The sequence below is a fragment of the Pezoporus flaviventris genome, unplaced genomic scaffold (assembly GCF_033815535.1).
Source record: "Pezoporus flaviventris isolate CSIRO_AGI_PZ_B2104156 unplaced genomic scaffold, CSIRO_AGI_Pfla_v1 ptg000035l, whole genome shotgun sequence".
Taxonomy (NCBI): Eukaryota; Metazoa; Chordata; class Aves; order Psittaciformes; family Psittacidae; genus Pezoporus; species Pezoporus flaviventris.
Window position 1 is genome coordinate 13192497 of NW_026892583.1, and position 115062 is coordinate 13307558.

Genomic DNA, 115062 nt, shown 5'->3' on the forward strand with positions numbered 1-115062 from the left:
GACTCCAATATTGTCAAGCTATGTCCCAGACATTAACCCATTCAGGGATTTTGCACTGACTGAGCTAGAGACCAAAAGGTAGGTCTGCATTTAAGAAATAATAAATTTCTGTTTCAAGAACAGACTGGGGTAGGGAATATTTGCTCTTCTGGACTATTCAAATAAAAGTAGCTAGTTGATGCAACGAAGAGAATAGCCACAGGTTTCCTGTCCATTATGTTCAAGAAAAGATGGAACTACATCTTTTAAAACATGGAAAGTTTAAACTCCCTGCCATGCACTGTAATCACCCTTTCATCCAGTGCCAAGAGAGGTTTCCAGTGTGTCTGGTAGAGCTGGCATCCTAGAAGTATCACCTCTCCAACTCTTCATGTGTTAGGTACAAGCTCCTATAAGAGTGCTTTAACTTGATGTAGGCCAGATTCACCTGTGGTATAATTCACGTCTACTTAAGCCAAGAAGCTATTTAGCCTGTTACCATTTTTCTCCATAACCATCCTTTCACAGAGGACGTGCCTCTGCCAACTCTGAGGCTGTGATTAGGGAAGAGTCTGTATGGAACTGTTGACAGTATGTTTGCAGAGTACTAAATACCAGTGAATGTGATCTGTAAATATTTACACTTGGAGGAAGAGATTTGCTCTTTGCATAGTTTGCATGCTGGCATCTGCTAGGCTGAGTAAATTACTAATAAAAATCACATTGTGAAAATAACATAGCCCATATTGATTCTTTGGAAATATTTTATTAAAGACATGGAACTATTTTATTAAAGACAATGGCATGATAAGGAAATAACACTCCTTGGAAATTATATTCTCTCCAAGATTTCAGTGCTGGAATAGGCACTATTGTTCTGTGCAGCTGAGGCAGCACATGCTGCAGGAGGGCAGGTTTTCCTAGTGAGGAACCCTAGCAAGGCTGACACAAGGGACATTTTGGCTGAGGAAGTACAGCCCTTCTCCTTCACTAGTCCTTCAGCAGGACTAGTGCCTGCACCTAACTGTACAATGGGCAGACAGGCTTTGTCTCCTGTCCTGGGTTCAGCAGTAGCAGTCATGTTTTTTTCCTTTGTGTTAACTGGTGCAGTGCTGTGTTTTGACTTCTAGTTTGAGAACAGTGTTGGTGAAGTCGATGTTGTCGGTTGTTGCTAAGTGATGTTTACCCTGACCAAGGACTCTGTGAGGCTCATGCTTTGCCAGGGAGGAGGGGAGGCTGTGAGGAAGCGGAGACGGGGCGCCTGACCCGGGCTAGCCGGGGAGGTATTCTGTACCACAGCACGTCGTGCCCGGGGTGGGGGGTAACTGGGAGTTACCCGGAAGGACAGGAGCTTCCGGGTGGAACTCGTTTTCTTGGCCGGTGGTATCGTATTCTCTTCCCTTGTTATTTTCCCTTATCATTGTTTTAGCCGATAGTAGCGGTGGTGATTTGTTGCTGGACTGTTCTTGTCTCAACCTGTAGGAGTTGCACTCTCTCGATCCTCCTCCCCGTTCCTCCGGGAGCGGGGAAGGGGAGAGCCCCGGTGCAGGGAGGGGGGGGAGACGAACACGGACCTTGATTGTTGTCAGCTCGGCACCACTCACTGGGAGTGAGTGAACAAGTTACCTGACTGGGTTTAAACCACGACAGTTCTTTTTGGCGCCCAACGTGGGGCACGAGGGGTTGAGATAAGAACAGATCTGACTGGATTGATAGTCACTCGTCACAATGCTGATTTATTGGCTCTCAAGGTTTTTCCTCTTCATCTCACAGTTTCAGTATACCATATCTTACGTCCATCCGGTATTGGCTGTATTAGTGTTTTTCAAGTGTGGGGCTTGGGCTAAGGTTTTTATCCCATTGTACTTTATGGTAATGACTTGTAATACAATAGAATCATTGATCATGAAACTGATCTGGCTTATGTTCCCAGTGTGGTCACCACCTTTATACTTTGGGAGGTATATGATGGAGGTGCTTAGCAATTACACATCTTTTTTCTCCTTCTCAGGTGCTCAACCTGTGAAGGAGACATCCTTTTACCCTCCTAGTCGTCCCCCCAGACCATTTACATTTGAGAGTTTTGAATTTTTTAAATGGCCTTTTAATGCTCTTGAGACTTGTTTGCTGATGGTGATGGGAATCACCATGCTAACACGCATACAGAGTGTGTTTTGCCCACTACTGATTTCAAGAGTTAAGCAGATTCAGGTTTGGGTCTTGTCTGGGGTCAAACGACGATGTAGGAGGACCGAGAGATTTTCCCAGAGGCTGGACAGCCATGAGTGGCAGGGTGTGTGGGATAGTATGGGCAAGTATCTAGGTCAGTGGGCCCCTCCAGTATTTTGGAATTTCACTACCGAACAACTGCAAAATCCAGAAGAATTAGTAAAACACTTAAATGAGGTGTGTGGTCATTCTGGCCATACCAGAGATGGACAAATCACGGCAACGTGCTGAGGCTTGGCCTATGCTTACAGGGCCTTGTTCAACACTATCCAGCACCTTCAAAAGGAAAAGAATGTCGGCGGATTTGAGGGCAAAGTGACAGTCGCTACTCAAACTTTGGCTGCAGTGAACTGCGCAGCTACCCCAGTGGCAAGTACAGCAGCTGCTCAAACTTCAACTGCAACAGACAGCGCGGTTACCCCAGCTCCAAGCACAGTAGCTACACCACCCCCAGCAACAAGTACAGTCGCTACTCAAACCACAGTGATAATCACTGCAGCCAAACCAGAGGACCAATTCGTACCAATATCAGTTGCCCCTGTACGCAAGAGAACAAGCAAAAAGGAGGCAAAAAGGGTGAAGCGAGATGAAGAACCAATGAATTCACCACCCGGTCCAGAATCTGATCAGGAGTCATCCTCACATGACGAAGAAGAAGAAGAAGAGGTAACTTCTCGACCTCGGACCTCAACCGAGCTGCGGAATATGCGAAAAGATTTTACCCGTCAACCAGGGGAGCACATCATCACCTGGTTACTCCGATGCTGGGACAATGGGGCCGATGGTCACGAACTAGAAGGTACGGAAGCCAAGCAGCTGGGATCACTTGCTAGAGAAGGGGGAATTGACAAAGCAATTGCAAGAGAGAAAAAGTCCCTCAGCCTTTGGAGGAGGCTCTTGGCAGCTGTGAAAGAAAGGTTTCCGTACAAGGACGATGTTACGAGTCGTTCGGCCAAGTGGACTACTATAGACAAAGGCATCCAGTCTCTGAGGGAATCGGCCATCGTAGAGATGATCTATCACATCAAGCCGAATAACGGGGATACACCTATAGATCCAGATGAAGTTGAATGTACACGACCCATGTGGCGAAAACTTACACGGAATGCACCGTCATCATATGCCCATTCATTGGCAACAGTGACCTGGAATGACATAGTACCACTAACAGTGGATGAAATGGTTCATAAACTCCGAGAGTTCGAAGACAATCTCACTCCTTCCATCATCTCAGCTGTGAAAAAACTGTCCCAGGACCTCGACAAATTGAAGGACGATGTATCTGATTTATCCAGCTCCTCACGTGTACCAACACGCGTCTCAGCTATTAACAAAAGACGTCCTATTGTTCAAGAGAGCAGATACAGAAGGTATACGCCACGGGGTACCCTATGGTTTTACCTGCTGGATCACGGAGAAGACATGACAAAGTGGGATGGAAAACCTACTTCAGCTTTGGAGGAACGGGTGAGTGAACTGAAGAGGGGAGCAAGGGCCAAGACTGATCGTCCCATGAGAGCTACGGCTTCAGTCTCTGGTGAGCAGTTTCCCAGATGGAGTGGAAGAGCTGATTTTACTCCAGCTCCTGTGATAACGAAGAATAATCCCTTTCAACACGACTTAAGTGTCCAATGCTGTGACGACCATTAGAGGGGCCCTGCCTCCAGCCAGGTGGAGGTAGGGGACAATCGGATTTACTGGACTGTGTGGATCAGATGGCCTGGCACATCAGTCCCACAGAAGTATAAGGCTCTAGTAGATACCGGTGCACAGTGTACCCTGATGCCATCAAGTTGTCAAGGGGTGGAACCCATCTATATTTCTGGAGTAACAGGAGGATCCCAAGAGTTGACTGTGCTGGAGGCTGAAATCAGCCTGACTGGGAGGGAGTGGCAAAAGCACCCTATTGTGACTGGTCCAGAGGCTCCATGCATCCTCGGCATAGACTACCTCAAGAGAGGGTACTTCAAAGACCCAAAAGGGTACCGGTGGGCTTTTGGTATTGCTGCTTTGGAGACTGAGGAAATTGAGCAGCTGTCCACCTTGCCTGGTCTCTCAGAAGATCCCTCTGCTGTGGGGTTGCTGAAAGTTGAAGAACAACAAGTGCCAATTGCGACCACAACAGTGCACCGGCGGCAATATCGCACCAACCGAGACTCCCTGATTCCCATCCATCAGCTGATCCGTAGACTGGAGAGTCAGGGGGTGATCAGCAGGACCCGCTCACCCTTCAATAGCCCCATATGGCCAGTGCGAAAGTCTAATGGAGAATGGAGACTAACAGTAGACTATCGTGGCCTGAATGAAGTCACACCACCATTGAGTGCTGCCGTACCGGACATGCTAGAACTTCAGTATGAACTAGAGTCAAAAGCAGCCAAGTGGTATGCCACGATTGATATTGCCAATGCATTTTTCTCCATTCCTTTGGCAGCAGAGTGCAGGCCACAGTTTGCTTTTACTTGGAGGGGTGTCCAGTTCACTTGGAACCGACTGCCCCAGGGGTGGAAACACAGCCCTACCATTTGCCATGGACTGATCCAGACTGCACTGGAACAGGGGCAAGCTCCAGAACACCTGCAATACATTGATGACATTATTGTGTGGGGCGATACAGCGGAAGAAGTCTTTGAGAAAGGGAGGAAAATAATCCAAATCCTGCTGAAAGCCGGTTTTGCCATAAAACGGAGTAAGGTCAAGGGACCTGCACAGGAGATTCAATTTTTGGGAATAAAATGGCAAGATGGACGTAGACAGATCCCCACAGATGTGATCAACAAGATAACAGCAATGTCTCCACCAACTAATAAGAAAGAAACGCAAGCTTTCTTGGGTGCAGTGGGGTTCTGGAGAATGCACATCCCAAATTACAGTTCGATTGTAAGCCCTCTCTATCATGTGACCCAGAAGAAGAATGATTTTAAATGGGGCCCTGAGCAGCAACAAGCCTTTGAGCAAATTAAACGCGAGATAGTTCATGCAGTAGCCCTTGGACCAGTCCGAACCGGACCAGATGTAAAAAATGTGCTGTACACTGCAGCTGGGGAGAACGGTCCTACCTGGAGCCTCTGGCAGAAAGCTCCAGGGGAGACTCGAGGTCGACCCCTCGGCTTTTGGAGTCTGGGATACAAAGGATCTGAGGCCAGCTATACCCCAACTGAGAAAGAGATACTGGCAGCGTATGAAGGGGTTCGAGCTGCTTCGGAAGTGATTGGCACTGAAGCACAGCTCCTCCTGGCACCCTGGCTGCCCGTGCTGGGCTGGATGTTCAAAGGCAGGGTCTCCTCTACACATCATGCAACTGATGCTACATGGAGTAAATGGGCTGCACTAATTACACAACGAACTCGAATAGGAAATCCCAGTCGTCCAGGCATTCTAGAAGTCATCATGGACTGGCCAGAGGGCAAAGATTTCGGAATGTCACCAGAGGAGGAGGTGGTGCGCGCTGAAGAGGCCCCACCATATAATAAACTGTCAGAAAGTGAAAAGCAGTATGCCTTGTTTACTGATGGCTCTTGCCGTATTGTGGGAAAGCATCGGAGATGGAAGGCAGCTGTATGGAGTCCTGGACGACAAGTTGCAGAAACTGCTGAAGGAGAGGGTGAATCGAGTCAATTTGCCGAGGTGAAAGCCATCCAGCTGGCCCTGGACATTGCTGAACGAGAAAAGTGGCCAGTACTTTATCTCTATACTGACTCATGGATGGTGGCAAATGCCCTGTGGGGGTGGTTGAAGCAATGGAAGCAGAACAACTGGCAACGCAGAGGTAAACCCATCTGGGCTGCTGCACTGTGGAAAGATATTGCTGCCCGGGTGCAGAACCTGGTGGTGAAGGTACGTCATGTAGATGCCCATGTACCCAAGAGTCGGGCCACTGAGGAACACCAGAACAACCAACAAGTGGATAAAGCGGCTAAGATTGAAGTGGCTCAGATGGACTTAGATTGGCAACATAAAGGTGAATTATTTTTGGCCCGGTGGGCCCATGACACTTCAGGCCATCAGGGCAGAGATGCAACATATAGATGGGCCCGTGACCGAGGGGTGGACTTAACAATGGACACTATTGCCCAGGTTATTCATGAGTGTGAAACATGTGCTGCAATTAAACAAGCCAAGCGGTTAAAGCCTCTTTGGTATGGAGGACGATGGTTGAAGTATAAATATGGGGAGGCCTGGCAGATTGACTATATCACACTGCCACCAACCCGCCAAGGCAAGCGCCATGTGCTTACCATGGTGGAAGCAACCACCGGGTGGCTGGAAACATACGCTGTGCCCCATGCCACTGCCCGGAACACCATCCTGGGCCTTGAGAAACAGATTTTGTGGCGACACGGCACCCCAGAGAGAATTGAGTCAGACAATGGGACTCATTTCCGGAATAACCTTATAGATATTTGGGCCAAAGAGCATGGCATTGAGTGGGTATATCACATCCCCTACCATGCACCAGCCTCTGGGAAAATCGAACGGTACAATGGGCTGTTAAAAACTACACTGAGAGCGATGGGTGGGGGAACTTTCAAGCATTGGGATACACATTTACCAAAGGCCACCTGGTTGGTCAACACCAGAGGATCTGCCAACAGGGCTGGCCCAGCCCAGTCAGAACTTTTACATATTGTAGAGGGGGACAAAGTTCCTGTGGTGCATATGAAGAATTTGCTGGGGAAGACAGTCTGGGTTATTCCTGCTTCAGGTAAAGGCAAACCCACTCGTGGGATTGCTTTTGCTCAGGGACCTGGATATACTTGGTGGGTAATGCGGGAAGATGGGGAAGTCCGATGTATACCTCAAGGGGATTTGATTTTAGGGGAAAACAGCCAGTGAACTCAATTGTATGCTGTTGCCTGCTGTGTAATGCTTTTATAGCCCATCAACTAGATGTCTCCAGGTCACCAGCGACTGGCCCTGACTTCCCTCCAGCCATCATCCCAACAGAGAATGAACTTGGAACATCATGGACCGACTGGACTCGGCAGCATTATAGGGATTGGTCCATGCACTAAGAAAATGATTTTTTCCTCTTGGTCTGTATGTATATGTGGGAGAGCGATGGTGTATTGAAAATGTGGGATCTGAGCACGACGTGAATGGTATGGAATAAGGGGTGGATAATGTCCTGGGTTCAGCAGTAGCAGTCATGTTTTTTCCTTTGTGTTAACTGGTGCAGTGCTGTGTTTTGACTTCTAGTTTGAGAACAGTGTTGGTGAAGTCGATGTTGTCGGTTGTTGCTAAGTGATGTTTACCCTGACCAAGGACTCTGTGAGGCTCATGCTTTGCCAGGGAGGAGGGGAGGCTGTGAGGAAGCGGAGACGGGGCGCCTGACCCGGGCTAGCCGGGGAGGTATTCCGTACCACAGCACGTCGTGCCCGGGGTGGGGGGTAACTGGGAGTTACCCGGAAGGACAGGAGCTTCTGGGTGGAACTCGTTTTCTTGGCCGGTGGTATCGTATTCTCTTCCCTTGTTATTTTCCCTTATCATTGTTTTAGCCGATAGTAGCGGTGGTGATTTGTTGCTGGACTGTTCTTGTCTCAACCCGTAGGAGTTGCACTCTCTCGATCCTCCTCCCCGTTCCTCCGGGAGCGGGGAAGGGGAGAGCCCCGGTGCAGGGAGGGGGGGGAGACGAACACGGACCTTGATTGTTGTCAGCTCGGCACCACTCACTGGGAGTGAGTGAACAAGTTACCTGACTGGGTTTAAACCACGACATCTCCCCTAATGGGGATGGAAAAGGAGAAGGGACATGTTTCCAGGGCATTAACTGATGAATTTTTCCTAACAGAAAGTGAAACATACTCTGACTGGTCAAACACAAAGATTTTAAGCACACTTCTGGCATAGTTGTGGCCATAGAGGAAGTAGAAGGGTCGGGAGAAAGATCAGAAGTGCCATGCCAGGGATATAGGTAAATTCTCATGAGAGCTAGTGTTGACTTTGTTTCTGCTCTGCTGCATTTAGCTCATCCATAAGGATTTCTGACTCACACCAGAATGCACTCCAGTGGCTGCTTCCCCTTTTGAAGGACAACCCAAGCTGATGTAAAGGATCTGGGGATGAGAGAGAACCCTTTCAGAAAGTAAAGGTGGAAAAACAACATAAGCAAGAATCCAAATAGTGGAAAAAGTGGGTTCCTGAGCAGGATGGAAGAGAACGAGGAACTGCCATCATGAAAAAAAGAGTAGTCACCAAATCCCATCTTTGCCTAGACCTGTGTCAGAAGGATTTTTAAGTGAGAGATTACGAGTGCTTAAAAATAATCACCTGGAACCTAACCCTGTATCCTTTATTCTGAAATCAGAGTTTGTCATGCTTGAAGAGATCAGCCACAATAAGGAATCAAGCTCAAATGCTATTCCGAATCAAATAGGCAGCACTTTGCACCACACCTCATTTTGAGTGTAATGTATTCAAATCAAATACAGGGCTTCCTGCTTCAGTCCTCCTCCCTTCCTCCTCACACCATAAACCAGGACTTTGATCCTATGCCAAGAACACCTGACAACTACATGCAGCTGAAGCCGGAACTGACGAAATGCTCTGCAAATGTTGCTGTCGATTTGCTTTTCAGCCTCTGTGTGTGTGCAACAATGGATTTGCCAATGGATTTTGCATTGTTTTATCTGTACTTGCTGCCTTAACAGTAGCATCCATTGAACCATCACCCTTCTGGCCTTCAATAGGAACAGAGGGAAGTGGCTGTAGCTATTTACACAACTCAAAGAAACAAGGATCATTACATCAGTGCTTGGCAGTGCTGCTGTCAGCCTCCTGCCTGGTGGCATTTCTGAAAGACAGCATTCTGCCCACCACCTTTCCACTCCAGGATTTATAGCTTTGATATTAAAATATGAGGTGAACAGAAACCTGCACAAATGGACTCAGCATGGAGCAGACATGATTTTTGTTTGTTGTGATACAAAACCCAAGCTAGTTATTTTAAAAGAAAGCCTTCTGCCTGGATTCAGACAAGTTCTGAGGCATCCATATGTAGAAAGAGGCACTGTATCATTAAGAAGCCATCAGAGTCCACACTTGTAGATTTCTTTAAAAAAAAAAAGAAAAAAACAATCAAGTCACATAAGTCTTAACAGTGGAAGCACTGGTGGAAGAACATGGTAGCTGCTCTTACAGTACAGCATGTGCACAAATGCCTACATCTTTTCAAATAGGGGTCCATGCAGTATCCACAGAAGCTGGAGGACAGCAATATGTGGTGCCATTCTGAGATCAGGTACAGCCAGGGCAAGAGAGGTCAGTTAACCAGTAACATGCTTTCTGGTGCTTAGTTTCCTAAATAACTATCTGTTTAACATTAACTGAGCTGATTATGGATTTCTTTTTCTTTCCATGTGGGGGGGGCATACCTCAGCCAAGGGATTCAGAAACTTCATCAGGGCTGGCAGGGGAAAGGGCAGCAGGAGGCAGCAGTCTCGGGGGGGAAACTCTTGGTGGTATATCAGAGTTTCTTCTTTAGCCTGTTCAGGACACTGTAAGTTTTCCAGCCTCCACCCAGGAAACCCCAGGACTGCCAAAACCCTCAAAGGAATGTGGTGGTGAAAGGTGATTGCCCGAACGCCACTGGAGAGTGGGACTGACTGGAAAGACAAAAAAGTGCATCCTTACACCCAAGGATGGCTTAGGATCTGCCTCCCCTTTCCAGAGCCTGCAAAGAAGCAAAGATGGGTTAAAGCTTCTTTTCTTCACTACTTTTCCTGTTTGATTAACTTACTGCCATCCTGTCAGCCAAAATGAATGGTTTTGATATAAACACATCCTCATGCCACTTCAGCCACAGAGCAGCAGTCACTCTGTAAAGGCCCAAGATCAGCGCTCAGCCAGACCCTTTCAGGCTTTCTTTGACATTCTTTTCTGGACTTGACCCCATCCCAGAAGCAGAGCAACCACGTTCGATCATGCACATGTCACCCCACACTCCACAAGCACACTCATCAGCTGGCAAAGAAGCATTTGCCTTCACACCAGAATCCATTGGCAGGAAATACGCCCTCTGCCAGGCAGTAAAGCTACAACACTCTGCGTGCTCCAGGCTGGAGCTGAGCCTCCCCAACACACGCACACGCACATGCACACAAACACAGGCGGGAAGGTGTACACTGGATGCGGTAGAAATGAGCAGCAGAAATGATGGAGCGGGGCTCCACACCACCACCATCTCCTCCCACTACACGAAGTCTCCTGCACAGATTGGGAAAGCAGCTGCTAAGGAACACCAGGATGTCAGAGGGAACAGTATAATGCGGGAGCATGCTGGCAGGGGAGCCTTGCTTCATTGCTCCATGAACTGTTGCACATATCTGTGTGCATAAGCTGGGATGTTTTGTGCATGTCCAACCCCAACTCTGCAACAGTTGCAAAGCAATCCGACTTTCAGACTGCAAGCTGGGCTTTTTGTGATGTTCCCCAGCCTACTCCTGTCATCTGTTACAGACCACCTGATCAAGGAGAACCCGTGGATGAAACACTCTGTAGACAGATAGAAAAAGCCTCACGCTCACAGGCCCTTGTTCTCATGGGTGACTTCAACCACCCTCATGTCTGTTGGAATGATGGTATGGCCCAGCACAAGCAATCCAGGAGGTTCCTCGATTGTGTGGAAGACAACTTTCTCCTGCAAGTAATACAGGAGCCGACAAGGAGAGGTGCCATGCTTGACCTTGTGCTCACCAACAGGGAAGGGCTGGTTGGAAATGTGACGCCCCAGGGCAGCCTTGGATGCAGCGATCATGAGATGGTCGAGTTTGAGATCCTCAGGACAGTGAGAAGAGCGTGCAGCAAGCTCACTGCCCTGGACTTCAAAAGAGCAGACTTTGGCCTCTTCAGGAACCTGCTTAGGAAGGTTCCATGGGATATAGCCCTAGAGGGCAGGGGGGCCCAAGACTCTTGGTTGATACTCAAGGATCACCTGCTACAAGCTCAGGAGTGTTGCATCCCAACTAAAAGGAAGTGCAGCAGGAGGGCCAGGAGACCTCCTTGGATGGATAAGGGGCTGCTGAGGAAAATTCAAATGAAAAAAGAGGCTTATAATAAGTGGAAGCAAGGACAGGCAGCCTGGGAAGAATACAGGGATGTTGTCCAGGAAGCTAGGGACCAGGTTAGGAAAGCTAAGGCCCAGTTAGAATTAAACTTGGCTAGGGATGTTAAGGATAACAGGAAGGGATTCTACAGGTACATAGCAAATAAAAAACAGACTAGGGAGAACGTAGGCCCCCTCAGGAAGCTCTTGGAAGAACTGGCTACACAGGATTTGGAGAAGGCTGAGGTTCTGAATGACTTCTTTGCCTCGGTCTTCACCAGCAAAGGCTCTGACCAAACCACCCAAGTCTTGGAAGGCAGATGCAGGGACTGCGAGAAGGAAGACCTTGGGCCCACTGTAGGGGAGGATCTGGTTCGAGACCATCTTAAAAATCTGAACGTGCACAAGTCCGTGGGACCTGATGAAATCCATCTGTGGGTCCTGAAGGAGCTGGCAAATGAATTTGCTAAGCCGCTGGCCATCATATATCATGGCAGTCAGGTGAAGTTCCCGATGACTGGAAAAGGGGAAATATAACCCCCATTTTCAAGAAGGGGAAAATGGATGACCCGGGGAATTACAGACCAGTCAGTCTCACCTCTGTGCCTGGCAAAATCTTGGAGCAGATTCTCCTGGATGGCATGCTAAGGTACATGGAAATCAACAAGGTGCTTGGTGACAGCCACCATGGCTTCACTAAGGGGAAATCCTGCCTGACCAATGTGGTGGCCTTCTATGATGGGGCTACAGAACTGATGGACAGGGGTAGAGCAGTTGATGTCATCTACCTGGACTTCTGCAAAGCATTCGACACTGTCCCACACGACATCCTTGTCTCTAAATTGAAGAGACATCAATTTGATGGATGGACCACTCGGTGGATAAAGAATTGTCTGGATGGCTGCACACAAAGAGTTGTGGTCAATGGCTCAATGTCCATTTGGAGACCAGTAATGAGTGGTGTCCCTCAGGGATCGGTGTTGGGACCGGTCTTACTCAACGTCTTTGTCAGTGACATGGACAGGGATTGAGTGCACCCTCAGCAAGTTTGCTGATGACATCAGGCTGTGTGGTTCGGTTGATACGCTGGAGGGAAGGAATGCCATCCAGAGGGACCTCGACATTCTTGTGAGGTGGGCTGATGCCAACCCTATGAAGTTTAACCATGCCAAGTGCAAGGTCCTACACCTGGGTCGGAAAAATCCCAGGCACAGCTACAGGTTGGGCAGAGGAGAGATTCAGAGCAGCCCTGAGGACAAGGACTTGGGAGTGTTGGTTGATGAGAAAATGAACGTGGGCCGGCTTCAGTGTGTGCTTGCAGCCCAGAAAGCCAACCGTATCCTGGGCTGCATCAAAAGGAGCGTGACCAGCAGGTCGAAGGAGGTGATCCTGCCCCTCTACTCTGCTCTCGTGAGACCTCTCTTGTAGTATTGTGTGCAGTTCTGGTGTCCTCATCATAAAAAGGACATGGAACTGTTGGAACAAGTCCAGAAGAGGGCCACGCGGATGATCAGGGGACTGGAGCAGCTCCCGTATGAAGATAAGCTGAGGAAGTTGGGGCTGTCCAGCCTGGAGAAGAGAAGGCTGCGTGGAGACCTCATAGCAGCCTTCCAGTATCTGAAGGGGGCCTATAGAGATGCTGGGGAGGGACTCTTCATTAGAGACTGTAGTGATAGGACAAGGGGTAATGGGTTAAAACTTAAACAGGGGAAGTTTAGATGGATATAAGGAGGAAATTCTTTCCTGTTAGGGTGGTGAAGCACTGGAATGGGTTGCCCAGGGAGGTTGTGAATGTTCCACTCCTGGCAGTGTTCAAGACCAGGTTGGACAAGGCCTTGGGTGATATGATTTAGCATAAGGTGTCCCTGCCCACAGGAGGGGGGTTGGAACTAGATGATCTTAAGGTCCTTTCCAACCCTAACTATTCTATGATTCTATGGCAAATGGACCTCCCTTGATGTGTATGCCCCCAAAGACCACAAAGTGCAGGCAACACACTGTCATAAGCTGCTGCTTGTATCCATTACCTTTCCTTCAGCTCTGGTATGTCCTTCTGCTCCTGTGCTCCACCATGATGCCTTACAAACTAGTGAAGTGCTTTTCAATTGACTTCAAAGTGCTCTTCAGATTACTTAGTCTTACAGCTTCACTATGATCTCTGATGATAGCAGTGTCTCTTATGCCTCTTTAAGGCTGGCAGGTGTGCATTGCCTCCATCCTTAGAACTGCATCATGTTAACTCTGAAACCTGATGATAATCACTTTAAAGTATCAGTTGTTTACAGGTAGTGCCCTGCTGCTCAAACCTAAAAAGTCACTACTCTTCCCTTCCCGTGTAAATGCACACCTACATAGTAAGGGGAGAAACAGAAGTGTCTTCAAAAATATATAGACACAAAAATACATCTATGTCCCTGAATTATCAGTGTACAGATATTTGCTTTCCTTGGCTGCACATGCTTTACTTTCTTTAAGATGATAGTCCAAATGTGAATGTGAACAGAAAAAACACCAAACAACAAAATCAAACCCCAACAGCCCTCTATTTTATCATACTGCATTGCTGTTACAATCCTTCATGGCAGGCTGTTGCTGCACTGGTAACTGCTTTCTACACAATGCTGGCAGATTTCTTGCTACATATTAGGTTTGCAGCTATGGCCTGTGAACAAGAATTGTTATAATTATCCTGCCCAGGGAGTCAAAATGTATGTTTTTCATAAAAGTATGCTATCCAATATTCAGGTCACTGAGGATAAAGCACCATACTCATCCAAACTACACTGAGGGGAGGGAGCCTTCTGCATTTATTGTTTCTAAAAGCAGCAGGACTTGCAGAACTATGTAATTTTTCCACTAAACAGGCAAAACTATTCCCAACCATGTGAATGCAGTGCCCACACACACATAAATGCTGGTAAGTTACAGACTGGTAGCCAAGAATTAATGTACACTATTCACAGAACAGGAAACCCTTCACCAGTAGCCAGGAACTAAAGGCTGGCCTGGCTGAGGTTTTCTGAGGCATGCTGCTGAATCTTTGAGGAGGATGACACTAATTTCTCTAGTAGCATTATTAAAAGGTAGAATGATCCTTTAACCTACTCTTTAACCACCTTGAAATTTGCTTACTTTTTATAAACCAATTATATATATGGAAAAGAGACATGAATTACACAAACAGAAATCACACCGTCCTGGCTGCTGCTTTTGTCTTCCTCCCTGAGTTTTTATCCGTAAGTGCACCTGGGTTGTTTAGATTTTCCTCTAATATGCACAGGTACTTAGGATAGAATCACGGAATGATTTGGGTTGGAAAGGACCTTAATGCTCATCCAGTTCCACCCTCCTGACACAGGCAGGGACACCTTCCCTAGAGCAGGTTGCTCCAAGCCCCATCCAACCTAGCCTTGAATGCTGCCATGGATAGGGCAGGCACAGCTTCTCTGGGCACCCTGTGCCAGGGCCTCACCACCCTCAAAGGGAAGAGCTTCTTCCTTATATCTAACCTAAATCTCCTTATTTAAGTTTGAACCCATTGATACGCCGATAGACTCCACAGCTCGTTAAAGTTGTAAAGTAGGTATGCTTTGTTCAGCACTGAGGTGCATGGGGGATTGCTCCTCCAAAGGCATGCACACCTTTCCTTCGCCACTCAGTTTGTTTGTATTACATATAATGATTATATAAACATGAGATTGCTTCACACCTAATACATATGCAAAACCTATTCCCCTCTAGTATTATAATTAGTTTTCTGGCATTTGTCCCATTGATGTGCTTGCATGCCTCCTGGTGGTGGTCATTAGGGGGTCGTGAGGATGAAGGCCTGTAGTTCCTCTTCATCACCGCGAGTAACCTCTTGCTTTCACGCAGACTCAATATGGTTTCAGCTCCTATCCAAACCTCAGGTTCAGTACAAGCCAGTTTTATGTATCTTAAAGTAGAAACTTGTCAAGTTTGCAAATTTTGTTACTCTGATTATCTTTTGTTCCTTTTCTTTCTATGGATACTATTTAAACAAGAATGTCTTAAATGTTAAGCTATGAATCTTATCTACTACAATTATACCTAGCAGCTGTAACTCCTACAATTCTGCTTCACCATTCTAGCAACTTTGACTCCTATGGTTCTGCTTCACCAAGCACAGTGACGGCTTAAGCAAGCAGGCATAATGTTAACCCTTTATTCACAGTTATCACCATTATCCCTTGTCCTACCACTAAAGTCCCTACTGAAGATAATTTTGTTTCATTCCTTTGACTTTATTCATTGTTTCTAACCTTAACTATTTGAAAAGTTATGCCTCACCTATCACTTTGCTCACAACTGTAACTATAACTTATCAACTGGTTTAACTCAAATCCTTTCCATTTACTCAGACGCATACGTTATCAGACGATCAGATCAGATCTGTTGAAAAGCTAATGTCAGACAAACGCATGAGCAGCGTTTTAAAGCCAAAACACCACTCCGCCTCCCCTCACTCCTCCCCGGGAGCACAGCAAGGCTCTTCCTGCAGCTCCCTACAAGCGTGGCAGGCGGCCGCACCGTCCCTCTCCTCCCCCAGTCACCAGGAATGAATCGCCTGTTGTTGCGACACCAATGCGGACCATCCCCGTAGTGCACCGGCCTCACACTGCCCCACAGCGTCCGACGGGGCCTGCGCCCTGCCACCGCCCGTCGTGCACCGGAGGGCGCAGGCCCCGGCAGCAGGCCGCTCGCCCCGCCGTGGTGGGGCCTGGCCCCGGCCGCGCCTCCTTCCTGGTGCCAGCGCATTCCCTGCGGTGCTCGCCAGCAGAGGGACCTCCAAGGCCACCATATGGCCCCTCAGGAGGCTCGGACCCCGCTGCTCCGCACAGGCCCTCGGGCCCGGTTCGGCGCTTCCGGCGGGGACCGGGTCTGCTGCCACATGGCTCCTGCGGCGCGGCAACGTGCGCGGGAAGCCGGGTTCCGATCGCTGCGGTGCCGGCTGCGCGCACCGGGGCGCGTCTGGAGCGGGAGTCGGTTTGGGCAGAGCCGGGCTGCGTTTTCCTTCAGTGTTATTCCCTATCCCAACCGCAGCGGCCCTCAAAACACCTTCCCAAAACAAAGCTGGCTACAACACTAATGGACAGTCTGTGTCTGGGATTTATAGCCGATAGGCGTTCATTCCTGCTAGCAGTTAAAAGTGCAGTGCTATCCACTCGCACACCCCTGAGCGGCAGCCACATGCACAGCAGTGGAGCACTGACATGCTAGAGGTAAGGGCACATACTCTCCAGGCATGGGCGGCGATGTTTTCACATATTACGATAGCGAAAGGTTCTGCCACGTTCAGGTAGCCTGTGGCAATAGCTGGGAGAAAAAGTGCTTTTAAATGCTTCCTGAGTCACTACAGCCTTTGCACAGCCCAAACCATTGCTTGATGGGGAGCACAGCAAGGACAGAGTGGAACAGGGCACCAGCTGCCTCAAGATAGTGATTTTAAACCATTTGAAAATGAAACACAATAACTTGCTTTGGTTTTCTCCATTAATCGCATTGAAGAATTGGTGGAGGTACTTTACTTTAAGCCACCACTGACATACAAACTAAAATGAGAAAATCAAACACATATAATAAGGATAAGCTAACATTATTGCAATCCAGTGGCCACTAACTTGTTCTGAGAGCCTCTTCAGGGTAGAGACAAATAAGCAGAACTGAAGCAGGAAATGACTGCTTCTTGAGTTCATCAGTAGCACGAAGGCAACATCAGTCTGAATTCCAGTAACACAAACTCTCAGCTGGGAGTATTGAGAGCAAGAGAATAGTTCTGTGTCCATCCCCACGCTGTGCTGAGACTAGAAATGACCTCACCACAGAGCACAGGCTCATTGCTGGGGAACCTGCTCACCCAGAGCCTCTGAAAGAGCAAATGCCCCTTTTAAAACTTTGTTTGGAAGATATACACCTCAAATCACAGACTCCGGAAGAGGAGACCAAGAATAATGGCCTGAAATTGAGAGCTGCTATTATAGAAAGAAGTGGTGAATGCTCCAACACTGGCAGTGTTCAAGGCCAGGCTGGACAGCACCTTGGGTGACATGGTGTAGTGTGAGATGTCGCTGCCCATGGCAGGGGGGTTGGAACTGGGTGATCTTAAGGTCCTTTCCAATCCAAACCACTCTATGTTTCCATACAGATGTGCTCAGAAGAGAGTTTCTCACTTCTCTCTTAACCCACCGCTGCTGATGCCCATGTACAGAGTTGGTGTCATCTCTTTCTAACTTTCAAAACAGCATCAGAAGTCCTGGCAGTAAGAAGAAGGGTTAAGAGTTTGTGCCAGTGCCATGGGGTGCTCTTGCTAATGTTCATAAACTGCTCTTTTGTTTTCATTGATAAGTGATAACTTATCAATAACCTAAAACTTTCCTCATTGTGTTATGCTCAAAAACAGCAAGAGAACGTGTAACTAAATACAAATATGATATAATCATATAACAACAATTACTTTGTAATAATTGGAAGTGTAAGAAAAGTGCCTAAAATAAGCATGCTGTGCCAGAGATGAATGGTAAGTTAGGCTTTTAAAATGTCTTCATGTTTAATAATCTAAAATGCTGTTAAATTACAGAGGTAAAGCTTTCATCAATATATATTTTATTTCCACAGTGTCCCTTTGTTCTTGTCATTGTTGGTTGGTCACTTTGAACAGGGAGGAGTGGGGAGAAATGCTTTTGAAGTTTGGAATATATTCTGGTTTTGATTTACAGCAGAGGTTTGATGCCTCCTTGATGTGACCCCTACTGCCATAAACAGACAGACAAGCGTAACAGTAGATGAACAAACATCTGGGGTGTATGACATTGCCAGCTTGCCCAAGTGTTCTTCCCAGTACTTCAAGCACATATTCATGTCCCTAAGGATGCTGAATGTAGCTTTCTTGTCCAGGTTACCATACAGTGAGTTAAGCATTTTTTACTTTGGGAAATACGGTGAGAAGGTTTTCCATGTGAAACATGCCCCTGGAGCCCTAGTTGTCTCCTAGATACATACATGGTACTTTATCTAGAGCTCAGGGTGAGGGCTGGCTGGCTTTTGTCACATCAGGAACTGGATGTTTCTGACTGCAGTTTCCCTGATCTGGACAAAAACTCACTTTTCTTCAGGGAAGGACCTAAAAGGAGATATTAAAATTCGCTGCAGGTAATGTGCTGTTGGCTATTGGCAGGCACCCTGGGAACTTCAGACAAATGAAGCCTGCACTGCTGGTTTAGGCAGCATGACCATGACTTCAGGGAATACAGAGTGCAACAGTACATTGTGTAATGTGGTTTCCAGTCAGCAGGATGGAAATCTTATTAAATATCCCTGGACAAGCAAGGGTAATCAAGATTGGTGCTGGACTGAATACCAGGAGCTGCAGAATTGCTCACAATTTAGTACTGGCTGTGAATAACTAAGGTTAATAAAAAACATGACTTCAGTTCAGTACAGAACTTGCAGCAATTTGTTCAGAGGATGAAAATGAGAGGCATATTGTAAAGGTTTTGTTGCCCAAATGTGCATCACTTCAGGAGGCAGTGAAGTGAGGCCATCCTGTGAGTTATATTTCCATCCATGCATCTCTCCACAGCCCTCTGCTGTGGAGAGTGTGAACATGCAACAACCCTTAAGCACTTTCTGTGCAGACATGATGTACATCATAGCCAAGACCATCAGCCCTGAAAGCACACACTTCTGTATACCTGAGCTAAAGAAACAGCTGGTTGGACTTAGCATGCTATTGCGACCAATAAAAGGAAACAGCCACCCATTTTAAGAGCTTGCAGTTCTTTCTTGGTGGAGGATGGAAGCCCTGACTTGGTAATAGCTGTTGAAAACAGGATTTCTAAAATGGCAACCCCCTTTCAACACTGTGCCTGTTCCTTTTTCATCCTCCTTTGTGTAGCCAAGAGGAGTTGCAAGGGGGAGAACGAGGCCTGGATTTCCTCTTTAATTCTCTCATCCATCTTGTGACTAGAACTCCTAGTGAGGTAACTGAGTGGAAGAGTTGGGATACTTGTCCTTTCCTCCTCCTCTGCTTTCTCATCAGCTGTCAGAGTGAACATAAATATATGCAAGGACCAGATTATTGTCAAGAGCCAGCCTGGAGAGGCCAGTGCCCATTTTCCATGCCACTGAAATAGTGCACACATGGAAAGCACCATGGTGTCCCATGCATTGGAAGGGTCATCCATGCTTTCCAGATGTGCCCTTAAGTTTCCCCCTCCACCTCCAAAAAGGGAGGAGAAGGAAACAGTTGACATTCTTTGGGTTCACTGCTTTTATTTTATCTTCTTGGGTTGGCTCGAAAATAGACTAGGGACGGGTGGCTCTGAGACAAGTTTTAGGTCTGTGGGTGCAGGAGGAAAAGCTGAAGGAAATACCTTCCCAACAGATACTCTCTCCTCCTCTGGCCCAAAGACAGCCAGCATATGTCAGCTAGAAGAGAGATTCCCCAGGGAATCTGGGGGGAAATTCTGCCTAGAATTAGGGGAAATGAGAGGAGTCTGTGCCAGAAAGCACCAATATGGTCAAAAGTCATCTCTGCAAGTATTTAGTAGCTGCCTCTAAGCACTAGCCCCATCCTCTTTTTGAACCCAAAGAAAAGCCATGGTAACGCATTCATTTTCTAGGTTCTTTGTTATTATTTTCAAGAGCAGGACAGTCATTCAAGCTCTTAAACTTGAGTACTGAAAACTGGTGGCTGTAGAACAGCAGCACCTTCCATTTGTCCTTCACATGAGTTAGAAACCTGATAATTACAAAGTGGATGGGGCTGAGTGGAGCTTGTTGCTGGTCTAAGAGATGAGCAGGTTGAGTTCTGGCTCTGCTTCCTTCACTGGGTGTGGGCAGGAGATTTGTCATAAGGGAATGGCAAGCCCAGCCAAAACAGGGAGGAGGCTGCTGGGCTCACGTGGGTGGGGAAAGAGATAAAAAGATAAAACAGTTCCAGAGAAGGAACATCACAGTATGGTGCCCCCTTGCCCGTATGCATGCCTTTATGCCCAAGAGAGCCAGCAGTTCTCTGTTGATCAAGGAGCATGATCAAGGAACCCTGGGAAGAGAATCCAGTTTAGTTGCCATGCTCCTCAGTTCAGCACTGGGGTTCACAGTCATTTTGCTGAGCAACTATAGTGGAAACCCTTGGAAAAGGGACTGAAGCTTCACCTCCATAATAGAAAGGGTCTTCCCACTCCTGTGTTGTCCGTTGGAGAAGAGAGAAACCAAGGTGTGCAAAAGGGTGTGAGAAAGAAATAGTACAAGAGAAAGAAGGGTGTTAATTTGAGGGCATATGGGGCACAGTTTAGACCCGGGTATGTCTACAGGTTCTCGATGTGCCTGAGGCTGAGGGGGCTGTGGAGGTGGAGGGGGACTCCTCATCCGTTGTGTCTTCCTGCTCCTCCTTATGGAGGCCGAGGTTGATGTGGCTCTGCAGGGCTGCTGGGGTCAGCCACTCCTTGGGGAGGCAGCTCTGGAGGAAGGGGATGCACGAGCTGAAGTAGGCCAGGCGGTTCACCCAGCGGGGGATCTCTTTCCCGCATAGTATCTGTGGAGCAAGCCAAAAAGGACCATGGTTAACAGTACCACAGCACATGCATAGTGGGAGGGCCATCCCCATCTGCACCAGTAGCTCAGCAGGGTGAATTCCCTGTTGCTCAGAAGAGAGCTATTTGAAACATAGGGAGCACCTTCTTCAGTCAGAAACATGCACATCTGCAAGTGACTACACAACTGCTTGACAAGCACAAAGAGCCCTGCTAGACATAACCCTTGTCAGCGTCATAGCAGAGAACAGGGAAGAGATTCATGGCCCTCAAAGGCTTTGGCCGTTCTGTTCTCCAGGCAGTCCTTGGGTAAATGGACAGGCCTGCTGGTGCTTTTCTACCAAGACCTCCTCATATGGCATTTCCTAAATGTGGGAAAGCAAGCAGCAAACAAAAATACTAACTTCTCACTAGGCCTGTATTTCATTGTAGATTCTTATGGCATACTTGGATTATGCTCTGCTAGCGCAGATGCTGTTTTTCCAAGGTCGTATCATATTCAGCACAATGAAGCAACCTTGCTATGTACAGCAGACCCTTTCTTCTGTAGCATTTGACCACACATACATTCAGGTGCCAGGTTTTAATGGCGGTATCTGGCTTAGGTTGCATAAGGAAAGTTTCTGTTTTACCATTTCCCTTACCAGACACAGAAAAGCCACATGGACCTGACTAACTGAGGTGCCTCAAGAGCTTGTCTTTAGTAAATATAATGTCGGTGTGACCCCACACCAGTGTACTTGAGCGTGAAGGCTGTAGCAGGTACAGTAGTCATAGTACCCAAATTCTCCTTCCCTCCCAGCGCCATCTCCCATGGAGCAAGACAGGCAGGGACAAACTCCTCCCCACAGACCTTGTCTCACAATTTATGTGAATTAGTGGTTCCAGGGTTGTCCATACTGAACCTTCTGCCAATACTAAATTCCTCTGGTCTTCCTCCTACCCTCTTCTCATCTAAAACTACACTGAATTTAATACTAATTACTGCAAAAACTAAGAGGGTGTTTCTCTGTAATCCAGTAAGGAGATTATTTGGCAAGATGTTGCTGACAAGGGAAATGCAGTACTTAAGAGTTTTGAGAGATTTTCAGGGAACATGTCTGGAGCAGTTGCTAGAGGATGGGCTGTGCTGCGTTATAGTTCTAATAGCTGATGACCAGCTGGTACTTCATATGTGTGTCGTGGGCAGAGTGATCTAAGCCCCATTGCAACAGTCACCTTGAGGATAATGGAATTAGCTTGCTCCAAGAGTGTGGAGTTTCCAATGAGGTGTAGAGAAGGTGGCAGATCTGTGACTGTGCTAATTTGACTACGGAACTCACTTTATTTTGACATGCATTGTTTAAAAATCAGTGTGTGAAATTGAAGACATTATCATTAGGTATTAGAGAATGAGCTGAGCCATTTAACTGCTAAAACTAGTTGCAAGCATAGACTGTTCTTCCTAATACACCCCAAGGACTTTTATTTCAGTTCTTACCAGTGCTGCATTCTACTTAACCTCAGATACAGCAATATGGATCTGTATTTTCTAAATTTTTAATGTGGGGTCAATTACTTTGTTAGTAATTCTTTGTTTCCATCCAAATCCCTGGTTTCCATTGCTAGAGCTATTGGCTGAGCTTATAAACAGATGACCTCTCCAGCTGCACTTAAGAGTCATACATAGAACATTTGCTGATCCATTTGATTTTCTTACCAGACATATCTGACCATTTTCACAAGAATACTGCTCAATTTTTTTAATTGTATTCCGTATGTTCTACTCAAACACTGAACCTGGGCCAAAACCAAAAAGTGCAGCACAATTGCCTCTAGATTTTGTAGCGGTTCTCTTTCTTCCTCTCCAGGAACTTAGGCAACATATTGACTCAGTTTGTGGTATATGCATGCATGCAAGTTGAGTTCTCAAGCAGTCTTAAGTCTCAATAAAGGCTTCCCCTCAATATTAATAGAAAAACAAAACCAGGGTATGATTCTTCAGAAAATTAGGTGAAACAACATATAAGAACAAGGTAAGACTGTTTGAAATGAAAATGCCATTCTTAAGAGTTGGCTTTATTTTCTAAGCAGATCCCCTAGCAACTGAAATAGCACTTCCCAATGTGCAAGCAATGCTGAGATGTATGCCTTTTGTATATGGGAGGTTCTTCACCCAGAATGAATCAGCAAGGCAAGACAGAGCCAGAAAAAGAACAGAGATGAGTGGCATCAGGTCATCAGTCAGCAAAGAGCAGTTTGTGGAGCTTAAGGATATGAAGTCAAAGCGGTTTCCCTATCCTCAGTCATGCTTGTCCTCGCCTCTTGTCAGTGAAGGCTTGTTACTATTCCACAGAAAAACAGAATGCTCAATAGGAGCAAAAGGGCAATGCTGGGGAATACTGCTAATGCTACAGCCTGCTCCTGTGGTTTTCATTCCTTACCATAAAGCATATTGTGCTGGAGCATCCAGCAGTGCTTAGCTAATAAAGAAACATTAAATAAACCTGACTGCAATGGGACTAAGCTAACTGAATTTAAATAAAACAGCACAAGCAAGATGAAGTGGGTGTTTTCCAATTGTGTATGGAGCCACAGGAAAATCTACCTACTGCAGCTCATTAGGGCAATTCTGAACTCAAAACCACACACTGGAATGATAAACTCACAGAACCCTGTTACCACCCATTGCTTCCACCAACAGAACTCTTTTTTAGATGTTTTTAGAGTTTAGGATTTTGCTGGATTTTTTTCTTCCTTGCCAAAGTGGGGTTTCTCTTTTGAAGAGAGTAAATTTCTCTGTGATGGGTCACGTACTTGTTCTGTCAGAATTAAACTGTTATGGATCAGAAATACCAGTCCTGACCATCATACCAAATTGTCCTGCTACCATCCCTTCAGGAAACTTGACATATCTGTAGTGGAGCCTGAGCTTGACATTGGACAAGAAAGTAGCTGAGGCTTTTGATATGTAACTGACCAGAGAGGAACTTTAAAGGAACAGTCACAGAAGGGCTAAGCCTATACAGGATACAAGCCTGAGATGTAAGTTCAGTGGCTAGTTACAGTTTATCTGAGGCATAAGAGTGGGATGGGAAACCCTTTGGAGTACATACTGGCAGCAATGCCTGGAAAACCTCAGCCCATGTAGGGCTTCCCTAACCTTTGCAAACCTCTTGTGAACAGTGCCCAGCTATCATTGCTGAGCATAGCACTTCACCTTTTTCTCACTGTCAGGTCCTTGAAGGTATGAGTTATTCTCAACTCACAGAGGCTGCCAGTGCCTGTCACAGACTGAAATCCAGCACTTGGGATAGCAAGTGCAGCTTCTGATTGCCCACCAAGAAACCAGTCCTCCTTTCAGATAGAAGCTTCATCAAGGGCTGCATGTACTTGCAGCTTCCACTGACCGGCACCTTGTGATAGAAAGCCAAGTCTTCCATAGCTGCAGCTGCTTCTGGGGACTCTGTAAGAACTGCAAATGACTCAGCTGGCATCTGCAGAGTCAAGTGGAAACAGTAGTATAGACATCCATGGCTGAAGCCAAACCTACAGGAGAAATGGGACCTGACAGTTCGGGTGCTATTTCTAGGCAACTGTCAAATCCACACTGGGTTTTAAGCTCATCGAGAAACAAGTAATCTGGGATACAGAAGGATCCTCTGGACATCTTAAGCTGTGTCAATTTGCTCTAAACAGTCCCTGGTTAAAATGTACAGACTGCCCTGAGAGAGAGGACTGCACCCCATTACTCTTCCCTCGTCTATGTGCCCTAAGAACTAGGTGTTGCTGCTCAGCAAAGCCTTAATGCTTCCCTGTAAGGCCTTACTGTGGGCACGGGAGCAGCCTAGCAGCTAGGAAACAGGGGTTTAAATGCCATCCAGCGATGGAAGCAGCAGTCTCCTGCCTTCTAGAGGACAATGCTATGAACATGCTGCATTTTCTGAGGGCTTTGGGTCTTTAGGCATATACTAGACAACATCTGAGATAGTCTAACAGGCTGAGCACCTTTCAAAATGAAGTGAAGGTCTGGTTAGTTGTAGATCCTAAAAGAAAGCTCTCAAATGCAATAGGTTCTGTGATGTGCTGAATGGTGTAATTTGGGCAATTCAGGCTATGCAAAGAAGTATAACTCAAGGCACTCAGGAGTTTTTCCAGAGTGAGCCTTCCCAAAGGCACCATGTAGTGCTCCGATCCATGAAAATGAAGATAAGCAGAGGCAACATTACATTCTTCAAACAATACATGCTAATTCAATTCTTGTCTTCAAACTATGGCTTGAAGAGTTCAGCATTGAACATCTGCTGAACCACCCACTGCCACTTCCACTTAGCCTTGCTAGAAATACGGTGGTATCCCCATGGGGCATGTATCCGTTTGAGCTGCTCTACAGTATTCCCCTTGGAGTGTCTGAGAGAATTCAAAGGGCTTTTATTGGTGCCTGAGGATTATAACACACACCCCAGAGCACTTCAGGAGCAAAGCCTTTAGATCCTAAGGGGAATCTTTACAGTGTTCACAGAAGCTGGCTCCTATAAGGCCTAAACATTATAGCATAGATGATGCTTATCAGAATTTCAGAATAAAGCAATTAGATACAAACCAGCACATCTGCCCAGGCAAAGCTTTCAGGCTGTGCTAGGGCAGCCAAAGATCCTATGCAGAAAGAGAAATGTGGCAATGCAATGAATATTTAGACACATCTGGAATAAACCATTAACCCAATGACAGGGACATCTTTTTTGCCACCTTGAATAAACTAAAGTGCTAGCATACCTATAGGAGTTTGAGCGCATCAACAAGGAACATACTTCTAGCTCTGCATTCCTGATCTGCTGCTGCACATGGTGCATATACTGAAAAGAACATTGCTGAAAGAGAATGGAGGTACAGCCTTCACAACACACCTAGCACAACATGTGGTGCTAGGATTGATTGCTTGAAACAGATTTATTGTAGAAGTCATCAGTTGTACACAGTAACTATACTCTAGGGAATATAACTAGCCTGTGGGAATCAAGAGAATAGATGAGGTGGCACTAGGCCAGGAAGCTGCATGCAGCACACATTCAGCAGAGCCAGAAACAGCCTGCATCTTGCAGAGGAAAGGGTACAGCTGAGAAACTGTAGATAAGGATGAATGAGCTCAGTGAGGCTGCTTTCTAGGAGGCATCAACCTGAGTCAAAGGCAAGAAGGGAAAAACCTTTTAAATGAATTTAAGCAACTGTCTAAAATGTCCCCATTCTCCTATGCAATTCCTTTTTGTCCCACAGCAGCCACTCCTATAGGTCCTCTCCAGGGCTGCAGGTGTTTCCCTCATGTAAAGCAAAAGAAGAATCTGTACTGTCTGCCTGAGTCTAGCCAGGAGTTTCATCAGGAGACGAAAAAGGAACACACTGAAAGGAGGGACTGATACCCAGAGTCTTGCTTACTCCATATGATGCTAGCTGGGACATGTCAGTCACCTCAGTGGTCCTGTGGTGGAAGGACAGAGTTGCCTCTATGCAGGAGTTTGCATGCAGAGAGATGCTAAGAACAGATGCAATGGGGTCTCTGGGAGTTTGACCCAGCTCTAAGTCAAATGAGACAGCTGGCGTCAGAACTCACAGCACTCTTCCAGCTTCACTGGCCAGGCAACAGTGGAGAGGCATGGTGGCTGCAAATGTGGCATCTTGATGAACAACATTCAGAGCTGAATTCTGAGGGGCATTGCTGATTAGTTATGTACCAACAATGGAGCATGGCAATACCCGCTTTGAGGATGAAGGTCCTTGTATGCAGCACTTACAAGTGCAGCCAGCAGCTGCAGGGTAACAAGATAGACAGCAAGTGGCCTTGTAACAGAGGACCATTTTGGGAATTCAAAGTATAATTAAGTCTGGGCTTGTTTGCATTTAAAATAATGAATCTCCCACCAAATGAACGAACTGCAATTAATTTGCATTATCATGATCTCATGAAGAGGAACTACTTTCTGTCAGGTGCTGTTTTGAGACCATTGTCTGAGAGCAGCTGTTGCCTAATAGGGTCTTCTTTTCAAGTGTTATGAAATGCTGAACATGACCAGGCCAACCCACATCAAGAGCATCTCTTTTTTTTCCTGAATAGCTACCCAAGAAAATCCTGTGTTTCAGTCTCAAACCTTGTTTATTACCATTAGGAAGCAGCAGGTTACTACGGATTCTCTCAGAAGAGAGAATACAAGAACTCATAGGAACAGGTTAAGACCACCTGTCTCTCAGTGTTGGCAGGACTCCTAAACAAAAGGTTCCAGTCTTATGGGTCTATCAACACACTTAACTCCTGACACTTTATCAACAGGCAGTGGTGAAAAGGACAGGGATTTTCCTTACTGTCTTCATCTGTGGAAAGGTTGCATCTGTTCTCAGCCATTTGCACACACAAAGGCTCATGATGGTCTGTCTAGAGATGAATTCCCCAGATAGTGTGAACCAACTTAGCTCCAAGGTGTTATGCTTATTTATAACAGATAAGGAAACTGGGGTTTTGGTTTGGTAAGACAGATGCAGAAATCAGATAAAATCTTTTTGGCTAGATAGATCACATTAATGGGAAAACCTGAAATAAGTGCAGAGGCACACGTGGCAAAATCAACCCTTTCTAAAAAATAATTGAAATTATGTGCTAAGAGCTTGCCATTTAGAGGTGGTTGATTTTGGTTTAAATTACTTGCCATCTCCTACCATTTCCCTGCACAAGCAGGTAGATAAGGAAAAGAAAATGGACTGAGAGCTGGAAGGTGCTTGTAAGAGTTATCCCACTAATCATTTTTGTTGGGCTAGAGGACTCATTCAGAATAGCAAGGCTAGAAAGTTTAACAATGGGAAAAGAAGTTTACACTTCTGTAGCAGCCTTCATTCTAAGTACATACCAAATACTTCATAGATTTAAACTAACATGCAAAGTACATCTAGAAATATCATTTAATGTTGGTTCTCTGCATTGGCAGAGAAGCCACAGCTGGAATGCAATGTAGCGGTTTATTAACTCCATGCAGTCAAAATTGTGCATACATACAGAAAAAAGACAAAAAAATTACATCCCTCTGAAACCGTGAGGATAAATTTATGGGTGCAGGATGTCTTTATTAGTAAGCTTTTTCTAAATATACAGAAAACAAAGACAGCCTGTTCCCCATAGAGCTAACAACGTTCAAAGGCTGCTGTAATGAAGCAAGTTGTTCCATCAGCTTCAGCGAGAAGTGGCTCAGGTGCCAGGACATAAAACCTTCCTAATGTTCTTTCATGTCCTGTGGTTGGTTGTCTGCTTGTTTCTTCATTTCCTTCTCTCCCTTCTGTCTGTTGGGAGCATTGTGCCCCCTGCCATTAACAATTGCATGTAGGCTTTTATGCAACAAAACACTGATATCCTCCTCCACAACAGAAGAAACTGAAAAGCAATTGTTGACTAAGGAAAACATGAGTATTACTTGTCTACTTAGGATCTGCTGAAGACTCATTTATTATAAAGCAAAAGATTTGCACTTTTGACAGCGACTCAAATGCCACCTGAAGCTCCTTTCTCTGGTGTTTAATCCTTTCTCTCCGATAGCTTTAAGGCTAAGGGGAGCTTCCTAGTTTTTAATAATATTTTTATGAGAACTCATATGTGCCTGGGGATGGACCCAAAAAGCTTTAGGCTTGAATTATTCACTGTCAGAAAAAAATGCCCTCATTTGGTCCTCGATTCAGCAAACCTGCCTTTTTCAGAGAATTTGCTGAAAGTCAAGCTCCTCTATGGAAAGCAGGATTCTGATGTAAGTTTGCTACATGCGTCAGCTATGCCTTGGCTTGCGAAAGGATGAGTAAATAGCCAGAGAAAATAATATGTGCTGACTGCCATCTCCTGTCACTTCAACACAACTCCACACCCTCTAATCAGCAGAGTAAGATCCCTCTGTTTACCAGAGCTTCAGCCATGTTGACAAAGGACAACCAAGACAGCTACACTATCAGGGAAGTATACATCAGACATAGCTCTAAAGCCAATCACAGAGATATTTTATGCTGCTATTCAGCCATGAGATGTATGTATTCCCTCTATCACACTGATATGCAATGACAAAGCCCCTCTCTGCTACTAGAAGTAGGACAGAGCTTTACCAACAATACAAAGAAAAAGGGAGAGAAGCCCCAGCATCCAGCCTAGAGGTGATCTGCATGCAAGCAAGATCATTGTGAGATCATCCACTGCCTCCCAAGGAGATTCAGATTGTGTGACTTCACCAAGCATTTCCATCCCATCTGGAATGCAGGTTTAATATCACTGTGATATCAGCATCAACAGTGGGTAAGCTAGGTGCCTACTTAATCCTCTGTAACCATCAGGTTGCAGGATTCACTGTGCAGGCTCCATCTGTTAATCTTCAAGGTAATTCCTATTGGAGACCATCCTTCTAGGCTGATCTGAGAGTCCTACTGACTTCAGGAGACTGAGAGCTATTTACCACCCAGGTTGAGCACTGAAGTCCTGCAGCTCTGAAACTCTGACTGCAAAGCATTCAATTGTGATAGGGGCCATAATCCCTGCCCTGTAGGAGCCAGCTTCATCTAGGATGCTAACAGATTTTCCAAGGCTGATCTAAGCCACCTCAGATGCTTAGGAGACTCTTTCCTGTGTCAACAAAGAATGAGCCAAGCTCACCTCATTAAGCTCCAGCTGCATTTTCCAAGGCTTCTTCAGCCCAAGAAAAAGACTCCCAGTTCCCCAAGATATTTTTCTCTCTCTGGAAACTTCTGCAAATTCCACAACTTCAAAATGAGCTTCTAAAACCACAAGCACACAAATTCTGATTTAGGCCTCTCTCTTCTCCTGCTGAAATGTGTTATTTCCTTGTTTACATAAATAATTAAAGTAGGACAGTTCCCACAGGAGAGGCTGATCCAGAACATCTTGTGGCTGATATTCAGGAGAACTTATCATGGAATCACAGAATGGTTTGGGTTGGAAAGGCCCTTAAAGCTCATCCAGTTCCAACCCCCTGCCACGGGCAGGGACACCTTCCACTAGAGCAGGTTGCTCCATGCCCCATCCAACCTGGCCTTGAACACTTCCAGGGATGTGGCACCCACAGCTTCTCTGGGCAGCCTGTGCCAGTGCCTCAACACCCTCTAAGGGAAGAATTTCTTACTTAGATCTAATCTAAATCGCCCCTCTGTCAGTTTAAAGCCTGTCACTACAGGCCCTTTAAAAAAAATTGCTGAAATATCAGAGAAAAGGTAAATAAATCTTTAGTCCAGCTTGCTCTCCCAGACATCAGGAAGCTTCTCTCTACCCAGGAAGCCCTCAGTTAGTGGGTATGTCTCTCTTGAAGTTCTGTTTGAACCTACAAATTGTCCTAGCAAAAGTTTTACTAAAACTATCAGATCCCTCTAAAAGGCTCTGCTTTTGATGACGTAGTTTAATCCGAAAATCCTGGTTTAACTCAAATAATTAGTTAAAATTTTAGCTGTTTATCCAGATGGCATCTCTGAGCATTCTCCCCTGGATCTAATCCTTCGGATCAGGAAATCCTGGGCAATAAGGAAACAGATTCTCTAATATTTAAAGGAATAAAGGGGTGGGAAGGATCAGTGGGTGCGCAAAAGGAGGCTGGATAATGAGTTACCAATCTGTTTTCCTGAATGGTTTTTAATTCCTCAAATCCAAATGACCTTAAAGAGCCTTCTGAAGTATGAACGGTCACATGGATGTGAACTATGGATACTAACTTCACAGTTGGTTCTAGTCTTCAATAAATTTCTCTATTTTGAGAATAGCAAGGAAACTGCTACAAAATACACAGGGTATTGATATTTTCCGGTCCTTACAATAAATTACACATATAAATCAGAAAGAAATCACTCCTTGTTGAGAAGAGGGAGAAAAGACATAAATGAATAAGACCTTCTGTCACTGCTGTTCTCAGGTAAAGTTCCAATATAAACAATTTTTTAAGGTAAATCAAATCAATACCTCTCAGTTAATTTCCTAATTATGAAGATCAACTTCATATCTTACCAAAAGGGGCCATAAGATCCACTGATTTTGTTACTGTTCCACCACTGGTATGGAACAGTATGGAACACTACTGGGGAATAAAAGGGACTATCTTCCCTGCTGCTACAAAGCCACACTTCTTCATTAATTGTATGTCATACGTCCTATAGCAAAATGCTAAAGAGTTTCCTTAAATAGGGATCATTCCGGTTGCTTGGCAGTAATCACACTGTTGAAAGGAGGAATGGTTTCCTTGAGTCATTCCACTTATCTTCCAGTTCTGGTGCTGATTCAAAACTGTTTTCTGCCTTCCCGTGGTGGTTTGCCCTTTTCTGAGACATGCTGTAGCAACTCTCATCACTCTGGTAAGAACAGAGCTCCATAGCTTATCTTAGGAAACTTCAGAAGCACAGAAAATTGCTGGTGGGAAGTCAAATGAGTCATCTTCTGTTTGTGAATGGGCTAAGCAGCAAAAGCTTTTTCGGAGTCTTTAAGGTGCAGTGACGTGGTGTGATCCTTATACTCAATACTGAGACATATCGCCAGACTGGAGAAGAATCTTAAAGCAGAAAACCTTCACCCCTCTGGCCATCTAGTTACTGCTGTCTTCTCTAAAGAAGCTGCCCTCAGGCACTGTACACTCACCATATGGCTACACATCAAGCAGGACTCCTATTCTTACATGGCCACATTTGAACCCATGGCAGCCAACTTTGTACCTTTACGTGTGTTTGGGGAACAAGCAAAGTATGCTTTTGCCTTGTCTAGTATCTGCCTTCCACAGTCCAAATCATATTGCAGACTTGCAGGGCAGCAGCAAGCCATGCTGTCACATTGAAAAGCGCCCTCTGACAGCAATTTCACAATTCCCTGTAATCTGCATGCACCTACCTTTATCTATGCCCAAAGAACAGTCTTGGTGACAAAGTGACTGCATGTATGTCTTGGCACCTCATGGCATACTTTCTTGTGGCCCACTGCTGCAGTGACAAGTGCTCCTGCAAAGGAATGGCATGGCTGGGACCTCAAACCTGCAGGTCTTTGTAGGGGAACTTACAGCCCAGGAATTACTTTGAGTTTGGCTTTTTCCTGAAACCACAGATTGTGTTCCTCTTTTTTTATGTCTGCTTTACAGCAATTTGTAACGTCTGTCATTTTGCTATCTCACATGTCCTTGTTCTGAAATATCAGGAAATTCAATAAATCACACTGTGGAAAGAACTATTTTAGCCTTTCTGTTTTAAAAGGTTTTTCTAATGTTCATCTTCCGAAGTTTAAATATCCTTTTTCATCAGCCAGAACAACTCAAAGACCAAATGTTTTGCAATTCCTTGAAGGGCCATTTGAACGTATTGCTGTAACTATACATGGGGGATTGTTAGGAACACAATGACTTAACAACAGATGATCAAACAGATGGGCTTTACCCAATATCGACATGGTCCTAACTGAATTCCCCACACATGCGTAACCTCATCAGAATGATAGAATCTCCCTGCTGTGTGCCAGCAGTATTACCTGCCTGGAGTACTGACATGCAGAAAGGCACATAACCTCAGAATAGGACAGGAAGTTTGGACCTGGTGCTGATGGCCTGACTGGCTTTTCCTTGTGGAAATTGCAAGCATAAATCTCTCTGAAATGATAACCCATCCTCCTGGACAGTATCTTCAGAGAGTATGGTATTGATACTACTTGATTTTGGGCACTGTCAGCACAAGCAGTCTGAAAGGAATAAGGTTCTTGCAGCAAATCTCTAATCCCCGTTTGATGAACCTTGGCATTTTAACCCACAAACAAATTAAATGGTTTATAAATACAGGAACCATGGGACCATGTTGCAGGAGTCAGAGTGGTTAAGGCAGTCCTAACCAGGTTTTCTCTGCTCAGATCAAGCTCACCTCACTTTCCCACACTGATGGTAAGGGAGACCACAAAGGGATATTAAGTGGTATGTGTACCAACCTTAAATTGAAGCTGGGCAAATGCATAGGGAGTGCATCCAGTTTCTTTCTCATGACTATCAGCTAGGAAATCCTGTTCTGCTTTACATCAGAACTTCCTTCAAAACAACTAAAATAGTGTGCGAGATTTACTAGGCAGAGACTTACGCTCTGTGGTAGTTCTTCATTTCTTAAATAACCCAAAGCTCCCTGATGAAGAATTTCTCAGGAAATCCACAAGAAGAGACTACTGATCATGCAGCATATGCACTGAATCACTTACTGAGAAGGCTGCCATGAAATGGCATTGGAGAAGATGAAGTCTGAACTGCTGCTGCTGAAACCAGGGCATTCTCTGTTTTCTTCCCACAGGAGCTGCTTTGTGAGTAGACCCAGCTAAGCCTCTTTGATCCAGTAGCTGCTTGTTAGAAGTCCGTAGGGAACTGGCAAAGCAGGGAGAGATCTAAGTTTTGAGCAAGTGTGATTATGCTTGGCAATCTGCAGGTAGGGGGTAATGAAAATTCAGAGCTAAGTGCCATTGAGGAAGTAACAAAACCCCTTGCAGCTTACAGGTGAACACGGGCAGGAAGATCAGAGGACTCAGAACTGAGATGCATGGCATTGTAGGGAGATGCTCAGTGCCACAGCATTACGCAATTAAGCTGCAGTCTCACTGCAAAAGGAGTTTTTCCAGAGGTATGTAGCAGGTCAAAGGCATACCCAGTGGTTAAGTAGAGCTTATCTGCCTGTGCTGGACAGATAGACCAGGGATTTTTCAAGATGCATGGGCAAATGCAGAGTCATAAATATAGGCCTGGACATGCCCCTAACCATCAGAAGTCAGCCTTTTAAAAGTAACAGTTATGAATCATTATAGAAAGACCTGAGGCATCACCGTATGAAACAGGAATTTGAGAGAAAAATCATTCATAAACAGATGTAGACGGACAGTTTCTGAATGGATGTTCTATTCAGTGAGAACACTCTGGTAAAAGACAGGAAAACAAAATTTGGAAAATAAAGCATGACTCCTGTGGCTTCAGCAACCCTTCTGAGGATGGGGAACCTTGCTTACAAGTCCTGGCAATTGGACATGCAGCCATTGTCTCACAGTGTGACCCCAAGAAAGCTGATCTGGGAGGGAGAGCCAGCCTTATACCTCCTTCCCATTCCCCCTGCAGAATCGTGACCTCAGCCAGCAGGACACAAGGCTGCATCTACCTTCAGTCCCTACAACCAGACGGTATTCTCCCAACCCATGGCCCAGCCACTGGTGCAACATCTGTAGGGATACTGATTTGCAAGCCCACAGCCAGATGAAGAAATTAAGGTGGCCAAACACAGCTACCACATGGCCATCGAGCCAAATCTCAAGGCCTGCCAGACAGATTTGTGTAAACACACGTTAACTCATATATTGCCACATGTTTTATAAAGCTCTAGCTCTGGTTTTGCTTGCTGATACAGAACAAGACAAGCCATAAGCCAGCTAACTAACCTTGGCAGAAAAAAGACCTGTCACCAAAAGATTTCAGAGCCCTTTTTGAAGGAAGGAGATAACCCAGTATACAAGGGGGATACTTTGTCACAGAGCAGGGATGTGACTTGCCTGGCATTACACAGGAGACTCAGAACAACCATCACCTGAACTCACCAAAACTGCTTATGCCCATGAGCACAAAAAGCCTAAAGGACTGTAGGGGGCAGAGCTGGTCATTCCCTTTCATGCTAAAAATTAGCCTCCACCCTGCCCCTCTCTGCAGTGAAAGGGCTTTGTGGTACCAATAGCATTATCTTTCAGCTGGGCTACAGCAACAGAAAGACTGTGAATTTATACTCACTTAAAATCCATGGATGCTTTATGTGTGGCTGGAGTTAGATCCTAGTTCCAATGAGCAATTTTATTCTGTTGAACAAAATTTCTACATCTTTTAATTCTTTGAATACATTTTTCAGTTTCCTGTCTCTTACTGCCACATAACGCAGCTATGTATAAATAGATGGTAATTATTATTGCTGCTTCACAGATGAAAAGCCTGAAGGGCAATACAAACACTAAACAGACTCATCACAGAATTAGTTTTAGGGTACAAATACCAGTTTTGTTTTCTGCCTTCTATGGTGACACGTATCTACACAGTCTTGAGAGCCACTCATCATGTAGACAGCACATTCTGCATGCTATAGGACTGCACCTTATAGCTGTATATGGTAGCGCTTGAAGCTTCCTTTTTGGTTTAGTTTTAGTGGAAATTACAGCAAGAAAAAATAAAAAAGACACTAAATCTGTAAAGCTAAGCAAGTATTCAAATATTGAATAGAAAGTTTCATTGCTTTCAGGTTCTATCTCAAAAGATTTCAGGCAGTCTTTCCTCAAAGAGGTCAGAAGTATCCTGAGATAAGCTGTGCTTCCTCTCACTCAGCTCCAAAATGCAGTGATTAACAAATCATTCTCTTTATGAGAAGTGATGGAGACATTTGTCTTAAGGAAGCCACACGTGTTCCTCATGTTGCTGACTGAGGAACGTTGACACTAAACTTTTGTTTAGTGTCTTAAGACCAGCTATTTCTTTAAGAATCTCAGCTCCCATTTTCTGTATCTTGATGCTAGAGACCATCAAGGGCTTTCTGCCCCTGGGCCTGAAGAGCACCTGTTCTGGGTTTGCATTTGTAATACTTTCAAGAGGAGCAATAAACACAGGTATAAGTGAAGAGCAACAACCAAAAAAATTCTGCTTGCCTATGAATAGTTTATCTAAACTGATCAAAATTCTGAGTAAATTCTGCTCCTGGGAGAACTAGCCATTTAGGCTTTTGTTTTATTACCTGGCCAGGTTATAGGGCAGTGAATGAGCACACAGAATCCACCAAGAAAGCTCTTGCAGCAAACTTAACCCTAAACTCTACTGTTGTTAAGATGTTCATTGAAGGCATATTGAAAGCAAAATTTAAAATACCTTATTTGACTTGTGTTTGGAAGGTTGGACAAGGAAGGGACACTGAAGGGTTCACTGATACATAGCAGCAGAATCAAGGAAGGATGACTTATGGCTTGGACACGAGAGAAAAATTTACATATCAAAGTATGTAATAAGCAATGACCTTATTTCACTGCTGCAGGAAAGGGGAGGAAGGGGGGAGTTAGCTTTTGCTAATAATCACACAGCTTTCTCCTGGGTTTCCTTCATAATTTTTAAAGATCCCATTTTCTGTCATAGTAATTTGATTATCTAACACCAAAACAGTAGCATGGGTAACACTGATTTGATCACTGTACCACTTCAAACTTCATCATACAATTCCTTCCTGCTTACTTTTATTTGCTAACATTACTTTTATTTGCTAACATTGACAAGAACTCATTTTCTGTTTCTGTAATTAGCAAGGATGAAACTAATAGAGAACGGGTTTTCCCAAGAGTCTAAGCAGCTACCTTGTAAGCAAATTCCTGGTTCTTGGATTCACTAGGAATTTTCTTACAAAATCATACAGTATGTTTTGTACAGAATCTCATCTCACTCAGGATCCATGATAGGCCTGTTTGGGGATGAACAGACACTTGTGGCAAAAGAGGTCATTGGCGTAGGACTCTCGTCCCATAGTATGAAGAGAGGTGAGAGGCATATAATGAATGAGGATGAGGGCTCCAGAAAGAGAAATGAAAGTTTCACTATTAAAGCAGCTGAACTCAGTTGTGAAGAATTATATTCTCTCCTTATGTTTGCTGTAAACACCTACTGGAAAGCACAGAAACAGTTTTTAGCAGCAAAATACACAATGGCAACAAAACAACTGTGCCCACCTCAGCCAGAGCAGCAGAGAAGTGATTACAGTTCTTGTGCATCAGGTGGTATGCATTTCCCTTGTACTCCTTGCCCAGCTCTTCCATTATCTTATCCACATCCTCTTCTGTGAAGTCTGTGGTGCCCAAGGCAATGGATTCTCTAGTTAAAAACAAAACACACAACAGGAAACATGGGAAGATACAGTGACGAGAGTGATACATACCCAGGGAGAAGGAAATTGTCAGACACTGGGAAGAGGACAGGCTTAAAACATGGACATGCATACCTGGGTTTATCAGAGACTCTCACTAACAAAATGGCACAGTAATACTCCCACCTTATCCACAAAACAGGTTACAGCTCAGGCAACAGCCCTGAAAGCTTCCTGCTCACCACCAGGGAAGTTTCAGCTCTGGGGGTCTTATCCCACTCTGTCCATCATCCCACAACAGAAGTTTCTAATAGGAGAGAACAGATGCTTCTTTCATGTTTGAGAGGGTTTCCATAACGTGGGCCAGGAAGGAGCAGACTAAAAACTTGATGCAGAAACCTACTGCCTTTCCCAGTATTCACTCAGTAGTGCTCATTCTTCTAAGAGTCTCCAATGACCCTCAATGTAGACTGGCAGTTTGGGAAGGTCAAGCCCCATCTGCCATGGGCAGTTCCTTGACCCACAGCCCCACAGCCTGAGCACCTTGAAGTAGGCATCAATGCAGCATCCTGTCAGACTCCTCTAGCAGCTGCTCTGTCCATTCTGACAGAGCAGCAATAAACACAGGAGATAACTTCTGGTACTCTGTACAGTATCCACAAATAGGTGATACTCATTTTATCCACCTCCAAAATCTCTGCAGGGCTGCCTTTACACCAGGAGCATGTGAAGGATGCAGTGACAGTGCTTGTGAGGAGAGAGAAAGGGAGACCCAGAGGACAGGACTTTCCCTGCTTCCCCTACACCAATGGCTTCTGGGGGCAGAGAGGAAGATGTAGAAAAGGGCCCTTACTTGAACTTAAAGGTCTCGCCAAGTTCTACCGCACTGCCAGGTGTGATCTCAAAAATCCCACTGAAAGGGTAGGGATGCCCTCCATAGGCAAACTCTGACAAGGAAAGAAACAGACTGTGAGTAATTGAATGAATGCAATGTCAGGAAAAAGTCTATGGCAGCTGTCTGCCCAGCTCAGCATCAGCACCAGGGGCTGGGCTATTGCCAAAATCTCCAACCAGACTGAAAGGCATTTTCTCTATCTGGTTACCTATCAGCCTGAGGATGCCCTTAAAGCCACCCTCCATGCTAACACTACTGCTTTGCCACAGTGCCAGGAGAGCTCTCAGACTCTGTGCTCATCCAGATGGCTTCCTCTCAGTGGGAAGTTTTGGGGTGGAGGCATCTAGATAAACTATGAGAGGCTGTCAGTGGTGAGCTGGAAGAAGTCTTCTCTAGAGTAGGGAGAAAACAAGTCTTCTTCCAGAGGGATTTACAAGCAGTGAGTGGGAATTCTTTGCAGAAAGCCAAGCTGATTGCACTCAGCATGTGGGTCAAGCCACAAGGTCCTTCCATGTCATACATGCAATCTTGCATAGCCTGTGAAAGGTGCTGTGCTCAAAATGGAACATGGCACCCCAGGGATTTTGTCTACTGCATAGCACTGAATAAAAATACCATGAGTAGCCTGAGACAATCCCATTTAATGCTGAAGAAGGAAAGGGAAAGTGTGATGCTGATCTGTCCTTCACTGCTCTACAGATGTTTTCCCAGATCCCTTGACTGCACTTTTTGCAATGAGTGCTCTATCACCTTCATCCCCATCCAGACCTTGTAACTCTGCTGTTTTCAAAGAACAGTTTCCAAGATTTCCAGATCATAGACATTCATAAAGAATTACTGCAAAACAAATATACCCTACCAGGAAATTAGCACAAGCACAGATATGCAGGTCTCAAGACAACCACTGGTCCACTTCTCTTCCTCCTCTCCTGCTTCTCCCATTCTCTCTTCCCCTCCTTCACTGCAGAACAGCTTTCTAACATTGCTTGGTCCTTCCTATCTGCCATCTTGCTGCATACCTGTGCAAGCTATAGAGGCTACAATTACATGGCAGAAATATGAAGGGCTACGTGGCTCATGACAGAGCTGCTCAAGTTCCTGCTAGATTCCACAATGGACTCTAAAAAGAGAACCGGTCAAGCTGTTCATTTCTCAAAATATTCCTTGCCCAAGCCTGTAAGTTTGGGGTGCTTTCTATATCAGGCTAACTACAGTTGTCACCATGTTCTGCAGGTAGTGGAAAAGAAATACTTCATACCTCTGCCGTAGATCTCGATGCCAGAGTGGAAGACACCAATACCCAAGGTGGAGGTGTATTCATTTATCCAGTACTATAGCAAGAGAAAAGCCACATTTGGAAGCATTAGTGAAGAAGAAACACATAATATTGGTCTAGGGTATATCCCCCATCTCCCGTCCTCAGATCAACCTCTCTTAAGTAGAAGAGTGATTTTGAAATTAACTTGAGACAAACAAATTGAGACTCCTTATAGGCCATCAGAAGTGGGTACTGCTTATACAGCTGGATTGGATTAGGTCTCCAAAAGATGCTCATCTAATCCTTTCCATGTAAAACATTAACCTGTATTGGGATATAACTGGACTTCAGCACCATTTAGTCATTATCTCGATAACTAAAGAAAAAAAAAAAAAAGAAACTCAGAGCACGTTAACATTTTGCTCAGAGGCACCACATACTATCAAGAGACAAGAGCTTGCTGTAGCCAAATTAGGTCCAAGATGACCACAACATCACCCAAGTAAAATTTTCCAGAGGAGCTGTTAAATGACTTCATTGTTCTGGTCAGAGTCCCACACCTCCCCAGTACATTAAGAGAAGAATAATATAGCAGTTTGGTGCTTGCATGTGATGCTTCTCCACCAAGCATTGCTCAGAGCCTGTTTCCACCATACCATGAAGGACAGTGCAGACACCCAAACAAGTCGCAGCTAAGCTAATTGTGGAGCAGGAAGCCGTACAGTTATGCCAGGGTAGTGCTGCATTGGAGATAATTAGTCCTGCTCAGCACCAGTATTTATTAGGTCAGCTGCAGAGCTGTGCTGCTACAGAAATAGTTTCAGGCACTGAGTGGAAAATGCCCACGCCTGGTGTATTTACAGTTCACTTAGGTCTACTGTGCAGTGAAGATGAATCTCTAGTAACTTAGAGCTACTAAATTCTTACTTTAATCAAGCACTGCAAAGGAAATGAGTGTTGTTCACTTGTCCCTGTACAAGGACATGACAGGTTCATTAGGCTAAAATTCTTTTTTGGGGTCTGATAGCTGCTTCTGGTGAAGTCAGAAAAAGCTGCACCTCCCCTGCTGTCTGGCGTCACTGAGCTGCCATGGTATGAGTTAGAACCCTCTGCTGTCAGGTAACCAGAGGTCTGGCATACTCTACACTCTGCCCACACTGCTTCCTCATGAAATTTTGATGACTGCAGTAGCTCTGTATATCATAGAATCATAGAATCAGAGAATAGTTAGGGTTGGAAAGGACCTGGATATACTTGCTGTGAGACCACTGCTACTGTTAGAAAACACAATGGCTCTCATATGAAAATACAGTCCCAAGCCTGATATAATGTATAGATACCTACAGATATAAGTCTTGATACCTTAAACCATGTCCCCAAAAATTCCTGCCTCTGGCAGTACAGCAGTTCCCTTTCCCTTCAGAAAATGCTGCAATGCTTCTTGTTCTTTGCGTGTTTTGGTATCACAAATGTTCTATTACTGCAGAAGAACAGCAAACAACCTGACCCCAGCTGGATGCCTGCCCACTGCTCTCTTCAGACCTTGTATAATCTGTATTTACCTCTTCATTTGAGTTATGCAAACTCCTGTTTTTAGGATACATCAGAACACTGGACTGGAGGTAGATCAGGTAGCTCTCCTCTGCCAGCTGAAACAGTGCATTAGCAATGAACCCTCTGTTGAACACCATGCCTGGTATTTAGGACATGATGTGCCCTTGCCTTCTGCTGCTCTTCTCCACAGTTCTCTGCTGCAGGAATATCCTTGCACTGACTGGGGAAGATGATACAGAGGTGGAGGCTGCATACAGAAGCCCATATGACACCAGCCACATCTGCAGAAGAGACCAAAGCCTATGTCCCATGGACACATAACCCTCAGTTCAATTCTTTGATCTCCCAAATCTCATGGGTTAACTCCTCAGTTAGATAGTCTCAGATCGCCTCAGTAAGCTTCAGAGAAATACTGGTTTCTAGAGTCCCACTGTAACAACTCCCACAGGATATGATAAGTAGGTTGTTTACTTCCCTTAGGCTGAGCTATTGTGTAGCAGCAACAATACAAGCACAACATGCCCAGGTCATGCCAGCTGCTTTGCTTAGAGGAGTAACTAATAGGAAGAGAAGGGAAACTTTAAATTAGATTTGCTCTTGCTAGTTATCAAAGTCAGGGCTATCTGATCTGCAGAGGCTAATCTGCATCAGGCTTTGTACTTCAAGAAAGTTAAACTGAAAGCCCCTCTCAGCTATAGCTTTTTTTCTTCCACTTGAAAATTTATGTTGGATCTGAACAATAAGTAAGCAAACAAGCAGCAAAAAAAACCCAAACAAACAAATCTTTCTCCTTGATTGATACGTTAGAGTAATGCACTGAGACCTGATCACCTCATGCATGCAGAGGACTGTCAGATCACAAGCCCTCCCTGCCCCACATCAACTCTTGCTCTCAGCACTGAGCCACAGCCCCCAAAACCCGCCCTGTCCAACTCCTGCAGGCAAGAGCCAAGCTAAAGGGCAGTTCTGAAAACACAGGTGATGGGGAGGCTCCACCAGAGATAAAGAAGAGAGGAGCAGAAGTGTTTCTCTGTCTGATGTCAGGTGTTGCAGGATTACAACTGTCACTTGGACATTTCTGTGTTTAAATGGCATATTTTCCAATATGAATTCCTTTAATGAACCATTATGGACTGAACTGCAACAACCTCAGCCATATCTGAACTTGAACTGAATAGAAGCTATACTGGTTTATTACTTTCTTTGAAATAACCTCAATAACACAAGGTGTTACTGAAGCAGGATCTGATCTGCATCTTGGTTCTACTGGTATGATACTGGTATGATCTATTAGCAAGACCAAAATGCAAAGCAACTCTGAATCATGGCTGCTACTGTCCTCATCTCACCCCTGTCTCCAGGGTGCTGCAGAATCTGCCTCCAGTGTGTGACTGAACACACAGTGAACGCCTCATGGCACTTTGGCACAGCCCATGGCTTGTCTCAGGAGGAACCTGTGCTTAGAGTGAACATGTCAGTCACTATCTGAGCTGGAAGAGAGAATCCAAGCCAGATTTGAAACCAGGTTTCTACACACATGCATGAGCTGGCCTCATTTTCCAAGGGGTTTGCAATTCTGAGCATAAGAACAGCAGCAGCAGTCAGCAAATACTCATCTCTGGGGTAAATCGACTATTGCTTAGATTAAAAACAAAAATGTGCAGCCTGTTCCATCAGATAAAAAAGCCTGGGTATTGAATACAACAGTATTTTAAAGAGAGATGTGATTCATGCCTGCATTGCATATTGCCTGCAAAATTATGCTGTAAACCCTACACAGAGGGACTTGGAGCATCCTGTCTCATTTTCATCTTCAGCAGAGGCAGAGAACAGCTTAGAAGCGAAGAGATGCAGGGAGGAAAGCTAACCAGACTGTAGCTGTTTCACAAAAGCAGCATATAGCACAGGACGCAAAATCTAAACAAGAGAGAAAACAAGCTCTTCACATTTACAGTTTGCAGTGTATCACTTAAAAGCTTTTAATGCAGGTCCCTGATGAAGTAGAATTTGAAATTTTCCAGTTTTTACTCAAATCTTTCCTTATTTCCTATTGGTCTGGTTTAGCGATCAGAATACTTGGTAAGGTAATTCAGATTCCAGGAGATAGTCTGAGTAAGTTGTGTTACTCCATTTATCTTTTACACAGAGGTAGACTTGAGAGCCTCACCAGGACAGTAAACCATGCCCTAACTTTCCATAAAGGAAAGAAACTGAACAGCTTCATTATATTGCTACACTTCTGGTCGGTCTAGGATGGAGAAGCAGATGGCATAATACTAGCAGATTATGTCATCCCGGAACTTCACAGAGCAGGACTTCCTGGGAACTTCTACCAGAAACAGGTTTCAAAATAGAAGAGGCCCATCCTTGTAACCATGACTTCTACCATCAATTAATAGCATATTGTAACATTGAAGTTGCTGTCACTAACTTTCTCTTTACCATCCTACTTCAGGCCATTATTTCCTGTGGTGTGACACCAAAATCTGTCATGCTTCAATGTGTAGAGCAGTTTAAATAAACAGCTCCCTAGGGGCTGGAGACAAGACCACCTCTGTGAGTATCTGTTCCATTTATCACCCCAGTACAGATTGGATGTTCCACTCCACCAGCTCCATCCACTACTGAAGATACACTAACCCATCCTTTTTTATGATTTGTATGAACATATAGAAAAGAAATACACTGGAAGATGCTAAATAAATCTGGCTTCAGCAAATAAATGAAAGCTCTGAGTGCTCAGTGTCATTGATCCTTGACATGCTCTTCTACTCTTCACAAGGTACCACACAATCATTATCTGAACCAGGATACAAGGCTAGATAAAGCTTTGTTCTGACTTAGTCTGGTTACGTGGACATCAGAGCAACCAAAGTCAGAGCAAAGCTTTATCTACCCTTGTATTCCGATCTTTGAACAAGACATCTTTACCAATGATGGGTGCAGATGATGAATGAGTAGCTAACTTAACCATATCTCCTCTCAAAGCACCATCTACATATGTAGTATTACCTCCTTTTCCCTATGATTCCACTGGCAAAGCTTTGCTTCTAGGAGGAAGGAGAAAAAAATATCAGTGAAGATTAGATGAGATGCAGATGATATTCTGACATTGCTAGAGAGCAAGGAGCATGTCAAGAGACTGAAGGAAATGGCCAAATCACCTCACTCTCTGCTAGTCTTCATGGAGCACTCCTGCCAAGACAAGTCCAGTAACAGACTGCCCTACCACTGGGGTTTCCTCTTTGAGGGCCAAGACACACACTGTAACACCAAGCTCTCTCTTGCAGAGATGCCTCCTCTCTGTAGGATATGGGAGCTGGCTCAATGCAGAAGATACCCTTAGCTCAGCAAATGCAGGGGAAGACATCCAGGGCTCCAGTTGCTAATCAGTGTGCTGCATGAAAGGGGTAAACTATCAAGGAGCATTTCTTCACACCTCTGCCTTTACACACTGCATAAAGTCTTTCCCTAGAGGCTTTGTCCTGGGCTTAGCAGTGCTTGGCCCTTGTATACACCTAGGCAGCCTCATGAAAACATGCAGAGGAGTGTGCGTGCTAATAAATGCAGTGATAGCTCAAACACCAGGAGAATCCTCGTTGATATTAAAGCTCAACACAAAAGCCAGTATTTTAAAGACATCAGATTGATGCAGGAGATTAGTCAGAGAACATCAAAGTAATATTTCAGCATTATTTTCTGAGATGAGTTGATCCAGATATGAAATATGAGAGCACAAAAGACAAAACTTAGAGAACATCACTTCAGGAAACCGGTGAGTAAAATACCAGCCCTGTATGGTCAGAAACTTCAGAAGTTTCAGCTGTGGGGTTTGGGTTGGGTTTGGTTTTTTTTTCATTTTTTTCATTTTTCGAAACCGAGATCCAGAACCTTGGGCCCACAGAGGCAGATGGAGAGAGCCCAAAACAGATCACAGGCTTTATTCTCTGAGCAATGCTTCCAGGGATGAAGAAGCATTGAAGATTGAACCGCAACTACAGACACACAGGACAGGAGGCTTTCTGCAAGTCTTTGCCAAGGCACTTCAGCCATATTGCAGTACTGCTCACTTATGTTCCACAGCCCTAGGCATGCATACAGTTCTGTCAAAGTGTCTCAGTCCTTCTGCTGTTCACCACTTCTGGCCTGGAGCTCTAGTAATAAAATCTCACTATCATATGGGATGACATCAAATTATACAGCATGACAGCTATTAGAAAGGTTTCTTTAGCAATTGGATGAGACTCAAGCTCATTTTAGTGTGACCTGTGTCTCTTATGCTCAGTTCTCCAGAGGTCCAAGGCTTGTTTATTCACCAAGCCTAAAATGCTATTTTCTTAACATACTATGAACACAGATTAAGCAGGAAAGGATTTAAATGCATGTTGCTAGAACAGCAACTAAAAAAGAAGCTTAACAGAGTATTGAGAACTGATGACACAGATTTACCTTTGCTACTTCATACCCAAGAAAAGTTATCATCTGGTGGGTCCTTGCTCCAGCACATGCTGAATGTGACTCTTCCTAGCTGGGGGATCACCTCCTGTGTCAGGTCCTCTTTGCCGCTGGCAAAAGCTATCAGTCTGCAAGTCATGGACCACAGTGCGACAGCCCACCAGGTCACTCGAAATCCAATTAGCCAGAAGCACCCTCTTTAATCAGGTATGCGAGTTTTCACTTAAAATGCCAGGTAGTGTTAAAGAAACAGAATACTGAAGTAAGCAGGTCTCTGTTTACAGGCAGGCTCAGCTTCTGCTGCAATAGGCTATAAACTTGCAAGTCCCCAGAAAAAGAGTTCCCACACTGTGGCCTGTTTACAAAATCCCAACTGGCAGAACTGATCAAAGCTTGAAGAGCTACAGGTTTTCTTCCAGGAGAGCATCCAAGTACTGATAAATCTACAGCTTCAATGCTGCCAGAGAGCGCTTGATGTAGCTCTGATAAAGTGGGGATTCAGAGTTATACAAGGACCCCACTCAAGGACCCCTCTTCAGTCTTGGACTGGGATATGAGAACAGACATCTGAGGGGCAGAGTCACATTACAGAAAGAAAAAAAAAGACAAAGGCATCTCTTGGCAACTGACTGCTGTGCTGCATTTTGAATGAAGGGAGCTTCTGCCAAGGATAGTTCTCAACCCTTCAGGTTAAAACACAGTAATAGAAAGTGATTTCCTGGGAAATGACATAACTTGCACTGCTGAACATATTCCCTCATGCAAACTCAAAAATGCTGAGAGACATAAGGCAGGATGCTCAACTGCTCCCTTGAGAGGAGCAACAGGCCAAGCCTCTGTAGGACTGCGACAGCAAACCCTCCTCAGCAGCTCTTCTATCTCAGCCAGGTTCTGCTCTACAAAGCATCTTTTCCTCTCAGGTTGGGCTAAAATACATTACTTAGCTGCCTCTTTAGGAGGCATTTCTTTGGAGGTTGCAACGGGTTTTCAGACATTATAATATGCTTCTGAATTTCCTGATGCGTGAGCCAACACTAAAATCTTTGCAATCACAAAGCATAAAGAGCTTATTTCAGTGGCTTCTAAAATGCTGTATGTGGATTAAAAACTGATGCTGCTGCTGAGGGAGAGTTGGAAATCTACTTACGCTTCAATGCCGTGATGAAATGAGATTTTACTGGAGGAATGGCAGGACAAAAGGAAATACTAATCATGCTGCAGCAAGCAAACAACATGCATTTTAGCAGATAACTTTTGGGTGTATTCTAATTTTTAATTTAAAATCATAAACAAGATTTATCTAAGAGAATAGGATACCTTCAGTGTTTCCACTTTAGCCTCATCCTACAAAAGGGCAGGCACAAGTCTGGCTCAATATACTGGTATTACTTGAAGTCTCTTATAATTTTCTACCTTCCCTAATTCTGTTCTACTTTCTGCCCTCTTGCACTGACAGCAAGTGTTATCCTGAGCAGAGCTTCCTTCCTGCAGCCACATCTGGGAGGAAGTTTACCACTGTGTGTCTTTTGCCTCAAGCCATAACATTTGTAGCCTGTGTTTGGGAGGTAGTGGATCCAGCGTGCTCTGAATTAAATACAGTTGATTCTTGCTGAGGACGCATCTTGCTGGGATGAGTGAACACTCATCCAACCTATGTTTTAGAGCTCAAGTGGGAACCTGCATTACCAAGGAAGAGACAAGGCAACTAGCTGGTTAAATTAAGTGACTATTTTCTGCCCTTGAAGAACAAACATCCCTCTCTCTTCCATTTGCAAGTTCACACAGAAGCCAGCAGAAGCTAATCCACCTGCCCAAGGGTTTGCCACACCAGTCATGACACTAATGGCCCAGCCTGAGTGTCTGTGCACACAACATGGTATTTGTAATAGGCTGTTTGTGCCATATGAGAAGCAATATGCTTTTTTTTCATCGTCCACCTGCTTCCCTTAACCTTAGTCCTGACTGTGTCTGAAGGAGTCATCTGAAGGGGCTGAGGTGGGACTGGAGACATCAAACAGAAATCATGAGGGGCAATTGCTGCAGATGGGTGCAGCATGTGCCAGTGCCAAGAACCTGTCCCAGAGTGGTCCCACAAACAGTCCTGCAGAAGGACTATCCATGCTATTACACACCACTTCACATGCTGTATCTCCTTGTATCTCCTTAGTTTTGACTACTTTCATGTACAATCTTATCCCCAAGTATATCAAGTCAGAAGAAAAAAAAAGAAAAAAAAACAAAAAAACCGTCCATTTGCAGGATTACACTGAAGTGTATTTACTCAGGGAGTGTGCCTGAGAAACCTGGATGTGTTATAAACTTAGCAAAGTGATAATGCCTTTGCCTTAGATGCATTCACAATGACAAATTGAGAAGTATTCAAAAAAGAACAGCATCAAAATGATCAGAGAAATGGTGTGACTGACTTAGAATTAATTTGGAAGAGTTAATAGCTTGGCAAAGCAACAACTACAGATGACAAATTTGCAAACATTTGAAAGGCTGACATGAGTTGTGGGAGAAGAGTTCTTAAGAACAATGCAAAAGGATTCAAGTAGGAGTAAGATACCCAGCTTAAAAAGAAGAGAGACTTTGGCTAGGCATTTAGAAGTTTCCTAGCAGTAAGAAAGCACAAGAAAACATTTGGATGCCTGAAAGCCATGTATCAAAACCGCCTCCATGTGCCTGCCCAAGACACAGTATTGAATAGTCCAAAATGTTTTCCTCTGCTAATGTCTGTGAGGTTGTTAGCAGCCTTATTTGAGCATACCTCAGACCCTGCACACCTACATGCACTGTGAGCCCTCATCCTAGTTTTCAGCGCGTGTTAAGAAGCAGGCATCCAATTAAAAAGGATTCAGGTGATTTGAAAACATAAAAACATAGGCAGAGAAATACCCTATACCCCAGTTCACCAGCAGATATATGAAGCACGGCGCAGGTGGTTTGGCTCTGAAACTAGCTTGGTCCATACATGCCTGGTTGGGTCAGCAATATGGCCTCAGGGCTCTCTGTCCTTCATCTTGCCAGAAAGATGTAACCTAGAATTGTAATAATAAATAGGGCTCTTAAATGATTTCTCAGATGAGGAGTAATGCTGTGGCTAGGCCAGCTCAGAAAAGATACATTAATACCTTTTTCTGCTTGTTGGTAAGGACCCTTGCTCTCTTTGGTGGACCTTCTCCAGTCTTTCTTTCCAAAGAAGAGACTAGCCCTGTCTTGATGTCCAGCATTACAGAGGGAAAACAGACATTTAGTGCATCTTTTGAAAATGCATTCCAGTCTACATATCAATCTTGCCTAGGCCAAAGCACCTGCATTTGTTCAGAGAACTGGGCTGCAGTTTGCACACACCCCAAGCCCTCCATAGAATGGCTGATGGCCTAACAGCTGTAGCATGTCCCTGAAGTGCCAAAAAGTAGTTTATCTCTCTGATTTGGCAGATTGGTAGCAGGGATTTGAACTTCAGCCTTTCATATCCAAGATGAACACCCTAATCACCAACTATAGCTTCTCTGTCAAAGTGATGCATGGACAGGTAAACAGCTCCAGCAGAAGAGATTGAGAGATCCATGATATCAAATAAACTGGCAGTTAAGACTTTTCTACCAAGGGCTCATCTAGATCCTTGCTCAGGTTCAGAGATTTCTCTCCCATAATAGCGAAATGCTAAAGAGACACTGATTCTTCCTTATTGGCTTGTTCTCTCTTGGAGAGTCCCTGCCTGGCCAAACAAAAATATCTACTTTTTGGCCAGCTCAGGCATATCAGCAGTCCATGGCTGACCACCTAGGGTAGATTTCTTGGGATCTCTTGTTGGGTTTCTAAGAACAACCAAAACACTAATGTCTTTCAAGCTTCAGCATAGTTTGAAGCACAGTAATTGAAACACCCTCTACTATGCTGTCTCCATTCATATGTAGTTCAGGAATGAAATATTGCTCAGCAGGATCCAATCCATAGGTACAGCTATCAGATCCTTTGGGAGAGAAAATTAATACCTATGACCAAAAAAGTTTGTCTGCTTATCCTTTTAACAAGGCTCAGAGCTCTATAGCTTGGTGGACTGGAGTGCCTGTTCTTCTTCCTGTATGGTGTTTCTTTCAGTTGTCCTCTGACAGCTACTCAGACCCACCAGGTGATAGAGACAAAAATACTTAATTCATATTTCATATCATAAGGCTTGCTTACCTGCCAAGGTAAGCCTGCCTTTTCTCAAAACCATATCTAGTCAGTGGTAGGGGAAGGGAGAATCATCTCCAAAGTGCCAGGCTGTGACCATCCTGAAGGGGTGGGATGCAATAGAGTAACAATAAAGCCCCTATTGCCAGATATGTGACCTTGAAAATCTTGATTGACTGCATGCAAGCCACTCTCATCTTTATTTTGACAGGAACATTCCCCTAAAGTGATGCCATCTGAAGGAATTGTGCCAAGGTAGGACAGGAGTGGGGAGCAAAACCTCTCAGTGATGACTACCAAGTGTCAGGTATCAGGAGCCAAACTTGACTCAGCTAGAAATTTCTGTAAAGATGAAGAGACTAAAACCCAAAAAGAACAAAAGCAAGAGAGGAGGTGGGGAGAGAGAGAGTATGCGTGCAGGTTCATCATCATCTGGCTCATTGCCTATCCCTGGAGAAATAAACCTTTCTGATGTAATGCTAGAGGGGAAGGCCACTCAGGAATTGGTACTCTGGGAACCATGAGGCTGAAGACTGTTCCTATGCATGGCAGAGGAGGCAACTATTGAGGTATATTCTTGTGACATATTTAAAGTATACTCAGAGGTTTTAGGGTTTTTCTAATGGTCTCAGGTCAGGTGATTCAACAACACTCTACTTCTCTACTTCACAGTTCTTCCTAGGATTTCAAAATACTCTAAAAGCATTAAATTTTTAAGCCTCACAGTATTTATTTTAAAGCCAGAAGACCTTCTTCAGTTTAAAGGTAGGGGAAGAAAATACCAGCATATAGCTTGTGTTATGACTATGAAGACATATGTCATGGTTTAAACCCAGTCAGGTAACTTGTTCACTCACTCCCAGTGAGTGGTGCCGAGCTGACAACAATCGAGGTCCGTTCCCCCCCCCCCCCCCCCCGCACCGGGGCTCACCCCTTCCCCACTCCCGGAGGAGCGGGGAGGAGGATCGAAAGAGTGCAACTCCTACGGGTTGAGACAAGAACAGTCCAGCAACAAATCACCACCGCTACTATCAGCTAAAACAATGATAAGGGAAAAAAAACGAGTCCCACCCGGAAGCCCGTGTCCTTCCGGGCAACTCCCAGTCACCCCCCACCCCGGCCATGACGTGCTGTGGTATGGAATACCTCCCTGGCTAGCCCGGGTCAGGCGCCCCATCTCTGCTTCCTCACAGCTTCCCCTCCTCCCTGGCAGAGCATGAGCCTCACAAAGTCCTTGGTCAGGGTAAACATCACTTAGCAACAACTGAAAACATCGGCTTCACCAACACTGTTCTCAGGCTGGAAGTCAAAACACAGCACTGCACCAGCTACCACAAAGGAAAAACGTGACTGCTACTGCTGAACCCAGGACATTATCCACCCGTTATTCCATACCATTCACGTCATGCTCAGATCCCACATTTTCAATACACCATCGCTCTCTGTCCTGGGTTCAGCAGTAGCAGTCATGTTTTTTCCTTTGTGTTAACTGGTGCAGTGCTGTGTTTTGACTAATAGTTTGAGAACAGCGTTGGTGAAGCCGATGTTGTCGGTTGTTGCTAAGTGATGTTTACCCTGACCAAGGACTCTGTGAGGCTCATGCTCTGCCAGGGAGGAGGGGAAGCTGTGAGGAAGCAGAGACGGGGCGCCTGACCCGGGCTAGCCGGGGAGGTATTCCATACCACAGCACGTCATGCCCGGGGTGGGGGGTAACTGGGAGTTACCCGGAAGGACAGGAGCTTCCGGGTGGAACTCGTTTTCTTGGACGGTGGTATCGTATTCTCTTCCCTTGTTATTTTCCCTTATCATTGTTTTAGCTGATAGTAGCGGTGGTGATTTGTTGCTGGACTGTTCTTGTCTCAACCCGTAGGAGTTGCACTCTCTCGATCCTCCTCCCCGTTCCTCCGGGAGCGGGGAAGGGGAGAGCCCCGGTGCAGGGGGGGGGGGGAGACGGACACGGACCTTGATTGTTGTCAGCTCGGCACCACTCACTGGGAGTGAGTGAACAAGTTACCTGACTGGGTTTAAACCACGACAGTTCTTTTTGGCGCCCAACGTGGGGCTCGAGGGGTTGAGATAAGAACAGATCTGACTGGATTGATAGTCACTCGTCACAATGCTGATTTATTGGCTCTCAAGGTTTTTCCTCTTGATCTCACAGTTTCAGTATACCATATCTTACGTCCATCCGGTATTGGCTGTATTAGTGTTTTTCAAGTGTGGGGCTTGGGCTAAGGTTTTTATCCCATTGTACTTTATGGTAATGACTTGTAATACAATAGAATCATTGATCATGAAACTGATCTGGTTTATGTTCCCAGTGTGGTCACCACCTTTATACTTTGGGAGGTATATGATGGAGGTGCTTAGCAATTACACATCTTTTTTCTCCTTCTCAGGTGCTCAACCTGTGAAGGAGACATCCTTTTACCCTCCTAGTCGTCCCCCCAGACCATTTACATTTGAGAGTTTTGAATTTTTTGAATGGCCTTTTAATGCTGTTGAGACTTGTTTAATGATAGTGATGGGAATCACCATGCTAACACGCATACAGAGTGTGTTTTCCCCACTACTGATTTCAAGAGTTAAGCAGATTCAGGTTTGGGTCTTGTCTGGGGTCAAAAGACGATGTAGGAGGACTGAGAGTTTTTCCCAGAGGCTGGACAGCCATGAGTGGCAGGGTGTGTGGGATAGTATGGGCAAGTATCTAGGTCAGTGGGCCCCTCCAGTATTTTGGAATTTCACTACCGAACAACTGCAAAATCCAGAAGAATTAGTAAAACACTTAAATGAGGTGTGTGGTCATTCTGGCCATACCAGAGATGGACAAATCACGGCAACGTGCTGGGGCTTGGCCTATGCTTACAGGGCCTTGTTCAACACTATCCAGCACCTTCAAAAGGAAAAGAATATCGGCGGATTTGAGGGCAAAGCGACAGTCGCTACTCAAACTTTGGCTGCAATGAACTGCGCAGCTACCCCAGTGGCAAGTACAGCAGCTGCTCAAACTTCAACTGCAACAGACAGCGCGGTTACCCCAGCTCCAAGCACGGTAGCTACACCACCCCCAGCAACAAGTACAGTCGCTACTCAAACCACAGTGATAATCACTGCAGCCAAACCAGAGGACCAATTCGTACCAATATCAGTTGCCCCTGTACGCAAGAGAACAAGCAAAAAGGAGGCAAAAAGGGTGAAGCGAGATGAAGAACCAATGAATTCACCACCCGGTCCAGAATCTGATCAGGAGTCATCATCACATGACGAAGAAGAAGAAGAAGAGGTAACTTCTCGACCTCGAACCTCAACCGAGCTGCGGAATATGCGAAAAGATTTTACCCGTCAACCAGGGGAGCACATCATCACCTGGTTACTCCGATGCTGGGACAATGGGGCCGATGGTCACGAACTAGAAGGTACAGAAGCCAAGCAGCTGGGATCACTTGCTAGAGAAGGGGGAATTGACAAAGCAATTGCAAGAGAGAAAAAGTCCCTCAGCCTTTGGAGGCGGCTCTTGGCAGCTGTGAAAGAAAGGTTTCCGTACAAGGACGATGTTACGAGTCGTTCGGCCAAGTGGACTACTATAGACAAAGGCATCCAGTCTCTGAGGGAATCGGCCATCGTAGAGATGATCTATCACATCAAGCCGAATAACGGGGATACACCTATAGATCCAGATGAAGTTGAATGTACACGACCCATGTGGCGAAAACTTACACGGAATGCACCGTCATCATATGCCCATTCATTGGCAACAGTGACCTGGAATGACATAGTACCACTAACAGTGGATGAAATGGTTCATAAACTCCGAGAGTTCGAAGACAATCTCACTCCTTCCATCATCTCAGCTGTGAAAAAACTGTCCCAGGACCTCGACAAATTGAGGGACGATGTATCTGATTTATCCAGCTCCTCACGTGTACCAACACACGTCTCAGCTATTAACAAAAGACGTCCTATTATTCAAGAGAGGAGATACAGAAGGTATACGCCACGGGGTACCCTATGGTTTTACCTGCTGGATCACGGAGAAGACATGACAAAGTGGGATGGAAAACCTACTTCAGCTTTGGAGGAACGGGTGAGTGAACTGAAGAGGGGAGCAAGGGCCAAGACTGATCGTCCCATGAGAGCTACGGCTTCAGTCTCTGGTGAGCAGTTTCCCAGATGGAGTGGAAGAGCTGATTTTACTCCAGCTCCTGTGATAACGAAGAATAATCCCTTTCAACACGACTTAAGTGTCCAATGCTGTGACGACCATTAGAGGGGCCCTGCCTCCAGCCAGGTGGAGGTAGGGGACAATCGGATTTACTGGACTGTGTGGATCAGATGGCCTGGCACATCAGTCCCACAGAAGTATAAGGCTCTAGTAGATACCGGTGCACAGTGTACCCTGATGCCATCAAGTTGTCAAGGGGTGGAACCCATCTATATTTCTGGAGTAACAGGAGGATCCCAAGAGTTGACTGTGGTGGAGGCTGAAATCAGCCTGACTGGGAGGGAGTGGCAAAAGCACCCTATTGTGACTGGTCCAGAGGCTCCATGCATCCTCGGCATAGACTACCTCAAGAGAGGGTACTTCAAAGACCCAAAAGGGTACCGGTGGGCTTTTGGTATTGCTGCTTTGGAGACTGAGGAAATTGAGCAGCTGTCCACCTTGCCTGGTCTCTCAGAAGATCCCTCTGCTGTGGGGTTGCTGAAAGTTGAAGAACAACAAGTGCCAATTGCGACCACAACAGTGCACCGGCGGCAATATCGCACCAACCGAGACTCCCTGATTCCCATCCATCAGCTGATCCATAGACTGGAGAGTCAGGAGGTGATCAGCAGGACCCGCTCACCCTTCAATAGCCCCATATGGCCAGTGCGAAAGTCTAATGGAGAATGGAGACTAACAGTAGACTATCGTGGCCTGAATGAAGTCACACCACCATTGAGTGCTGCCGTACCGGACATGCTAGAACTTCAGTATGAACTAGAGTCAAAGGCAGCCAAGTGGTATGCCACGATTGATATTGCCAATGCATTTTTCTCCATTCCTTTGGCAGCAGAGTGCAGGCCACAGTTTGCTTTTACTTGGAGGGGTGTCCAGTTCACTTGGAACCGACTGCCCCAGGGGTGGAAACACAGCCCTACCATTTGCCATGGACTGATCCAGACTGCACTGGAACAGGGGCAAGCTCCAGAACACCTGCAATACATTGATGACATTATTGTGTGGGGCGATACAGCGGAAGAAGTCTTTGAGAAAGGGAGGAAAATAATCCAAATCCTGCTGAAAGCCGGTTTTGCCATAAAACGGAGTAAGGTCAAGGGACCTGCACAGGAGATTCAGTTTTTGGGAATAAAATGGCAAGATGGACGTAGACAGATCCCCACAGATATGATCAACAAGATAACAGCAATGTCTCCACCAACTAATAAGAAAGAAACGCAAGCTTTCTTGGGTGCAGTGGGGTTCTGGAGAATGCACATCCCAAATTACAGTTCGATTGTAAGCCCTCTCTATCATGTGACCCGGAAGAAGAATGATTTTAAATGGGGCCCTGAGCAGCAACAAGCCTTTGAGCAAATTAAACGCGAGATAGTTCATGCAGTAGCCCTTGGACCAGTCCGGACCGGGCCAGATGTAAAAAATGTACTGTACACTGCAGCTGGGGAGAACGGTCCTACCTGGAGCCTCTGGCAGAAAGCTCCAGGGGAGACTCGAGGTCGACCCCTCGGCTTTTGGAGTCGGGGATACAAAGGATCTGAGGCCAGCTATACCCCAACTGAGAAAGAGATACTGGCAGCGTATGAAGGGGTTCGAGCTGCTTCGGAAGTGATTGGCACTGAAGCACAGCTCCTCCTGGCGCCCCGGCTGCCCGTGCTGGGCTGGATGTTCAAAGGCAGGGTCTCCTCTACACATCATGCAACTGATGCTACATGGAGTAAATGGGCTGCACTAATTACACAACGAACTCGAATAGGAAATCCCAGTCATCCAGGCATTCTAGAAGTCATCATGGACTGGCCAGAGGGCAAAGATTTTGGAATGTCACCAAAGGAGGAGGTGGTGCGCGCTGAAGAGGCCCCACCATATAATAAACTGTCAGAAAGTGAAAAGCAGTATGCCTTGTTTACTGATGGCTCTTGCCGTATTGTGGGAAAGCATCGGAGATGGAAGGCAGCTGTATGGAGTCCTGGACGACAAGTTGCAGAAACTGCTGAAGGAGAGGGTGAATCGAGTCAATTTGCCGAGGTGAAAGCCATCCAGCTGGCCCTGGACATTGCTGAACGAGAAAAGTGGCCAGTACTTTATCTCTATACTGACTCATGGATGGTGGCAAATGCCCTGTGGGGGTGGTTGAAGCAATGGAAGCAGAACAACTGGCAACGCAGAGGTAAACCCATCTGGGCTGCTGCACTGTGGAAAGATATTGCTGCCCGGGTGCAGAACCTGGTGGTGAAGGTACGTCATGTAGATGCCCATGTACCCAAGAGTCGGGCCACTGAGGAACACCAGAACAACCAACAAGTGGATAAAGCGGCTAAGATTGAAGTGGCTCAGATGGACTTAGATTGGCAACATAAAGGTGAATTATTTCTGGCCCGGTGGGCCCATGACACTTCAGGCCATCAGGGCAGAGATGCAACATACAGATGGGCCCGTGATCGAGGGGTGGACTTAACAATGGACACTATTGCCCAGGTTATTCATGAGTGTGAAACATGTGCTGCAATTAAACAAGCCAAGCGGTTAAAGCCTCTTTGGTATGGAGGACGATGGTTGAAGTATAAATATGGGGAGGCCTGGCAGATTGACTATATCACACTGCCACCAACCCGCCAAGGCAAGCGCCATGTGCTTACCATGGTGGAAGCAACCACCGGGTGGCTGGAAACATACGCTGTGCCCCATGCCACTGCCCGGAACACTATCCTGGGCCTTGAGAAACAGATTTTGTGGCGACACGGCACCCCAGAGAGAATTGAATCAGACAATGGGACTCATTTCCGGAATAACCTTATAGATATTTGGGCCAAAGAGCATGGCATTGAGTGGGTATATCACATCCCCTACCATGCACCAGCCTCTGGGAAAATCGAACGGTACAATGGGCTGTTAAAAACTACACTGAGAGCGATGGGTGGGGGAACTTTCAAGCATTGGGATACACATTTACCAAAGGCCACCTGGTTGGTCAACACCAGAGGATCTGCCAACAGGGCTGGCCCAGCCCAGTCAGAACTTTTACATATTGTAGAGGGGGACAAAGTTCCCGTGGTGCATATGAAGAATTTGCTGGGGAAGACAGTCTGGGTTATTCCTGCTTCAGGTAAAGGCAAACCCACTCGTGGGATTGCTTTTGCTCAGGGACCTGGATATACTTGGTGGGTAATGCGGGAAGATGGGGAAGTCCGATGTATACCTCAAGGGGATTTGATTTTAAGGGAAAACAGCCAGTGAACTCAATTTTATACTGTTGCCTGCTGTGTAATGCTTTTATAGTCCATCAACTAGATGTCTCCAGGTCACCAGCGACTGGCCCTGACTTCCCTCCAGCCATCATCCCAACAGAGAATGAACTTGGAACATCATGGACCGAATGGACTCGGCAGCATTATAGGGATTGGTCCATGCACTAAGAAAATGATTTTTTCCTCTTGGTCTGTATGTATATGGATGTATATATGTGGGAGAGCGATGGTGTATTGAAAATGTGGGATCTGAGCACGACGTGAATGGTATGGAATAAGGGGTGGATAATGTCCTGGGTTCAGCAGTAGCAGTCATGTTTTTTCCTTTGTGTTAACTGGTGCAGTGCTGTGTTTTGACTAATAGTTTGAGAACAGCGTTGGTGAAGCCGATGTTGTCGGTTGTTGCTAAGTGATGTTTACCCTGACCAAGGACTCTGTGAGGCTCATGCTCTGCCAGGGAGGAGGGGAAGCTGTGAGGAAGCAGAGACGGGGCGCCTGACCCGGGCTAGCCGGGGAGGTATTCCATACCACAGCACGTCATGCCCGGGGTGGGGGGTAACTGGGAGTTACCCGGAAGGACAGGAGCTTCCGGGTGGAACTCGTTTTCTTGGACGGTGGTATCGTATTCTCTTCCCTTGTTATTTTCCCTTATCATTGTTTTAGCTGATAGTAGCGGTGGTGATTTGTTGCTGGACTGTTCTTGTCTCAACCCATAGGAGTTGCACTCTCTCGATCCTCCTCCCCGTTCCTCCGGGAGCGGGGAAGGGGAGAGCCCCGGTGCAGGGGGGGGGGGGGAGACGGACACGGACCTTGATTGTTGTCAGCTCGGCACCACTCACTGGGAGTGAGTGAACAAGTTACCTGACTGGGTTTAAACCACGACACTCTCCCATATATATACATCCATATACATACAGACCAAGAGGAAAAAATCATTTTCTTAGTGCATGGACCAATCCCTATAATAATATATATGCCGAGTCCATTCGGTCCATGATGTTCAAAGTTCATTCTCTGTTGGGATGATGGCTGGAGGGAAGTCAGGGCCAGGCGCTGGTGACCTGGAGACATCTAGTTGATGGGCTATAAAAGCATTACACAGCAGGCAACAGCATACAATTGAGTTCACTGGCTGTTTTCCCTTAAAATCAAATCCCCTTGAGGTATACATCGGACTTCCCCATCTTCCCGCATTACCCACCAAGTATATCCAGGTCCCTGAGCAAAAGCAATCCCACGAGTGGGTTTGCCTTTACCTGAAGCAGGAATAACCCAGACTGTCTTCCCCAGCAAATTCTTCATATGCACCATGGGAACTTTGTCCCCATCTACAATATGTAAAAGTTCTGACTGGGCTGGGCCAGCCCTGTTGGCAGATCCTCTGGTGTTGACCAACCAGGTGGCCTTTGGTAAGTGTGTATCCCAATGCTTGAAAGTTCCCCCCCCCCCCATTGCTCTCAGTGTAGTTTTTAACAGCCCATTGTACCGTTCCATTTTCCCAGAGGCTGGTGCATGGTAGGGGATGTGATATACCCACTCAATGCCATGCTCTTTGGCCCAAGTGTCTATAAGGTTATTCCGGAAATGAGTCCCATTGTCTGACTCAGTTCTCTCTGGGGTGCCGTGTCACCACAAAATCTGTTTCTCAAGGCCCAGGATAGTGTTCCAGGCAGTGGCATGGGGCACAGCGTATGTTTCCAGCCACCCGGTGGTTGCTTCCACCATGGTAAGCACATGGCACTTGCCTTGGCGGGTTGGTGGCAGTGGGATAGTCAATCTGCCAGGCCTCCCCATATTTATACTTCAACCATCGTCCTCCATACCAAAGAGCTTTAACAGTTTGTCTTGTTTAATTGCAGCACATGTTTCACACTCATGAATAACCTGGGCAATAGTGTCCATTGTTAAGTCTACCCCTCGATCACGGGCCCATCTATATGTTGCATCTCTGCCCTGATGGCCTGAAGTGTCATGGGCCCACCGGGCCAAAAATAATTCACCTTTATGTTGCCAATCTAAGTCCATCTGAGCCACTTCAATCTTAGCCGCTTTATCCACTTGTTGGTTGTTCTGGTGTTCCTCAGTGGCCCGACTCTTGGGTACCTGGGCATCTACATGACGTACCTTCACCACCAGGTTCTGCACCCTGGCAGCAATATCTTTCCACAGTGCAGCAGCCCAGATGGGTTTACCTCTGCGTTGCCAGTTGTTCTGCTTCCATTGCTTCAACCACCCCCACAGGGCATTTGCCACCATCCATGAGTCAGTATAGAGATAAAGTACTGGCCACTTTTCTCGTTCAGCAATGTCCAGGGCCAGCTGGATGGCTTTCACCTCGGCAAACTGACTCGATTCACCCTCTCCGTCAGCAGTTTCTGCAACTTGTCGTCCAGGACTCCATACAGCTGCCTTCCATCTCCGATGCTTTCCCACAATAAGGCAAGAGCCATCAGTAAAGAAGGCATACTGCTTTTCACTTTCTGACAGTTTATTATATGGTGGGGCCTCTTCAGCGCGCACCACCTCCTCCTTTGGTGACATTCCAAAATCTTTGCCCTCTGGCCAGTCCATGATGACTTCTAGAATGCCTGGACGACTGGAATTTCCTATTCGAGTTCGTTGTGTAATTAGTGCAGCCCATTGTATTACAAGTCATTACCATAAAGTACAATGGGACAAAAACCTTAGCCCAAGCCCCACACTTGAAAAACACTAATACAGTAAATACCAGATGGACGTAAGATACGATATACTGAAACTGTGAGATCAAGAGGAACAACCTTGAGAGCCAATAAATCAGCATTGTGACGAGTGACTATCAATCCAGTCAGATCTGTTCTTATCTCAAGCCCTTGTGCCCCACGTTGGGTGCCAAAAAGAACTGTCGTGGTTTAAACCCAGTCAGGTAACTTGTTCACTCACTCCCAGTGAGTGGTGCCGAGCTGACAACAATCGAGGTCCGTGTTCCCCCCCCCACTGGGTTTCTCCCCTTCCCCGCTCCCGGAGGAACGGGGAGGAGGATCGAAAAAGTGCAACTCCCACGGGTTGAGACAAGAACAGTCCAGCAACCAATGTACACAAATCAGCACCACTACTATCAACTACAACAATGATAAGGGAAAATAACAAGGGAAGAGAATACGATACCACCGGCCAAGAAAACGAGTCCCACCCGGAAGCCCGTGTCCTTCCGGGTAACTCCCAGTCACCCCCCACCCCGGCCATGACGTGCTGTGGTATGGAATACCTCCCTGGCTAGCCCGGGTCAGGCGCCCCATCTCTGCTTCCTCACAGCTTCCCCTCCTCCCTGGCAGAGCATGAGCCTCACAAAGTCCTTGGTCAGGGTAAACATCACTTAGCAACAACTGAAAACATCGGCTTCACCAACACTGTTCTCAGGCTGGAAGTCAAAACACAGCGCTGCACCAGCTACCACAAAGGAAAAACATGACTGCTACTGCTGAACCCAGGACAACATAGCAAATCAGGAGCAGAAATGAGCTCAACGTCCTGGCTCAAAGCTTAACAATCCAACTCTTCCATACTGCCTACCAAAAATAACTGATCTACAGAACTGTCACGAGGTTTGTTGAAGTGGGAAGGAGTGAAGTTGATCTACCACAGCTCCTCTTCTGAAAAGGGATATCACGGTGGCTTCCTTTTCCAAGGACACTATAACCTACTGAAAAGCTAACATCCTATTTAGCAAACAGAATTAGAGAAGAAGACTATGGAGGAAGCTTTATTAAAGTTTTAGCTTGAACTGTCTCCTGAGGAGCTCTAGCCTTAAAAGTCAAACAATTAATTGACAACACTGCACTCATATTTGCCTTGAAACCCAAATCACTGATGCTTTCATCAAGGATGACATCCTCCTGTATATACAAGGCAGGAACGTCTACTGTTTTTATACCAAGAAAGTATAAGAAACTAGTTAAAACAACTTCTGACTTCTGCCAACTTCCTACATGGATAACTACTTGAAGAAGACAGAGGAAATAAAGTCATCATAATTGCGGCTGTTACAAAGGGATAAGAAGTCCCTTTATGATATCACAGAAAGACCAAGAACACCACAGGCATGGAATAAATACTTCATTTTGTTCCATCCTATTAATGCAGAGCACAATAACATATTGTTTTCAACCTGCTGTGCAGAGACCCAAGGGAGACAGCGAACTATTTCAAAGGCAGCTGCAGGCTGGCAGGCTTACATTTGCTAGACAAAAGCTGACATCTCCAGAAGAAGAAAAAACAAAATTAAAAATGAGAGGCACAGAGACATTAAAGGAAATAAAATTATTGCCCAAAAGAAAGCAGAGAAAAAAATCTTGGGTTTAAACAGGAGGTGGAAGCATACTTGAACATCCACAGACAAACTGGTGAAGCATATCCCATAGCTAGGATGTCAAACAAGGACTTGAGAAGTTCCTATTCTCTGCTCTGCTATGGACAATTTATTTCAGACCAGGTCAAAACTAAAATCTCATTAGCATGATACTACATTCAAATTCAAAACTGTCATGGTCCAAATTCTTCTCAAAATTCCCATTTACCCTGAAATGTTAAGCACCATCAGTATCAGCAATCTGAATGCAAGACCATTACAGCTAAAACAGGTGGGCTCTGCACTCAGATAATGGGAATCCCCAGCAGAGATGGGGATCCCAGCTCTTCTTTCCAGCATTGATTTGTTGCTGTTCAAGTCCACAGAGCCTCACCCTGGGATTTCTAATGGCAGCAGCAGCACCTCATAGCCAGGAGTTAAATCTGCCTACAGGCAAATCTGGATCCCTACAGAAAGTAAAAAAGAAATTAACATGCCCTAGATCTCCTCTTCATGCAAGTGCCACGTAAGGCCAAAATCCAGTCTGGCACTCATGTCATATAGGCCTGTAAATTCTCACTCCCTGTCTCATTCACACTTACTTGCCAAAACCAATTGTGCCTGTCCTGTGAGCCAACAGCAGTAGAATCAGAAAAGAGCAGGGTAAGGAGTGTTTGCACCTAAGGAACCTATACTCCATGCTGGCTTTGGTACCTCAAAATACCTTATGGTGCCTATGACAGAAATTGCCTGTGTGCCATTAACATTAATTTGCTATTGTAAAAAAAAAAAACAACAAAAAACAAAAACTAAAATTAAAAATCAGTATTTCTGGCTAAGCTGCTGAGAAAGGAATATCTTCTCCAGCATGGATGGGGGAAACCCTTTTACAATGCGAGCTGAGATTTTTTTTTTCCTGGAGATGTTCCAGGGGCCATGCTGGCTGGCAGTGTGCCTAACCAGCTTAGCTTAGAAAAATACAGGGAAATAGATCCCTGCAGCTAGTGACTTGTCCTTTTTCCCTAAAGTGCTTTGTCCTGTCTTGGATAAAACTCTCCAAATACACTGCCAGTTTCATACAGTGTCTCATCTCTCTGCATTATCTTTTCCTACAAATATAAAGGATATGGGTGCATTTTTGCCGTAACCATACTCTCTCTCTCTCTCTCTCTGCTATTCCAGCACAATTACTGAAGAATCACATTGCAGTGCTGTCTCTACATTAGAATTTAAGAGAGAAAAGCCAGGAACCTGAATACAGCAATGATAAAATGCTGTAGTACCATGGAGATTCAAATTCACGTTCCCCCCAGAACTGTTTCTGCTGGTCTGAAGAAGAAAAAAAACAAAAAAGAGTAGGCCAAAAAACATTTCCTTGAGAAAGGAGCTGTCTCAAGACTAGAAGGGCAGCTGTAAGACCTAGCCCAATGCCAAACTGGGTTGTTGCAGTAATAACTTCTACAAAGCACAAAACTGATACAAAACCAGTGACTGCGGAAGTTCAGATAGAGACTTGTTTATAACCCATGACCCAAGGGCTTCTATGCTGAATGGTTTTAGCACTGTTTAAAATGACCAAAGATACTAGCCACTAATAGTTTAGGAAATGAGTAATCTTTTCTGATTGTTGGCATTTAGCTACTGAATTCCGACAAACTGCTTTAAGCATACTTTTACCCCCCTCTCCCCATACTGAGATGATTAATATGCGCAGCATACCATGATGGCTGGGAAAAAGTTAAAAAGCTGTGGGAGTATCTTAACGACTCGTGATGTGATGTAACATGCTGTGCTCTGGCTTGTCTGGAGGCTACACGGGAATTTTTGGTTTTTGTTTTCCCTCCCCCCCCACCCCAAAGGTTCCCACTGTCTTTAGTGAACACCACTGGACATGCAGCTCTGTAATACCATTTAATAGCTATCCCTTGCTGAAAGATGGAGATGACAGCAGCAGTGCCTGACAACAAATCATCAGTGTTCAGTACTATGAAGATACTTTTTAGGGTGAAAACCATTTCAGACTAAGAAGTGGGTGCTTGTCCCTTCAAAGGGATAGCCTCTGTGCATGCTTCTCCCAAAAGTCATACATCCCCTGAGCTGGCGATGCACAAACATGCTAGTGCAGCTTCTTTGGATAACACTAAGTTATCCTTTCTTTCTTTCTTCTCCTGCCCCCACCTCCTAAATAACACAGCATGTGTTGGACTAGCATTCAGGCTGCCCTAAATATTTCCCTTCTGCTTGGGCACAGTATAATTTTACACTTATGCTAAAGCAGATTTTCTCTGCTAGTTGCTGTGTGTTGCATACATCCAGAAACAGACCTGAAATGACCTTAGTGATTTAGCCAACTGGTCTCCTCATGAATATGCATCATGATAACTCCATATCTGAAATGTACCAAATGAGATCGGGGGTTGAAAGGGAAGAAGTAAGATAAGGAAATACTTCAGTAAGATCAAAGAGGAGAATTTGCCTTATGTAGCAGCTACCCTTCTAGTCTTAAGACAGATCCTTTCTCAAGGAAATGTTCTTTGGTCTACTCTTTTTTTCCTTTACTCTTTTTCAGTGGGAAAGTTCTTTTCCCTTCCTCCCTCCATTTATTTCTACAAAAATCCATTAGAAACTGCAAGTACATCTTGTCTCCTATCTATTTTAGTGGAAAGAGAAATGGTTGTATATTTGCACCACGCACACAAATGGTGTTGTCTGCTAGATCCCTCAGAGACCTGCCAGAAAATTCTCCTCCATGCAGAATAGACATCTAACCTGAACAGTGGCCAGGCTAATGTAGGAGAAAGAGGTAAGCACTGTAAATGTCTCATCTGGCTTACAACATCCTCTAATATCAAATACATCCACTCTCAGATTAAACTATCCCCCCTACCTTGGCCCTTTTAAGAAGCTTGTAGATGCCCAGATATATATTGTGGGGAAACAAGGCCTTATTCACCCCTACCTGACAATGGCCCAACACCTTTCTCAGAAGCAGATTGTAACTCATTTCTTTCCATCACTTCTTTCCAGGAGTGAAGAAGCACACTCCAAGCACATCCCCATTTTTATTAATACCAAAAATAAGAGCTCATGTTCTTAAAGGAACACTACACACGAGTCTCATTCCACATTCACCCAAAAATGCTTCCCAGGGAACCAGAGACATAAAAAAAAGAATCACTACACTCTTTCCAGATCTGTGGGTCAGGAAAACAAGAGCAGAACTCTGTATGATCAGGCTCAGCTTAGATACGGACACAATATCCACAAGAGATGAAGGGTATTCTCCAACAGATGTGGATCTTGGTTTTCCTGAGTTGCTTTTCTTTAAATTTGTTCATGCAAGCTAGGGAATACAAATGGTCATAAACCTATAAATTAAGCTAATTATCATCAAGACCAAGAGAAACGGAGTATTTCTAGTCCTATATAACAGGGGAGTATCTGGACATTCCAGCACTGAAAGCCATGCAAGTGATGCATCATGCAAGTAATGAATGCTTGGGTTTGAGACCATTCAGTTCCCACTCCATGTATCTGTCTTCTCCCAAGTTAGATGGATGCATGCAAGAGGTGAATAGATTCATCAAAGAAAGATCAACAGCCCAGCCTGGTATATTTCATCTGCTCTATGAAGTACGTGTTTGGTAGCATTTCTATAATTCATTTTACTGTGCTTCCCTTTAACACCTGAAAAATCTTGCTCAGCCTTTCTAACTGGAAAAGATCAAAAAGAGACAAAAAATAAATTAATCAGTATAAAACTTCATAGAGGGAACAAAGTTGTACTTGACAGGGCATTATGACCAAAGGAATGTTTGCATCAGTGGGAGATCTCACCTTGGAAGTGGTTAGGGGTGTCAGACAGAGCTAATAAACCAGTTGCTGTTTGTATGTATCCTACCAGATCTAAATAAAAAGTAGCTTGTAATCTCTTTGGAGCCAGAACTCTGTCTCTTGTTCCCATTCATACAGTGTCTTCCTGAAGTATGATGGAATCCCAATTCATGGCTTAGGCCCATATTTAGTATCAGAAATACTTTATTACCAGCAGGACAAGGCAAACACCAGCATGCTGTAAGCAGGGGAGTGTTACCTCATTCCAGCAGGACAAGGCAAACACCAGCATGCTGTAAGCAGGGGAGTGTTACCTCATTCCACAGGACAATACAGATAAAACTTGCACAAGCAAATAGGAGATCTTTGTTCATGCATCATGTGTGCAAACATAAATACAGACTGTACATATACAGCAAAGTCTCAGAGAACAGCAGTGTTTTAACTCTCTGGTTTACATGAGGTGTTCAGCTAGCAATTAGCAAACATGTCCAAGAGTGTGTGCAAAGCCAACCATGGGCAGTCTGATAATTAGCCTCCTTTTATATATGCCATTTTATTATTCAAGCCTAGAAAGAAGCCTAGTATTGCGCCAAAGGTGCAGCACTAGAGGTTTGTCCTTGGCAAGTCTCCTTATAGGAGCTGTTTTCTTCTAACCACCCTCTTCCAGAACAGTCACTTGCACAGGAGTACTGCTGGATCCCTAGAAATGCTATGATTTCTGTGGCAATAGTGAGCCTGCTCAGAGAACAGCGGCCTTCAGTAAGTAAATTACAGAAGATGCAAGTTTTTTAACTCTCCTATCTCACTTTATTCTCCAAGGTGCATTTGTACATTCTGAATAATGAGAATAAATACACGGTTTGGTTTGCCACCTTGCAGCAGCAGCAGCTTCTAAGTAACCAATACTGGATATATACATACAAGCCACCAGTACATCTTTTACCTCACTCCTTGTAAACAAAAAAAAAACACAACACACCACACTCTGTGACATGAGCTTCATTTCTATTTCATGTAATCATGTAATCATGGTTTCTACCTCACTTGAATGCTAATACCATAGCAGTTTCTGCACCCATGCTTGTAAATACCTTCCTTACTTTCCCTTCCAACTCAGTCCTAGCAAGGCACAGGCTCCTTTTCATCTGTTTAATGAGATCGCAACACACAACAGATGTGAGCAAGACCAGCCTGATGCTGAATTGCTGTGTTGGTGCCAGTTCTAAAGAAAAACACTCCCTAAGTGAGAAAGAATACCAACCAGGTTCAGCAGAGAGATGGGATGGAAAATAACATGCTTCACATTACAAGTGAGCCTTTGGAAGCTGGATGAAGTAAACAGGAATCAATTATAAGTTTTAAAGCCTTAAGAAAACGGAAGCTTTTGGAAGCACCCAGATGCTCCATTTCTTTGGAGTGTGGAACTACTTGGCATTGCAGCACTCAAACCTTCGTTCAAGTGCAGTCACATGAAAGATTTAGACAACATGAACCCACAAACTGGGGTGGGAAAGCCCCAAGGTATCCAGCAGAAAGCACTTAAGACATAGAGCTCTCTTTCTGATCACTCCTCATCCAAATAGTCTCAGGACCCTGTGCTTTGAAAGCAGATGAAAACATTGTCACTTTTAGCTTCTAGACAGACCTTAAAAAGACAAGGATAGTGCCTCTCCAGTAACATTTAGATATCTTCACTCCTTCCTCCAACACATCAGAAAACACAAGTCTGTAGGGCCAAGTGATAGCAAAGCTGTAAAAGGAGAACTCAGACTTGACACGGCTGTTACAGAGAAAATAAATGAAATCTTTACATCAGAGCTTTCTTGTTTCCACCAGAAGAAAATCAGTGAGATTCCCATGCCTGAACCTCTCACTTATATTTTTGTAGGAGGAGTAGGAAGAGTGAGGAAATCGGAAAAGGCTCTGTTTAAAGCACACATGGATGGTACAGACAGACAGAATTGGCCCTGGAGGATCCCAGGGGCAGAAGAACACTTGTCCAAGAGAAACAGAGGAACCACATGGACAGAATAGCTGAATTGCTAATGATCATGGACAGCCTCTCATGTAAAATGTCTCTGAGACATAAGCACCAGAAGATAGCAACTGTAATGCTAATCTTCAAACAGAGGTCCACATGAGAGTCAAGGAATTACAAGTGTGAAAGCCTGACATCTAGACTGGATTAATTAGTGGAAGTGATAACAAAAATATAGAATTAACAGACAAAAAATACGATGTTTTGTGTCAACATGATCAACATGAGTCAACAAGGATCAACATGACTTCTGCGAGGGGAGATGCTGTGACATCCACCTCTTGGTATTCTGTGGAGACGGCACTGATATGGCTAATTTAAGAATGATTTTTATTACATTCTTCAGAAAATATCTTTTAGGATGTAACTAGTCATGAGACAGATATGGTGGGGTTCTGCAGGTGGCATCAAAAAAGTAGATAGGAATTGACTATTTTGTCATGTATAAAACCTATCAAAAGGGAGTAATTTTAAAAAGGTAAAAGAGACTTTGCTTTTCTCCACTAGGTAGTAGACCTGCAAGCTCTCTGGCAAGGGATGTTGATACAAAAGGTCACATTTGTTCAGGAGATCTGAATGGAAGCAAGAGTCATTGAGGATTAGTAGAGAGACAGCTCAGAGAATCCCCAAAGCTGAAAATGTTTGGATACTGTGAAAGTGTTAGAAGGAAATGTCATATATGCTCATGCTGCTCTGTCTCCCACAGTGGCCACAAGCAGGCACTGAATGGGAAAGAGTAATAATATTGGACTAGATGGACCCTTGCTCTGAGACAGTTTGGTCATTCTTATGTTTGTGTGCTCTGTGTAAAAAAAGATTGAAAACATTGAAAGGAAGTCTTGGAAATGAGTTCTTCCATCACAGCACAGTGATTTAAAAGAAAAATTATATATATATATATATATATATATATATAAAAGAGGTTTTATTTCTCAGAAGAGAGGGAAATATAAAGTGGGGAGCTATTTCAAACGCCCATCTGAAAGACTCTGGAACCACTGGAAGAGAATCTGCCTCCGCTTTGATAGTCAAGATACAGTTTAAGCACAGGTTTTGATATTACACTGTAATTGCACAATTAGCTCTTGAGTGCAAAAGGGATTCTCTTGCATTTATCCATATCCAACAGGGCAGAAATCCAAAGGTTTCTGCCTACTGTGGATTTGCTCTTCCAATTCATTAGGATTAATTTCTTCACCACCCACACAATTCTCTGAATCTCTTCCTCCCCTCCTGCCCCATTGCCACCTGTCAATGTTATAAAGAAGATTGCTGTTTCTTAAAAGCAGCACAGAGAATCTTTATCCATCTATTTACTGACAGATGCTTTTTCTCCACTCCTTTGCTAGACTATTTTTTCCCAAAAGCCTGCAGTCTGCCAAGCTGTCCCCAGAGCACATATGTGAGGGCAGTGTTTAACCACATGACCTCCTGTAACCCTAGTGTGTAAGACAACTGTGTTGCTATCCCTCCAGAATCCTAGGTACCACTGTATTTTGACAAGTCCCAAGGAAAACACAAAAATATATCCAAATCAGTTTGCCATCAAATTAAATTATAACCTGTACAAATTGACCAGCACAAAGACTTCAGGCTGGTCCACAGCAATAGTTTTTATTTCTAAAGTGAAGGATAAATTCTGGTAGATTAACGTGAATGCAATCCTGTTGTTGAGTCACTGGGCAGAACTAGGAATGACTGTTTCTCCTTACCTCTTCCTATCTCAGTCCAAGACTTGTACATGGTCATGGTAAACAAGTGTGGCATTAATCTTTCATATTCTGGCTCATTTACCCCTGTTGACTAAGTGACATCTTTCCAGAAAGCCTCTTGAATTATATTACCAGAGCTGCTCTGTAAATTAATTGGTTTGGGAAAAACCATCTCTGATCCTATTGGTGTCACAGTACGACATGAAATCCTAGGAGTTTTCCTTCAAATTGGAAATCATGATAGTAACAGAAAGCCTGCACTTTCATTTTAAAAAGACTGAGTGCTGGAAGAGTGCTTCTGACCCACAGTTCCCTCCAGGGCTGGAAGCTATCTGAACTCCATCAAAGGGCATCACAGGTAAACTGGGAACCTCAATAAAAGCTTTTGCTTTGAAATATCTATCAAAGTCCTTGAAAAGGTATCAGAGCATTTTCAGCACCCAGAGCTGGAGAAGAGGAAGAACAGTCTCACAAACTTAACTCCAGGTAAAAACCCAAGCGACAGGGCAGCAACAAGATACCTCGTCACAGAATATCTCACCTTGGAAGGAACCCATAAGGATCATCAAGTCCAACTCCATGCTCCTGAGAGGACTACCTAAAACTAAACCATAATGACCTGAACTCTGGCAGACTTAGTGCCATTACCCTGGGGAGCCTGATCCAGTGACCAACCACCCTCTCCGTGAAGAAATTTTTCCTAATGTCTAATATGAACTTCCCCTGGTGCAGCTTCATTCATTTTCCTCAAGTCCTAGAACCGGACAAGTCAGCCTCTCTGCATGCCAGCACCTTAGCTGCAGGTGGAAATAACAGCCTTTTCCTTCTCCAGAGAAATACTGGGAAGTATCCTAAAGAAGGCTGAGAAAGGATGATGTGCTGGAGAGGAGAAGGCTAAGTGGATGTCTTGGGTACCCTCTTGTTCCAGCACCTGCAATGGCATCACAACATGGAGATACTCATGTTGACTTTAAACTGGCAAATACCATCAGCAGGCTCCAAAGCAGAGAGCTGTTCAGTGGTAGCTAATATATCCTGGCAAGAAGCATGTCACACAGCCCTTGGTGCTGCATTGTTTTCTTACCCTATTTCTTCATCCTCAGTCCCTTGAACAATATCCACCATACTGCAACATGCGTGTCTGCAATTTGCATTCCATCATCTTGAGTTGCTTGGGCTCTCCTGACAGAATTAAATGAATAGTGAACTGAGTGCTGTCTTTCCCTCCCCCTTACTTCAGTCTCCCCCGGTTGTTATGCATGCTGAAGTAAAAAGCTTCCTCTGAATCAGATTTCAGCTGTCACAAAGCCAGCAGTTTCCTCCTAGGAAGTCTGGGTGCCAATGACAGAAATAGCAGCTGCCTCTGAATACTTCTGCTATATGCGGTCAAAGGGCAGTAAAAGCCAAGGCCAGGAGCAGGTGTGGGAGCTGACTGCTTGCAGAACCTCCCCAGGCAGGCTATGGTGGGGAAAGGAGGGGGACCACCACCTCCTGATGGACGGAAGGTCTAGGGCCAGCCACCAAGGCAGCAGGAGCGAGGTTGCAAGAGGGCACATACTCACCTGGGCACAGTCAGGCAGGTGCTACCCCTCAGCCCACCACCCAGGAACCCTGCTGCTGCCTCCCATTTCTATGGGAGTCACACCAATCCAGGCAGTTTTATCTCAGATGCCAAAAGGCAGGCAGCATTTTAACCTCCCAAGTATCCCACAGACGTCTCCCTGCACTCCAACAAGAGCACTCTTTCCCTTCTCACAAGTGAGACATCCCCAGGCAAAGAGATTGAAATGACTTGCTACAAGTATGGCTGACGTGGGAGCAAGGACTAAAGCTTTGGCTTTTCTCTTTCTCAACATCCAGTGCTTTACTCAAAATGAAGGTTTGGTTGTTCTCGGCTAGGGTCCAAGGACATGCTTTGTTGGCAGCATTACACAGGCTGTTTGGAGCTTTTTGATTCCCACATGTTCAAAGCACTTGTATTTTTCACAAAACATTGTGGTATCATTGAACACAATATTATGTTTGAACAGAAAGGAGGAAAAACCATCTCCTTCTATTATTACGTGTAAACAAGAGATGGTCTCCTACAACCACGCAATCTTAGTAGAGAATGAAATAAAAGTGAGCTTGATCCTAGCTGTGCTAATTAGTGATGTGCTATCATCAACTGACTGAGACAAAAAAGCATCCTGTCAGATCATTTCTGGAAGGGTGGAGGAAAACACTAAAGTAACTGAGGACCTAATCATGTCATGGGAACCCAAAAGAGCCGTTTAAGTTACATGTCCTGTTTTAATGGGTTCACTTACCTGCATCACCTAAGACTTCCCACAGTAGGATTTTAAATGGTGGCAAGAAAGTAAAATTGCCTCCAGTTGTCAGCTTCTGCAGCCTATTAGAAATATGCTCATACTGGAGAGAGCCTTTGGGAACTCCAGGGAACTTTTACAAGGGGCACAGAGGCTGTCAGTGTTTAGAGAGCTGCCACTGAGACAAGTGCCAGCTGCAGGCTACACGAGATAGTTTAGTGAAGTGACGTGGTTTAAACCCAGTCAGGTAACTTGTTCACTCACTCCCAGTGAGTGGTGCCGAGCTGACAACAACCGAGGTCCGTGTCCGTCTCCCCCCCCCCCCCCCCGCACCGGGGCTCTCCCCTTCCCCGGGGAGAGCATGAGCCTCACAGAGTCCTTGGTCAGGGTAAACATCACTTAGCAACAACCGAAAACATCGGCTTCACCAACACTGTTCTCAAGCTAGAAGTCAAAACACAGCACTGCACCAGTTAACACAAAGGAAAAACATGACTGCTACTGCTGAACCCAGGACATTATCCACCCCTTATTCCATACCATTCACGTCGTGCTCAGATCTCACATTTTCAATACACCATCGCTCTCCCACATATATACATCCATATACATACAGACCAAGAGGAAAAAATCATTTTCTTAGTGCATGGACCAATCCCTATAATGCTGCCGAGTCCGTTCAGTCCATGATGTTCAAAGTTCATTCTCTGTTGGGATGATGGCTGGAGGGAAGTCAGGGCCAGGCGCTGGTGACCTGGAGACATCTAGTTGATGGGCTATAAAAGCATTACACAGCAGGCAACAGCATACAATTGAGTTCACTGGCTGTTTTCCCCTAAAATCAAATCCCCTTGAGGTATACATCGGACTTCCCCATCTTCCCGCATTACCCACCAAGTATATCCAGGTCCCTGAGCAAAAGCAATCCCACGAGTGGGTTTGCCTTTACCTGAAGCAGGAATAACCCAGACTGTCTTCCCCAGCAAATTCTTCATATGCACCATGGGAACTTTGTCCCCATCTACAATATGTAAAAGTTCTGACTGGGCTGGGCCAGCCCTGTTGGCAGATCCTCTGGTGTTGACCAACCAGGTGGCCTTTGGTAAATGCGTATCCACAGCTTCCCCTCCTCCCTGGCAGAGCATGAGCCTCACAGAGTCCTTGGTCAGGGTAAACATCACTTAGCAACAACCGAAAACATCGGCTTCACCAACACTGTTCTCAAGCTAGAAGTCAAAACACAGCACTGCACCAGTTAACACAAAGGAAAAACATGACTGCTACTGCTGAACCCAGGACATGAAGGTATCTTGTGCCAAACTGCTAAGAGAGACTCAGTACGTATTTTTTTAATCTGGGTGATCCTGAGAGCATGACATTACCTACAATGCTGCTTCTGCAGATAGGCAGAAGGACACAAATTTATTCCTCATAAAAACTGCCCTACAGATGAGTGGAAAATAGCCAGGATTTTGGTTTGTTTTCAGATCTGCTTCAATGTATGTTATCAAAACTAACCCAGAACTAAAGTGCCAGTGCCATTCCATTTCCACTAGAATAGTCCCAGCTAGAAGGTGCCAGGGGTCAGGTCCGCATATGGATACTCCCAATAGCAAGAAGTGCCTTAGTACAAGCTGAGTGATTTTCTTTTTTCATGCCTATTCTCTGGTCTCTGTCTCTCTCTCATACAAGCTAAACAGAGAGAACAGGCAAGTCCTAGTGCCCCACACAAGCTCACACCTCTCTGTTTCCAGAGCAGCAGCATCCCAAAGAGAGGCACAACAGCCAGCCAGCCAGCCAGCCTACAGTCACAGAAAATTGGCTGTGCCCCCCCAGGATTTAAGAACCCCCAGGTATCTTTCAAGGGAACAAAATGCCTACATGTTTTTCCTAGTAGGTGCTCATAATGGGCAAGAGGACACCAGAACTGCACACAGTACTCCAAGTGAAGTCTATGCAAGCTCTGGGAGCTGAGGCTGCACTTTGCAGGATGCAGAGAAGAGAGCTGGTAGGGCGAGAAGGTGGCAAGGTTGGAGTGCCCCTGGAAGTCAGCAGCCTTTTCTAGACACTTTGCCTTTTGTCTCCCAATGCAGAAAGAGGAGGTATTATCCTGCAATTCTCCAGTGGCTTTCGCTATCCTAGCCACCAAGGGACCAGAGCAGCAATGATCCCTGCCAATTCCTAGTGACAGCTCACCTAAATGAGATGCATCATTAGAGTCTACGTTCAGGTATTTAATAGGCTTTAACATCAGCTTTAATGAGACACCTCAGAGACCTCAGGAGAGGTAATAGACAGCTGGAAGAATGCTTCAAAGTCCTGTGGGTACAAGAAGTAGAATTCAAGTTCTGAGGTACCAAGTACAGGATTTTTTAGCACCTGGTGTGTTAGAGAGCATTAAATTGTTCTTTAATCTAACTTTAAAATCTCCATCTGCAGAAATCTGTTTAATCCAGCCACAGCTTTAACTGTATCAAGATTATCCAAAACAGCAGCTGCAGTAGGCACTGAACTGCCTATCTCAGAGTAATTACACATTACAAAAGGAATCCTTGAAGCATTTCAGTAACATGCCATGGTACAAACAGCACTTAAAAAAACCACAGATGAATGTGTGAGCTTCCTAGCATACTGCTGAGATGGGTTTGGAAGACAGAATGTCACTTTTACTCCAGCTAGCTCTTCCTGTTTCCTTGCCTTTCTCTTAGAATTAGCGAGTGTTTTAAAGAGTGTTGGAAAAGTTCATATTGTGGTTAATCCTGTTGGATTGAAGACTGCGAAAAAGACAAGTATAAGGAGTCTCTCCCTCCTTATCCCCTTTTTCTCTTACATCCCAGTTCAGCTCTCAGATGAAGTGTTCCATTATTCTGCCTGAATACAAGTGACAGAAGAGTATTCTCAGCAGTCAGGGGGACATATGACCAACCCAATTAACAGGGGGTTTGGAGGAATCCCTTTCTGTCTCCTCTTTCACACCCAGTGATGTCCTGCCTGTTTGCATGGCTTTGCTAGGGCCTCTGGCTACCATGATGCAGAGCATCTCCTGCCAGCAGCACTCTGCCCAAAGGGGGAGACGGGAGACAGAATTTGACCCAGACAATAAAAACTGAAATGTTCATGGATTTGTGTGGTTTGCATTAATTTATCCTTCCAGAGGCCTTTGCTCAGCAGAAACCACAGCTCTTTTGCTTAGAATATGAGACGCATTGTGGGGGGGGGAAGGATTTGTAGTACTTCCTTTCTTCTGGTTCCAAGAACACCTGAGTTTGAAACGGGTCCATTTACTTTGCCCTTGTTTATTTCTGGCTTACACTGGAATTAACCTGTTCTGTTTCAGTTCCGTACAACCCATTCCTCAATGAATTGGCCTTCAGTAGTCTCGCAGTAGTGAGCACAGAGCAAGGCATAGTGCTCCAACAGCAGAAAATAGGTCTACACAACATCCCAAAGAGCTGCCAAAGAGAAGATAGCCAGCTGTCTTGGATAACAAACAGCCATAAAAAATTAGAGTGAACAAGGGTACAGCAAATGGCAGTGCAATCAAGAACAATGAATGTTAGAACTGGAGACAGATGGTGGGTGGATTTCAGCTCAGGACATGCATTTTTAGCTCTGGCCTCCACAGATTTGGAAGCCTCCAAGCACTGCCTTCCCACCTTTCCACAATGTCTCCATCACAGGGATACTCTAAAGATGTACTGGACTGTGTATCCTTTGTGCTGGGACAGACTCAGAAGAAAAGGATCCACATGCACTCTCTGGGTTAGGTAGCCGGTTAAGGGAGAAAGGGCAGAAAAGATACAAATCCACTCAGGGCAACAAAGCCTGGCATCTGGCTAAAAATACCCTGAATGGAAACAAAGCAATAAGAGGGAAGAGCAAGGTTGGCCTCTACTTACCAGGATTAGCAGCAAGTGCTTTCTGCTTGTACCTCATAACTAAGAGTCCAGACACTTTTGCAGGAGGGTATAGACCAACTTTCTAACCACCTCAGCCTGCCAAAAGGGACTTGATTCTCTACCTGCCTCAAAGGGAAGCAGGTCCCTTTCACAGGTCACCCTCTCACAGTGTATCTGGAGTCAGGCCTTCTCACTCCTTCATGGTGAAGCAGTTTTGTTTCATACAAAATAAAGAATAGATTCCTTTCATATGAAAAAACAAGAAAACAAGTATGAGTAACACTATAGCCTGGCTCCAGCCTGGACACCCTTCTGGAACAGGTAGGATCCACTGGAAAGAGCCACTGTCCTGATAAATGAATATTTCAGACAAAACCTAAGTGATTTGAAACAAGAGACCCAGAACAACCAAATCCAGAGTTTTCTGCTGTCTACTTCTATGGCAGACTTGCATGAAGGGCAGTTGTTTGAGTCCCTTTGGGATTTTAACCAGGTCTCTGTCACTCCAGATGGATCAGCATACTAGATGGCAGGATGGTAGAAGTCAAATGCAGAACCGCTTCTGATCCTCTTACAGCATATAAGTAGTGCTCATGTCAGAACATCTGGGCATGTCATGCCATCTGAAATACCCTAAAATATTCATGATGTCTCTACAAAGTGGATAGCTGTGAAACAGGATTCATGAAGGAAGAGATCTGGACCTTTCCTGAGAGGAAGCCAGAAGTCAGATGGATATCCTAAAATGGCTCTTTATGTCTGTGAACAGTTAGGCAGTTGAATGGAGCCTTTCATTTTCTAGATAAGTGATTTGCTAAGAAAGCGCTTGGAAATACTTACAACCTTGGCGTTTTATGCAACTAGAAGCAGGCTGCTGTGGCTCTTGCCCAACTTCTGCCCAAGAGTGCAGGTTAATGACAAAGATAACCTATTCATAACCTCTTGGTCTTCTTCTTCTGTCACTTCTCACATTCACCAAGCTAATCCAGAGCTGGGAGAAATGACAAATACAGGGCAACTATAGAGTTAACTGCTTCAAGTAGTCCCAAACAGAACAAGAGAAACAGATGAGCCAAGAACGTCATGTACCATGGGAAAGCTAACTTATGGCAAAGCCTATAATTCACTCTAGAAGGTAACATTGGTCTCCTCATGCACTCTAAACCCTGAGGCAGCAATCAGCACCTAAGAAGCTTTTTTTCTTGCATCAGTATCTGGTATAAATCAATCACTAGCAGAAGAGAACAGTAAAGAGGTTGACAGTTACTTGTGGGTTTAAATAAGACTGCATGGAAAGCACAGTAATAGATCCGTGTTGAAGGTTCAGCAAACCATGTTACCAACAGAGCTTACACTGTGCCAGGTCCTCCATCTCCCAGATATGGGGATCTATCACTAGTCACATGGCATTCGACTCATGTTGACCCACATGATGAAGGCACTTATTAAACAGGCTGAAATGCTTTCAGCATTTCTAGCATTTGACACTTGCTTTTGTAGGTAAGCATTCCTACCTATCAGATATCATTTATAATCCACAGCATTTCTTCTTCCCTTGTCATTGCTTTTCCAGCCACCTTATGATTCATTGCTGAAAAACTAAGTTACCAATTAAAACAATTTTTCACTTTAGGATATAGCTTATATTTTGCTCTGAGAGGAGAAGTCTCATAGATTCACATGCTGATTAGGTAAAGCTCTGAAGTAAGGAGGTATCTACTCTAGATCTTGCATACTCAATAATATCCAGTGTTTACCTAGAACAGTATCAAACACTGTTTTCTTTCCTAACAGTATGAGTCCATTTGCTAGGGAAAGTATCATCAGACTTGTGAATTTTGCTTCTTTTCTTCCCTAACACAAATATAGATTTTATGTATTGATTGATCTCTGCCTTCCTCCCCAGCTTCAGCTATGTCATCTTGGCATAATCACAGGAACAAGACAGACTGAAACAAACAGAGAATTAGAATAAGGGCAGCCCAGGTCACTAACATAGCTTTTGGCCCTAGGACACCATTTAAATTCAGTTCATTGCAGTAATGCACAACTATATATACCTGTCATTCACCACACTTAGAAATAGATCTGACAGCTGTTCCAACTTAGTAGCTCTACACTAATGCTCAGCCCTCCCCAGCAGAAGCTCCCACCACTTGTGTAACTGGTCCCTCTGGGCTGCCTCAGTAGGAAGCTGGATGACCAGCTGAGCCGTGACACTAGAGCAGTTCAACCTATAAACGAGAGATAAGGTACAAAAGGCAGAAGGGTCTGCTTTACTACTGCCAATGTAAAGTTATTTGGTAGGAGAGTGACAACCTCCAGTCCATCAGCTTTAATCAGTTCTAAGAGGGTTTTGTTTGGTTTTGGGGTTGGTTTGTTTGTCTCAAAGAACAGCAAAGTGACATTAGGAATCTTGACAGCCTAATGAGCCAGAGACTTAATCTTGCTGACAGAAATGCCCTGTTCTAAAAGGAGTCTGCCTTGCTGTTTGGGGAAACCCCAAAAAGCACCAGAGAATATTTGTTTCCATATGGTTATAAAAAGAATCAGAGCTCCCAGAGCTGGTCAGAGACAGGTCAGTGGACTGTGACTTTGCCTGCAGATGGGGTTAAAGGGCAGCTTCCAGTAGCAGTAAGTTTTCTGTATCTCTAGGTTAGAGCTGACCTTACCTTAAGATGCTGGTCTTACACTCAAAATCCTGCCCATAATGTTCCTGACTCCACAAGAGCTCAAGCTGCTTTGAAACGTGTAAAGACAGTAAATCAGATTCTTACCTGCAGGAACCAACCTAAGAGCACTTCACAACAGGACCTGTGAAGCTTTGCTCCAGAAGCAGAGATTCCCACATTTTTTACATTGTGTTAGCTTTCCTAGGTTCTCCTCACTTATAATGGTTTCTTATACTTGCTGATGTAAAGGAGAGCATATTGTGGAGCAGTTTTCCTAGCTCATGCATGACTAGCATAAGTGAGAACTCCCATGTTGCCCTGGATGAATCAGTTCAAGTCAGTCCACTGGGCAACAGAGCACTGGATCGATAAGCTTGCTGGTGGGATGACTGCCATAGCTCTCATCAAGCTCTTAAAACATCTCATGCATAAGGATAGAGTAGTCAGCTAAAGAACTGCTGTGCTGGAGAAGATCAGCAGTAACATGGACAGGTAGCCAGCTTGTCACCCTGACAATGTCAAAACAGACTGTTCCCCTGATGGATAACACATCTCCAGGCTGTTGATAAGACAACAAAAATCCATTTATTATGCATAAATGGGCACACTTCATCACTGGACTTATTAACCAAGGCCATGCCACTTACTCTTTAGCTACTTAAGTGGTTTAGGCCAGATGCCACGTTTCAATTCCTTCTTCTTGAAGGAACAGATTCAGCTGCAACTAAGTGTATCCATTTTTTAATCTTTTCTTCCTACAATTGATTTCCTCTCTCCAAAGATACAAGAAAGACGGGATGTCTAGTTGCTTTCCATCATTTTCTCACAAGGTTGAACCAGACATTGACTGCATCACAATGCTTTGAATCACCAAACTGTTTTCCTTTCCACTCTGCTTCTGAGCTCAAGCAGGGCAAGGCAACAGCCCCACTCCATGACTGGCCTGCCTGAGGTCAGCCTGTTGTCACTCAGACTAAATAGATGCAGCCTAGGAGGAAAACAGAAGCAGAAATAAAGCTTAGTTTTCCTCACCTGCACACACTTCCAGGCTGCTCAGCCTGATTTATTTGAAAACTTTAACGTACTGCCTTCAGATTTCCCATAAAATACTATTTTTTTTAAAGGTGTTAATTTTTTAAAGTCAAGAGCATTTGCAGTGCAAAATGTTGCATCCAAGAAAAGCAAAGGAGTCTGGATAGCCCTCTCATATGTTGGGCTCAGGACTCTGCTGACATCCAGTAAGAGCAGCTTTCTCTGCCTCCTGTCTTATTCACAGCAATGGGCTATCTGGTCTCTCTGGCCTCTAGGGAAAAGTCTTCCAAGAGAGTTTTTGGACCCATAATAACAAGTATCATGGTATCACACTACAGTTACAGGTGTTGCAGTGTTGCAGTAAGACCATCACTTTACCTCAGTGATTATGAACCCCAGACCTACTATGCAGCATAATTTAATACTCTAAACTCAGTCCTACCAAAAAAGCCCCAAACAAAACACCTGAACAAAAAACGCACCCGTGTACACACACAACAAACCCAAACAGAAACAAACAAAACCCAACAAAACAATTAAAAATGGTAAAGAAGGACAACTAAAAGCTCTAGGAAGGCACAGAAAACAAGCATCTGAGGTCTGCCTGATCCCTCACACTACTGCCTGTGACTAGCACTATGTTCAGCTACTCTTAGAGACAAAAATAGTTCTGCACTTATGTAGGACATGTTATAGTACTGTGGGGAACCCATCACCAGACACCAGGCATCTGCTATCTCACCATTCTGTTTTGTTATCCATTACACTGTACTTCATATGGTTTGAAGACAGCAGAATGAATATGGCACTGGAAAAATAAACAGCCAGGGATAAATAAGGCAAACATCTTTTTCTGTCAGGAATTTAAGGGTTTACCTTTGATCTTACCCTCAACAACAAGCCAGTGAAGAAGATAAAACACCCTGGATCTTCCTTAGCCACAGCTTATTCATAGAAGAGGGAATTCTTATGAGCTTTGAGAGTGGCCACAGAGTAAGTAAGAATGATACACCTACTGAGCACTTCCAAGAACACGGCAAACGTTTGAGTGAACACTGTGTTGCAGAGAACTGAAGTGATTCAGATTTGGCAGGTTTGGCCAGAAATGATTGGCAAATATTTTAAGGAATAGTCAAAACATCTCATTTAATGTGTTTTAAAAAGTGATGATTTTGTTTCAGAACAACCTTTTATATATAAAGCTGTTATATATATATAAAAAGTTGTTCTGAAATGTAATATATATATAATGATATAATATATATTAAGAGTTGCCAGAGTTATGTTAAAAAATCCCAAATGCAATATTTCACATTTTGCTCTTCTTTTGTTAAATAAATTCTGTTTGGCCAATATATGAAGGATGAAAAGGAAAGAAGAGAGCCTAATAACTATCACTTGATTTTTCGAGGCCACAAGTTGCTCTATTGACTTACAGCATCTCTTCAGCTCATTGCAGCAAGAAACTCCGCAGCTATCAACCTGCTTGATGAAGAAGTCCCCTTGCTTTCCATGTGGCTTCCTCCAAGTAGAGTCAGGTGATGCTGCACATCTCCACACACAGCAACTCACAAACAAGTAATGAGTAGTGCAGAAATGAGATGATACCTCCAATAGCATTTCTCACTCTTCTAAGTCAGCTGGGAGCTGAGACCTCTACTAACAGTAATCAAGAGCATGTTGACATTTTTCTGAGTAACTAGACTTATTCTTTCCTCCAGAGAGAGAATAAAATGTTCCATGATTTAGTCATAGCTTAAAACAAACATGCCACAGAATGAAGTGCTTTGCTTGCAATCCCATTGCTTTTTCTAAAACAGACTCAAAGGCCTCTTTTCTGCTCAAGGTAGAGGTACAAATCATCTCTATTCCTTCAGTCCCAAAGTATTTAATTATAGTGGCCATGTCTCTTTTCCACTTGCCTAGGAAGCCAAGAAGGGATGATAGGATGGTAAATCTGCTGGTTTTCAAGGGTACAAAGAGGTCATCACCTCCAAATCATATGAGAGCAATGGATTTCAGTAAAATACTGAAAAGAACAGAGCTGAAAAGTGAAAAAGGAAAAGCAGCTCCCACCTCTGCAATATGATTTTGCATCACAGAATTTGGCTTAAGGCACTAAAGTTTTATGCATTTATTCTATGGCCATACAGACCCTTTCTGCCTTTCCTCACAGATAGCTGACATGCCCTCTTCATGCAGGGACTCTCACAAGCCTTTTCTCAGAGTACATAAACAAAACCCAGTTTTAACCCCATCCCTGCAGAATCACACATACAGGCTCCCACACCACAACTTTTCATCTAGCTCATCTTGACCCAGTAACCTCCTGCCAGCCTTCACTCTCTGAACCTAGCAGTATGTAGAAGCAACTGTAAGATGACAGACATTCATAAAGCCAGGTGGAAACAACCTCACTAGAGCTCCTCTCCCTACCTAGGCCACTCTCAGGCTGTGGTCATCTCTGATCAGTTTATGCTGGGAAACCACAAGCTGGTTGGCCACACAGAGCATGATCACCGTTTCTTGGTGGTACAACTGAAACTACGGAGAAAAGTCATTACAAACTGTTATCGTTTGTAACACCACCTTCCTCCTTCTCTCCCTCCCCAGAAATGCTGCCTCCTGTGCACATGCAGCCTCCCAGGATGCTCTGTTCCACTGCATCAATAAAAAGCAGGAGTGAGATTCACGTCCTGGAACTCTTAGAAACTACATTCATGTCTATAAACTTTTACATCCTCAACCCAATGTACCACCCCTACTTCAACACAGGCTGCTTGCCCTAAGATCACAAAATGGAGATGTGAGATGCTCTAAGATCACAAAATGGAGATGGAGATCACTACTGTGGAGACAAGAATGCTACTGTGTTTGTTTCTCTGTCAGGGCCACTTGGATGATCCACTTACTGCTGTGATGGAGAATTCAAATTGATGACACCATGACCCACTTGCTGATCAGTGAAGCAAGAGAGACCCCAGTCAGAGACCTACAGGGACATTCTTTGCCATCAGCCATTGGCCTTCAGCCATTTAGCTGGCAAATTATATAAATTATATAAAAAACTGAAAGAATATGGAAGGACCATTATGAATAATTACATTTTGGCTACTTCTCTGAAGTTAGAAGTCACAGGGAAAAACCTCAGAGTTAGTGCATCTATGGTGACCTGAATCTTGTTTCCCACTCATTCAATTCAGAGAGGATGACAAGAAATGTCAGTGGAATCAATGAAATAACAGTGGGACAAGGACGAGAAAGAGACTCACCCCTCTCATCCAAACAGACCCTGTAACACTGCTCCCTGGCTCCCTGTTGACTAAGGCTCACATTCTTCTCTGCAGCACATCTCAGGGACTCATTCTCCCCAGCATAAAGAGTAAGCAAAATACCAGTAGATCGAAAGCACAGTTTTGAATGCTATCAGTTGCAAAGACAGTGGAAATTCAGGACAACCATATCTGTGACAGAAGAGGGACAGCAGTGATATGAATATCTTTGCTTTTAATTTGATAGCATAAATGTGTCATGCAATAAGCTGAAAATATTTTGAGAGCCCCCAGCTTGAATCTCCGCCAAGAGAACTATTTTTAGTGGAATGTGTTTAGCTCGCTTGTTAAAGATTTAAACCTAGGCAATAATTGCAGTTACTCTTCTGTCTGATTTAAGTAGGCAACATTTATTAATGTACAGTGATTAAGTCAACTATTCCAAAGTAAGCCACAAGGACTTAAAGCGATGAGGAAACAGTATAATATCCTGGCTGAAAGAAGTCGGCCCTGTGACCTAAAGTATGATCTGATCCATGAGAAATAGCCTATTAAGGCAGACTGGAGGGACTAGAACTGTAAGTTATGAAGGAGAATTTGATTTATCCCTCTAAAAGCAAAGTGATAACTGACTGATCAGAGCAAACTCTGTCATAGATTTTATAGACCCAGTTAGTTCATGCAGGTCTCCGAACAGCTCTTGTTTTAGAGTAAGTCCATGTGAGAGCTGGATTCAGATTAGGAAAGAGGCTCATCTATGATCAAATCCTGATCCATATTATTATTCTGTGTTCACACACCTTAAATCTGAGTACAGTATCCTGCATACTCACTCTTTAAAATGTCCTGATTGAGCAGCAAAGTTCTCCTGCCCTGTCTCTTTTGCCAGTGTTCATGTGTGTACAAGCTCTTTAGTAACAGATAAAACAAGATATAATTACCCTGCAACCTGGGGGTGAGGGAAATTGCTTTTGATGATGATATTCTGAATGCCCAGTGATTTTTGCTGAATTGTTTTATGCGGAAGAAACTAAGTCTACAAATTATCTGCTTCAGCTATTTGTGAAAAACACCTCATTAACAGAAGCACTTTTTTCCTAAAGAAGCCTGGTACATATCTACTGGGTAAAAGGACAAATGGCTATAATCTTTGAATACACAAGACTACATAGAGTAGGTATTTCATAGCTGCACAAAGCCCATAATTGAACTTCTGCCCTAGGGGTAAGTTTTCCTGCAGTGTAAGTGCTTCCAGATGCCATAAAGGGGTCATGTTCCTTGTCAGGAAAGCAGAGCTTTACATCCAGTTCATTGTTATCCCCAGCTGTCTTTCCCCAAGCCACCCTCCTACCCACACCCCACACCCCCCCCATTGAGGCTCGTTTTCCAACAGTCATTCAAGCAAATGTGCTCATTTCCCAGTTCCCCCGCAATTCCCCACCACAGTATAACAAAGTGCAGATTTTGCATGGCTACATTCCAAACTCTGTGGTGTTAAAAATCATAGCAGCAATGGAAAAGCATATAGCCTCAATAAACATAATGTAAGACTTGAACTAGAGGTGACTCAGTGGTAGTCAAACAGATGCTATATAAAAATAGAATGGTTTCTATGTACTCAGCGGTTAACCCATAGAGCTAGTACCTTCACACTAGGTTTTCATGGTTTGCAAAGCAGCAAAAATTACTCAGTCTGAATTAAACTGGTGACCTCATCTCAGTACACTGATTCTGGGTGTCCATCTCTGAACACAGTAACCATAAACAGCAAGTCCCTTCTCCTATAATTACTTTGGAATTCATCTTTGGTGTCAGTCACACGAAAAAAGGCAACAACCATGTCCATCCAGTATTTGGACCTCTTCAGCTCAGTAGCAAAACATTCACTGATTCAGGACAGCTCAACAATGGCTGAGAAAGGAAAGTTCAGACCACAACTTGCTGCAGAAAAAAAAAAAAACTAAAAAAATTGAAAGGAAAACAGTGGACATAACAAAAGGACAACACAATCCCTTTATCTTCCTCAAAGTATTAATGAGAAACTCTTGTGTGTGCATTTGCAATGCCTGTCCCTTGTTACCAAGCACTAGCTGTCACTTGCTTGGGTTACCAGACCTGTTGATTGAAGAACAGCTTGGGAGACTTCACAGTTCAGGCTGACAAGCAGCTGACCCTAAAACACTCAGGCCCAAAGTCTAGGGAAGGATTTTATACCAACTTACTCAATTTTACCAATAATAGCTCTGGGAGAGACAGCTTCAAGCCACTGTAGTTGCGGTTTTCAGACTGTCTTTCAATACAGATACAGTCCTACCTAAATAGCCCTTACCAGTCCCTCTTCCCTCAGAAAACAACCCATTTTTTTAGTCAAAAAAAGATCAGTTGATCTTTGTAATACGAAGGTGTTGGACGTTTACAGCAACCCACTCCTAATCTCTTTGGTGTCTATTCTGTGAATTCCCCCAGCAGGGAAACCCACACTATTCTGTGGGCTTCCTGTTGAATGTTGTCACTGCCTGATGACAAAAAAGCAAATGTATGTATAGTCTTAAAGGTCTGGAGCTAGATAATTAGAGCTCAGTCAGCACCTGGGCCTCATAAGGCTGTATTTTCCCCAGTAAAGTTCACTAAATATTTGGAAGATCTGAAAATTACTGAATTGTTAGTTCATAAAAAAGAGAGGGGAAGTGCACCATGCCTCTCCTAAGCTTCTGTTGGACCAGAAAGCAAACATGTTGTGCCAAGCCTTCTTCTCTTTGGGGGCTTATGCCAAGGCTAGGATTTCGATCTGATGTGTTAGCACAGATAATTCCCAGTCACATCCCGCCCTTGCAAGAGGAGGGCAAGGAAAGCCACTTGCTACACTGTGAACTTTCCAGGAAACATTGGCAAACAGCACATCCCTGTGCCCCTCCCTGTGTTGAAACTTCACCAGTTCAGACAATTTCTTACTCCTGTTGTTGCAATTAACCTTCAGAGAAAATTCTTAACTACAATCTTATACCTATGAGGAACTGATGCAGATGATTAGCCTAGAAATGGTGTCGTTATTGCAATTCGACAGTTCTTTCTCCTCCCTGGATGATATCCTGACCCCTTCCCCACAGCCTGGGAGTCCTTGCTCACTTAAAATTGAAGGACAATTATCTCCAACAGAGAGGTGTTCAAATCTTCTTCCTTAACTGGGACACTGGAAATTAAAAAGTCCTCCCCTCACCCAGTGCTGCACCTGAGAGATCCTGCAGAAAATCAGGCACAGTTTTACCTGTAATCTGTGCCAATATGCTAAACGTTTCAAAGAAAAAAGCCTGGGTCAGTATTATCTCTGACAGCCAGAACATGATATGCTTGGATGAGGAGTTTGGGGGGAAGGAGAGGGAGGGATCAGCCTCTCTTGGATCTGTGCTTGGCTCCTCTTCATACAACACCTGCCTCCAAGCACAGACTCCCACCCGACCCCACTGTTCCACACAGCACTCACCCCACCCCCAAATCAGTACTGTTTCGTACTCACCATGTCATAAACATTCAGAATCACTGGTTCATTTGCCATTGTTGATTGCAGTAGAGGCTGGATTAAAACCTTTCAGTCCCTGCCAGATGTGTGTTGCTGCCCCCAGGGTATGCTTTTACCCTGAGCCAGATAGAAGGAAATGCCTCATCCTACAGTCTCTGAAGGAAGGAGCATGGAGGGAGGATGAAAGGAGGGGATTCTTGTGGTTGAGGGGGTAAAGTTGGTTGCAGGGAGGCTGGAAGGCTTGGGCTGGTTTTGCTGGTTGTATAGGGTTTTTCTGACCCCTCCACAGCACGACAGATCCGAGGTTTCTTTCTAACTCTGTAGTGCACCTCAGGGTCTGTAGACTCACATACCACTGTAACCAGGCACCGTCCACACTTGTAAATCCCGATCCACAGAAGACAAACAGACTGAGCCCAAAGATAAGCCCTCTTCTGGCACCGTGAGAGAGGTGGGTGGTCGCAATGAACCTGTGCGCTAAGGCACGGAGCAGCTCCCGAGCAGGGCCCTTCTCGACAGACCGACCGCCGGCAGCGCGCCCTGGCCTGCCGGGAGCTGTCCGCGGTGCTGGGGCTCGTCGCGCCGGTGGACGGGAGCTGTCCGCCGTGCTGGGGTTCGGTCCGCGCTCAGGCGCTCCGGGGAGGGCTCTCCCCCCCTGGCAGGACATGGCGAAGAGGCTGTGCCAGAGGGGCTCCAGCGCCGGGCTCGGCGGTGGGAGGAGGAAGAGGAGGGGGCTGGCTGCCCCCGGGGCAGAGGGGGGATGCTGCAACCCCCATCCTGCCGCAACCGTGCCGGCAGACCCGGCGTCGGCGCCGAAGTTAGTGGGCAGTTCTCCGCAGGAGATAACGCGGGATTACCCGGCGCCGGAACCGGAGGGAGGAGGATGAGGAGCAGGTGCTGATTCTAGGCACGGCGCGGGGCCGGGGCAGGGGACCCCCAGCTGTGCGCGTTCTGCTCTCAGCCAGGGTCAGTTCTTATTTCGGGATCAGCTCGTCCCGAGCCAGGCAACCCCTACTGACAGCCGGTGAAACCTACCCCGTCCTCTACTGGCTGGACGCATCTCTGCATGGCACACAGTGGGAAGGCGGGGAAGGGACGAAGCGACTGGGCAGAGCGAGTAGTTTCACTTCAGGCAGCGGCAGGGTCTGGAGCTTCTTCTGTCCTGGAGCTAGTTTACACTCGTGTTAGGTCCGGGCAGCTCTGCAATGCCTTGCCAGCAAACACTTCCCTCTGACCTGGATGCGAGAGTCATTTACAAAATCCACTGCGGTAAATGCATCTTCCCTGTGCTCCTCCTCTCTCTTTAAAGGGAAAGCAGAGTCTGTGGTGGCGCTGAGAAAGGGTGCAGTTGAGAGGGGAAAGAAGAGGGCTCCTGCACCCAGAAATTTACAGTGGTGGAGGAATTCACATGTTGACCTTAAGCATTCTGACACCACAGACTTTCTGAAGCAGCTCCCCCTACTCCCCCCAAAAGAGGCAGGGATGACCTCATCTGAGTTGGAGGCGTATCTAAGGCTTTCTGCCAGCTCACAGCCAACCAGATCTCAACGAAAATTGCAGGGAGTCCGTTACATCATCAAAGCCCAGCATGCCCCAGCCCTTCCCGATACTGTCGTTATCCACATGGGAACCATCCTGTCTGGGAGAAGGGCTCACCTCCCTTTGTCAGGAGCAGAAGGACAAGACCATAGAGCTGCAGCCTTGTAAATAGTTGTTACACAGTGTGTAGGGTGATTTGTGGTGAAGGCAGGCAGCATGAAAGGAGAGCGAGTCCACATCCTGCATAGCTAAATGTCAGCCCAGAAGAGTCAGATATGAAACTTTTCCTCCAGCCAGTGCCTGAGGAGACCCAGAACTGCTTTGCCCTAACAGTATGCATTTGCATTTTGAAAGAGCAAAGCCATGGCACAAGCCTGGCCATGATGGCATGCAATGGGGCAGAGACTCCAGCACAGTAATTTCTAACAGGCTAGTAAGTCCAAGGGTGGGCTAGGCAATTCCACACATGGCACAGCGGGTGGGGCCAGCACCCCAACCACCCTGTAACCCATCAACTCCAACTTCTCTGTTAGGTGCCATTAACCATCTGGCTCAGCAGCCTGGGCCTGCAGGAGCAGTTTGTGCAGGTCAGAAAAGGTGCCTCCTCGTCCCCACTACTAGACGCCAGCTTCTGCTCAGAGAACAGACTGAGCCCCATCAGCATTTTAAAGACCATGAAGCAATGAAAAGCTCCCTCTGCAAGGGGTTGCCATTACTTATGCCCTAACTTATAAAACAAACCTTCTACTGAATCACACAGGGCTTGTACCAAACTGTCAAAGATCCTGAGACTGTCACTTTGGGCACGTGTCTTGCCCTGGTGATGGTGATGTTTTAAGGAGACGTGAAAGAGAGGGAATAGCTGATATTAGACCACCTGATGTAATTGGAAAAGTGGCACACAAGCTCTTTCCACGCTTGTCCACATGGTTACTTGCTAAATTAACTGCAATGTCGGCTGTGCCTAGAGTTCACCAAGATAAATTGAGAGACTTAAACAAGATCCATGCTCCAGAGACAAATATCTACAAATATCTAGGACTGGGAGAGGTGACAGGCAGCCACAGTCTTAGATGCTTGGTCCTGTAAACATTTCTGAAATAATAACTGTGGGGAGGGGAAGCTATAAATTAAGAGCAGAATTCCACTTCTAAATTTTAGAGATACAAGCAGGGAAAAAAAATTAAACCGAAAGCTTGTCTTTAAATTCACCTTCTTGCTTTAAGAGATCAAAGCCAGTCTAAATGTGCAATTGTTATTTAAAGGACTTCTGCTGTAGGACAGACAGCAAATGTCGCTTGCACATTAAGACCTGGATTCACTCCCCCCAACTTGAAATGTAACTGCAAGAGCTACATTATGAATACCATTGCTCTAGGCTCCCTTTTCTTCCCCTTCATAGAAGGGAGTTGCTCCACGTGGTGACTTAGCCTCATCGGTGATCCTTTGAAAGTTCCTTCTTCTACCCCATTCTATTCTAGGCGACTTATTCTAACTCCAGATAGAAGGGATCAGTCTGAATACAAATGTCCTGACATTAATATAAGCTGTTTAACAATCCCATAAACTCTTTACAAGGCTTGCCTTGGGCTGTGTTGAAGTGTTTCATCAGCAGCTCAGACTGATACCAGCCAAGAAACTGAACTGTTCTATTTCAGGTGTGCGAGTATGAACCTGCAGACAGCCCCGCTGCCAATAGGCACCAGAATCCACGTCTTGCCCTGTAAAAGAATCAAAATTTAAATAAATAGCAAATACAGAGGAAAAGATTCTTCTTACTACTTGCTAGAGCAGCTGGAACTTTGAGATCTGTTTTGAATTTTTCCTTAAACCACTTATGCTACTTTTAGGACAGAGCAGAAACACATTTTTCGTATGCATATGCTTAAAGTTGGACAACACCTCAATTCACATTTAAGCAGTTTGTTGCAAGGCCTGATTTTCTCAGATTCTTCACATCACTAGCACTCCCTTCCAAGGGATTAATGTATACAGTTTAACTGTGGTCATCCACACTCACTATTCATGGCATAAGTAAGTGTGCATCTTAAAGGATCACTGTCTAAAGCAGACAATGTGGACTTACATGTCTTCTTACGTTAAAAAAGAGGCAAAAAGGGTTAAAAGGAAAATAATGCCACCATCCAACATGGGTCAGAAAACCAAGAATCAGGTACAGACTTCAGTAATTACCTGGTACATTTTTCAAGGAGGTAACTGAGAGCTTCAGCCACCTCCTCCAGGTCCCAGTCACAAAAGTGACAGCGCTGGGCACTGTGAACAGTGCTGTGACATTTCACCAGGGAGAAGAACAAAAGAACAGCAGTACAAAAAAGAACTAATGGTTGTATTAGAGGTGAGAGTGGTATCTGAGGGTCTGCTTGTGTTACTATTCAGAAGTTGTACTTTAAATTAACATTTTTTCTTAATTTACACTCATGTACTTTCAAAGTCTCCTTAGCAATCTACTAGGGGCTTTCAAGCATGTTTCACAGTGGGGCTGCTCAGTTTAAACTTCAAGATACTTAATGGTCTGGTCTCTACATCAGCTACATCACTGCTGGCTGTCCATTATACTTTTTGACAACTTCTCATTTTGGATTACATATAATGTTTTTGCCCATGTCAAGCTGTCATTATTATTCCATTATGAGTACATCAGCCAAGACTATCCTTTTTAAAGGAAGTATAAAATAGTCTTCTAAAAACTAGAAATAGTATTTCTTTCAGGTCCCTGAGAATGGTGAAGAGTATTCAAGAACGTAAAGAGTTGCAGTGCCCTTCTTTCATTTACAACAATAAATCACATCCTGGGTAGGTGCTGGAGCTTTGTAGCCTTATTCCGGGACTGTCAGAGGAGGTACTTAGATTGAAACCTGGGCTTTGTTAGTCCTGCAGATTTAAAGTCCACCCATCAAGGAAAGCACCCAAACCTTCAAATTACATAGCTCATGTACGCACCTTACATCTTTCCACCACACAACAAAGGATGACTTGGGCTCCATTCCCAAAGCAATTTATGTATTTTACACCGGGGGAAGACAATCCACAGAAAAGATGGAAGTTCCAGTACTTGCTCTTAGACATGTTCCCTAGCTACTAAGCTGCACTTCTTCAGCACCTTCAAAATCCCTATTGGTTAGAGTCCAGCCATTAGATGCCCAGAAATTATGTGTCTCTTTTGAGTCAAGCTGAGTATCGTATTCTGCAGCAATATCTTTCTAGAAAAGTTAGCAAAGGTAGTGGTAAGGATGTTGATTAAAGAGATACATAAAGGCATCCCAACTTATTCACAGAATTTAGGTATCCTTTATTATCCCTTATCCCTGCCTTTCTTTGCAATCCTTTCATAGAACCTGAACACAAAGGAAATAAAGAAACCACAAAAATATTGAAAGGTGTCTCAAAATTAGTCCTAATTTTTAACTTTTCCATTGAGATTTTTGATTGTATGTGTAAGGTAGGGTAAAATACAACTAGCTAGGCTTACAGCTTGGTAACAGTAGTTAGTAACTACAAGTGCTCTACCATCTTTACTTTGGTTGTATTAACTTATTTACAAATCACTGTGGTTGGTTGGTGGATTGTTTTTCGGAGTTGTTGTTGGGCTCCCCCCCCCCCCGCCTCCAGAATACTAAAACTTAATTCCCTTTTCTTATTTATTTGCTGTTTTACCTGCATGTTGGATGATTAGCCAGCAGATACAATAGCATGCTGTGATTCTCCAGGGCTATTATAGAATCCAGACAACACAAGGAACCTTTTAGTTTCTGAAATAAACACACCAAACACCACATCAGATGACAGGTATATCCACAAGTGCCTTCTGATAGTTTCAAGGCTACTGTGCTCTACTGACCAGCACCACATATAGGTATTACAATGCCAGTTTCACTTGATTCATTTTACTCTGTCACTCAAAAATCTCTGTTATTTTAAAGAGTGAGATATCCATTTATGCCTAAGCAAATATGGTAGCTCTCTAACTCCCCGGGAGAAGCTTGTCTCTTGTTTGATTAGATACAGAGGGTGGGCAGCTCATTTGCTCTGAGCAAAAAGAGCTTCAGCGTTAGACTCTGAAAGTTGATTTGTTTGACCTCTGAATGCAGATAGCATTTTACAGCTTTACAAGGTTTAGTGACGGGTTTTGTTTAACCCAATATATTCTGTAAGATATACCTGGAGGGCTCTAACAGGCCCCTGCACATAATCTGTATGAGCAAACAGGCTGTGGCTAACCATTAGACATGTGTACGCTACTCGGACAATTCTTAATTCAAGCCAAAACCCACTGTAGTGCTTTCTCAAACAAAATTGTTCATATATAGAAAGATCAAATAGTGAAGAAACATCTGCAGGTAAAGAAAAAATATCTATCAGGATTTGGAGATGCAACTCTATATTTTTCCCCTCATTCCTCCCACCCCCAAATTTTCATAACCCTGCTGTGGTACACACACATGGCATAATCTGGCTACCAATGTTTTTGAATACTGCTATAATGTAAACTGAAATGCATGCCAAAGAAACCAGTGACAGTGTCCCATCCCACTCACATTCCCTGAGCTTAGTTTGAGGTCTTACTTGGCAATGGCAAATGAATTGAAAGTACTCATTGCACAAAGGCAGCCTGAAGCAGTGCACATTTCCCATTTTCCACCTATTTTTGTTGACACTATAAGAGCAGCTGCAGCTTTAGTCAGTATTTACAGCCTTTCACAAAGGACCTATGTGCTAATCTCTTTCAAGTCTAAATGCAGGAAGATGCTGGTTAACAGTGCCAAAGCAAAAAGCTGTGTTTGTTTCTGCAGAGCTACCGAAACCCAAAGCTTCAGATTAAATACATTTGTCATTGAGGAAGGCAGAAGCTACCACAGATGTCTTGGAAGTGTATTGGTCAGAAGCAGATTATCTAAATTTATTTTCTCCATCACTTATGAACAATCCTGTAACACAGAAGTCAAATCATCATCTGAACAGCAAGCAAAAAATGTGAACCCAGACACTCAAAGGGTGAGGAAAAAACAATTCTGTCTTGCAACAGTGATGGAGAAAGTTCAAGGCCAGGTAGGGCAGAAAGACTGCAAGAGGTACAAAGGCCTCTTGCAAAGCTGGTGAAGCACACATGTAAGGACGTGTTTCTTACCCTTCACTAACCTCCTGAATCCAACCTGATTTTGGGATGCTGTTCCCACACTGCACCCTTGCTAATGTCTCAGTCTCTTCCTCCAATTCCAGGACAACAGCTCCCCATTAAACACAGTCAAATGGCTATCCTGTGGTACCAAATACACCAACACCCAGTGAAGAATCAGGGAAGAAAGAGGAATGGGAGAGCAGCAGTCCTGGCTCCACAAGGCACTCATGGGCATTGTAGGCAGCAGAGCCTTGGTTCCCCTTTCAAAGGGCTGTTTTTCCCTTCAGCAGCCTGCCCTGGAAAACACCCATGGACAGAAGCCAGTTTTGCATGACTTCTTCAGGTAGTAGAGATGTTAATATCAGCATCCCAGCAGAACTCCATTTGCTGCATTCATTTCCCCACAGACTTTTAACTCATGAATGCTATAAAATGCCAGAAAGCACTAGTAGTATGTCACTAATTTCACCACAGAGATGGCAACTCCTGATAGGACTTCTATCAATAGTCTCTGAATCAGTTTGAGATGAATCAGACTGTTAAAATAATTAATAGTCATGCACCAGCTTGGCTGCTTCCTTACCAAGCTCAGACCTTACAAATTATGAGTAATATTGGCACTGAACAAGGAGCTAACATTTTGAAGAAAAATAATCTCTATTTTTCCTCTCTCCTGCCACCCCACTGGTTAATAGCAGGGCAACGATTTTCAGACAGCTGATGAAAATCTTCTGATAAGACTGAATTATTGTATCTTGAAACAAGAGGGGGAAAAGATCATTTACATGAATGTTTTCAAAGTACTTCTCATCTTCCTAAATATTCATACCCTACTTCCTGCTCTCCAAAGCATGAAGAGGCTAGATAGCACTGCAGGCTAATGGTCTAGCTTATTATAACAGAAACTAATTAAGCGCATTTGGTCATCTTACCATCAAGCTCCATGGCTAATATAGATTTCTTCAACTTTCAATCACTGAAAAATTGAAGGCAACAAGCCTAAGTACGAAATTTTGCAAGGTCAGTCCTGGACTGAATAACCAATAGAAGCCCTCTTTTCCTGAAGTACTGCTCATCCTCATAACTTTGCGTGGAGTAATGGAGTAAATATACAAAAATGTCAATATTATTTCAGACATATATCAGAGTTTGCTTGTTCTATCAGTTCCTCACTGTAAGTGTCATGAACACTAAAGCACACACATTCCCACCTATACAGCCATAACCCAGCTTAAGAGCGATATATGCTTCTTTCTGGTTACAGCTCTGAAATAATAATAAAAACAAAATAAACCCAGTTTAACAGTGATATCTGCTTCTTTCCGGTTGCAGCTCTGAAATAATAATAAAAACAAAGAAAAAGCCATCATTTTTCCTGCCTGCTTACTCTGTCTAAACAATATTCCAGAATTGGCGGCCTATCTATTTTCCTATTAGGAAAAAAAAGAGATTGTATCAGTGAAGGTGTTATGCAGGTACAGTCCTGCTGGCTCACAAAAAGATACACATGGTCCCGTTTCCACCAACAAAACAAAAACCCCTAGCAGGCTTCCTCACCCAGTGAACTCTGCGCTTGCTCCATCAGCATCATTCCTGACATTTCTCTCACTCTCACACCCTTCCATGCACACACACACATGCATCTGTGGCTCTCTGAATTCTCAAATGCTCCCAGACCACATGCTTTAGCCTTGCTCAGGCCCCACCTTGGAGTCTACTGCCTGTTAATCTCTCCCACTGTCTCCAGTTATTTTATTACACAAAGAGATTTCATTGATCTTTCTGTGTGTCTCGAACAAACACATTGCCTGCCTTGCCCTTACATACATCATTGCATGGCAGGAAACACAGTCACCTTCTATAACAATATTCTTATGTAAAAGTAACTGCAAGGAAGGCTCTCCAGCTCTGAATTGGGTGAAGATGTTAGTTTGAATAAAGGATCTTGCATGTTCATTACTAAGAAAATTACTTCTTATTGAAAAGCAAAATGCACCTTCAGCGGTATTCTAAAAGAGGCAGGGTAAGTACAAAACACAACACTTGGAAGGACAACAATAGACTGAGATAGCAAAATCTTCCACAGATGTGACTTCTCACATTTGACACTCCTATTTGTATAATGTGTGCGCTGGCTTGCACACACTGGCCTGCTAGTGCCTGGGACACAACTCAAGTGCAAACCAAGAGAGACTGCAATTAACGTATTTATACTGAGGGGAAACATTGCTATCTGGGAGAGAAAGCAGACAGTTCTCCCAGTTCCAAAGCAGCAGAGTTCATGCAAAGCTCTGCTGTAACACAAGGCTATGTGCCTAATATTTAAAGCACTATTCAATGACTAAGCCAAGGGTACAGCCTAAATAGGAAGAAAAAAAGAAGGAAAAAGAAAAATAATTCAAAAGATACAATGTGAAGGTCTGCTGTGCTGAATTTGCTTGGTGGAGGGTAATGAAGAAGCAGCACATGATTTGAACTCATCAGCCTTCTCTATCCTGCCCCAGAATGGCCACCTGTAATGTTCTGGAGGCCCCTCTGGGACGGCAGAGACTGTACCAGTTTTAGCCCAACGCATCATCAGAGAACAAGGGAGAGGAAGGACTGGGCAATGAACAAGCTTGATCCAACATAGAAGACTGAAGCCAACTGAAAGGTGAAGTCACAGCTGCAGATACTGACCACCCACAAAGGAATCCAGATTATTAGAACTGAAAAGGAAAATACGATGACACTGCAAATACAGGCATGGAGATTTTTCCACAAACATGTTCAGGATCTCATTAAATACAAATGCACATGGGTGTATATTTGTATTGACACATAGATAATACATAAACTTAGCTTTTGATAAGAGTTCACTACTGTCCTGGGTTCAGCAGTAGCAGTCATGTTTCTCCTTCTTGGTAGCTGGTGCAGTGCAGTGTTTTGACTTTTGGCCTGCGAACAGAGCTGATAGCGATGTTTTGGTTTGGCCAAGGACTTTGTGAGCCTCATGCTCTGCCAGGGAGGAAGGGAAGCTGGGAGGAAGCAGAGACAGGACACCTGACCCGAACTGACCAAAGAGGTATTCCATACCACAGCACGTCATGCCCAGGATGTAACTGGGAGTTAGCCGGAAGGGCTGGGGGACTGCAGGGTTGGAGGAGGTATCGGTCGGTGCTTGGTCGGGCTGAGGGGGGCAAGTTATCGGTCAGCTGGTGCTGAGGTGTTGTATTCTTTTCCCTTGTTATTTCCTTTGTCATTATTATCATTGGTGGTAGCAGTAGTGATCTGTGTTATACCTTAGTTACTAAACTGTTCTTATCTCAACCCGTGGGAGTTGCATTCTTTTCGATTCTCCTCTCTGTCCCTCCGGGAGCAGGGGGAGGGCAAGAAAGGGGGGGGGGGAAGTGAGCGAACGAATTACCTGACTGGGTTTAAACCACGACAACTACTGTTTTCATTTTGCTAAAATTCCTTCATCTGCTCCCCAGAGTCTCTCTGTGGACAACAAAGAAGGGAATTAGCATCTTTTGGTAAATCCCACTGAGACTGAGTGGGAAATCAATGTTTCCTGAAAGATGAACCCAGCCTCACCTTTTGAACGAAAAAGCCAGTTTTTACTAAAAACACATTGCAGCAGAACAACTCCTGTCATTATAAAGAACCACTTGCAAAACATAATCCCAGCAGGCACTCAAGCTTTCTCCTTCTCCAGCTTAAAAACATACCAGCCTCATCAAGTACCAAGACCGCATTGAATTTATCCTTCGAAATTTAAGCAGCACAGCTCCACCTTTAGCCACCAAGTAACACACATACACATCATCTCTCTTCCACTCATGGAGCTGTCATGCTAATAAATACAAGTGGGTTAGCTGTTTTGTATTCCACGCATAATCCAAAGGGGCTCTTGAGATCTCACTATGCTGATGGAATTCAGCTTTGCTTCATTTGCAGCTGTTACTAGGATCTCAAATGGAATCAGATACAGGTCAGGTGTTTTCCATTCTATTGAACTGCATTGCTTTTGAAATCCTTCTGTTAATCACATCTCTTGTACATTGTATGGGAAGAGAGATTCAGATGCAAGATTCCAAAAATGTTAGTTTAAAAGAAAGTTCTTAAATTCTGTGTAGCAGCATCCCCTGTCTCTGTCACTCATTTAAACTCATCCAAACCAGAAATGCATCCTGGCCACAGCAGCTGAGGGTCAACAATATCTTTTGCACCAGTTCAGCTATGTTTCTGCCGTGATACACCTGTAACAATTCAGAATGCCCACATTTTCCATCTATTGAACTCACTGCTAGCAGTAAGGAGACTTTCATGCATGAGGTCTTTTTAGATATGCATAGGGTGTGTAATAGCAGGGGAATAACCCAGCCTTCCATGCCAACAAGGTTTTCATCAGGGCTACATCCCCATCTCCCTTGTACCTAACTCCACTACTCATCACTGCCCAAAACTCAGCATACCTAAGATGGAACTACAATGCAAGACAGGATCAATCATTTCTATAGGAAATAAAGACTTCACAACAGATAAAATCTGAAGAATTCCTTATAAACTACCTCAAGTTGTTTCACTACAGCGTAGGAACCTACAAGGGAGGCAGCATTCAGAAAGAAGAAGGTAGGATATTTAAAAAATACCATCCAGCAGAGTGCCTGAAGTTAAAGAGATTGGCTCAGGACCATGACTTCTTTGTGGTACACAGCAGCAGAGCAGCAGCAATCAATAGCTGTAAGTAAAGCAGATAGGCAAAACGCAAGGATCTAGGGGAAAGAGACAGAACATGGATCTACAGGAAAAAAGGTGCAGCCATCAGAGGTATGTTTCACATGTGCACAGATGGCACCCCCATCCATCCAAGACTACTAGGGACACATGTTTGTACAGATGCTTGCCTCATCTTGCAGCTCCACTTTTGTTTGACTTGTGTTCTACTGGAACAGTTACAGAGTCAAAATAGTTTGGTAATATCATCTTTAGATGTATTCAACAAGGGTGGTATCCTATCCAAAGTCTGACTTGCTGAGGCCAACCTATAAGGAAACCAAGATGTTTATTCTCAATCATACCAATCCTGTCCTTCCATCATGCCTAGCCTAAAGCATACTTTTTTCTTTCATACAGAGTCAGTAAAAAACCAGCCTTATGCAGGTCTTAGAGTTATGATGGTCCATGTACCTGGACTCTCCCAGTCTCATTGAGATACACTAGCTTCTCAGGTGAAGGGAGAAAATACACAGGAAAGTACGAAACAGCATATTCTCTGGAGGGTGCTCCACTCGCAGTGCTGCAAGCATGATGCTATTTTCCATCATCTTACTACTTCCCCTTTGACCAGCTTTCATTCACACAGACACTTCCAGACAAGAACAGTGTTCACATTCAAGCAAAGTTTGCAGACTGCAACTGTCACTGTCCAGAAAGATGGAGAGGACAAGCATTTGTCCTGCTCCCCTTTCAAAAATCAGCACCAGGGCTATTACATTTATCCCCAGAATAAGCTCTGTGTTGATAGCTAAAACAGACCAGGAGATATGGAAACTCTCCAGGGAACCTCTCTGAGCCAGGTCTTCTAGGAAAGCTTTTGCCTCTCTCAGAGAAGCCCTGGAAGGTCAGGAAATAAAAGCTTTGCATCAGATGTTCTTTGCTCAGCCCGAATGTCTAAAGCCTCTTTTATTTGCTGGAAAAAGGCCAAGCCAGAGCTCTGAGCACTGACAGGAGGAATCACCTCCTGCTCAGGTGGGAAGTCAAAGTCAGCAAGAGCAGAGGACACAGCCACAAATGCTTTGCCTTCTGGCAACTCAGTTCTAACCCAGCTCACGTTGTGCTTCCAAACCGCATAGGTGACAGATGTATTCTGCATATTGCTTATTAGAAAAGTGCCAAAGAGAAAGGATTCACTGATCATACCCTCTCCCTTCTCTGCTACCAAAGAAAATTTACCTACATGAGGAAGAGGCAATTCAGCCACACAAGATAGCTACAGGATGGGTGCTCAAGGAACTGATACACTCAATTGAGACATGTAGAGTGTGCATATATGAAACAGAAGCCTATTTCCTGAATAAGCCATACCTGCCATGCAAAATATCTTGTCCTAACACACAGTGTCTTTGACATTTACCTTCAGTCATGAGGAGACTTACAATTCACAAGTGCCATAACCATGTATGATTCATCAGTTGTCTCCATAGGTTTTAAAATAACTCAGATTGAAACCACCATCTATTTAATAAATGCTTATCAACACGTTATTTAATGTGCCAAGTTTAGTTTCTTTTTCTCAGTTGAAGGTTTCTTTCAGGATTTTTATTTTATATACAGCTCAAAAGCACTTTTCCATAAAAGTAATTACACCTTAAAAGTGCTTCCTGGTTCAGAATTCATATTGCTTGCTTTGTTTTTTAAAAACAATGTCACTCTCCTAATATATAGGAACTGTGGACAGAAGCTCCAGTGAATTCAGAAGCAAAAGGAGAATCATAGAATCAGCTAGGTTGGAAAAGACCAGTAAGGTCATCAAGTCCAACCATTATCCCAGGATGCCAAGACCACCACTAAAGCTTACCACTGAGGGCCTCATCTACATGGTTTTTGAACACTTAAAAATACTTGAAGACACAGGGAACAGAACAGACTTCAGTGCTAAGAAACAGCAACAGTTTTGTGGGTCTAAGAAGCATGGCATGAAGGAAAGACAAAGTGTCCTACCAGACTTGGAGAGCAACACAATGTATAGGGAAAGAAGGAAGACCCCAGGTGCCAGTTGAATGTGGGCAATGAGGTACATCTGAATTCTGCAAGGTCTGAGGGCCTCAGACAGTGACGAGAACATCTAGGGACAGGACAGAACAGGCCCTGGCAGCAGCAACACAGACTGCATTACCATGCACATGCTCCTACATGTGATGTAGGAGGTGATCCCTGCCAGTGCCCCTGCTGATCCTCAAACTGCAAACGTGCATCCCATGAGGCTTTGACTCACAGGCTGTAAGTGAGCAGCACTACTACACTTTGTAGATGATCTCATACAGACTGTAATTTCTTTTCATGTCCTGAAAACTTGGAGGACAGTGACAGCTTGCTCTGAGCACTGCAGAAACTCCATTCAGTAAAATTTCACTGGCATGCAGATCCAGCCCCAGCCTCCATCTCCTCTACCCTTCCAATACCAGAGTGCTGTCAAGGCTCCAATCCCTTCTGCTTCATTTCTAGATGACCAAGTACCAAAACCAAGGGGCATGAGGTGTCATCCACAGGACTGGCATTGCATGGCCGCTCCATTACAGGGGAGTAATAGAGGATCTCAGGAGCAGAAGCCAAAGTAAAGCCCTTAGAGTCCCAGTTCAGGCAGCAGCAGCTGCAATTTTCTGAGATGCCCCTGCACTAAATGTAGTTGTGACTGTAGAAAAGCTGTTTTGTTGACACATGCCACCATGCAATTTGACACATGCTGAGCTGGCCTTACCCCTACTGCTTACAACAGTCGCATACGTAGCTGCAACCTGGAAGGTATTTTAGGATTAATCCTGAAGTCTGTCACCAAACACAGACACACACTCATAACTTGCACATATAAACAGATAGTTCTCAGATAAAAGGATGCTGTGGGTAGTCCAAACGTGCAGAATTACGTACATTTTAGCTGAACCTTTGCAGAGGACGCTTACAACATAAAGCTGAGTACATGAAAATGGAGATGAAGAAGCTGTCAGCCAGAAGTGACAGCCTTCAAATACTATCAGTCCTGGTTTAACTTTCATGAAAAATGACAGGATAAAATGGCTTACACAACATAAAATGGCTTACAACAAGTGTCACTATGAGAAGGAACCACTTCCAGTGCAGGTATCTCCTAATAGCAATATTCTAAAAACGAACTCAGATTATCATACTCATGTTGCCCTATTTCTCTTAATTAAAATGAATAATTAGGTAACCCCACTGCTTCCCTCCTTCCTCCTCATCCTCCCCCTCCTGAATCCTCATTCAGATTTGAGCTGCCCTGAAATGTGTAGGGTGTTTCAACTCTGGATTCATTTTAAACAAGTAGGCAGAAAAAGCCAAGCAATGGAGTTTGGATTGAAACTGCAATCAAAACTTCTTTAAAGTTCAGATGAGTTGGACTGAGATCTGAAATTTGAAGTATTCACCTCCATTCACAGATAACTAAGGACATCCTCAGCCTTTCAATCACACCAAGAATGAATCTGTGCAATTAGACAATTGTGCAATTTGTGCATATAATAAATTGCAATAAATCTGCACAATTTAAATCTGGGGACAAATTAAGGTAACAGTTACCAAACTGTTTCACCTTGCTGGCATATCAACTGCAAAACATCATTTTTAATCCTGTAACTGGGAACAATCTGAGCAAAGGAAACTCACAGCAGTCAAAAACAAACAAGAAGAATGGATTGAAGTATAATACAGATGTCAGAGAAACAGTCTGCATAGTCTGCAGAGTAAAGACCCAATGGCAGATATTAAAAAACAAACCCTGTAACAGTAGTATCTATCCCCATAATTGTTAAACCTACTTTGTTACCTGCTCTCACTCTCCCTTATTTGTGGAAAAATTGCTAGGCTAACAGAAGGACACTGCATTAAAGCCAGATAAAAGAGACAACCATGATGTCTCTCTATTTTTCTTCTTGAAATAAGCCAGAATCAGCAACTAAGCAGCTCTTTCAGTCCTAGTTTTGCAATCCAGACCATTTTTACAATTTTGTTCTGGGAAAGAAAGGAAGGAGGGAGGGAAGGAAGGAAAGCCATTTTAAAACCTCAGACTACGTTTCCAGCATTTGTATGCATCACATTGCTTAGCTCTGGTAGATTTAGCATAAGCAATATCTCACCTCATTAAATTCAGCTACCCTGTGAGCTCAAAATGTGCTCTGTGCCACTCTTAGCAGTGCTACTGTGATTCAGGAAAGACTCCAGCCTATCTCCATTAGGAAGACTGCCAGCTACTTATTTGCCTCCAACCTTCCTGTTAACATAACTGTTGATGTTTGAAAGAGGGAACAATAAAGACAAGGAAAGGAGAGGGCATTTTGTGGATAAAAGAAGCTTGTCTGCCAATATTCTTTAGCAATCTCCAATTCTGAACACGACACAGGGGTGGAATAACCTGAAGATGGAAAGGAGCTGTTAGAACACCACTAATTACTTGGCTCTCCACAGAAATAAGATTACTACCTGTAAGCAATGTATTACTCCCCCATGTATTACATCCCCAATGCTGAAGGGTTGCTATAGCTTTATTAAATTGTCCCAGAAGACAAAGCACTACCTGTTGGGAGCTCTTCCACTTGCTTCACTGCAATATTATTAGATCACTCCTCTCTGAATCTTTCTGGGTATTGCCATCTGTAAAGGGTTGGCTTTGACTGCTATAACATTTCAGAGCTTGTGGGAGTCACAAAAACCCAGTCAGTGACTTTTTGAAGAGCTGAGCACTGACAACTGCCCAGAGGAGTCCCTTAAAAAGAAACACAGCTCCTTCCAGAGAGAGTCTTTTGAGTTGGTACTCTTCCAACCTGCAAAACATCAGCAAAAACACTAGAGCATTAGTACAGCTTTCCTCTGGCATCTCAACCAAAAATCATATTTTCTCTTAAGATCAGCTTCTGTTCTGGAGGACGGGAACATAGAAAACACTGTATGAGGTTCCAAAAGGGCACAGGGAGTTACCTGGAGAATTGTAAACAGAAAGTGTTTTACTTCTCCTGGTAAATCTGGGTGGTGAGAGAAGAGGAAAAACTGAAGTTCATGGAGCAGTGAAGCAATTAAGAGGCTCTACCCAGAGCTCGCTTGCAGAAGGAAGCACTGGATCCCTCTCTTTGGAAAAACCTTTGCATTTAATGACACGTGTCCAGCTACATCAGCACCCTGCAGCACATCTCCATGCCTGGAGGCTTAGCTGACAAATCTTGATAAATAAAGGTAAGAACCTATCAGGAGAAGCACCACAGAAACCAGCACAGAATAGGAGAAGAAAGTAAAAAGCCTGAGAGGACAAGCAGAACATGGCTTGGAGAACAATTCAGCAAGAGAGTTTTGGGGTGAGAGCTGGGTATCTCCTTGAGACAACGAGAGAGCAGAGATACATCTTGTGGTAGGAAACAAGGAAAGAACATTGAATATTTTTGTAAGTTGGAAGCTAATATCACAGATTCCTAATTCTACCAACAATCTTTTTGGTATAAAGAACCCAAAGGGATTTGGACTGTGAGCAGCAAAAGACAAGACCTAGATGACGAACTTTCAAGTGACTGGATACATAATAAAAACATGCAGCCTTAGTAAGACCAGCACTTCCTCCAGAAAACTGGAAAACAAGTTTGTTTTATCTAAACAAGGCATTACCTAAAAGGCTCAGATAATAATCTGAGCAAGTTAGACCTTGCTCACTGTCATGGTTTAAACAAAGTCAGCCATAAATCATGCAGTTGCTCTCTCACTCCCCCCCCCTTTTTGCCCTCCCCCTGCTCCCGGAGGGATGGGAAGGAGAATCAAAAGAATGCAACTCCCATGGGTTGAGATAAGAACAGTTTAGTAACTAAGGTATAACACAAATCACTACTGCTACCACCAATAATAATAATGATAAAGGAAATAACAAGGGAAGAGAATACAACACCTCAGCACCCGCCAACTGATAACTCGCCCCACCCCACCCAACCGAGCACCGACCAATACCTTGTCCAACCCCGCAGTTCCCTAACCCTTCCAGGTAACTCTCAGTTACCTCCTGGGCATGACATGCTGTGGTATGGAATACCCCTTTGGCTAGTTTGGGTCAGGTGTCCTGTCTCTGCTTCCTCCCAGCTTCCCCTCCTCCCTGGCAGAGCATGAGGCTCAGAAAGTCCTTGGCCAGACTAAAACATTTGAGTGGTAAATAAAAACATCAGTGTTATCAGCACCATTCCCAGGCCGAAAGTCAAAAATACAGCACTGCACCAGCTACTAAGAAGGAGAAAAAATGACTGCTACTGCTGAACCCAGGACACTCACCTTCTTAATAAATCAGATTAATAGCTCCTGGAAAGCAGAATCCTAAGCACACCCTTGCATGATTACAGTGCAAAGAAAAAGCATCCTCTATTCTCTATTGTACTGCTCTGATTGTATCAATATAACAGCAGGAGAGAACTAATGACCAACATCTATTTTTGGAAGGCATCTACTAAAGCTCCCCATGATGAGTAATTATTGTTTGAGCTGCAAGAAGTACAATTTGACCATTCTGGTTTATGATTGAGGGCAGAAAAATGGGAATAAATTAGCAATCTTCCTCAATGACAGAAGGTCAACAGCAAGATCCAACAACTTTCAACACTTGGATGTATTTTGTTTAGAGTATGTGTTAATGAAGTGGAAGAGAAGACAATAAGATAATAGTATTTCAAGTAATACCATTACACATAAAAGCAAATTTTATACAGGTGCTTAGAGAGCTGTGGCACTGTCCACTTAGATAAGCTATTCAAAGTCTCCACTCTGAAGAAACACTTGGTCCAGTTATGTCTATTTGACACAAAAGGAGAAAACTGCAGTTTAGACAGGGAAGGAAGTAAAAGGTGAAAAGAACAGCCCCCCTCTGATACAGACAACTCCACTGACAGGCAGATTTTCCTCCTGGTGTGTATAACTAGACACTGCCAATGTGCCACTAATTCTGGTTAACAAAGATGAAGATATGCTGGGTAAAATATTGCAGCTCTCTATTCTTCTGCTCTCTTCCTACTTTTTAAAGGTTATTTCAATAATTTATATGTACCCCTTAGCCAAGGGAAAACAACACAGTCAGTCACTGATTCTAGCACAGACCATTGTACTGCAGACCCTCTCCATGCAGCCATGCGTGCAAGCAGCTGTGAACAAGAGGCCATGAGCACCAGTTCTTGAACAGTCTGTGTTGTTAAAGTCTAGGGATAAACACACAGACACCCAAATGAGAAGCTTAAACCATACTAACAACTGTTTGAGAAAGAGTTCCTTTATCAATAACAGCTATTAGAACATCCAAGTCTGACTCATCTCTTTCACCAACTGTGACAACATGTCATTCGCATTAATCCCTCATTTTCCTTGCTCCACATTCTTCTTAGCATTCATGCTTCTCAATTTGCAGGAACATTTGTCTGACCCTTCCCCATAAAACAGCCACCATCAACACATGTATTTAGATGAGCCACTGATCATAACCCAGAGCACTGAACTGACTTGATATTGCCATCTTGGGAACCAATTAATTGAGAATTGCTAATGAATCACTAATGCTCAGTGACTGTATCTTCAACATGCAGTGATTATATAGATGGGTCATTTCTGTGTGTACACAGTATTACTTCATTCTTTTTTTTATCCCTACTCTACTACACACTCAAAAATATATTCAGATAAAGAAGGTATATCAAGCACCCTCATGAAAAGTCTAGGAACTAAACCACAAATACTATGCATGAGAAAGAATTTACCAGGGCAGTTGTTAAATGACAGAAATACACCATTACTGGTGGTTTCACAAAACAAGCATCCTACTTTCAACATGTTAGATTTAAACCACAAAGGAGAGGTGCAGAGTAGCGTTAAAAGGCAAGTCCAGGAATTAAAAATTCATCTCTGAATCAAGGGGACAGCATTGGGACACACTAGGATTTCCCTCCTGCTATTCCTTCCCTATCCCACAGATGATAATTGCTTCTATGCCTCTCAGTAAGGGCAATAGAGATCTCACGGTGAAAACCCCATTTTTCTCTCTCAAGTTGCGTATCTGATTAACACAGTAAAGCTAAATTCACAGAAAAAAAATGCATCTGCCTGTACTTAGCCTCATGTTTGTGGTTTCCATTTCAGCCTGAAAAAGTTCTTGTGTCCCTCCAGTACACAGAGAAGCTGGTGATGGGCAGAAAACTTTCAGAGTTAGGTGCACAAAGGTCACAATGTTTTCTTGATGGCCCAACAAAAAAAAAAAAAGCCATGTACTTCAGGCACTGAAAAAAGTCACTAGAAGGCTACAACAAAGCAAAAGAGAACAGTTTCTAGTTTTGTGCTCTTAAAGTAAATCAGCATTTGACAAGCAAGAGAGACAACTCTGCCATCTTCTTTCTCCTCCACCTGCCCCCACTGCCAGGAGAAGCATGGTGGGAACACCAACCTTTCATTGCTTTTCTTTTCTCAGCACAAGACATTCATCCTCTGTATTCCCTGTTGTTAAACTCTGAATCAGAAATGATTGCCCCTATTAAAGGGCAGCCTACTGTCTCACCTCTAAAATGTTAAATATCATGACTGTCAGCACCTATTTCAGTCAGTTGAAGCCGAGGAGAACAAATTTCTTTAACCACTTCAAATCAAGGGCATGCAAAAAAAATAAGCCTGCACTTTGGGAAAGTACGGGCTGCTTCTCTAAGAATCAGCAAAGATACTCACAAAGCACTGACAGAAGCACACACAAACAGTGCCACAAGGTGGGCCACATCTCGTCCTTTAGCAAAAACTGTGGGGTCTTCGGGATTATCCAAAGCTTTCTCCCTCCCTAGCACTTTCATAGTCAGTGCCTTTCACGTCCAGCCCACATCTCCGTAATGCCGTGTTCACCTGGGACAGCAGCATACACGTTCTGACACCAGCACTTAAAATTACAGTTAGAGACGGCAGTAGCAGAGTAAAGTGGTTTCCCTAAAGCAGCATTTTGAATAAGTTGTTTGGGTTTTTTTCATCACAGCCACAGAAATCCGTGTGCTGCATTGTGTTTGGTTTTATTTTCCAGCTTCACACCCCAGCTTCAGAACGAGGTGTTCTCATTCAGGGCTCTTACTTATAAAAATCCTAAACAGATGATGTATTTATGCACTACCAACAAATTCAGTAGCTAAAATGGGACATACCAGCAGTTCAAGGAAAGATTAATTAAAGCTTGCCAAGCAAGCAGAACTTGACCATAGAATGGGGAAGGCTTTTTCTTTCTCACCCCTGCATATCTGAATGCTCACACAAGAACATCTGAAGTCCTGTTTCAACCTCCAAGTGAAATGCAGTGGACCCCAAAACCACTGCACTGTGTAATTTCACTAGAGATTCAAACACTCCCTTCTAATTACTATGAGAAGAAAGTCAACAGTTTGATCAGATTTGTTGGCAATGTCTACACAACACTTCCTCGGTGGTTTATAGTTAACTGGCACAGCTGGTACCACTGCGAGGGAAAAAACAAAGAGATACAGCAATTCAAGAAACAGGACTCAAGACTGAAATTTCTTTGCAGAACTGTGATCTTCAAGTGCTGGGCTGGCAGACAAACTGGCTTTTTCTGGCATTCTTGCTGCAATTCAGCTATGTGGTGCGTGACAGCTCAGCCCCACACTGCTGCAGGGACTTGGGTGAAGGGGACAAGAAGCTTGGTCTCTGCAGAGAAGCTCCCAGCACAGAGGATGGGAGATGGTGGAATTCAGGATTCCACCGAGATGGTGGAATTCAGGATCTTGTGTGGTAGGACCAGTAGAATAGCAAGTAGAATTGCAACCCTGGACTTTAGCAGGGCAAACTTTGGCCTTTTCAAGCAATTGCTAGGGGAAATCCCATGGGCAAGGCTGTTTGAAGGTAAAGGGGCCCAAGATAGTTGGCTGGCATTCAAGGATTGCTTTTTCCGAGCTCAAGATCAGAGCATCCTGACACGTAGGAAGTCAAGGAAGAGGGCCAGGAGACCTGCATGGCTAAATAGGGAATTGCTGGGTATGCTCAAGTGGAAGAGGAGAGTTTACAGGTCATGGAAGGAGGGGCTGGCCACTTGGGAGGAATATAAGGCTGCTGCTAGAGGATGTAGGAAGGCAGCTAGGAGGACTAAGGCATCCTTAGAATTAAACCTGGCAAGAAGGGTCAAGGACAGCAAAAAGAGCTTTTTCAAATACATGGCAGACAAAACTAACACCAGAGGCAATGTAGGCCCACTGATGAACGGGATGGGTGCCCTGGTGACAGAAGATACAGAGATGGCAGAGTTACTGAATGCCTTCTTTGTCTCTGTCTACTCTGCTGCAGGCAGTCCTGAAGAACTCTGTACCCCTGAGACCTCAGATAAAGTCAGGTCGACGGAGCGGTTTGCCTTAGTCGATGAGGAATGGGTTAGAGACCAGTTGAGCAATCTGGACATCCATAAATCCATGGGTCCAGATGGGATGCACCCGCGGGTGCTGAGGGAACTGGCGGAAGTCATTGCTAGACCACTCTCCATGATCTTTACCAAGTCTTGGGAAACGGGAGAGGTGCCTGAGGACTGGAGGAAAGCAAATGTCACTCCGGTCTTCAAAAAGGGCAAGAAGGAGGACCCGGGTAACTATAGACCGGTCAGCCTCACCTCCATCCCTGGGAAAGTGATGGAACACCTTATCCTTGGTACCATCTTAAGGCATATCAAGGATAAGAGGGTTATGAGGGGCAGTCAACATGGCTTCACCAAGGGGAAATCATGTTTGACCAATCTCTTAGCCTTTTATGAGGAAATAACACAGAGGATGGATGATGGCAGAGCGGTGGATGTGGTCTACCTTGACTTCAGCAAAGCATTTGACACAGTCTCCCACAGCATCCTCACAGCTAAATTGAGGAAGTGTGGACTGGATGATCAGGTAGTGAGGTGGACTGCGAACTGGCTGAAGGAGAGAAGCCAGAGAGTTGTAGTCTATGGGGCTGAGTCTAGTTGGAGACCTGTAACTAGTGGAATGCCTCAAGGGTCAGTACTGGGACCAGTATTATTTAATATATTCATCAATGATTTAGATGAGGGAATTGAGTGTACTATCAGCAAGTTTGCTGATGATACTAAGCTGGGAGGAGTGGCTGACACGCCAGAAGGCTGTGCTGCTATCCAGCGAGACCTGGACAGGCTGGAGAGTTGGGCAGGGAGTAACTTGATGAAATATAACAAGGGAAAGTGTAGAGTCCTGCATCTGGGCAGGAACAACCCCAGGTTCCAGTATAGGTTGGGGAACGACCTGTTAGAGAGCAGTGTAGGGGAGAGGGACCTGGGGGTCCTAGTGGACAACATGGATGACCATGAGCCAACACTGTGCCCTTGTGGCTAAGAAGGCCAATGGCATCCTGGGGTGTATTAGAAGGGCGGTGGTTAGTAGGTCGAGAGAGGTCCTCCTTCCCCTCTACTCTGCCCTGGTGAGACCACATCTGGAATATTGTGTCCAGTTCTGGGCCCCTCAGTTCAAGAAGGACAGGGAGCTGCTGGAGAGAGTCCAGCGCAGGACAACGAAGATGATTAAGGGAGTGGAGCATCTCCCTTATGAGGAAAGACTGAGGGAGCTGGGTCTCTATAGTTTGGAGAAGAGGAGACTGAGGGGTGACCTTATAAGTGTCTATAAATATATAAAAAAGGGGAGTGTCACGAGGATGGAGCCAGGCTCTACTCAGTGGCAAACAATGATAGGACAAGGGGTAATGGGTACAAACTGGAACACAAGAGGTTCCACTTAAACTTGAGAAGAAACTTCTTCTCAGTGAGGGTGACGGAACACTGGAACAGGCTGCCCAGGGAGGTTGTGGAGTCTCCTTCCCTGGAGACATTCAAAACCCGCCTGGACGCATTCCTGTGTAACATTATCTAGGTGTTCCTGCTCCGGCAGGGGGATTGGACTAGATGATCTTTCGAGGTCCCTTCCAATCTCTAGCATACTGTGTTACTGTGATACTGTGGAGCATCTCCCTTCTGAGGAAAGACTGAGGGAGCTGGGTCTCTATAGTTTAAAGAGGAGACTGAGGAGTGACCTTATTAGTGCATATAAATATATAAAGGGGGAGTGTCACAAGGATGGAGCCAGGCTCTACTCAGTGGCAAACAATGATAGGACAAGGGGTAATGGGTACAAACTGGAACACAAGAGGTTCCACTTAAACTTGAGAAGAAATTTCTTCTCAGTGAGGGTGACGGAACACTGGAACAGGCTGCCCAGGGAGGTTGTGGAATCTCCTTCCCTGGAGACATTCAAAACTCACCTGGACACATTCCTGTGTAACATTATCTAGGTGTTCCTGCTCTGGCAGGGGGATTGGACTAGATGATCTTTCGAGGTCCCTTCCAATCTCTAGAATACTGTGATACTGTGATGACTGCTGTGCCAAGCAGACTGCACCTGCGCCTGTGTCCCACTGATACCCACCCTGCTTCTGCAGGAACTCTGCACCTTTTCTGGCCTTCCTCCTTACGTGATTTCTGCTCTCTTCCCGTGGATTCCAACACAGCAAAGCCAAGAATATGTGAGTACTTCCCTTGTACAATAGCAGCCAAAGCTATTCTATTTGCAATTAGAGTGCATGATCAGCGTGCCTTTTTGTGCATCAGCTGACAACAGCGGAGGAGCACAAGCAGACCTGCAACAAGTTTTCTCAAGGTCACTAGAAACCCTTCTGAAGAGTATTATATACACAATGAAAGAAGAAAAAAATCCACTACTACTGACCTTTTATAATTAAATTTCTGAAGTGCATTTCCAAACTCTGTACTATAGCTGCTATATTTAGAAAGAAAAAAGTGAAAGAAGCCCTAAATATTACAATTCCTTTATCTCTTTTCCTTCCACGTTTTACTGTTCAAATAATCTAGACGTTTACTAGAACACACTGAGAAGCAACAAATGCAAAAGACCATTTGGGGTGACTGTGAACCCGCTATTACATTTGTTGCATTTGGACACCCTCATACCCTATGTATTTAATTGAGACACAAGTTATATCTTTCATACACTCTCCAGTTCCACCTGGGAATGCCCATGCTAACAACTTTTCACATGAAATTGCTAGTATCTCAATCATTCTATATTTGAAAAATACCCATAAGAACCCAAGTATTCTCCTGAACTAATTAATATTAAATTCATTCAAACCACAGAACCATCTATCTCAGACTATTTCCCATTTCACAGTTAATGTCAGCAATCTACCTTGAAAATTATCTCCAAATTTTAAGTGATTCAGGGAAAGACAGCTTCTAGTCTATTTGCATGAATGTTATTAACATCCAGAGTAGCTCTAACAGTTCATCGAGTGCTTATTACTGGTTAGACTGAAGTAGATGAAACAAGTGGCTGTATCAAAGATGAAAAACGAGCATGGCTTATACCTTACACTGCTACTTCTCCATTCCCAGAAAACACTGTTTAATGAGCCAGCCCCAGCCATGTTCCCTGACTTCCCCCTGCTCCAGCAGTCATACTGAACTAGGTTCAGCCCTTTCTTTAGGTTCATTTCCTTTTCTTTAGATGGACACTTCCCTCATGCACTCGCTATGGATAAGAACAAATATGTTTTCTTCAGCCCTTCTTTTCTCATCCACTCTAGGTCTTCCCCTAAAACTCTTCCCAGAGGTGTAGTCAGCCATAGGTATAGGCAACCCTGCTCTCAAGCACAAGTACAGCTGTTTTTCTAAAACTCTGCTTGCCTTTGCTAAACTTCTTTCTCTTTTCTTTCTCTGGAAGTACTCTGCCCCAGCAGAAGAATGATGTGCTGAGCATAAATTGCACATCTGCTCCACTTTCCCAAGGAGTGAATACATAGTCATGGGGCTGGTGAGCCCGGAGATCTCCCTATCTGCCCACCCAACCCACAGCAACAAATGAAGTACAGGTCTAACGTGGACTGCCAGACTAGCAGCTGGAAACATCTTCTCATCCAACACCACCATGATCAACAACATGGAAAGGTGAGACAGAGCAAAAAGCGCAGGCCTGGAGCTTGGAGTTCTCATGACATCAACACAGGTCTTCAGAGGCGTTCCTGAAACTGGAATCCAGCTGTTACTGCTTTAGAGACTGGAGCATCCTGCTTAAAATACTGGTACTCAACAAGAGCTTTGTGTGTCTGCTTAATCTGAGCGAAGCTCTTAGGGCTTCTTTGGGCTCAGTTCAGAGCTTCTTATTTCTCCAGCTGCACAGCCTCCACTACCTCAGAGTACACACCTGTACCTGGTGTTCTGACAATCTGTCCTCCAACACCTGACAAAACAGCCGAGGGGAAGGCAGTCACAGAACTAAATCACATCATTCATTTCCAAAGGGAAGGGAAAAGGAGTAAATAACACCAAGTCCAATAGAGCTAGCTCAGAGCAACTAAGGGGACACAGCTGAATTAACATAGCAGTACCTGCTGACACAGAGCAAAAGCAGCAGATTTTCTTTGCATCACAGAAAAAAATACAGGCTAGGCACAAACGCGAGGCTGCTGAGAGGTCATGAAAAGTGATGAGGGAAGAAAACATTACCAAAGAAAAATGTGGATGGAAGAGCCAGACACAAAAACAAGCATGAAAGCTTAATGAATGATCTCAGATCATTCACATGCCACTTTGAGTAACTATCTTGCATACTAGACACAGTTACTCTTCTTTACTAAGACTGCGAGCCTAGGAAAGTTGGTTTTGGCAGCCAGGTAGTAGATAAACAGCTCACTCTACAGTGAAGCTTGCCTGCGATCGGTTACAGCTGCAGCAGGAAGGACAAAAGCTTTCAAATTTGACAAGGAAAGTTGTTTGAGTCTGCGCAACATTGCTTTTCATTTAAACTCATGAACATTCTCATCATATGTGGATCCTTCTTCAAGGAAGCTTTGAAAGACCTGGAGTCTGCCTCAGCTGCACATGGGGAAGAGACACAGCAGAGCTCCATAGATGACATACACCAAGCACAGCAGCACAGATGCAGCATGAGTCTGCCAGAAGCTAATCATGAGGAAAACCCTGAGGACAAGAGTACAGTTAAGGCTCTCCTTCAGACTTCACCACATAACCCTTTCCTTGGGCCCCCAGCTGGTGGGACACTGTAAAGCTATCTGCTCTTTCCTTCAACCTGAGTAGAGGAAAATGACTTCTAGATGCAAAATCCACATCAATAAATTAGGAAAGAGCATGGGAGGAAGACTGCCCCATAAAGCTCACCTGACCTGCATCAGCTTCTTCCAGGAAGAGAACAGATGAAGCTCACTGACCAGTCAGCTGTAATCTACTTCACATTCTGATAAATGGATTTATTTTTTCTTTGTATCAGTGCTATACACTAAAAGAATGCATCCGTTAGACAAAGAATCCAATAACCGGGAGATACCAGCAGTTACTGAAAAATCATAAACACGGGGAAAGTTGCCTCTCTACCAAACTCCAGGGTTTTCACCAATGATCTGGTAAAAGACAAAACCAGTCAGGATAAGGGAGTGGTAAATATTACAGCAGACAAGGCAGAGAGAAGAGTCATCTGGGCCCATAAGTGCGCACAGCTGACACAAACAGGAGATGCAAGTCATTCAACAAAATACAAAGTCAGACACCTTCACCCACACCACGGAGGTCACACTGGGTCTGGACAAGGATTCAGAAGTTAGAATATACAGGCACCTAACACTCATCTCATGTCACACTATTACAGAAAGGGATTGCTCTTTTGATCTACTACCTGGAATTAAGAGAATTTGCCTCTCATGTGGCAATGGTATTTATTTTGTGGTTTACAGGTTCCTTAGGGCACTTGAGAAACCAAATGAAGAGGGGAAAGCTGTATAGCACTTCTAAGAGATTTCTAAGTTGAAAAAAGACAGCTTTTAAGAGCTGACTTAAATTCCCTTTGCACGTGTCTGCACCTTCACCAAAAGAAGACGGAAGGGTCTGCAGATAAAAATTAAATGGAAAACTCCATATGGCATTGGCATGCTCAATAGCAAGATTCCACACATGGGTGTCTGGATTTTACAAAGTAATACAGAAACACTGGAAAGGGTGCAGAAACTTCTCACAAAGTATCTTACGCTGAGAATCTAGGGGCTCAGTTGGCTTCATTTCTTAAAAATAATGTGAGAGGTAGACAATTACAACACACAAACCCCCTCACAGGGAGAGACTATCTGTTATTAGAGGCCTCTTTAATCTAGCACAGAACAACTTAACAAACCAGTTGTTGGAACCTAAAGGCAAACTGAAAGCAAGGCACCATTCCCTCCCACCCACTCCTTTCTAGTTTGTTTTAATAAAATGTGCCAGAAGTGGTGCATCTTCCTATCTCCAGATCAAGTCTGGCCATTCTTACTGCTATGCTTAAGTCAAATATGTATTATTAGCACATATAATTCAGGAGACTCTGAGAGACAGAAATGTCTATAATATACAGGAGGTCAACCTAGATGGATTTGCCTTTAAACCACACACATGTAAATCCAGGCTTCTGCAGGTCACTAAGTTCACAATAAGGTTGAGGGAACAGATGAAAATAGGAGAGAAACATGGGGATTTAAGAGTTCCAGCTGTGCTCAGTATTAATGGCAAATGAGCTCTTTAAAAAAACCAAGCTTACAAATTACAGTGAGAATGCTTTTTATGTTTGTCTTCAAAATTTCTACTTACCTTTTTCCCTAAAACCCAGATTTAAGTTTTAACAAAAGCTAAAACTCACTTGCATTTACCAGCTGTCCTGGCTAGGTTTATTTTTAATTCACTTCTTTCACAGTTGCAGACAATACATCTACACTGTTCAGCGTGAAGATGAAACTCAAGGCTACAGAAACTTCATAGTTGAAAAGATTCTGGAAACACACAAAGTTCAGGTGAGACTGTGCCGCTGCTGAGAGTAATATGAGCCACAGCTCACAGCAAAGTTTGTGGTTCAGCTATATTTTCAGCAAAGACTTTGTCAGTAACTGGGACAAGAGGTGGCTGGGGACTGGTGGCTGAGCATTGAGTGCTGGTACTCAGGCACTGGTCTGAAGGCGGCAGATGCAGAAAGGTGCTCCTGAGGGTCAGACTGGATGGTTTAAATTCTGAGTAAAAACTACTATTCAGACTTCTGGAAAAGACACTGAGTTTATGCTGTGATATTAAAAGTACTCAGTAACTGTGAAAAGAAATCCAAAGGAACACTATGCGCCAGAAGGGCCTTTTCTTGCTCAATAAGCTATGCCAATTATCTGGCCATTGGATACCCTGCCTCTGTAATAAACTGCCTGCAGCATAGATGGCAATCATGTCTGAACAGTATCAAAATCTCAAAGCTGAAAATAAAAACCCAAAACACAAAATCACTCAAAGGCTTTGCTTTCCCTGCTTACTTCCATTGGAAATGCATGAGACTAACCACTCCCTTCTGCGAATCCTCATCCTACTAGCCTGTTCCACATATTCCCTTACAGAGAAACTCAGCTTAGACAAGGGCTAGCCAAAGGCTTGTCTCAGACAGACCTTCTTCATACTTTCTGTATCTTTATTCTGATGGCTGACACGACAACACTGACTTGTAATCATTTATCTTAATCCACACAGGTGCTCCATGTGGTCACCACAGCCAAACATTCAGAGCAGGTCACAGACAAGCAAGTTGGTTCATGTGGCATCTGCAAAGATCTGTCTGAACAACAGCCCTTCTGCTATCGGGCATAACTAGTTTGACAGCCAAGGCAAGTCACTGCATGCACCAGCCCAGGCCATCCAACACCAGTATACATTCACCAAACCTCAAGTCTGTTCCCGTAAGTTTCATCTCTCCCTTACATTAGAGCAGTTTATAGGCCAAAACAAAATTTCATGTGGTCTAAGTGCTCCGAAACTCCATGGTGATTTAGGAATGTCATGTGTAACAGCGTACCATTTTTTTCTCTAGCAGACAACAGGAATACAGCCCTGAGCGATCACACAATTTCAAATACATCAGCAACGTCCTGCTAGAATAACAAAGAACAGAGACACCAGATTTTCTTTGTTTGAATATATATATTGCGTATGGTATTTTCTTCTTTTTGTCATCATACTTTTCTTTTACAAAAAACAACAAAACGCATTGATATCTTGGAAACAAGGGAAACAGGTCTTCCCCACAAACCTCATGTCAGCTGGGGCATTTAAAAGCATCCATATCACAGTGATGAGACCCTGCAGGTAAATTCAGCTATGTGCTTTCCAGAGCAAGGGTCTCTCCCTTTGGTTTTATTCACTAAGCCTTACTCTGGCACACATCTGCCAGTCTATCTCCCAAATATCACATCAGTCTTCACAAACAAGCAATAGTCAAGATGATCCCACTCTCTCTTGGCTTCTCCCTTTCAATCATCATAAGATTCTCTGACTGCAGAGAGCAAGTTAGCTGCTACAGGAAACTTTTTTGAAGTATTCTCCACACAAAAAATAATCCCCAAAACCGACCTTTAACCTGAGCAATGCAGACTTCAACCCACTTGATGGAGGGAGGGAATACTGCTCATTACTAATTTAAGGATTCTTCTGCAGCTTCAGCATGCCCAAATCTCTTGCCACTGCTTACCCT

The 115062-nt window shown here is 44.5% G+C and overlaps 1 protein-coding gene across 2 annotated transcripts; it reads right to left on the reverse strand.

The window, feature by feature from the left end:
• Window positions 1-17794: 17794 nt before the first annotated feature.
• Window positions 17795-89837, reverse strand: LOC133273932 (deubiquitinase DESI2-like). 2 transcript variants are annotated; one of them, XM_061462640.1, is made up of 5 exons: window positions 85084-89837; window positions 38817-38889; window positions 37517-37610; window positions 36530-36671; window positions 17795-20807 (listed from the first exon to the last, which is right to left on the reverse strand). In XM_061462640.1, the coding sequence occupies exons 1-5, from the start codon at window positions 85120-85122 to the stop codon at window positions 20565-20567; spliced, it is 591 nt and encodes a 196-aa protein (XP_061318624.1). In that variant the 5' UTR covers window positions 85123-89837; the 3' UTR covers window positions 17795-20564. The 2 variants fall into 2 exon arrangements, with proteins under 2 accessions (XP_061318624.1, XP_061318623.1); XM_061462639.1 differs by lacking the exon at window positions 85084-89837 and adding an exon at window positions 40379-40661.
• Window positions 89838-115062: the final 25225 nt, after the last annotated feature.

Coding starts and splice junctions, on each gene's coding strand:
- LOC133273932 (XM_061462639.1), bottom strand. CDS start 40,507: ATGGTGTTCAACAGAGGGTTCATTGCTAATGCACTGTTTCAGCTGGCA. Junction 38,890..40,378: donor TGCATAACTCAAATGAAGAG/GTAAATACAGAT, acceptor CTCTTGCTATAG/TACTGGATAAATGAATACAC. Junction 37,611..38,816: donor CATCGAGATCTACGGCAGAG/GTATGAAGTATT, acceptor TTTCCTTGTCAG/AGTTTGCCTATGGAGGGCAT.